The 144179-nt window shown below is 33.1% G+C and overlaps 2 protein-coding genes and 1 long non-coding RNA gene across 3 annotated transcripts; all 3 read right to left on the bottom strand.

Moving 5' to 3' along the window:
• Positions 1 to 69275: 69275 nt before the first annotated feature.
• Positions 69276 to 77203, bottom strand: LOC146997677 (uncharacterized). The gene is made up of 4 exons (XR_015040771.1): positions 76918 to 77203; positions 75951 to 76060; positions 72645 to 72912; positions 69276 to 69728 (listed from the first exon to the last, which is right to left on the bottom strand). It is a non-coding gene; the product is annotated as an uncharacterized LOC146997677 (long non-coding RNA).
• Positions 77204 to 86403: 9200 nt separating this feature from the next.
• On the bottom strand, positions 86404 to 101234 carry LOC118202941 (cysteine-rich protein 2-binding protein-like). The gene is made up of 2 exons (XM_035375154.2): positions 98978 to 101234; positions 86404 to 95555 (listed from the first exon to the last, which is right to left on the bottom strand). Exon 1 carries the CDS (start codon positions 101143 to 101145, stop codon positions 99010 to 99012), a length of 2136 nt encoding a protein of 711 aa, XP_035231045.2. The 5' UTR covers positions 101146 to 101234; the 3' UTR covers positions 86404 to 95555; positions 98978 to 99009.
• A 2098-nt stretch (positions 101235 to 103332) lies between these two features.
• Positions 103333 to 109535, bottom strand: LOC146997676 (uncharacterized). The gene is made up of 3 exons (XM_085814376.1): positions 109341 to 109535; positions 108501 to 108765; positions 103333 to 103442 (listed from the first exon to the last, which is right to left on the bottom strand). The coding sequence occupies exons 1-3, from the start codon at positions 109533 to 109535 to the stop codon at positions 103333 to 103335; spliced, it is 570 nt and encodes a 189-aa protein (XP_085670502.1).
• Between the last annotated feature and the right edge of the window lie 34644 nt (positions 109536 to 144179).

Raw genomic sequence — 144179 nt, 5'->3', positions numbered from 1 at the left:
GTATTACATTGAATCTGAGAGTTTTTTTTTTTTTTTTTCTTTCCGAAGTGACTGCAACCCCTTTTATCCTTTATTTCGGAAGTCATCATTAGGGCATCAAAATTTCTTCCTGCCATCAAATTGTCTATTGCCATCAACCCTTGGGCTTCCTTTTGCTAAAAATTTACGAAAATATCCGATCAACCTCTGTTCATATCCCAATGTGCGTGCGGTCATTGATACTCACCTACTTTCGAGCTCAAATAACTACTCTAGCATACTCAAGTTTTGTAATTTAACAAAATCCTGAACTCGAGGAGGCCCACCAGCGGACGTGCGGTAAAGTCGCTGAACACTGGTAGTTCGGTCCGAGGTTCGAATCTCGCGAACGGGCTGGCTGCATGGGCGTTTTCGTGGTTTTCCCCATGTGTAACGTGTATAGGAGCCAGTTTTCCTTAGAAAGTCCTCCACGAAGGCATCTCTCCCCTTAGGCAGATAGCCCTAGTGTGTTTTGCCATAATTAAATACACACACACACACCATAACTGCATTCCTCTCCTCATCGATTTTTATTCTTAAAAGGGCATCGGCAACTAAATTTTCTTTTCCCGGCATGTGTTTTATAATTAAATTAAATTCTTGTAGTTTTACTGTCCACCGTATCAGGCGAGGCGATAAATTTTTCCCCGAATACAAGCGACCAACTGCCGCATGGTCCTAGTATACTGTTATCGGAGAACTACCGAAGTACACGAGAAATTCCTGAACCGTTAATAAAACAGCGAGCGTTTCTCGCCCTGTTGCCGAATATTTCCTTTGGATGGAATTCAGAGTTTTCGAAAAGAAAGCTATCGTTTGCCCTTTCTGGGAAAGCACAGCACCAATTGCGTAATGAGATGCATCTGCAGCAATCTTTAGATCTCGTTCGTTTTCTGGGAATTTGAGGACTGAGGCATTAATTAGGGCATTTCTTAGTTGTTCAAAATCGGTGTTCACCTCAGCTATCCAAGAAAATCTAGTTTTCTTTCTTTTCAGCGACCAGGCACTAATTCCGTTTGGCAATTCTCGCAATTACCTTAGGTCGGAAGCCTGTATCAGTGGCGAAAAGTAAAAGAGGCTCAACAATTTTGGGGAAGTTTTTTTAAGAACATTCTGTAATAGGAACATAAGCCCCAAAATGAAGATAATTTCTTAGCCGTGTTTGGAGGAGGTTAACTTTTAATTGCTAATTTTTTAGAATTATCGGTCTCTATGTCCTTATTTGAAATCTTGTCCCGAAGGTATTTCAACTCCTTGGCAGCTAACTTGCATTTCTTACATTTACTTTGAAACTAACCTCGTTAAGCAAGGCAAAAACTTCTTCTATGTGTTTCACATGTTCGTCTATCGTTTCGCTGGTGACTATTATATCATCGAGATAAATGATTGTACTTTTACCTAAAACTGGCCTTAAAACTATATCCATTGCTTTTTGAAAAGTTGCCGGCGCTCCGCTTAAACCAAGCGGCATTCTTAAGAAGGCATAAACGTCTGACTTTGTAATGAACGCAGTCTTTTCAACATCTTCGGGTTTTACGGCGATTTGAAAATAACCAGACGTTAAGTCTAAGATTGTCATAAACTTAGTAGAACGAATTTTTCTGATGATTTTATCAATTATTGGTAGGGGATACGTGCGATACTTCGCTATACTGCTACGTTTTCGATAATCAACTGCAAACCCGTACGCTGCAAAGGACCACCGGACTTGCGTATGGACTAGTGCTTGGCACAATGATTTTGTTTTCTAGAATTGTTTTTATATAATGTTCCAGAATCTGTTCTTTGACGCTATCATACCTATAAGGTTTCGACCGGACTGGAGGGGTGTTACCTGTATCAATAGCATGATTCACGACCTGGCAGAAGCTAGGTTTTTCATTAAACAAAGAATTAAATTTTCTTACCAATTTTTCATTCTTTTCTTTCTCATCGGGCTTCAGGTGGTCTGAGCCCATTTCCGGCACAAACCCTTCCTCTTCTTCCCTGGGGTCCCTGGGCACCTGAAAAGCAGAATTCAGGAAATTAAGATTCGCGCCAGCTGCGCGTAAGAAATCGACCCCTAATATTACGGATGTGAGAAAATGTTTTACCACTAAAAAATTAACTTTTAACACCTCGTTTTTTATTAGTACATGCAGTGCGTTTTTTCCCAAACATACGCACTGTTTGCCTTGGGCGGCAATTATTTTTTGTCCTGTGGTTTTAAATAGTCTATAACAAGCCCCGTTGTCCAGGAGGGCAGTGGTTGGTACATAATTCACAAGAATATGTATTTCCAGCATGGCTAGATTTTGCACCACCACTGTATTGAAACGAATTTCTGAAGGGCTTTTCTTCCCACTCGGTGACCGTGCCCCCTTCTTGATCATCATTGTTCGTTTAAATTTTGCTTCTCCGCCCCCTCTTTTCGCTGACTTTTGTATCCAAAACCCTTAGATTTATGCGCGCTTTTGTTATTGGACTTTATACCATTTCTCGTTTGCCGATACGCACTCTGCTGAATTTGGGGTTTTTTCTGAGGAGTAAACCTTGAATGTTGGCCAAACTGGTTCGCACGTGCTTTCTCCGAGTTCCTTCTGCTTTGGAACTTCACCGCAAGCTGGAAGAGATTTTCTAATGTTTGCCGGTTACGGACTCAAGCAAATCTTGAGCTGACGATAGTAGACGGGGTAAAATCACCTCGATAAGTTCATTCTCTGGCCTGTTCTCGTACAATAAATTGAAGATTTGAATTTCCCGTAAAATACACTCCGTCAACTCATCGAAATTGCTTTGATATTTGCTAAACAATTCTGACTCTAGCTTCGCACGGTCTTTAACAACTGGAAATGCTTTTGATAATGCAGACTTGAAGTTTTCCCAATTGTACGATTCCAAACTTGGGTCTCCCAACAAACATTTGCTAGTCTCTTTGCAGCAGCTGAGGGCTTGACCTCTTAGGTTTGTAGTAGCGATGGTAATTTTCTGCAGCTGGTTCAGGGTGCAAAGTGAAGTGCAAGTCAAGTGCTCTAGGAAAATCATTACTGAGCCTTTGCTGCGGCTGGCTTCATAGAGGCACCCATCGATCCCACGATAAATCCGAATCCCTCTCTCTAACGACATGGTCCGTTGAAAACGTTTCGGGCGCCAAATGTAAGACTCTCCACTGTGTACCTTAAGTTACAGTTGAATGCGAAGAATCTTAAGAACTAGTAAGCGAATAATCGCTTGAGTTGAGATAGAAAACAACAAGTGAGAAGAGTGAAATAACCTTTTATTATTCCAACTAAAGTTTAACAGAACAACTAAAGTTAACTAACTGACTGCGAAGATATTAAGGGCCTAAATTACGGCCGAGCGTAACAATAGCTTAAGACAGAGTAGCCAAAAAAGGCGGACGCGTGCTAGCCACAATCTCTGGTTCTCTCTGACTAACACAGTAGAATTTCGCTGTTAAATACCACTCTTCCTCAATTTGCATTCGGACGTGATTCTAAAACTCCGTGTTCTGGCTGGAAGTGGTAAGTTGAAATTAAGAAGCGATAGGAAAGGAAGTTTAACTCAAAATTTAACTGTTAATAAAATTACATAATTCTTACACTTTAATTTGAAATATTTAGCCATAAAAGAATTCTAAGTAATCATCAGCATGAAGTAGCCCAAACAGAGGAGAAAATCAGTTATTTAAACAATATATTTTGAATAATATATGGAAACTCAGTAAATAATAGAGAAGGGTATTAAAAATTTTAAAATGCAATGTAATTTTTATACATGATTAGTAACCTTATTTGCGTTAAATTTGCTATTTCTTGTATTTTTTTTTCTCTCTCTTTGCAAGATTGTCTTACTTGCGTGACTGATTTTTAACTACTAAATTTACTAACTTACTTTTATATTCAGAAAATTAAGTATGAGTATTCAATAAGCAAAGTTACTTTACAAATTATAAGCATAATGGAAACGCCATTAGTGTAGTACCAACTTGCATTTTTATGATATACGCTGCCTGTTATTTCTTACTATAATTTAAAGAACTCGATGACCGTTTACAGTAGCATTCTATTTTAAGCCTTATAAATTGCTTCACGTATTTGATAAGTTTCTTTTCTTTAACATAAAATTCTACAACATACTGAAACGCATAATACTAATCGAAGAAAAGTCCTCGATGCTCACATATTGTATAAAACTATAATATGAAAAAGACAAAGGAAGTTTGCTGTAAAAGAGCCTTTCAAAAAAAAAAAAAAATCCCCTATCTTTCTGAACGCTTTATAAAGAGATTTACGTCGCGCAATTTCCAGTGATTCTATCAAACGCATTAAAATAATTTAACTGCAATCACGCAAATCTTAATTAAGCTACAGAAACAGATCATAATAAACAGTGATGATACTTTTTCACCGAATCGGAAGTCAGAAAATGTCTTCGGATCTTGTATGCTCTGAGAAAATTAAATCGCTTTGAGAAAGGTTTGCTTTCTTTACTATTCGTCAGAAAGTATTGAAATTCAAATAAACCTCTTAACTATAAAAGTAATGAAATATACGTTTTAACTAGTTAAAAAAAAGCGATTCAATAAACTTAAACTCTTTTAACTTTTCAGAAAAGAAGTTCTTAATATTTTTCAAAATATTTTTATATTATGTCTATGGCAGAGCTCACCTTTTCGTAATTTAGCTTGCAGAATTATTTTGTCTTACGTAAGATAAAATTATTTTTAATGTGTTAGTTAATATCAGTGTTATTTTTTGTGCAGGACTAAATGCACAAAACATATGGACTGCAGATAATAATATTTAGTTTCCATTTATTTTCTTTACGAATCGATTTTAAAATCATAAAATTAATCAGAAATCAGTGTTTTAAATAAATATGAATTCATTGTAAAAGTGAATAACAAAAGAACCAGAATGAATTAAGGAGCAGCCTAGGCATTGATTTTAAAATCATAAAATTAATCATAAATCAGTGTTTTAAATAAATATGAATTCATTGTAAAGGTGAATAACAAAAGAACCAGAATGAATTAATGAGCAGCCTAGGCACATTTTACAAAAACGAAGCTTGTAAAGCAAAACACTTGTTTCCTTTTCTTTCTTCTAAATTTTCTGAGCTTATTCAAGAGTTTTACCCTCCTTCGTATTCACTTGTTCCAGTTCCCATTCCTTTGTTTCCTAAATTCTTCACCTTATTCGCAATTACGTGATTACTGTTTTTTACATTGTAAGATGTTTTTATTTTAATCAATCAGTTACAATTTTAATGAAATTTTCCAGCTGTTCTCACAATTCTAACCAAAGACAATTTTTTTAGATAATATAAATTAAATTAATTCGGAAGTTCAAAGTTTTATAATTTCTGACTGTGGATTTAATATTAAACTCTCTCTTGATATGTTAATTAGCAGAGATGTAATATGTGAAATACTTCGAAATGTGATAAAATTTTAATGTTCAGTTTTAAAATGTTGCAAATGTGATAAAATTTTATGGTTTGTAGAAAAGGTCTCCATGTTTCATAAGAATTACACATTACGTATATCCAGAGCGGTGATTAATAGAATAGGGTTTCCGTTTTGGGGCTTTTCGTAAAGAAAGATTTCATGAACATGTATTTTACTTCCTTTAATATTAACAGTCTAGCTTCCTAACTATTGGGATTCTAGAAAATAAGAGTTTCGAAATTTACACAAATTTTGGTTTTATTTTACATTTAAACTGGGCGTATGCATTTAGAAAACTTTCCTCATATCTCTCATTTCTACGGAATGCCCTTTAACTCAAGAACATACAAGTAATCTTAATAAAAGAAAGAAAAAAAGTCAGGAAATTTGACTAATTGGGTAGTCATGGTTGCCTTTCTGTTAGCGCGGAGCTGCTACTTAACCCTATGTAACTGTAACTGCAACGGCCATATTTAAATGTAATTGTGTATGCTTTGCAGCAATTTCGAAAAGATATGGGAAATTTCTCGGCGGATGAATGAAGACTGTATAAGACCAGAGACAGCATTAGTTTGCAGTTAGTTCAAAGTTTAGCTCAGGACATTGAGAATAATGAGAGACCAATGTGCGAACTTACGCATTTGAGGCCTTGTGTTCAGCGGTCTAAGTATTTTGAAGCGGTAACTACTGATTAAGCACTGTCATACTAAAACGTGTATGAGCATTTCTATATGAAAAGTTCCAGAACTGCAAAACATTTTTGGATAAATAAATTTTAATAAGCTATCATTGGTATTGGTTTGTGTGCAGTCAATCCATTACGAACTCACACGCAAGTAATAAGTTTTGGTGCAAGAAGTGGAATTGAATGCCGGGGACAAAAGTAATGGAAAACAACTAAGATAACTGGTTGCAGTCTTTGCTGCAGTTAAAGTAGAGGTGAAGTGGGTTAAGAAAAGATGGAAGAAGCCATCAAGTCTGTTAATGAATAGATGAAAGAGGGCCAACAAAGACTAAAGCAAAAAAAGAGTAAATAAAAAAAATACTGTCATAATAAAAACAGGTTCGTTGTCATAGACGACAGAATAGACACGGCTGAAAATAAAGTTTTGAGATATTGAAGAATGAGTTTCCACTGTCAAACAACAAATCGATGACATTTTTGCTGTCTCCAAAGAAGCTCACAGCTTGAAAAAACCCATAGTTACAGCTGGATGCAATTCTGAGACCTTTAAATTCGTATCTATGTCTTACTGTTCCTTTCTAAAGCTATCCACTTATGAACGTAGATAGCTTTAGATAAGAGCAGTAAGATATTCTGGCTATAAGACTCTGCTCTCTATAACGGCGGGTGGAAATGAATGTGTTTCAAACTTAAGGATTGCCATTTCGCCGCTTATCTGAGCGCAGAAGCACCAGATATCCTTCAGAATCTGTCTGAAAACTAAAGGCTAGGCTTCAGAGATCTGTCTGCCACGTTGGGCCTGCAGTTTGGCGAAAAGTGTTTGAATGACTGTAGCAAGTTTTACTTAAAATCTCGACAACAGATGCCCAAGGAAACCCTCCAGGAGCTAGTCACGGATGTTGAAAGACAGACTCATCTCAGCTTTCTGGATTGCCCAACAAAAACAAGGGAATATTGTATCTGCAGAATTTTGTGGAAGGCATCCGGAATCATGAGATACAGAATGACCAGCGAATGGCGGATCTCAAGGGTAGAAAAAGCGCTTAGTATACCCCAATGAAAGTCGAGACATCCCAGCAACAAAAACCCATGCAGACCTCCACCCAATCAGAGCTGCTCACGTCCAGGAGCACGTGCATCAAAGGACTGCTCGTCTAGGCGATTTAAACAGGCAAGTCAAAGGCTTGAGGCTAAATATTAGTAGCACAAAACCAACATTAAAATCCTGAAGCTGCGGTGATGAAGGCCATGCACGAAGGAACTGCATAAAGCCCCAAAGCTATGGAAGATAATCCCGTTTCACACCAAGAATACGGGGAAAACTTATTGGCCATCTTGCGCAGCGGAGTTTGCCAGATATTGAGAAGTACCATTTTAATGCGTTGCAGATTTCTGCAATAAGTTGCAACAGTAAATGAACTTCTCGTATATGGAACATTTAATGGAGTATCCTGCAATATCATCGATACAGCAGCCGATGTAACCGTCATCCGCAAAGGTCTAGCTCTAAGACGGGAAGATAAACTCATCTGAACGCAGCCCTGCGTTGCCCTCCTGAAGGTATACCGCAATAAAATCGACATGGATGGAAAGTTGAATGCTAATACCATATTTGGAAGTGCCGCTTACCATCAGACGGCTTTTATGTCGAATATTACAAACCCTTGTATACTCAGATTAGACGCTCTAAGAAAATACCATTTTTCCTTTGACTTTAAAAATAATGGTCTGCATTCTGCATCTTACGATATAACCCTATTCGGAATCAAAGATAAAAGAGTTAAATACATCCGCCTAATAACAGCTGAAGACGATGTTACAGTACCAGAAAAAAACTGAATTTTTCTACACTGGATCCATAACTGAAAGCATAAATTTCTGGTACGGAAGTGGAATAACCTAAAAACTGTAACAGCCCGAAAAGAGTAGTAACAACCTGATCACTCTTGACTTATCAAGTCACTGCAGATTTCCCAGCTAAGGACACCGATTGCAAGTTCCCTATAGCATGCTGACATAGGTCGTCTGCATTACGGGAGAAATTTATCTCCAAGACTTATTAGATGAGCATTTAAAGTGTAAGAATATAATTTAAAGCATACTCCAGGAAAAGAGAACGTCGTGCCCGACGCCTAATCGAGAATAAAGCTAGAAGAAGACGTATTTTACTACAAGTTTCTCAATTTTAAATCGTATTTAAGGGTTCGTTGCGCAAAAGTTGTGTTATGCGTCGTGTAAGAAGGAAAAAGCTCTTCTAGCACGTGTCGAAATTCGACCGCGACAGGATCGTAGCGCATGAAGACTGCAGTTGATTTTTTGGCGACATTACTGAGCACGTTGGTCATGATCCCAAGTCTGTCAGCATGACTAACACTGTAGTGGCTTCTTTGGATTCTGTAGCACAGACAGGTGCGCCTGCAGGGGTACAAAATGGAAAGAAGCCCGCCCACCTGACATTGCTGTCCTATAGCTATTGGAACTTCCTCCGTCAAACCACAAACGACGGCGGTCAGCGGCCCGGCCGTGCCCATTGGGCAAGGATATACATAGCCCCGAGAAACCAAAGATTGAGACGGGCAACAAAAGAAGTTAGAAAAAGGAAACTAAAACAAACGTAAAAAAGTACAAACCTGTATGGTCGCAAAACTAGTTAAGCATACATTCACAAAGGAAAGAGAGAGAAACCAAAGAAAAATTAAATCAAAATAATGTTGTTAGTTTAATAAACTAAAAAGAGAAGGAAAGGAGGAAAACCACCAATCAACACATAACATACATTACAGACACACAAAACATAGAAAACAAAACACACACACTATAAGAAACACCAGGAAGGGCCAAAAACTAAAACACGCACGAGGAATTCCCGACTGATCAAATTCAATAAAAAGCCTGCTCCAAGGTCAACCAGAGAAAGATCATTTCCGATTTAACCACTGAGACTCTAGTTCTCAGTGGTTCTTACTTATTGTACAATTCAAAAATCATGTATAAACATTAAAAGGATATGCTAAAATTAACAATAAAATTCTTCAGAAATGATTTACATGTTCAAAGCACAAATTCAACATTGGTTACTTTTCCATGGGCTAAGATCTACAAGAAGTTACATATAATTTTCTCTATGGTGTTCAAATCTAAAACAGGTATGTGTATAAAATAGACAAAAACAAAACTCTTTCGGGTTTAAAATAAAAAATATATAACATCAAATAACAAACACAGCATATTAATCTTACAATATATTATCAATATAGAAAATAAAATACACATTCAAAACAGCACAAGTAAAATCCAATAAGCTAAAATATACAAGACAATGACATAAAATATCAAACTCTGAGAACATTCAGAGTACCAAAGATAAAATACAAAACTTAACATAGCCTTTAAAATTGCAATAAAACCACAATAATTCCATAAGAATTGTTAAAATACATAAAAATTCATTAAAATCCATAATACATATAAAACTCAAATCATTAATACCAAATCAGCACAATAAAATCCACATCAAAATTAAAAGTTTACACTAGAAACTCAGATCATTAAAATCAGATCAATACAATAAAATCCACATTGAAGTTAAAAATTTACACTAAAATTCCACATTCAATTCTATTTACATTAATGTAGCTCAGAACGGCCTCCACGTACTTAACATGTTTTCTAACATCCAGGATATTTCCATCTGAAATGCCATATGAATTTCTCAAATTTTTGAAAATACTACAACGATAGAAAAAACGGTCCGAATCTGCCAGGACCTCACATCTCGGACACTGGTCTGCCTCTTGTATGCAGAATTTACTCAAATAGCTGAAGAATCTTCCATGTCCGGTAAGAAACTAATTAACGTCAATATTATTACAAAGAGTCATGTGTTTCTTGATCTGAATAAATCGTAAATGTCCCTTGTTTTTCTCGGACTCTGACCATCTGAATTTCCACTCTGTTAAACAATCTTCTAGAATAATTCTGCTTGCTATCTTTCTAGATCCAGGAATCTCTATGTAATCAACACACTCAGACTGGGCAGCCTCCTTTGCTAGCAGGTCCGCTCTCTCGTTGCCCATGAATCCGGCATGAGCCCTAACCCAATGCTGTCTCAGTACAATAGAACTAAAGATATCACAAAATAATTTCTTAATATTAAAAATTGTAAAATTAGTTGAAACAGGGCGGCATAAGACTTGTAGTACAGAAAGACAATCACTGTAAATGTTAACGATAGACAACTTTGGAATTTCAGAATGGACATACGATAAGGCCCTTTCCAAGGCACAGTATTCGGCCTGAAACACCGAATTGTACGAATTCATTTTACATTGTTCGTGGTGTTTCTCTGTGCCGTAGTAGTACACAACAAATGCTGCCCCAATCTGCCCATTGATGCCCGAACCGTCAGTATAAATATCGAACATGCCTGTGATTGGCAGTTCTTTATCAGAATGACAAACAGTATTGCTTGCAGGGTGGACCAGCAGTCTATCAAAACTTTCAAATGCGTGTTTAGTAATCAAAGTATCACCATACAATTTAAAATCCAGCCTGCCATCCCTAAATAAAAATTTGTCAAAATAAACTTTGTAAAGAATTGAAAGAGGCGGAGTGCCAGCCAGGATACATGAAACTTCCGTGGGAACCGTCCTGAAGCCACGCGTCATAGCCAGGCACCAGTTCCTTTGAATAGTGTCTAACTTCATTCGTAATCGACAGAGTTCCCCTGCCTTGGAACCCCAGGATCCTATACCATACATAATTATTGGGATGATAACATTTTTGTAAATTTCTCGAATCGTATTGCATTTAACATTCAAGGTATGGGCAGAGAAAGTACGTTTGTAATGAATCAATATCTCATTAGATTTCTTTTGTACGGCCTTAAAATGTTCCACAAATGTAAGTCTGGAATCAAGAATAACGCCTAAATATCTCATGGTGTCAACAAATTTGATCCTGGAGCCTAAGTTGAGGGGTTCTGCATTTCCTTCCCCCTTTGCAAAAAAATAGAGCATTGGCCTTTTCCAGGCAAAATTGGAGTCCTTCATCGATTCTCCATCTTTCAAAATCCGGAGCAATTTGTTGGAATAATCTCTCAAGTTTCTCCAAGGACTCCTCTTTCAAAAGAACCAAAATATCATCAGCGTATGCGATAACTTTAACATTTTCTGAGAAGTCGATCCTTAATAATTTATTAATAATAAGGTTCCAGAACAGGGGTGCACTACAGGAACCTTGCGGACACACTTTATATATTCCTGCAAAGGCATCATCATTTCCATCACGACTTATGCCATTGAATAGAACCTTTCTGTCTTCAAAATAAGACATATAACACTCGATAACATTATATGGAATTTGCAAATCAATTAAAATACCCAATAGGGAGGCCAGCTAATCGAGTCAAATGCCGACGAGATATCCAAGGAAAGTGCGACAACATGCTTATCAGATTTGTTATTCATAATATAGCTGGTGACATCGTACAAAGCCGTGTCAGTACTGTGACGAGGAAGAAAGCCGTGTTGATTTCTACTTAGACTATTATCTTTTAAAATCCAATACAATATTCTGTTGGCTAAAATTTTGTCAAATATCTTGCCTAGAAAATTCAACAAGACAATGGGGCGTTTTTTACCGTTTGGCTTTGGTATTAGCATGAGCCGTCCAACCTTCCAGGCACCGGGAAAAACACAAAATTTAAAACATTTATTAAAAAGAAGATATAAAAACTCGGGATAAAAACCATAAAATACTTTTATAAAAACAGCGTGTATACCATCCGGTCCTGGAGCGCTTCTATCGCGCAATTCCTGCACTGCCCATTGAATTTCTTCATTTGTAATCTCTGGGTCAGGAGCACCATCCTTTTTCAGTTTAGCTCTAATATCGCCAAAAAATTCGCAAGTGCCCAAATCTAAAGTATCAGCCAAAATTTTCCTATTTAGTCCCCTTTCATCATTCATTATTTTACAAGCCACAATCATATTCCTGTTCCTGGCCTTACCAGTGGCCACTCTCATAAAACCATCATAGTAAAATTTATTGTTTATAAAAACTCTATTGGTGGCTTCAAATTTAGTCTTTCTTAGAATCCGTTTGTAAAAAGCTATTTCTTTTTTATAGTCAATCTTCCTCCGGATTCTCTCGTCCTCGGAAATGCCAGGAACCTGGGATCTTTTCCTTAAGGCCTGTATGCGCCTTCTCAACTTCATCAGATCGTCGTTCCACCAGTCAAAAGTAACTTTGCCTTTATATCTTGCCCGCAGTTTTTTAGTCATTTGAATACGCAATCTCCCAATAAATTCATCGACGAACATATCCAATTCATCTGCTAGTTCAATATTCTTTAGCTTTTCATGTGACTTCAGCATCTCGGACCTATAGCTACGACAAAATTTCTCAATTCTTACAATATTTCTAGTGATGCCAAAATGGCCCAGATTTGGAATGTCTCTATCCAATTCCAGGATCAGATATCTATGATCGCTCATAGATTCCTCCTCCGATATCCTCAAATCATCGGGACGGCAATTCATATTTGTTGTGGCTAGCACCAAATCTGTCCAGCCTATTCCCACAGACGAATAAAAAGTTGGTGGGGAATTGTCAGCATTTAACAAATCAAGGCCGTTGGCAATAACAAAGTCAAAGACCAATGTCCCTCTGGGATCAGTATTCGGAGCACCCCACAAGGCATGTCTTGCGTTGAAGTCTCCGAAAATAACTAGTCTATCATACTTTGGACAAAGGTCTTCCAAGCGAGACAAACAGACCGAAACGTCCACGGCGGGAGAAAAATAGCAAGAGATGATACCAATCCTACATGCTCCATAAATCGAGATACAAGTGATCTCATCTGATTGAAAATCAAAAATGCAGTCGATGTCCCTGTTGATAACAACAATGGCCGTACGCCCTCCAGGTTATAGTGCGACACGCCATGTGCTTTGACAAAAAGCTAGGTTTTCATTTATTAGATATGGTTCCTGTAGGCATAAAATGTTACCCTGTAGGCAGGGGTAAACCCCAAGACATTCTTTAAGACTGGAAGCTGGGCTGCGGCAAGCGAACAATGATTAGCGTTTAAGCTTACAATATTCATATATAAATATATAAAATTAAGTAAAATACAATAAAAATAGTAAAAAGTATTTAAAAGCATATATACAAATTATTGGAACCCGAAACCGAAAATGTCTACATCTATATATCTATATCAACTTCCAAATGATCACGAATGAAATCTTTTTCACTTGAGAGACAAGGACATGTTTTGTCCGTAGCACGATGCATCACATCATAATTGGTGTTATACTTTCTATTCGAGTATTCGCAGTTAATGCACCTAAGTGCTTTTTCAGTACATTCTATTTTAAGATGGTTACCAGAACACTGAGGGCAGCATAACTCAGAATTACAATGTTTCTTTGTGTGCCCATATGACCAGCAATTGGTGCATTGCCGAGGTCTTAAGAACAGTTTTGCACTGTATGACTTCCAACCAATTGAAATTCTTCTTTTTCGCAGAATCTCTCCTTGACACTTTGAGTTAACTTCAAAACCTCTATGAGATTCTCTTTTAGTGGTGATATCAAAAAGATGTCTAACACATTTTCTATCGCATACGCATTCCTTGCAAAGAGCCGTAATAAAAGTCTCATTGTTTAAATCCTTTTCAACATCATAGACAATTATTTTAGGTTTTATAAAACACTTCTTTCTCATATAAATTTTACTGCCGAGATTTCTTTCCTGGATAGCCTCTTCAAGCTTTGTAACCTCTTTTTTATTGGATAATTTAAGCCTAAATTCTCCGTTCTCAAGTCTTTTAGACTTTTGTATGTGTATGCCCAATTCAGTAGGGTTAATTTCTCCAGCAATCTCATCATAGACATCAATATCAGGTGTAAGAGGTTTGAGAATTAGTTCATCAGAACCCTTAGCATCAGTAGTTTCTTGTTCATTACAAGTTAGTTTCTCAAAACCTTCTGTCAGTATACCTCGAAGATCTCTTATCTCATCGTTAATATCTTTGATTTACAGACTCGTATTATTTTTTAGCTCCATTTCAAGAATTTGCAATCTTTGAGCTGTGGCTAGCTCCAGGATTTTATCAAGACCATAAATAATTTTACCTGGTAACACAGCTCCGATCTTTTTCTGAACTTTAATTTTGTCTACAATTTTGTAAAGTTCCTTTACAACCTCATTGATACTACTTGTTTTTTTCAATGTTTTATCAAATACATCTTCTTCACGACAATCACTTTTTTCAGATCCTGCCATTTTTAACTACAAATTTTCTCGCCAATCGGTTCCAATCCGATAATAAAATCAATATATAAATACAAGTCACAAGAATAAAATAAAATTCAAAATACAAGTCACAAGAATAGTTTAGTTTAGTGACGGAGGACGTGGGCACCACCTCTTTACCATTATGGTTAATTGGTTTAGCGCCACGTCCACCCTTATCTAAAGCTGACTCATGTTAGGGCCACATGAGATCCACTCATAGGGCACATTGATTAGTGTTACAAAACATAGATATTAAAAATGGTAACATCTGTGTGAACACAGTACTTATTAATAAAACTTTAGCAAGTGACACATAAGATTACAATTCAATACCCTATCAATTCAATACATAAAGAAGATATATCATACATAATGATTATATTATACTGTTGTGATTGATAAGTGACGACATTGTCAACATGAATTTACTAATGCAAAATTCAACATTTAAACTCAGTATACAAAAACCGAAGAACATACAAATGCTTATATTTCATACATTGCCAACTTAAAAAAAAAAATTTATAGTGGAGAAGTATAAAAATGCTTAGATCTCACATAAGTCTCTAATCATTCTGAATGTCATTGTTAACTTTTATATTACAGCTTACTACTAAAGACACAGTTATTATATTAAAATTGGATATTAATAGAGTTAAATGAATAATTGCACTTAGACTATAAATACACTATAAAAACATTAGTTCTTTACAATTTCTAAAATGCAATGATTCAAAACAATGATTATATGCGAATATTAGAACAATGATTCACTATAAATATACAATGTTTCAATACTATTACTTAAATTAATGATAATACTATTCATATTATTAATCATATATGCCATGTTGACATCAAAATATTATTTCTTTTCATACAGGTGCTTATTACTGAAATGATGTTACATATTACTAGCAAGCAATTCAAAATTAAGATATGTACAGTACAATTTTACTTGCACATTGGAAATACTATACAAATAAATAATTCAATACAATGATACCGTACGATTACTCATGAATTATTCAATACTATGATTCTATACGATTATTCAAATGCAATGATTCAATACAACAATTCTATGCGCTTATTAGAACAAAAATCTATATAATTATTCAAAATTTCAATATTATTGCTCAAATTAATAAAAATACCATTTATATTATAAACCTCACTACTCAAGTGACACAAACATTTGAATTACACCATTAATTAATCATTACAGCAATGATACTACATGTTGCTTGAAAGCAGTTAGTTATATATTATGTACTGTACAGTTTTCCTTGCACACTGAATATTATAAATAATGTAATGATGCAATACAGTGATATTATACTGCTTCTTTAGACCATGTACCAAAGCAATAATTATATGCAGTGACTGAAGTATAAAGATTACGATACAAGTATTCAGTGATTTAATATATATATATTCAGATTTGTAGTAATACTATATATGTTATTAATAACATTTAAATATATGGTATAGTCATTTAAGTACCTATTATATTACTGATGTTACATTTACTTGTAAAGAAATCAATTGTTAAATATGTACAGTACAGTATAACTTGCACTTTATTTGTTCATTACAATTCAGTGATTCAATACAATGATTCTTTATGATTACTAAAATATAATAATTTAGTACAGTGATTCTATGCATTTACTAAGTACAATGATTAATCATACCATACCAGTTAGCACAATGATACTATAAAACAATACAATTACTCTTATTCAATATGATTACTCTATTTAGTAACAGAACTATTCCGCTATCAATTATACTAGTTAGGTAAACATTAAAAGTAATAATAACCTTATCATCTATACGATTACTCTATTACAATGTTTCAAAACTTTTGATACAATGAATTGATACTATACATAATTTCTCTGATACAAAACGATTACTGTACTAAAATAATTATTCAGTATAAATGTAGCCGAGGGAGTCCACATAACGGGATAATTCTTAGTTTTTATTTGCATTAGTTTTAGCACAGTTCAAGATAGTTTATTTTATGATAAACTATCTTGAAATAAAATTCAAAGTCGAATAAGGTTCATAAATTACAATAATCAGAAGAACATCTAAGCACTGAAAAATGTGAAAAAAAAATGGTGCCCACTGGGCCGAACAACTTCACCTGCCTCAGGGCAGTTTAAAAAGGCTTTACAGAAAAATTGTGCCGTGCACCTACAAGGTAGTTTTAACACGGACTTATAAACCTAAATAAGCTTAAAAACTAATTACATTACATAAAAACACACACACAAAACACAAAACCTGAAAGAGAAGACATACATACAAAAAAATACTTAAACATCAAAAAAGAAGAAATGAGACAAAGAAAATTCAAATACAGAGCAAAAAATCTTAAAATACAGAACACAAAACAATGGCTATATACGCTATAGTTGTATATTTTGTATCAAATTAGGAAATAAACAAATTCTCATTCAGATTACAAAATAGATTTGCCAAATAGTTGTAAGATGATAATAAATTACTGTGTACATAGTCAATATATTCCACAGTATCACGGTAATACATAAGCATAAATTCTCATTCAAGTTACAAAATATTTTGCCAAAGTAAGATAAAGACCATAAATAAAAGTGCATATTTGCATCAAATATGTATACAGATTAAAATGTACCCGTTATGGGCAGCAACAACGCTTTTTCATGTGAGTGGAGAAAGACAAAGTCTTTAGAAGTACTCCACTACAGTCTCTAATATACGCTTAAAAATTCCAATATCACAATAGTGCTCTAATTCGCTATAGATCCATATTCAGCTCATAATAAATAAGAGACATCCAGCAAAGTCCTCCAAATCCAGCAACAGTCCCTCTTTTCACCAATCAATAGACTGGCGGGGTACGCCACCCACTACCGCCCAACGTGCGATTTCTATTTCTCCGCTCATTTTATTTTACCTCAGATAATTCAAATTACTTATATTATCTCTCGAAAGGGCGTGAAACCCAACTACACTTCAAAAATCTGCTAAATCAAAACCTCGCCTGGAGGGGTGTATGAACGAGACGAAACTGGATGCAGGTACAGCAAGACATCGTCTTTTTACACAAATTCCAATTCTGCGTGGCCCACCAGCGGCCGAGCAGTAAAGTCGCTCAACACTGCTAGTTCGGTCCGAGGTTCGGATCCCGCGAACGGGCTGGCTGTATGGGCGTTTTCATGGTTTTCCCCATGTGTAACCTGTATACGAGCCAGTTCCCCTTAAAACGTCTTTCACGAAGGCATCCCTTCCCTTAGGCAGATAGCCCTAGGAGAGGGATGTGCTTTGTCATAATTTAAATAAACCAAACCAATTCTGCGTACAGCATCTTGATGCTCGTATCTGTATGTGGGGAAGGCGTCGAATTCATTTCTGTTCTTTATCTAAATCTGATTTTGTTTTAGAGCTTTTGCAACAAAAAATATGTAGCATCAACTTAAAGCTGTAAAATAATTTACATAAAATGCTTCAGAACGATGGTATATAAACCGCTTAACATAAAGTACATCCATGAACTGATTTCCTATTTTGCAAAATTTTAATAAATTTTTTGTTAACGAACTCAAAGATTTGAAAGCGAGCAGTGGCAACACTGTGCGGAAAAAGACATTTTTATCTCTAGCGCAAGACTATCTGTCCGAAATTCTAAACATAGCCTGTTTTTAAATATTTTGTAATTGGGCTATTGAATTGAATTTTATGTGGCGTAAGTGACAAGAACGTGATATTTAATAAATAAAAACACAAAACGCTAATAATGAAACTAATAATAAAACAACTTGGAAGCATCTTTCTAAGAAAACTGCTGAACATTGACATTATGAACTGAAAAAATTTTAAAATGTATGCCAACGCTTAGCACTGCGTCAGGAAATCTAAACATATGGGGTTATGTTGTTTCTAAATGCTTATAATTTTGCTGTATGTGTCGTATGTGCGAAGAAATTAGCACTTAATAGCAAAGCTAAAAGAGACGAAAATAAATAGGTAAGCAGAACTACAACAGGCGAGTGGTAAAGTGAGAGCTCAGCAAGTATGTTTAGAAATCTCAAAAAATCCTTTTGGATAATCGTTAAAATTTTAAAAAACTTGAGTTTCGACCCCCAGATGGAAAACTGCATTTAAGGCGGAAAATTAACATCCGTAAGAGGCATTTTTTGAGCAATTTTCTTTTCTGACTTGCTCAAAACCTTCAGTTAACATAATATTGTTTAATTAAAAATTCTACTTAATATTTTTTAAAATACTCATAAATACTGGGAAAAAATCTAGAATTTTAATTGATATAAACTGTATATCGAATAAAAGTATAGAAGAATTATGCTCTTATTTTGTTGTACAGATCAGTTCTGAACACCTCAGAAAAAGCTTAAATTTTCTGAAATGGTTCGCAGTTTCGATATTAAAAATCATTTCGTAATGGGATGTTTTAAAATAAAGTACTTCTTAATGGGATGTATTAAACAAAGTATTTTGTAAGTGGATATTTTAAAAGAAAGAACTTTCTTTCAATATTTTTCTTTTCTGTTTTCAAAAAACTTTTAATATTGTGCTGCGCTCAAATTGAAAACTGAAAATTTTAAATAATTCACAGCACTTGCTTAGGCCATTAAATATGTCAATATTTATATTTGAAAATTGGTTTCCAGAAAATCTAAAGAGATTTAAATTCGTTTGGGAAAATAAATAGAAAAATATCTGAAAAAAGATAGAATTACTAATGGTTAAAATGTATGAGACGGTAAATATTTAATGAAATTAATAAAGAAAATTCAAATGTAAATTCTCGAAAGCAACTTGTTTTTAATTCAAATTTATGTTCTTTTACATTAGTATTTTATGGATAACCAGTTAAACATGAATAAACTTTCTTTGGATCTACCAATTCTGAATTTTGAAAATTCATTTATCATTCGATATCCAAATTTAATTTCAGGAAATATCTTTTGCTTATTATATTTGTTCAAACAGGATCAATTACATTCAAGATCCTCAAATAAATATTAGAATAATGTTATGCAATAAAAATGTGCCGATGAAAAAATAAAAGTAATTTCGTTGAATAAAAGCAAAATGGGAAAATTAGACTATGTCTTCAGCCTATAATTTTGAAAAGAAACATGAAAAATTTATGTTCGTTTGCTCTATAGATTAATAAATTAATAATTCTATTCAATGAAGTTAAGCTACTTGTGACTTTTTGAAAATTATGTTTAGTAAGTATAGAAGTGATGCAATTACTAAGGTTAGAATGCATAAGAGAAATTACTCCTTTTAAAAGCAGTAACTATTAAAATCGATTTAGATATATATTACAAAGTATAAAAAACTCGTCTGTATTACAATTTTCATAACAAAGAATTAATTGCTGACAATGTTTACTTATAATTTATTTTTGTGACAATCAGGTGTTTATTATTTTCAGTGAGCGGTTTTCTTGTCTTGGTGAAATAAAAGTATTGGCATTTCAGGGAACTATTTGCCGGCAGCCTCCTGCACAAACCATCCAATGAAATGAAAATAAAACTACATTTTAAATAATAAAGTTTTTTTCTTTATTGAATAAGTGCAAAAGGCTCTACGTGAAATCACATTACAATGAAATAATATCATAGCAAATATTTTACCCCCAGGATTTGGCCTTGCGATATTGAACAACTTATTTCAAATATACGATTTTATGTTTCATGTCTTTAAGTTCTGGGGAATTAATTCTTAACGTAGTAATTCTGTTGCAATGGAAAAGCTTAAAATTGTTTCTGGTGTTAAACTAAAATCGGCTTACTGAGATCAGATTGAAATTTCATTTTTAAACTTATGATTTATTATGTTTTTTACTGAAATATTTTTTTTAACTTTCTGCAACTTTCTTGGTAAACTCGTCGAAGTATTAATCAGTAAAGTTTTCTAAACTTTATAAACTTTTATTTATAATGTACTTATTTTGATAATTTGAAAACATAGCTCGTTTTAGAAAAAACATTCGCCCTTTTTATACCCATAATAAACTTTATCCAAGGTACTATCATCTGGAGAGAGTCCAGAGATATGTTAGACATATGGGGTTTTAACGATATCCTATCGAAAAATGGTTCAATGATGGTGTGGCAAGAAGGATAACGCAAATGGCCGCTGGATATCATCAACATATCGTTGAGCTATTAAAGACTTACGCAAGACGAGAAGGTTTGGCCTACTGTTGTAAGAAATAGCGCCCGGGTCAATGGCTATATGCCTCTATAAAACAAAGACTCAGTGCAACCACTGGCCTTTGCCCTTCCACACACGGACCCGATGGTGGCTATCTGCCGATTGGCATCAATTAGTGTTGAGCAATGGATCTCGCTTCTGTCGGGGAACAGACGACCGTTATCTTTATTATAGCTTATAACAAATAAACCAAATTTCAGAACGCGGCAGTACATATAAATTCACGTATATCTTTGGAAATTTTGAATAAGAAACTGTAATATTTTGCAGGTATGCCCAGAAACACTTTAAGATGATGAAAAATATTTTATAGATTATAACTCACATTTTTTGAAAAACTTATAAGCTATATTTAAAAATAAAATTTTTATAATAAATCCAAAACAGTTTATGAATTTTAATTAGATTAAACTTCAATTTTAAATTGCAAAAGAAGAAATCAAGTGAGTTTAATTTAAAAAGTGATATCATTAATCATATGCCAGATTCAGTTAACACTGCGGGGTTAAAATTTTGAGGGATAATTTGATGCGATTTTAAAACATCTTGGAACTCTGACATAAATCGAGGCTTAAAATCGAAATTTGGAAAAAAAATGCCATTTTATTTCAGAAAATATCTAATTTTGTATCAAAATGTGCATGTTTGAACAATACTATACAGGTAATGAATGCTGTGTAATTTCAAAATCTGAAATTAATTTGTTTTTCATATGCATTTAACCTGCTATGTGTTAAAGTATTTTTTCCGTATGTAGGTGGTGAGCTGTAGTGATGGAGAATGAAGACTAGTTTTCAGACTGTGACGAAAGCTATAATAATAAGCTATTGTTCTTATAAAAATATGAAGATCAATCCCAGTATTTAATTTGAGACTTTTAGTTAGGTTACGAAAGGGTTCACAAAACACTTAAAAATATTTAGTCACAGATAACGTTTTATAAATGTAACCAAACCGGAAACTTATGTTTAAGAAATCTACAGTAAGTTCTGCTCCTTCATTTTTCCATTTATTCCTTTCTTAGCATGGAATTAACATTTGCATTTCTTTAATTTACCACTTTCTTAAGCTGAACAATATAGGTTCATTACTGAAGCATAAACCATTACCTAATAAAATCGCAGTTGCCTGAGAAACTTTTAGGCTAGCCAAGCCGCTATCACATCACTAAATAAACGATGTGATGTAATACTCTGCTGCTTCAAAAGCTCCCTGAAAGATAACATATTCAGCTGTCCGTAAATTTTGCTGCAAGTCATGAAGCAAAACCTTAGAAGTACTGACGAGCTCTATTCTCAGGACAAATTAAAGGACGATCTAGGATTGTAGATTCTTATTGCAAATAAATAAACATAAAATAAGAATAAAAAGCATTTGTTGTCACATATATCTAAAATTAAGGAAAAATAATTTGAATGGCGTGAGGATTTTACGATTATTTGTTCTAAAAAAATTTGGTTTACGAACTAAATAAACTAAATATCAGTGACATCTCTTAATAGCCACTAAGTATTCGTGCACGACCGAAAACCTGCACGCATTAACTTATTAGTTGTGAACAGACTGAGGAAAAAAATTGCAACTCACACTCCGCAAAACTTAACTCCTTATCACTCATCTAACGGTTAGTTGGTTCTGTTTGTAACATTGCAGAGCGACAGATACAATGGACTCTTAGATACCAGGATAATGGAAGTCGAGTGTCTTGAAATCAGATTAATGTTCTTTGAGCGTACCTTGCTGAGAGCAATATAGTGAACAGGAAATGTATATTGCTGAGTAAATAAATTATCCTTTTCAGGATGCATGAAAGCTATGCAAAGATGCAGATTATCAGCCCGTGATAATAGAACAGCTAGATCTCTCCAGAGCCTCTATCATTTTAGAACGCCTTATAATGAGAGTATATTATTGAAGTGACGTCCATATACTACTATCAATTAGATGCAGAAGAATGCGGTATTTTTCTAATTATGAAAGAAGTGTGCAGTCATTTTCCTGATTACAGGAATTTTGTTGTTTCCTGGCATCAGATAACTCTAGTTACCCAAACTCAGAAAACAGGTACAGGACGTAGACTTTTTTTTCCCCCATTAGGATTTCCATTTGCCATACAATTTGCTGTATAATGTTTCTTAAGAGTCCAGTGCCAACGCATAGTTGTGATCTGTGCTGCTGTTGCATTTCGGGCAATATATATTCCGGAAAACCAATTCGAATAATAAAGGCTCCGAAATGCTGCTGATATAGTGGACGACTATCCAGGGTTAAGAAAGTTACCATTTTAGAGACAGAACGACACACTTTATGTGATACGAAATCACGAGAACAAAACATAATCTTAAATAATACACTTATTCTTCGTTTTCTGGAATGTCGCATCATCTGTCATAACTTTAGACTTGATGTCTAAGGAAAACAATTCGTGGATTATTTACTGCTTTTAGAAAGGATGAGATATTTTTATTTCTGATTCTAGTACATTTTCTCTTTGTGTATTGCATTGAGTAAAAGTAATAGAATTAAATTCTTGATTTCCAACACAGAACTGCTCAAAATCTTTCTAGGCTAGTAACAATATAAATCACAGTCTTATAAATTGAGCTGTCCGGTTCCTGGATAATAAAATTTTCAAGCCAAAGTTCGACTTAATTCATCTGATTAACAACTTTATAGATGCTCCTTGGAAGCAGCATTAATATGCTTAGTTATACATAAATATTTAGCGATTTTTAATCTCCACCAAAAATAGTCAATGCGTTTTAAGTCGTTATTATAAAAATTTAAGAAAAGATTTTGTTTTTTAATTCAATTTTAGAAAGATAGATATTACTCTTACCAAATTTGATGCTTAATGATTCCTAATAGGAAAAAAACATAACAAACAACATACTAAAAATTCACAGGACTGTGATTTTTAAAAATTAATTTCTAGTCCGATTTTTCTTGCAAGTTCATGCATTTAATTTTAATTTTGGCTTTCTTTCATTTTTTTAACAGAAGATAATATTTTAATGATATCATCCTCATGTGGTAACGCAAAGTTACACTGAATTGCTGAAATTATAACTTACTTCTTAACTAACTTAATTACTTCAGGAAACGGAACGATAAATAACGAAAGAAATCAGGTTTCTCAAAATCGATATTGGAAATTATGAGTTTATTATTATCAAAATATTACAATAAAACTTTCATTTTAACGAACCAGTCAATATAAATAAATTCTCGGACCATTTATTGTACAGATACTCCACTGCAATATCTGTCATGTTTTGCGTTATCTGTTGATATTATTTTATGCATAGGTGTTGAATAAAAGTGTTATTCAGAGGACATCATTTTCACTAACTTCATGTTTTCACTAACATTTTCAATCATTTATGCGGAACACAAGTTCGATGATAAAATTCTGCATATGAAAATTTCATTCAGTTGGATTTAATTGCGGTCATATGGAAGATATAACGTTGTGCGCTAGGATTTTGTAGAGGCATTCTTCAGTAACTAGGAAGACTCAAATCATTATTGAAGTAAATAGCAAGAGATACACCATAAATTGACCATGGACGAAAAGCAAAAGTAAGGCGGAAGTCTTCACTATACACGCAAAGAATATCGCAGATAATCAAAACCGCCCGCACAGGAAAACTCAGAACCGTAATAACAAAGCATAAGCCATAACCGAAATACCAAATCATAAGCCAAACAATGTAAAATCCAAATTAAACCATCTGTCTGATATCCACTCACAGCCTCCTATTTATAGAGTTGCTTAAGAGAAAGTATAATCACTACTGAAAGATTTCAGAGAATTTGTTCCTAGGGCTTCAAAAACATATTATTGGACAACTTCCAAAATACAGCCAATATGATGAGCATTCGCCAGATGTAGTCAGTTTGGAACAAGAAATGTAGCCAAACTACCTTAGGTGTGGTGTGGTGTATTTAATTATGGCAAAGCACACTAGGGCTATCTGCCTAAGGGAGGGATGCCTTCGTGGAGAACTTTCTAAGGTAAACTGGCTCGTATACACGTTACACAAGGGAAAACCACGAAAACACCCATGAAGCCAGCCCGTTCGCAGGATTCGAACCTCGGACCGAACTACCAGTGTTCAGCGACTTTACCATTCGGCCGCTGGTGGGCCAAACTACCTTAGGACTTCTGCTCATATTTCCAGTTCAAATTGAGCTGTTTTTAAAATTTAAACGGCCTACCAACGACAAGAACAGTGACGTTTTACAGCAGTTTGAAAAATAATAATAGTAATAAAATTTTGAACGAAGTGAAATATAATAGGCGTGAGTGGAATTAATTACACTTCCAAATCAAACAAATTTAGAGATATATGCAACGTAATAAACATGCATATGTATTCTATTGTTCTTACGACGTATTTTAAAATTATGAGGATTAATAAAATGTCTCAAAACTATCTAATGTACGATAAATGAAATGGAAAATTCAAAAACGCTGAAGAAACATTTGAAGAAATTCATAACTACTGTGACATACACTGAAATCATGGTTACTGACAAATACATCTATTTTATTGTACTCTTTTTTTAGGTCTTTTACAAAAGCTTTTTCCTCAGAAGATTTTTGTTGTAAAAAGTATTAAAGGTTTAAATATGTATGTTCTTCTAAGTGCTTGGAAATCCATTCAGTTTTCTGAAATAATAATATGCACAATCTTTCTTAATCCGAAGATTCAGGAACTACTCAATCCAAATATAACAAGACATCTCCTATATTCAGTTTCGCATATACTAAAAATTTGAAAACAGAAAACTATTTTTGAGATTATTTTATACATTTCTTATTGCTGTATGTTACATGAAACCATAAACATTCTCGAGTATATGAAAAATTCAAACATTCTCTATCCGTTTAATAAAATATTCAAAGAGGGGCCTCCGCAAAAAGGAAGGAAGCAAGCATTTTTATATTTATAAAAGAAATAATTTGATTGATAACCAAAGAGTTCCAAGTTATAGCAGAATTATAAATAGCATACTGTTATTCATTTTTGCAAATATTAGTATTTATTTGTTTATGATTTTAATTTTGTGAATTTTTTGCATTTTTATGTATTGTTCTTTTTTTTTATTATTTATTTATTATCTTAGTAGTTTAACTAATGCACTTAGTGAAATTTTTTTATTCATTACCTCAAAAAATAAATGGGCCTCATAATTAAATAAAATATTATTTAATTTTGAGGCCCATTTTTTTCCTGTGTTTATTTCATGCATTATGTAATAGACATATTAATTTTGAGCCTATATTTGAATTGAAAAGACAGCTCAAACAGAACCAGAGATATCGGCAGAAATCCTCCTTATCTTCAGAGTAGAAACAACAGCCGTTTCTACTCTGAAGACATTTGGCGATTTCTTACTAACTTAACATTATTCTGTTTTTTTTTTTTTTTTTTTTTTTTTTAACTTCTTTCCGAAACCTTCAGATATGGCTTTTCCCAAAGCTTAAATGCTTTCTCCGCGGAACCCCACAAATGGAAAACTGTGAACGGCGATCAGACAGTTAGTTACTTTAATACTTATTTCCGATTATCTGCTGGAGAGCATCTCAGTAATTACTTATTCAGGTTTTGCTCTGCGAGCGTTTTTGGTGATGTTCTTCAATTGCTAAAAAGAGTTTTCTTTATTTCCGGCTTCTTCTGGCTTTAATCATTTACCTCAATAAAGTTTCAATTCTTCCAGTTCATGTATCCTAGATATTAAAGAAAATCTTTCCGAACTTGTAACATGAAATACGCTCCTGCTCAAAAAATAAGCAACAAAGGCAAAACACGGAATAAAAAAATTAATGGATATGCCTAATATTGATCCAAGAGGTTGGTGTGGCATTACTACTTAGACTACGGAGCAAACAATAAAGTGAAACCATACAAAAACGCATGTATTACGACCATCACATCGAGAAAGACCTAATGGGCCAGAAGAAGGTAATGAGTATGATACTCTCTAGCTGAGATGCATGCTTGACAATGGCGAGGCAAATTGGCCAATACAACCGTTATCATTGTTATCCCCTTTTGTGGCAAAAGAGTCCATTCCTGTAAGTAATGCATGTCGGAGCTCGTGGAGAGTAACTGGCAGCACACAGCGACCTGCTATCCATAGTCCCAACATGTCGCACACATGCTCTATGGGATTCCGGTCCGGTGGTCTAGCAGGCGAAGGCAGATGTGGAATGGTTTCCCTCTCCAGGTAACTCCGCACTACCTCCAATTCTACGCGGACAGGCGTTATCGTTCATAAATATCGCATCGATACACACTGCAGCGATAAAAGAACGCACAAGAGGATGTAGAATTTGTACCTGGTGGTAGAGAACCACCAGGTATCACTTAGAGGTCGATGCGGCTGCTTGTTGCTAACCAACCCATACAAGTAACCACCCTCCTCTATAATGGTCTCTTCCGACGATATATGGCACCCGATGGAGATAAACCTGGCTCTCGCCATATTATTACCCTTTGGGAGTTGTTCTGGTTATTAAATCGAGACTCATCCGTAAAGAATGCAGGGTTCCACTTCTCTGGTATCCAGCTGCGATGTTCACGTGCCCAATTCAACCGCACTCTGACACGCGATGGGGAAAAGGAACACAAACTACAGGTCGTCGAGCGTACAGTCCACTTTTAAACAGTCGTCGCGGTACTATTTTAGTGATCTAAAGCGTCTTGCGCTTAGCAGCAGGAAGTGATCGTCTGCCGCTGTGGTAATTCACCGGCGTCCACACCCAGGTGTGGACGCCGGTGAACACATTCATAGTGCAAATGGTGTATCGACTCATTTTTGTGTTGGACGGGCCTGTCCCATTTTGGCCATGTGGCCGATTTAAATCGGCTGGGGGGGCCGGGGCTGCGCCCATACAAAATACAAAATACACCCAGGTGTTCTACAGAAGTTTTGATCCATTTGGTAACGATTCCACAGCCTACTGATGACGCTATATACACATTCAGCTCTCTTGCAACATCGGATTGTCTTGCACCAGCTTACAACATCCCGACCGTCCTCCGACACATTTCATAGTGCATATGGTGTTTTCGACTCATGATTTCCGCTTTGGTTAACTCGGATTGCACGAAACTATCCTTGCTTGCGAACTGACGTATAGGTCCCGCATACCCCTTTTTAAGCGTTGTGGTGTGACTGCTAGATTGTGTTTTATGCTAATTTTATTTGCCTATTTGCATTCGGCGGTGGGGTCTCTACCTCATATCTGAATTGTATGTTTTAATTCCTGTTTTTTCATTTCTATATTTTCTCTTAACATCTGTTGCTTATTTTTAGCACGAGTGTAATATCTAATACCTTGACTCTAGCTAAATTTTTTACGTCTCTCTCCTTCTTTTCATCTTGTTTATGTATGAGTAGAATGCTGACAAATATCTGAAGAAGTTGAGAAAAGTTCAAAACATTTTGCAAGATTTCTTTGCAAAAGAGCTCATACAGAATTTTATGTAGATGGCCCTATGGGTAGAGAATGTTTTTCTTTTTATGCTTGATTGAAATGTTAGTTGCCGGCCTGTAATGACAGGAATTGCTTGTCTCAAATAAATACTATTTCCCATTTGTGTGTGAATTCAAGCTTCATATGGCTCACTTATTAACGAATACTGCTTATTACTTCTATTAAGACAACCCACCCCGAGAAGATCTGAAAGAAATCTGATATTTTTGGTGCCACAAATGTAGAACTCGAAATGAGACTCAGTAAGCTTTCCATTTGAGGGTAACTGAGAATTCTTATTTTTTTCTATTGAGCTTGAACTAGTCTCCCTTAAAAAGGAAAGAGAAATAATATGTTCTTTAACAACTAAATTGTTTTAAAAAAATTGAAAGTTTTTGCTGGACCCTTTGACTTTTGGTCGTCATCGAAGGCCAGGGACTCAGTTTTCCTATTTTGAGGCATGGTATTTGCATAGCAGGGTGCATTTGTCCGCTCTCCCGCGTTGATGAAAACAGCATTGATGAAAATGATTATTTGCATGAAATGAAAATAGCAGTTATTTGAATCACTGTTATTTTTTAAACGATTTCTTGAATTCGACCTGTATCTTCGTCTTTGTGCACTGGAATTTCTACGCCTATTCATTTCTGCTATCTGCAGTGTCAAGTTTGATATCTGTTTCTGTAGAACTTCGGATATAATGTTATGAGATGGTGGACAAACAATGCGAGCTGCCTGCGGTAGATTTGGAATTAATTCTCATATTTTGTCAGCCATTGTAGATAATTTGGACAAATAATCGCTGCTTAGAGTTAAATGCTCCGCATATTAAGTGGTAGTGATTGCATCCACAATATTTTAAAAATTCATCCGGCACTTGCTCAGCCGCCAAATTACACATTTCACAGAGAAGTAGGGATGGTTTCTTATCACCCAGTTTTAACTCCATCAGAAGTTTCTGAGTTTTCTGTCTTTCAGACTCAACAAAATTTTCAGTAAGCCTCTTTTTAATGGCCGGATATTTGCCGTTGTTTGGTGGTTTGGTGAGAATATCAGAGATTTATGACAATGTCCCTGCTTCAATAGAACTGATTACATAATCATATTTTATTTGATCTGCCATAATTCCCAGCATTGCAGAATTGGGCTTCGATCTCAAGAAACCATATTTTGGGGTAGGGTATCCAAAAAGGAAGAATTTTGACGCTGACCCTAGCGACAGTCGCAGATGTTGCATTAGTTTCGATTCGTTTGCTTTCATTTCCTTCAGTTATAGTAGAATTAGGCTTAACGGATGTACAGCTACCTTTATGCAGTTTTCTTTTATTTTTTATAGCTTAAGCTGCTTTTCAGGTTAAAGTTTGCTTAGTAAAATCTAGTCCGTTCACTCTTAACTTGATGCATTTCAAAAGTTTTCAATAAATTTACAGCCTAATTGTATACATTACCGCAGAGACATATTGCAATATGGAACAAAATTGAAATTTTTAAAGTTGACTTACCATTTTACAAGAATTTCATTCCAACGCACGCTCGAAATTTATACTTCTCAGATGCATAAAGATAATAGAATCATCAATTCTAAATGTAATTCATGCGCATACAGAAGCACTGCGAAATCGAAACTGTCACTCAATCCACAGTCAAACTCAGGGAAAAACTACACAACTTTACAATGGATAAATAAATAGCTGCTTACGACGCTGCCCATAACATATATTCGATAACAGCTGGACTGTTTATAACATGCGTATAATGTCAGTGGCATCTCGTTATATTACAGAAACATAGTACGTTCTTTTCCCATTCAACACTTCATAGCTAAAATTAGATCACGTCCGGTTCACCAATGTGGTTTCTGGAACGAAGAAAATGTTAAACACTGTTCTGACTCCGATAATATTAATATTTATTTTCTCTTTCCTCATATCTAATCACACAGACAGAAAATCATTAGTCTTTTGATTTTCGGTGATTTAATGTTGCCTTTCTGGCAAAAGAAAACTCGCACGGGAAGATTTTCACAGACAGCGCTTCAGTAACGCAAATGATATGGCCACAGATAGTGTCTTTATAATACTGCAAACAAGTAAAAGACTTAAATTCAGTTCTATTACAAACATGCCCCGTGAGAATTATAACTCCTTATATATTGAAAATCATCGGGGTATTATTTGATAATGCTTCAATGCGTTCTTTTATCGAGAAATCATTAGACGAAGAGTTTAAACTTCTAATTATAAAAACAGGTTCATTTGAAAATTGAGTCATTTCGTACCTCCCAATGGTACGCCTTACGATACTCATACTTTCCTGAGTAACACGTTTCAATAGCCATTCATACCCAAAGTATTGTTTCCACTTCAGTAAATTTTTACAAGAGAAAAACGTGTCCAAAATTTTTCAATCACCCTATGCTTTGTAACAAAGCTTACATTGTATTTATAATTTTAATGTGCTAAATGCTTTCTGTAGTTTATAAAAGAAAAACTCTTGTTTCAAAACTACTTTCATATCCTTCTTGCAGAAGACTACACACGCACATGCTGATCCCTTCGTAAATAACTTAAAGAGCAACGAATGCTTTTCGACAAAAGATTTTCCTACTTTCCGTCAACGAGATACTGCTGTTGTAAATATGTTTATAAAGTGTTAAGCAATTTCCTAAGTATATTTTAATATTTTAGAGACTGGAGGAGCTTAGTTTTACTTTTGCCTAGTAAACGTGAATGCCGTTCTGAAAAAATAAGAAAATGATAGCACATCAGCGAGGGATTCCAGGAAAATACAGATATTTTGGAGGAAAGATAAAAAAAGAATTCGTGATTCAGTGAATATCATAGTTTTAGTTTAGGAATCTGCGGATGCTTTCATTCTTACTTCACAATATTTATCGAAAACGTTCATCATTATTTTTTTTAAAAATTATATAATGACATCTATTCCAAGCAATTTATTTTCAGAACTTTATAAAAATAACATTGCGCAAACTAATATAATGTATAAGCTTCTTTTAATGAGACTATTTGCCCCCATTCTTATATTTCTTTTAAAAATGCTTAAAAGAAATATCTTTTTCCTGTAATTTTTCATTCCTCAGTTCTTTTTTATAGCATTTGATATTTTCACAAGAAAATTTCCATATTCTTCTGTGTATATTTAGAATAAGAATTAAATATAATAAAAAATTACATAATTAAGTTGGGTAAATTTAACTAATTTTTAATTTCGTCTTCATTAGGGAGCAAATATTTATATTGGTAAAGAAATTTCTCTTATCAACTACAGCACCATTCTTTAAATTTTGTAGACTCAGAAAACGCATAAAGAAATAATCTTTTTTGGGAATCCTTATTATTTTTATAAAAGTAAATAGTAAAGATACATTGAAAGTACAAAAGCTTTCATACCTATTATTTAGAAAACGAAAAGAAAATTATTACTTCACCATTATTTAACTTCAAAAAATTTATCTGCTTCGTATTATTTTAGGTAACAAAAACACTAGTTATAAATAAAAAAAAGAAAGTTGCACCAGAGCATCTGTTAATGATTTTTGGGTTCTCGATGAGCTTCGCAGGTTACTAATTTGCTTTTTGGTCTGGTATCTGCTAATACAATTATTTTTAGCTTCATTATTAAGCATTGCTTTCTTCACACTTACGCCACATAAAATTCAAGAGCAAAATCACCAAATTTCCAAAACAACATATCCTTATAATTCCCGATAGTGTTAAGGTTGTTTTTTTTTATTATTATTATTATTTATTATGTGTTCCGCCATTAGGCACTACACGGAAAGAGAGGGATGCCACATGGACGGTGTTTTAATGGAAAATGGTTGGTATCGAAGTTACACATGGGGAAACCAAGAAAACGCCCATGCAGCCAGCAGTTCGTCGGGGTTCGATCTGCGGACCGAACTACCAGTGTTCAGCGGCTTTTACATCTCGGCCATTGGTGGGCTAGTGTTAGGGTTAGTTTAAGTGTTTCTTTTTGTAAATTCATTATATTGTTTCTTAGTAAACTAGCTGCTCGAGCGACCTAGAAGAGTCGTCATAAAAAAGGGAAATAATGATTTAAATGATTTCAAATTAGTGTCACTTCATAAAAGTATTTAATATTTCTGGTTAGACATCTTATTATTTAAATGCACTTTTATTTAAAATTAATCAGCTTAAAAAGTATAAAAAATATTTTAAAGAAATAAGTTTATTGCTTTTCAACCACTTGCTTTGTTCTGTAAGAGAAAGATTAAATTTGAAAGTTAAATATTCCTATGTTACGTTTTATTGAATGGCAACACGCTTGTCCATTGAGATAAAGAGCATTCTTTATAAAGCAGTGGCAACACATTGCTTTAAAATAACCGAATTCATCGATTAAAATTAAAGCTTACAATTTGCCGAATGGCAACAGTCTGGCGCGAAGGAGATAAAAAGTGTTATGTTTTGAATAATGATGCCAATTATTGCTTTCATATCTCTGAGTTTGTCTAACAAAAATTCTTTAAATTTGTACAAAATATGAAACAAATCAAAAATAAATTCGAAATTCAATTTTTGGGCTTCCATTTCCTATATTCAAGTCGATGCCTAAATGTATCAAAAATTCGGTCACTGTAGGTGCCCTTTTTTTTTCTCACAATACGAGGAACATACATATATACGCATTCTTCATCATTTATTATTTTTTAAATGATTTATTGCCGTAAAATTTGGTGGCAACAATTTTAAAAAAGTAAAAAGTGATGCCATAAAAGTGATGCCAAAAAGTGAGTTTCGAGGAAAATAGCATCTCTGGTGCTAAAAAGTATAATTATTTTAAATATTTAGTTTCATGGTCCATAAGCATTAAAAATATAATTCAAATTTCTTCAGTGAAGAAACATTCCAGCTATTGCACGAAATTAATGTTTCGGCGAAACACTGTTTGAATGTCAGTGGTCTAGAGGGAATGAAGAAAGCTATAATGGATAACATACGCTATTTTAAACTTTTCTTCATATTTTAAAAGGTATTGATTTATTCATAGCTTACTAATTTTTACTTCTTGATACTACAAGAAAAGGTAAATGTATAACATAACATTTTAGATCAGCTTTTCCCAACGGGGGGCCTACGTCCTACGGGGGGGGATTTGATTGTTAAGGGGGGCAATTCGAAAATGGACTCGTTCAGAGTTTAAGGGGACAAAGGACGTTTAAAAATTGATATAAAGGACAAGTATAATGTTAATTTCATGGATACCTATCTTCGTAATTTTGAATAATTTTGCAGAAAACATTGTATAATAACAAGATTAAAATCTTTGGAAGCAAACTCTGTGTGTTACGAAACTTTCTGGCGGAAAACGACATTGACGTATTATAAATATTTTGTTTAAAAATCTTAATAAGCGTAATATAAAAATTACAGCTGAATTTAAAAGGTTTATTGTGACGCTCTAAATGTTTTCTGCTTTTGAAGTACCCTTTTTGTCATGTCACTATTTACACACGTCTTTATCTGCAGAAAAAGACATAATACAAATTAAGAGACAAATCACTGAACAAAAGATACGTGATGATGATAATAAACAGGCTGTAAACTTTGAATAATTCTACAGTTTAATGCGTTTTGGTTTATACGCTGTTACATCATATGAACGCAGAGTTTGAGGCAATAGACTCAACTACTGTATATACTTTTCATCATCTCAATAAATTAGGAGAATCAAAAGTTCAATGCAATTTTTCCACTTTTGTCACATACAGCACAGCCGTTAATTACCGCAGATGGTTACGAGGATGAAATGCGTAAAATAAATTTTAATCATTGGGTTACTATATTTAGAATGATGATAACTATAAAATTTCCCATATTCGTAGCTGACTATAATTATAAATGCGAAATGGGTAACTTTTCTTAAATGGAAGAAAAAAGACGCATGCTCTTTTTTCTAATAGTTATTCAAAAGAAATTTGCCGTAAGGTCTTCGTTGTAATAAGTGAATAAAATTTTAGAAATTACAAGTCATCAAAGACTCATGAGCTTTGATAATTGGCTTGAGCAAATATTTTTGAAACTGAGAAGTATTTGATACAAATTTACGGGTATGATGAAAAAAATGGCAAAGTAACGTAAACACAAGCAAGTTTGCCTTTGAAACTTTGCCACGGATATCCCTTTCTTTGGCCATATAACCCTTAAATACTTAAAATAACTGATAAATAATACAAATAAATAACTGAAATAAACTGATAAACCAGAATTCTTAATAATCTAGAATTCACGAAGTCGAAAGTTAAAAAGAAGTAAAAACTTGAAACGTTCTCACTGAGCTACGGTTGAGAATAACGAGTATTCGAATTCAAATTGAACTTTCATATAAACTAATTGAATTTAAACTTTGATATAAACTAATTGAAACAAGAGAAAGTGTTTGAGGTCATTTGATGCCAAGAAAAAGTGTTTGACGACTTCGTTTTCCCGAGAGAACTAAAATTCTCCCGGGAAAACGAAGATTTTAGAGTTAAGTTCTTCATTCTGAAACACCCAAAATGTAGTCGAATTTGCCATAATCGTGCAAAATATTACAACATCGCGATAAACCTTCTTTCAATAATATCTCAGGTTCCATTAGAGTTATTTTTTAAAATATTCTGAATATTATTTGCGCAAATGTTTACACGCATAATAAAAATTAAATACCTAGATGTAGAACCATTAAACATGTATTTAAAAATCTGATGTGTACACCACATGACTTCCTTGTACGAAATATTAAATTATACGCATTTGTTTCTTGCATTTCTTTTAAACTTATTGGATTTAATTAAATCTACTTCGCCGACAGCGCATAAACCACAATAGAATAAAGGCATTCTTTAAAATTCATTCTATTTGTTTAACATAGCGACACTCTGGCACTAGGTTCACTTAACAGTATTATATTTCATTCATATTATAACTCAGAATGCACAAAATGTATATCATTTAAAGAATTATCTAATCGTTGCCACATGTTCTTTTCAAATACTATAATAAAGCTAGAACGATGTAAAAAAGAAATTAAGCAAACAAAATAAAAAAGAAACAGTTTTTCACAGACGATTGAATATTTCTCATTCAATTAATTCAGTTTTCATTTCGCGACAAGACAAAAATACATAAAAGCTCAAAATATCTGTATTAAAAATTACTAATTATTAAAAATTAAATTACTAATTATTAAAAATTAAGTAAATCTTAAACTCTTTATTTCCTCGAAAAAATTCCAGAAAGGATTAAGTATGATTTAATTCGCAATAATAAATGAAGGCGTTATTTTTGTTGTTGCGAAGCTTAGTCTCTCTAGATTGGCAACAAATCTACAATTCTGCTGTTTCAAATGTAAACAAATATGTCCGCCATGTTATTTAAAACTTAACCGCACTTAAACAGCTTTTAAATTGTTGATAATTGTACAAATATTGCTTCCAAAATTACGAAAGGCATAAAAACCTTAACCGGAAGATAAGAACATAATTCAATCATTTTTAAAGCAAAAAATGTACAATTTACAAACATATAAGAGTAAAGAAACTGAGATCACTGTGCCGAGTAACAGAGTGGATATATATACAAAATATAGTATTTATATACGTTCGGTGCGGCCGATTGCAACCAAAATACGAGGTGCACATCTACATGTTATAGCAGTCCTATATACAAAATTTCAGCGTTCTGAGGCTACTCGTTTTTGAGTTATGCGAGATACGTACGTACGTACGTACGTTCGTACGCACGTACGTACATACGTTCGTACAGACGCCACGAAAAATTCTCTTCAGAATTAATTTTAAAGCAGTTTTATAATTTTTTTGAAGGAAACGAGTCTTTTATTCTGTCCTTACGTACAGATATCACGCAAAAACATCGTTAAATTGCATTCCATAGCGGTCAAAATGGATATTTTCGTTGAAATATGCTGCCTGAACCTTTTCGCAATTACAGTACTTCCTTTTTACTTCGTACAAGGAAGTAAAAAAACAGCAAAGCTCGGGGGGGGGATATGCTTAAAATTAAATAATGGAAGTAAAACAAATAATGAATAAATTAAACCGAATACATAATATTAGAAACCAATTCTGAAATACAATGGAACATAAAAAATATCTGCGTATATTTATAAAATATGTCTTAAATAATAAGTTTTCAGAATAAGAAAAAAGGCAAATGAAATTTTGACATCATTTGGGAGACCTCATGCATAAAAGTACAGAGCAGGGCTTGAGATTTTTTTAGTGCGAAACAGGAAAGTTCTGTTAGTGCAGAATAGAGGCTGAAAACCAAATTTGACTAATTAATGCAATTTCATCAAGATCAGTTAAGAGAGAAAGAAAAATCGATTTTTAAAGTAAATTTTATGTAATTTCTTAGAAGATACTGGTTGTACATATCCCAAAATGTGCATACCCCTTCTACACAGGTATGATAAAGCTGTAATACAGTTTTAAACATAAATGCGGGAAACTGAAACTCTGGGGTGCCATCGACCAACAAAAACAATGGAATTCTGTCTCACGGGCCTTGCTGTAATTTAATAATCTAGTCTACAAAAATCAAAAGCTCAGAATATTTTGTATGGATGGTGATTTACGTGTTCTACAAGCAGATGTCGAATTACACATGTTAGTTGATATGATTTCATACATAAAATTTTATATATCTTTATATATGTATATATTAAATTCACTTAATGCGAAATCGAGTTGCGTTCCATAGTTACATATTAACTTTCTAAACAATAGCGATTAAACGTATGAATAAAATTCGCCAAAAAAAATAGGATCTCTTGGAAAAATCTGACAATTGCACTATTTCCTTTAAGTAAGAAAGCATGAAATATTACAATGGTTTTTCGTTTAAATGTACTAGACATTCTCTTTCGAACCATATTCTATTGTGGCTACAGTTCCATTTGCTGAATATTTCTCATCTCTCACAATATCCCACATTATTATAGTATTTTTTGAGTGGTTCTGCTAGATTATTATTTCACCGTCCATGAAAAATTAAGGAGATTACCAATGAATAATGATTACCAAAAGTTATAGAGATTTAACAGCTAAATTGCTATGAGATTAGAACAACTATTCGACAATTTCGAAGAACGTTACTCACCGCATGTGTACTTATTTCCGAGAATTTCTCGAAACTATCCTGACACTTGGAAACAAATTATAAAGAGTTCAGATAATCGAGGATGTAACGAATTAATGTTTTCGAAATTCCGGTCTTTATTGTAATGAGTGCCTGACAAGGAGACACGCGAAAAGCAGTGATTAAAAGTTTTGTATACATATAAGAGAAGAATAATTTACCTTTCATAAATTACGTTAACTAATTAAAGGCATAAAGGAATTAATTACCCTATTCTGTTAAACACAAAACTCTTCAAGATCTTTTGAATTACGTTCGCTGTAAACACACCTAGTTTAAAATTCAACATAGTACGAAATTTCTATAATGCCGTTACTACGAATTTGTAGGAAAAGACAACAAATATTTTAAATTAATTCTAAAGTTCTTTTTCCGCTTCAAAACCTTCCATACCAAAGGTTTTAAAAATATATACACTAAGCTTTTGAGAAAAGAAGATTTTTTTAACAGGATTTTACATACAAGACTACGATGGATATTTTTGGGGTGAATTATATAGGCAATTCTCAACACGCTACAAAAATAAATAACGGTAAACGAACTTGCAAACTAGATAATTTGTTAGAATTTTGTTTGCTCTCAAGGCATTTTATATTACAGTTCTCTTTATTTGTTTTACTTTAATCAGAGTAAGTATTCTGAGCTTAGAATAACTTTTTTTGGATTTTTGGCCAAAACAGATACTTCTGGAGGAAATTCTGGAGGTAAACTAACTATTCCTAAAATGTACCGCTCCTTGAGTGATGTTTGGATTACCGACGATATGCTGAAAAAGAAAAGCGAAGCAAAGTAATTTTTACATATGATCCAGCAGAATTTCAATTTAAATGAATTTGTTTCCTTATTACTTTTTAATTTTAAGAAGAATTGTAAGTATACAATTCAATTAAAAACAAAGCATGCGCAATATAATATGGAGCATTCTTTACACGATTTCTTAATTCAATATTATCTATCAGTTGTTGACGGAGTGATTATTAAGTATTATTACTGTTTAAAAATGTCTGATAAATCAAACTGAAGCGCTTACAACTAACGAAATGTATTATCTTAACATTTCTCCTAGCAGGTATTAAACCCAAGGTTAATAAGCTGGTATTATTACTGTAAGATCCTCCTTTGCACGCAAGTGTCTAAAACTTAAGTATAAATGCTATTTTGTAAGATTATCGTGGTAGAATCTGCTAAATCCACTTGTTGTGATTTGCGTAGTCGTGATATGCGCAATAGAAAGCCTGTGTAATGCAATTTTTTATCTTTGCTTTACATGTCATATGGTAACTTGAAAGCAAGGTAAAAATAAATTATTATACATGTATTGCGTTTCACGCAAATTCTGAGTGGTAGCTAGGGAAAAAAAACAAAAAAAAAAAACTTTAAACAGAAAATTTTCATGTTGTCTCAAAGAGTTGTCATTTCCATGATTTTATACTCAAAAAGGCAATAGAAAAGTTGGAAGAAAGCCTTGTAATCTCCATAGTTTCAATGGAATATGGAAAGTCACAAAGTGCATTTGAAGGTTTGAAGAATATTTCGAAATACTGCAATGTGTTAAAAACGCCATGAAATGGTTTCCCTTATTCTTTATGAATGTACCAGAAGACCAATATAGATTAGTAACAACTAAATGCAATCTATGCTATGTTACCAGCCAATCTGCAAGTTGCTTCTGTTGCACATCATGTCAAGTATATGGGGTTCCAACACAGCGTCGTAAACCAAACTGATAAAGCCATGTATACTAAGCACGTGGAAACTCGGCATCTTCCAAGGAAACCCAGCCAGTAGTTTATTCGTAATTTTAAAACAAAAGCTTGCAAGAACATGATGGAATTCCGTATGAGTTACAACTGTGCATATCTAGAAGATATGATTGTACACAATATTATACTATTAAGAATTTTGATCTAATAAATCCAAGTAAATATATATCGAGGTTATAATTTGGGATTATAAATAGTTCAGAGCGTTTATAAGATATTTCTCCCGCTTTCTTAGCATGTCTTCGTGGTGTAATGGTCCGCATGCTCGGTGCGTTTTCGAGAAGTCCGAGGTTCGAGTACCGGCAAGGGCATTGCTCATTTCTTCAGTTTCCTGACATCGCAAAAATAACCTAATGTCTCTACAGCGGCTGCCGAACTAAAACAGGTGATCGGTGATGATTCTTCACCACCAGGATTTGGCGATTTGTTCCCTAATCCCCAGTCGCCCTTTAAAAGAGGGGAGTATATAAGGTATTTCTCCCGCCTTCTTAGCATGCTTTCGGTGTATAATGGTCAGCGCGCTCAGCAAGCATTCGAGAGGTTCGAGTCCCGGAGCTTAATGGCAAACCGCACATTGAGTTGAACAGTGTTAAACGAATGTCGCATACTGCGCATGCCCAGAAACAAATTTGGCGTAATTATTATGTTGGCGCGATTTGAAAAGAGGATAAATACGGTATGTGGTAGATGTACCGCCATCTGATTGTAAACAAATCCGGCGTTTAAGTCTTCGTAGAGTATATGTGCAATGTAAAGTAATTACTGTGTAAAATTAGATTTTTTTTTCCTGTACTGCTCCAAAAACTGGAAAGTTGAACGATACGATCAAGTTTAAATTCGATTGAAGAGTGCACAAAATGGGTAAAGGAAGTAGCGTAAATGCAGATGCTCCAGTGGATAGCGCGAGCTTCAAACCAAATGCTATCGCGAGATTGCTTTCAGGTATGTATATATTTTCCCATTTCAGTAAATTTGATATGTTATATATGCAATATGTGATATATTGTATTTTAACACATATACAGTTCATTAACATTTTTTAACATTTCCTAAATTTCTATATAATGTAGCATTAAGAAAGATGTTTTAAGAAATTTGTTTCCTTACTGTTTTAATTTTTTCGAAAAGAAACATCATTTTCGAGAAACTTCAAGAAAAAAGTTATTAGCGTAATTTTATTACAGCTAAAACTGATGCAAGGTACTTGAGTCTTTTATCTCAAAATGTGCTGAAATGTTTTGGTTGAAGTTAATATAAAATAATGTAATGAATTGTGGTATAACTGTAAAGAATTGGTAAAAATAAAATATAATTAGCTCAAATTTACTTAACTCCTTATATTATCAAATATCTATTGAATAGAAAAACCTGTTGAAATATTAAATGTAACAAGTTCTATTTTTAAAAGGCAGATGATTGTACAGCATGTAGGAATTGATGATGATTTTTAATAATCCTAAAGTAATAGTAAAGTCAACAATAAAGTATATTTTGATGTATGTAATTTTCATCAATGATTACATAAAATTGCACTTTAATATAAAGTATGCTTGGATTGTTTTCATGTATGCTATATATTATTGCAAATTAGTTCTTCATAAAATTGTATATTTCTGCTGTGAAAAAGTATGTATGCAATCATGCAAGTTGTAGGAAAACATGTACGTGTACTGCACATGTACCAGGAAGACAAGATAACAATTATGACTGTCAATCATCATTTGCTGACTGTATCTGTCAAGCTGACTACACAGACTATAGTAGCCAAAGATAAGTTGTAGAAACTGTGTTTCAGAGTTGAATATATGAATTAAAGTTAGTAGGATAATTATTCTTAACTAAATAATAAAATTTAAATAAAACCCCTTATTTCATTTTTTGTAAATTCTCTTATTATTATGATGTGATTTCACAACCATTGACCCTCTCCTATTGTTAAATAATTCATTCAGCACTGAACAACATATTATTTTATTGGTATAAAAAATAATATATTTTGTGTGTATGACCAAGTTATGATCTAAGATTTTTCAATACTTGAATCATCCTTTTAAAGATTTTTATAAAATGATTTTTTTAATTTCAGGCATTGGCACAGTGAATGGCAGCTGAAAAGGTTTTACCCTTGTTTCTGGAAGTGAAATGTTAGATGTAAGTAATGATGTCTGAGACCCTTATCACACGGCATTTGTTTCACATGAACAACTTGTTTCGGACAATTTTTCTGCCTGGTTTACTATTGAAAGAAAGACATGCAACGTTTTCCTTCCTTTCTAAAAAAATTGCAAATTGTTCGTTTTCAATCAATCAACTATCAGCTTGTTTGTAATGGGGAACCAGTTTCCCATGTTAACCCCAAAGTGATCTATGATAATTGGCTGTTGTGACAAAGCAGAAAAATTGTGCCAAACAGTTATTCTTCCGAAACAAACTGACGTGTGATAGCATCCTTACTGTTAATAATACTGTGAAGCACTTAACTGTATGCTTTCCTAATGAATATGTACTAGGCAATTGCGGTTATTATGAAAGAGGTGAAATTTCAAATACAATTGTTTCAGTTACAATTAATTATTACAGATATTATTTAATTTTGTAATAATGCTAATTAAAAATATGAATTAAGAAAATGCAAAAATTAGTGTATAAGCATACTAAATAGTTCAGAGTAAGACTTGTACTTAATTTATAGTACGCACTCATTCACACATATGATGACTCGTACACTGATATAAATTTGATATGCTTTTATACTGTTTACATGTCTTCTATATTCATTTGAATTCAGATTTGAATTCAAATGAGATATATTCAGATTTGAATATATCTCATTCAGATTTGAATTCAGATTTATATTCAGATTTGAATCATCATCTGCCAACAAATTCAGTTAATCAGGCATTGTTGACCTTATTAGTTTCTTGCAGATGTGTGAACTTTGGAAACATTTTTAGATTTAGTGTAGTTTTTGTTTGCTTTTCAGGTTTTCACATAATATCAACTAGAAACATTACCTCTTCATTTTAAAGGTCAAAGAGATAAAATAAAAAAAAACAATTAATTAGTTAATATCAAACCTAAAATGTTCTTTTATTACACAACTATTATTTAAGCCATCCAAATGGGCGGAATATTTTTATAATACTTTTATTTAATTTTCCAGTATATGTTATTGAAGCCATTCAAATCCCACTTGGGCATTTTCAAGCATATTAGTTGTTGAATATTATGTCTGACTGTAAACACACAGGCAAAGTATGTATAATTATTATGTAATTTAACCTATCTTTCCTTCAAATATTTCTTTAAAATTACACGAGACAGGCATACATTTGAGCTTTGATTAACAGACTTAGTGTAGTCGCCATGACGGATAAGAAAACAGATGAATAATAGACCACCCATAATCACCAACATATAATGCAAGGATTTGAGAATAAAGATTGCTTATTAGCATAATAGTGCACTGAATATTAGATATAAGAATTATAGAACTGAAAGATTTGTCACGTATCATCTTTGCTTATTATTATATATATTGAAAATAAACAGTTTGCTTCTGCAACAGAATAAATATCGAGTGTCTTGAAATGTTTTGTATACCTGGAGCTTTACAGTTCAGTACATTACATAAAGAGCAGTATATATAATGATTATCAGGTCTGCACAGAAATTTTTAATGGAAAATTCTTGTGTATAGATTTAGTTGATATTTCTTACCTTGTGTACAGATTTAGTTGATATTTTGCAAGACATGGCAATATTTCAGACTTTTATTGTAATTACTGTGACAAAACAATCATTAGAAAATTATACACGTATGAAAATTATTAATATTACATTATGTAGCTTATATTAATAATTTTCATACGTGTATATGTAATATTTTGGCAGGCACAGGAATGACCAAAGCTTGACAATATAACTACATCATAGGCCAGGCATTGTTATGGCTGGATAGAAGGTTGCAAAATGACGACAAAGAAGGATTTAGCTTTTTAGATCCCACATCTTTATTCAATTCTCTCAGCAGATTATTTTGCCTTTAGATGAAATTCTCAAAATTATATACAGTCAAAAGTCGTTAATTCGGACACCCATAATCCAGAATGATCTATAATCCGGACCTCAAAGCTAAAAACTTTCTGCGCATGCGCCGCGTTGACACATGCGCATAGGCGTTTACGCGTGCGCGTAAGACCTTTTACGTCTGCGCATATGCGTGTGCGCAAGTGCAGAATACGTTTTCGCGTGCGCGTTTTATGTATAACGGACGGAATAAGCTAAAATTATCTAATTATCTATTTCAGTTAATGTTGATGATTGTGTTGTTCCTTAATTTTCGAATTGGATCCGGCTTATTATTTTTTGCAGACTGTAAGAGCAATACTATAAAAGTAAACTTGAACTTTCGATTATATCAAATAGAATTTTCGATGCTGGAGCTCCCAAACGATCTACAAAACGAAAGTGTTTCGATGTCCATCAAACAAAAAGTGGAATTGCTGCAAAAAATGGATAAAGACATGAAGAAGGTGAGAGAGAGGTTAGGGAAAACGAAAAAATTTCGATTGACAAGTTAGTCGGTATTCTCGGCACAGCAATTACGGGTCTTGAACAGCGGAACTTCGTAACTGAACAAGAAATTATGTCTGTTTATAGAATTAAAGAGAAAGTATTATCACATAAAACGAAGCAACTTAAACAACTTACATTGAAAGAAATGTTTAATAAAGTAAACAAATAAATATTAAGCTTTTTTTTTGTAAATTTTGATACCCTTTAGATCATAATTGTTCTTTATTTCATAAATTACGGTTTCATATTTTTAATTTTAGAATTTCTGCATGCCATCTTACGAGATTTAAACTGATGATCTATAATCCGGAAAATCGATAATCCGGAATTGCCGAAGTCCCGACGAGTCCGGATTAACGACTTTTGACTGTATTCAATATTGATTTAAACTAAGTAAGAAATAATTTAGACTTTACGTCATATCTGCTTTAACAAAGGAAAGAACAAGATGGGAGCAGCAGCTGCAAGGTCTTGTAGCAGCCGTAGAAGAAAGCAGTCTGACGAAAAATGGCACATATTCAGTATGTGTACTAGCAGTTATATAACATGCCAGAATGTTCTCGAAAGTACTGGTCTAGGATAAGATCCTGAAACTGCAGTAAGTTAATTATAGGTTGCATGCTCGCGCAGAGCAAAGCCACTGTATTTTCTATATTTTACATGTATATAATACATATTCTTTGTGTCTTGGTGAATACATTCTACCTCGCTGGCAGGTAACAGAAACTGACGATCAAAAGATTGATGAATATTTAATAATTTTGATGAGATTATCTAGGAAAGTAAAATAGTTTAAAACGTATTAAATATGGTTTTCCAGAATATTTCCTAGCATAGATTTTAATCTCAGACTAAATGATACACATTATCTGGAAGTTCATATTCTTGTGTCATAAAGTATGCTTTATTGTAATTAGTCTTAGATTGTAAAGTTAAATTTATGAAAATATTATGAGTTAAAAATGTATTGCAGATATTAAACTAGATTTTTATATGCAATTTTGAAATTTTAGAGATCTTGTTTCATGTAATTATTTTTAATGTTTTTATTAAATTCTTAATTAATGCTATTATGCATGCATTAGAAAGTGAAATGAAATAATACTTAGGGATATCATTTGGCTGCATTCTGTTGTTTCTCAGTTAAACTATTCTGCATTCAAAAAATTACTCAAGGATTCTCACGAATATCAGCTCAAACAGTTCCAAAGTATTTCTGCAAAATATACGTAATTACTTAAGAATTGTATCTTTTTGATAATATTATTTAGCCTTTACAAGTTACTGCCAAAATTATTTTGTAAATCAGAAATCTTCGAGGGGATTAGTGTGTCTCGCATAGTTACCCTGGTGCCACACTATAACACTGAAATTGATAGATGTATAATTGAATGTTTAATCAAAAATGTCTAATTCCTCTTTTATGATATTTCAATAATTGATACTACTGAAACAAGAAATATTGGTACATTAACATTTTCTTAATATTCATTGTGTATTTGTTATGATGCATGTATTAATGTCATTACAAGTTAGCATTTGATAATGTTTGTTTCAACAATTTAGGGTTTGATGAAGTGCCACAGAGATTATCGCTTAAAGAATGTGTGCAGGCCAACCACCAACACAAGATATTAAAAGAGCAATGAAAATGAAGATTTAACTATAAAGAAAAATATAACTAATATTATTACTCATAACACTTAATTGTTTCGTATTATTGTAAATTTATGCCAGTTTTCCTGTATTCTGTTTATTTTGCAACTTGTGTTATTGTAAATTCATGTATGTTTTCATTCTTGCTCTGTCATGCATTTCATACTAATCGTTTGTTGTGCATATTAATTATATGCGTATATTACATCATTGAATTACTGTATTTGAATTTTAATAAACCTTTTTACCATTCAGTAGTACTTTTCCATAAAACCCTGAACATTCTAAACATCCCATATCACTAATTCTCAATTCTAAATAATACTTGAGTTTACTTAATTCATGTATTAATAACGAATTTGAAAAATAATACAATAGTGACATATTTTGAGGTAAAATAAATACTGCTCAATTGGACATTTTAAAATGTTTTTCCTTTTAATAGAGGAACATTTTTAAGGATTTAATTATTAGTATTTGAATATTGTATTAATATATGATTAATTAGCATATGAATATACTGTGTGTAATGAATAAGTAAGGCAGTGAATTTTGAAATTTTGAGCAATAATTTCATATGAAGAAATATGATCTGCCTGGGTTAAAAAATTAATCTTTAAATCCTATTTATGAGATTATATGGCTGAAATCTGTAGCCCAAAAGCAGTTAAAGCAACCCACCTCCAAAAAAGAAGACATTTTAAATAGTTTCTTCCAAAACTTGAAATATTTAAACATTAAACGACCCTAAATTTCTAGTGAATTTAAAATACTCATTTCATTCAGTTCAGCTACTAGCCATTACATGAATTTTCCTATATTATTAAAATGTTCCTCATGATTTTGCAAGGTGAAGACCACAAATGTTCTGCCCTTATAACTAATGATGATATAATCAGCATGAAGTAGACTTCAGCGTAAGGAATATGGAACTATATATTTTGCTCTTTGTTTATTAATTAGCTCACTTTTAAAAAATTCATATCATATAGTAAGGGATTGGGATTATTCAATTATGGCAAAGCACACGATGGCCGTCTGCCTAAAGGTAGGGGTGCCTTCGAGGAGGACATTCTAAGGGAAACTGGCTCGTATACATGTTACACATGGGGAAAACCACGAAAACGCCCATGCAGCCAGCCCGTTCGCGGGATTCGAACCTCGGACCGAACTACCAGTGTTCAGCGTCTTTACCACTCGGTCGCTGGTGGGCTTATCATATAGTAAGTAATATTCATAATTTTTCTCATTTTCTTAATATTTCATTGAAGTATTTAAATGTTAATTTAATTAGCAATACCTAATAATGTCAAATGCATATATTATTATACAGAATGGGATTCTGACCATTCTGACCACTCGGGCAAAGTGATATACATGTTAATTTTTCAACAAGTTTCTGCGTTATGCTTTTTACTCTCTACACAGCGTTTAATTTTTAATTATTATTTTTTATTATTTGTAGGACCTAGGTCCTACAAATAATAAAAAATAATAGTGATACCAGAAAGTGTGACTTTCTTATATTATCCAACAGGAGACCTATGTTCACATCTTATATTCTGAATTTACAGTTTTCTTTTATAGATGAGAGACACCATATATTCAAAAGAAATTAACATGCTGCTGGATATATGCATGTGTTTTTCATATTTACAGCTGTTGCATGTGATGTTATGTAATCAGGTAAAAAATGAAAGAATTAAGTTTTTTGACACCAAAACAAATGCATACTTTGATATAAAGGCTGCATAAAAATGAAAATGGCTAAATTAAAATAGTGAATTGAGGTTGTAGAGTTCTCATTTATCTTTATTAACCAGCTATTTTATGATAATTAGCTTTTCTTTCTTCCTTTCCATTTTCCTGCCAGAATGCTAATTTTGAGTGTATTCAAATGAGGTAGAAAGCAGTAGTATTGAAAGGAAGAGGTTTTAGGTGGTAGAATCTATTTGAATATCATACTACAATATTAGGTCTGAGATAATTTGTGCAGTTTCTTTCTGTGTAGCCTTCAGACTAACTAAAATTTACTTAGTTGAATTCATTTCATTACTTTTGATTTACGCCATAAATGCTGGCTGATTCTGTATGAACAAGCTGTGCACTCTGTTAATTTGTCCGAGACTATAAAAGGGTTTTTGTACACCTATTCCAAACCTATGTTGTAATTTCCAAAACATAACGAAAGTCGCTTAAGTTTTCCAGAGTTCTCACACAGTATATATTACCAAAGTGGGTGAAACTCGTATAAGGTGTAAGAAAGACCGAAAGGAGATTTATTAAATCAAGAAAAGTAATCGGTGGAAAGGGCATGTAATCTTAATAATGAAAAATCGAATTTTACACCAAATATTCAAACTTTTGTAAATGTTTTATATTTAATTAGCGAGAGTTAAAAATAAAAATTACCTTTATATTCATAACATAGGTTACATTCTGTTAATTTCCCATAAATAAACATAAAGAATACATTGACAAAATCATTGTACTAAGCTATTTTGGTAAAATAAAATCTACTATTTTCATTGTACTTCAAATTTAGGTTGTTTTAATGAAATTCTTTTATTAAACATTAACTTATACTTAATAATCAATCTTCAAGTTCGAAAATAAGTTAACTGTATCTACATTTGTTTTATGATCAAATATTTTAATTTGGCATTTGAGCATTTCTAATGGCATTTCTTTTTCTGTTTGACATCTCTGCTCTGTTAAGGTTATAACCAGTTAAATTGTCACTGTGTCTCTGAAAAATCAACAGCATTCTTAAACACATTTTAAAAATATTTCTGTGTGTAGTATTTTATCAGTAGAATTTTTTCTAAATAAATACAGAAGTTGTTATGGAAACATTTGAAAGTACATGTCTTGAAAGAGAAACAGTATTCGTAATGTTTAGTCAATTATGATATATTAACAGCTATCATAACTTTGCATGTATGTTGCATGCATTATATATATATATGCATAAAGACCCAATTTTGGCAATAAGTAGAGCTGTTACAAAATAATCACGAAGTCTAATGGAACGTACTCGTCACACATACTGGGGGGGAATCAAATTTATGTATGTATTTGCCAGTCTTAAAGAATTTTTGGGGGAAATTACAAATGTATCAATTTCTTATTAATATAAAATCATTTGTTAATATTAAATAAACATTTATTTATTAACTTACTAAGCCAGCTAAATCATAGACCGAAATATGTGTTTCTGCAGATATTCAGAACTTCCGGAACTACGAATACATTCACAGTTACAAAATATGTAAAATATTGTGAAATAAATTTCTTTTAAATGCTTGGAATATTCGGAAAAATATCTAAATTCAAAAAAATGGTAAAATACGTTTCACTTGCAGATTCTTTGTTATTTATTTGATTATATCACCATTAATAACAATGTTCACTGCCCAGAATAAAAAATATATTGTTTATGTATTCCCTTGACAAGTCAATTAATCTATCATCAATGACAATAGCTACCTTTTAAATAATTTTAATTTTGGTACTTAAAAGGTTTGCATTTCAAAATAATATTTCTATGCAGCTTTTAAATAATTTTTAATGCAACAGAAATCTAAATAACATATTTTCCACTGCAGTGGAATTCTAAATAACTTCAAATGCTGACTAAAATTCATTCCAACAATTCATCACTTTAAATTTCTGTTCCTTGCAGATGATACAGGAAAAACCTTTTCTAATAATATATTTCTAATTCTACCAGGAATTATTGATAAATAACCCGATGAAAAAATAGATGGAGGAGATGTAAATAATTATTACGAAATAATGTGAAGCAGTGTTTGCATTCAAAATGTAAGATGTTATACTTATGAAATTCTGCACTTTACTTTGGAACTGTACGAATTTTCGCTCAGAAAAAGACAGAAATTTAGGATATATTAGTTGAATATTTATTCATTACACTTTTAAGGAATAAAAACAATTCAGAATTTACCATACGTTCCATTCGTACAGAAACACGGACATACGTAAAAAATATAGCAAGTGTTTGCAAATAACATTGAAGAAATTTTACAATTCCTTAATGCTGTTTATTTAATTCTTTTAAATAAGAAATAAAAGCGCGAATATACGTTAACAAACTAAGCGGGAAAATCAAGTTTACATTACTGAGAATTATAACATGTAAACAAATTACATATAAAAAACGAATTATTAAGCATAATATATGGTAACAATTATTAAATGCACTGTTAGACAAATTAAAATGAAACATATATTAGAAAAATAAGCAAGTGCAATCGGTATGAACGTTAAAATAACTAATAAACAAAGTTCCACAACATTGAAGTTGTAAACATCACTCGACCACACTCGACAGCCATGGAGATCACGAATAAGCTAGCGTAGGGTTGCTTTTAGTCGCCAATATTTCTTCCCGCGCCAAAGGTACACCATCAAGCATACGCAGTAAGCGAAATTCGCTTAACACTGTTCAACTCAATGTGCGGTCTGCCATTACGCGTCCCGGAGTGGGCACTGCTCATTTTTTCAGTTGCTACTTGAAAATAGTTCTAAAAGAAGTTAATTAAATAGATCAAAAGTAGGTAATTCAAAGTGACATGGTAATAAAATATTTCACAGTCAGTTTGTAATTTATGGATGACACAGACTGAAGCCTTCTTGATATAGACAATAAAGGTGCATTTACGTCTTTTATATAGCTTGCGATAGTGCAAGATTCTTTTAAATCTGATGTAATAGCTATTTTGTTTTCTAATGTGAAACCTCTCGGTTACTGCGCCAAGATTCTATTAAACCTGATATAATAATATCTATTTGGATGTCTAGTCTGAAATCTCCCGGTTAGAGAGTCATTAGGCTATATCGATGTTGGAACCTGAAAAATGTGGAATTCCCTCGCGAGGACTTTAAAATTTGTTTAATCTTGGAGCTCTCGCGCGTCGATTATGCTTCCAATTACACTACGAAGGCATGCGGAAAGGAGGGAGAAAATACCTTATATACTCCTCCTTTTAAGGGGCGACTGGAGATTAGAGGAACCAATTGCCAAATTCTGGTGATGACGAATTATCGTCCATCACCTTTTAGTTCGAGCTCCAATCTAGAGTCATTAGGTTTTTTTTTTACCTGGAACGTGAAAAATATACAGTGCCCTCGCCAAGACTCAGACTCTGGGCCCCTGGAATGTTGTTGCCTAAAGTGCCTTTCGCCTGGACATGTTGCTAAGTCATGTAAACAGTACGTTGCTATGTGTGTAGTAAGGCTCACACAGTTTCTCTCTGTCCGGATCTGCAGACACAGAAAACGCAGGAAAAGGTAACAGAGCCAGACACCCTTCAGGCAACTACGGCGGGACAGATGTGTTCCACAGAGGTAGCTCTCATGACAATTAAAGTCAATGTGTTAGGAAAATCAGGCACGAGAGAAGTACGAGCGCTTCTCGTTTGCAGATCACAAAAATCATACATTTTGAAGTCTACGGTACAGGAATTAGGACTAATTCCCATTGCCGAGGAAACTGTAGCTCACACGCTTTTTGGAGGGGTTAAATTTTAACCGAACGTACATAAAAAGTATCGGATCAAGCTACGCTTTCTCAATCCTTATATGAGAAAAAAAAAATGTAATTTGTGTTTTTCGATCAGGAAGCTATATGGGGAAATATAGCACGCGTACCTAAAGGCCCTATTTTAAAAGAACTTAATTACTAAAATACGCTTTTTTATTTATTATACTATTCTATTTTAGATGTTATTTTTAACTTTTTTCGTATTTTTTAACGTTAGTAATTTTCGATATATTCTGTATAACTTATTTCTTATATTTTTTTATCATATAGGTAACCTTTACTTAATTTTAGATGTAAAATTTTTAGTTTGTTTTGTACATTTTGACCTTCATAATATTTCATATACTTTAATTTTTAACTAATTTTTATTTTTACACTATGTACATGACTTTCATTTAATTTCTTTCATACATTTTAACATTCATAATTTCTAATAGTCTTAATTTTAACATAATTCTTATATTTTCATATCATATACCTGACTTTTACTTAACTTTAGACGTAAATTTTAGCTTGTTTTCTACATTTTAATGTTTTTAGTTACCAGCATACCCTGAATTTTAAATAATTTGTTATATTTTCAGATTATGTAACATGACTTTCATTCAAATTTCAACTACCTTCATGCGTTTTAACTTAATTTCAAATATGCTCTCAATTTTAGCTTAATTCCTATATTTTATAAGCATATATATATAAACTTTATTTAATTTTAGATGTAATTTTTAACTTGTTTCATACATTTTAAACCTTCGTAATTTTTAAAGTACTCTAATTTTGAACTTGTTTATTGCAGTTTTTCCATCATGCACATCAACTTTAATTAATTCTAGATGCAGTATTTATACTTTTCTGACACTTTTTTCTTTCCAATTTCCAACCTACTCTACATTTTTAACTCTTTTATTATAATTTTCATGTAATCACGCTTTTGATTTTATTTATTTTACCATTTCAACTAAATTTACATGTTTAAATTTCTTAAACATAAAGATAGTTTTCAAATAAGCATTTCATTTTTACAACTGCTAACTGCAATCCTTGTTAAACTTAATATATTCTAGAAATGATAGTTTAACAGGCCCCCACTTCCCCAATCGCTTGTTCACCAATTTAAGATAATAGAACTACCCCATGATACCTTAGATAATTCATTCTGATATGGTTAGATATATTGGCTTCATCTTGGAAAACGTGATGCTACATTTCTAAAAACGTGAAATGTGTTTAATATGAAATATGCATACAATTATATAAAATCTGATTCATATTTTAACAGTTTAATGCATTTTTAAGTAGGTCCTTGAGCATTCTAGCCTATACAGTTAGAATATATATATTCTAGCCTATATATATTCTAACTGTATATAGATTATCCAGCTTTTCTTCTAGTTTGCACGCTGTAACTGTAGTATTATATGAAATTTATGGATGTTGATCTTCGAATATATCGACTGGCGCTGCGATCACGAAAGCTGGAGGCAGTGTCTAAACATAGCTCCGAAATTTTTTAAATAAGTGTTTCCAAAATGTTTTCAACTCTCTAAAATAGTTAAATGCACCTTTCCTATGCAATGTCTCATTCATCAAATTGAAAAAGGAAACTTCGTTTCTTCGAAACTTCAGGTGTTTTGTTAGCTGTTCACTATGAACACGAGAAATCCAAAAGAGGCCCTGACAAGGAATATTCAGATAAGTAACATTCTGTTCTCTATAAAATATCTATTTCTCTATCACTAGAGTGTCATTAAATTTCTTTATTTATTATTTTTCATAAGATTCTAGCATTATACAATAGTTGGTAATAGTAGCAGGTCATGTGGTTCTTTTCTTCGTAACTATTCCGTAGAAACGCCACATTCCTTATCAGTAGTCCGTTCTTATCAGCAACTCACACCCTTCGGAGGCACCCCCTTTTCCTGCTTAGGAATTTCTTGTGACGGAAAAATGGGGATCTCTTGATCATCGATGAGTATAGATTGTGATTTTTGTAACAAAGATCCCCGACTTTTTTTTTTTTTTTTTTTTTTTCATGTCTCAAACTTAGAATTATGAACAAATAAAAATACAGTGACGGAATTTGTTAAACTTGTACTATAATAAATTTCAACGGTTAAATTAAAAAATTAATTTTATATTTAACTAATATTTAAGGAAAATAAACTGTATAATTTATTTTTGCTGAAATGCTCTCACACTGTGTATGATGGATTTATAATTTTGTCAATTACTGTTTTTCTGAAATATACATGAATTTTTTGGGAACGGTAATATTTAATGTTACTTTAGTTAAAATATTATGTACATCTCTGTGATGATATATGTCTTTTCTAGTTAGGTCTCAAGATAAGGGCATACACATTACCATGTGGGAATTCATTCCCTTTTTTTTTTTTTTTTTTTTTTTTTAAACTTAGCTAAAGTTTGCTTCTTAAAGACACTAATTTTTGCAGATGAACTCCTTAACTACACTCATGGACACAATCGTATTTTAGGATATTTTCTACTTCTTTTCCTTTTTTTCTATAGGCCCTTTTTTTTTTTTTTTTTTTTTTTTTTTTTTCCTCCTCTATTATTTTTGGGCCATTTATTTTAAATTTTATTTTGCCCCATCTTTTCTTTCTGGCCTTTTGAACTCGTAAAAAATGTACGAAGTTCCTTTTTACTCTCCTCAAATACGAAATTGCCCCTCTTTCTATATACCTTTCCTTCGCACCTATGCTTGATTTTTCGCCCATCGGTGCAGAAAGACTTAGCGGGTGCAAAACAAGACATCTGTCTACTTTGTCTGTCTGTTTGTCTGTCTGATCTTCGAATATAGCATTTAAAATAGTTTTGAACAGTAAAGAAATGTTAAGTAATATGGATACAAAATTTATTTGATTCCACGTAATAATGAAACGTTGCATACGAAAAATGCAACTCCTGTTTTCGGAAAATTTCGGTAAAACATCATTATTATTCATAAATTTTCATGAAACATGAAAAATATGTGATTTTTTTCTTGAAAGTTTCAGTATCATTCAGTAAACACTTGCAGTTAAACTCGCATGGCATTCCTTAATTAATATAAAATTATATATATTCTTTGAAAAAGATTGAGATATGGTCTAAGAAGTTACGAAACAGTGAAATGTTTGGTATGAAACGATAAAAATCTTGCATGAAGTTCAGTATATTTTCACTCTCATTAATGAATTTCTCTTCCTAAATTCTGAAATACTGGTATTTTTACTCTAATTAATTTCCATATTTGGTATTTTATGAATTAAATGACTGTATAGATGTACTAAATTTTAGTGAAAATTCAAATATTTTATTAATTGTTTGGGCTCATTTAAATGATTTACAGGTAAAAGAGCGACATGTCAGGCAGTTTCTTTCAGAAATACGCTGCTGGCCACCGTAAATGCAACACCCTGAAGGAAGCGCATGCAAATATGAAATTTATAACATGCATTAGCGGAGGTGAGATATGCAAACGATTAGAATTTCAGCGCAGACGCACATCACGCGCGCCTGTGGCGCCACTTCAAAGCTTCAAAGCGCTATTTAAGGCTTGGAGTTCTCAACGATTTCAAGTTCGGCAATTGTGTTTTTCTTGTGGGTTTTTCAAAAAAAAAAAAAAAAAAAGATCAATTATGCCTCGTAGTAAACACCGATCATCGTTTGATCAAGTATCCGAGTTCGACAGAGGAAGAATAGTAGCCTACCGAGAGTGTCGATTATCTTTCAGGAAATCGGTAGTCGTGTTGGACGAAACCAAACAACTGTAATGCGGATATGTGACTGTTGTATGCAGGAGGGTACGACGGACCGACGTATTCGATCGCATCCACCTCAGTGCACCACTTCACGTGATGACAGGAACATTGTACGCATGGCAGTGACGGATCACTCAGTCACATTACGAACCATAGCACAGCACATTCAGTCTGTAACTCATCATTCAGTGTCTGCGCGCACCATTCGACGTCGTTTACAGCAGAGGGGTCTGTTCGCAAGACGTCCATTGCTTCGTCTACCCTTGACGCAGAACCACAGACGTCTTCGCCGCCAATGGTGCGATGAAAGAAGGATGTGGACGGCAGAATGGAATTAAATTGTCTTTACTGAAGAGTCACGCTTCTGTCTGCAACATCACGATGGTTGGATTCGAGTCTGGAGACACCGTAGAGAGAGGATGCTGAACAGCTGCGTTGTGCACCGCCACACTGGTCCTGCACCGGGTATTATGGTATGGGGCGGTATTGGATATCATTCTCGCACTCCTCTAGTACGCATTGCCGGTACTTTAAACAGGCAGCGCTACATCTCCGAGGTGTTGGAGCCAGTTGTCCTTCCTTACCTTCAGGGCTTGCCCACAGCCATATTTCAACAGGATAATGCGCAACCACACGTGGCACGCATTGTCCAAGAGTTCTTCGTCAATCGCCAAATTGAACTGCTTGCCTGGCCGGCTTGCTCTCCGGATCCTTCGCCTATAGAAAACATGTGGCCCATGGTTGCTGAACGATTGAACCAGATTACATGCCAAGCTACCACAGGTACAGGTAGAAGCTAGGCCAGCACCTCTGTAGTACCACAGGTAATTGAGGTATTGCTGAACCTAGCTAACTGTTAAACTTTCCACCCCAATTTTGAGGGAGAATACTCCGGGGGTGGTCCGAGGTTCTCCCGCCCCTCTTTTTTTTTACCATCAACCACTTGGGAGGACTTTCGGAGATAAATGAGTTCTGGTATTAATAATGTACACAAATCATACTGAGAAAAAACTCCTTGAAAAGTTCAACAACTGATGCTTCCAAAGGCAGAAATGTAAGAGTAAATGTCTTTTCTAAGGCGGAAGGTGTAATAAGCAAGTCTTTGGAGCTCCCGTCCATCAGCATTGCGTAGATAAATGAAACTGTTGGAACATTAAAATGAAATAAAAAAATAATAAATAAAAAAAATAATAAATAATGAAAAATAAAAAAATAAAAATATATAAATAAAATAAAATAAAATAAAAAAGACAAATATGGTAAAGTAACATATGGAGATGAATAAGCATTAGATATGACAAATATCCAGTCCAAATCTTTGGATATGTATAAGAATGTCTCTGATTTTGGCCCTAAGGTGTCTGTTCTTTATGGCATATTTCTTAAATATGCCAAGCTACCACACCAGATCAACTTTGGCAACGTGTGGAAGCTGCTTGGTCTGCTGTATCCCAAGAACACATCCAAAGTTGAATCAAATTAAATCAATGCCGAGGCGTGTGGCAGCGGTGATCTCCAACAATGGCGGCTACTCTGGCTACTGATTTTCCACACCTCACAGAAGTCTATAAATTTAAGCATTTGATACTTGGTCAACATGTTATCTACTAAATAAATTTTGTTGTGATATCGCTTGTCTTTCTTGGTGTCGCAATTTGGGAGGCCAGCAATGTATATCCATATTTAAAAACTCTACAGATAATTCGCCTTACTGAAATTGATCTAAATTTTTAAAACTATATGGGTGATAGGATGCTATAATATCATCTAGAGTGCCTTTTTCTCTTTGAAAATAGTGTCTAGAGTTATAATAGGAAATGAATCTTCTTTCTATAGCAAAATTTATTAGTATCCTTAGAAGAGAAATTGGAAACAATTTTCATATTTTTATAAACAATAGTGTAGTATCTGTTTATCATTATGGTAGAACGAGTTTTATTCAAAAGTTTCAGAGTGGTTATATATGATTCTGAAGTGAAGTTTTCCGAAAATAATCAATGTATTTCCCAATAATATAAATTAAAATAGTCAAAATTAGTATTTTACACAATATCAGTATGAAAGCAACTGAAATATCCGTTGCAGACGTATAAAATTTAACTCGGAGATGAAACTCGTTGCATGCATGATTAAAAAATATCAAAATGTGGTTTGAAACTGAACCACTCAGTGATAAAGACAGATTTGATCGTGATTGTTTCCAGGCCTTTTAGTAGAAGATATTTTTTTTTTAAGTAAAATAATTTTATTTTCCCGATAAAAGTAAGTCTAAAGCTAAATCTGTCGGAAAGTGAAATATACCGGTTTCCGTCTGTTAAGGAAATGGGCATGCCTTTATAGGAATAAATGGGAGTTTACTGAATTTACTGTTTCATATAAAAGGGTAGATTAAAAAAAAATTTAAAAATATTCCTAAAAACATTTTTTCATAACCTTACTCTTATTTCTTAAGGGTTGATAAGTTATCATTTGGATACTCTTTTTAACCATATACTGCTTGTAGGAAATAATTTGTTACTAAAGTTTTATAGTAATGCATTACAAGGTTTCACATTTCATGGAAATATGGATAAACTTTTACTATTCCTAATGAGTGAGGTATTCCTAGTGGCTGTATGGGTCTTTGATATTTATTTGCATTTTCCCCTAAAAATGTTAGTGACTAATCTAATAACATGTAGCATAAATTTGCTTACCTTTTTAAAATCTTAAATGAAACTAGTTGAATCAGTATTAAACGTATCGAAGTGCTGATTGTACTACACAATGATTCTTGGTTTTTTGATTTTTTAAAGATTTTATCGTCAGTTTGGATAAAACGGTAAATATTCTACAGTGGTGTATGTTTATTTTGTATTTAGTTCTTAAAATTAAGAAAATAGTTCTAAGATAGGCATTCTGTACTGAGGAAATAATGCAGTAAAAGCTGAATGATTTATATTGTCTTTGGAGTTTTTGTCCTGGAAAAAGGTAATATTTAGCAACATTAATTAAATTATAATTCTCGAAAATGCATGGAAAATTCCTCTAATGCAAACTTATACGTATAATTATAAGAAAATGGAACAATTATTTGGGCGTAATTTTGTATTGAAAAGGAGGTTTTCTTCATTAAATGAATATTAGAAAGGAATATTTAACGGATATAATGAGTATTTTATGAAGAAATTTCTGTATTCGAGATGGATGAAAGTTCGAAAATATGGTGGAGATTTTGGTAAAATGTCTCTTATTGTTTCTTTCTATGGTTCTTTCTATAAATATATGTATATTGGTAATGATATAAGTTGTGTAAAGGTATGGTAGTGCTTCACAAGATTTCGTTCATAAGAGAATAAATTGGTAAATAAATAAATGAAAACTGACATTCAAGAAAGAAAATCCTAGTATAAGAATTTAAAAAATAGACCATATATGAAACTGGTTAGTGAATTAAGATGGAACTGAACTAAGTTTGAAGAAATATGTTAACATTATTGGCTCTAGAAATAAACTGATATTAATATAACAAAATTTCGAGGGATGAAATGATAACCAATAGGTATCATTGAACGCTGGGTCATTCCACATCTGATTCGATACTGGAATTTTTTATTTTAGGAATTTCTTTTATTCATGTGACGTAAATAATCGTTCATTTCATATGAAAGTAGTCCATGAAGACATAAAGGTCCGTACTTAGTGCAAGAAAAAGGTAATGTGAAAATTTGCATAGTCGGGACATTTAAAGTGTAGGATACAGTCAATTAGCAAACAACACTGAATGAAAAGGTATTAAGAGTCCAAAATAATAAGAAAGATTGGTACTTTTCCGTTTGGAAGGCGCAAATCTCGACAAGAAGACTTTGTTGGCAACAACATACAGTATACACATAAAAAATTTTAACAAACGTTAGTTCTAAGAATTTTTTATTTTGAAGGCATAAACATTTTAATATGGTTTAAATTTTGTAAAAAGCCAATAAATAAAGACAATAAATTTGTAAAAAGACATTGAAAATTTACTATGCTTTCATGGTTCAACATCCTCATTCGCCGGTTCGTATCACATGCCCCCACGTGATCTCATCTCACGTAAACTATGATACAAAAATCTAATTCCCTCGGTAATTATCTACATTAATTTCAAGTTAAATCTTAATTTGGAAGTTTAAATGCAAGAATTACTTCAATTCGTGCGAATAGCTTACTCAGAAATTATGTAAAACCGCAGTGCTTTACTTCGCTAGTGCATTCTCATTAGAACTGATGAGTTTTAACCCTTAATTTTGCCTTTTCTATATTTCCGCCTTCGGATGAGCGGTGTGATTGCATTCTAATTGACCTAATTACCGCGAATGATCTTAGGGCATAAAATTTAACTATCTTGTAAAAATTCTATGTAATTGTATGCCAGTATTGAAAGAAAGAATCAATCTGATAAGAAATGGCTGCGACTTGTTTTGAAACTGAGGCGTAAAAGGTTACCAGCGAAGATATTCCGTTTGGCATCAGTTGTACCATTGTTGGCAACTTTATCGTCTGCGCCGGCAAAACGGAAAAGTACCGTATTCCGTTTGAGTACATGAAACAGTAAATATGATTCTAAAATTATGGATGAAAGTTGAGATTCCATTCTAAGAATTCGGAATCTATCAAGATATCTTAATGGCAGTCGAGGCTCAAAACTGAACATTAGTAACACTGATGAGCTTAAAAACATGCATTCAGATATAAATGATATAAAAAACATAAATAAATTCCTGAATATGTCGAAAATTATAAAGATTAACAATGCGAATAGAATCATGAAGTAAAATAGCAGTAATTCATGAAGTAATAACTACTTCATAAATCATGAAGTAAAATAAATCATGAAAATCATGAAGTAAAATAGCAATTGACTGATTCTACTAAGCAATTGATTAATTCTAATTACCACTGACTAATTCTGCTATTTTACTTTATGATTCAGTTGCTTACTAAATCATGGAGTAAAATAGCAAAATTAGTCAATGGTAAGACTGCTACAGAATGATGAATTCTAGAATTAGTAAATTAAACTAGTACTATAAAATATAGACTAAAAAGCAAGGGCTATTCAACCAGTTGGATGTGAATAATAGTTAAAGGTTACAAAATGAAATGCTAAATCGAAAACTATCTGTAAGTTTAAATTTAAACATGTAAATTTAGCTGATATAGTAAAATAAGTAAAATCAAAAGCATGATTATAATCGAAGAGTTAAAATTTAGAATATGTCTGAAATTAGAAAGACAAAAGTGTAAAAAAATATAAAACTTACATCTAAAATTAAATAATGCGGATATGTATTGTGGGAAAATGTAATAAACAGGTTCAAAATTAAAGTAATTTAAAAATTACGAATGTTTAAAATGTACAAAACAGGCTAAAAATGCTACACCTAAAATTAAGTAAAGGTACGTTGTAACAGACCTATTTAAGTGTAACTATTTTATTCATGTCATGAACTGTAACCGAACTATTTTATTTAAACGCCATCTCGTGGCGATATGAAAAAACGTCAGTCGACCTCCAGCCGCCATGATGATAGATTACTATGTTATGTTATTCTCACTGTTTGATGCTCCATTTGATATATGTTTCATTTTTATGTAAATTTCTTTTGTTTGTAACCGTTCCTGTGTGCTCTGTTAATAAATCCTTTTAAAGCTAGCCGGCATTAGTGTCTATTGAGAAACGGCTACATCACATTGGCGCCCAACTAAATTTGAATCCAAAATGGCGCAACAAAATGTTTAGAATTTCTGTTTGGCTTTAACAAGCTCTTACTCCCGAATTTAACTTTTAGTTGCTGGAGATCGGCTCAGTTTCTTTTCAGGTGTGGACTACTGGTCAAATATTCTGGAATTAAAATTGTCATACCGTGCTGCTAGCACATCGAATCATCAACTGGACAATTTCAACGGAAAAGATAAGTTTCGTTTACATTATCGTTTAATCTGAGTTTAAAGTTCTTTTAAACTGATTATTTATTATAAGCTGCTTCTTAAAGCAAATATAAATTCTTTACTGAAATCTCATTTATTGAGACTACATAAGAGTATTAAACGAAAGCAAACGGCTTTCTGTTAACCAAACGTTATTTCTTGAATTGTAATTTGTTATTTTAAAATGTTAATGCGCATAGTAAATTAATTTGTGAATATTGTTTCACTGAATACATGTTTTGATGTTAAAGTTTGGATATATTCATGGACTTTGTTCATTAGAATTTATTAGTTTCGATTCTGACATACAGCAGCAGATGTTCCCCCCCGCGGAAATGTTTAGACTAGCGATGATTTATGATGTGTTTACGTCAAATCTTGTATTATTTTTATTTCCTTTGAGTGCTGTTGTTCCTTATTAAATGTTTTATTCTACATAAAATAAAATATTGTACTTGTTGATTTATCTTTCGACGAACATTTTGAGAAAATGATTATAGTATAATACTTTAAGAAAATACGATTGTTTTCCTTTAATGAATGCATGTCTTGAAAATATTTCTTGAAGCGAAAGAAAATAATTATGAATAAAATCGAATGACTATTTAAATAAAGTAAAAGAGTTACTAAGTGTGTGTTGCTTAATCAGCTTACTATTTTGTTAAGATTAAGATTTCGAAGAATTCATCTTAAATATAAAAGCTTATGGTAAGACATTTATGTATGTTTTGTATGTTTTGCTAAGTAGTAAACAATTTTTGAGCAATTTATTATATGTTATTTTCTTGATACAAGTTGAATTTATGAGGGCATTTTATGATATTTTTACGACTCCGAAATAATAAACTTTGTGAGTATTATTGTTTACATTTATAAATACTGTTTAATAGTTGTATATAAATGTACGAGTAACATTGTTTACATTCATACATGCAGTTTAATAGGGGTATATACATTTTACTTAAAGGTATAATTATTAATTCTAAAATACTGTATTGTGAATAAAATCGAAATAACAACAAATTCAACTTCATCTTTTCCCTCCCCCCTGACCTCTCATATAATTATGGCTTACCTTGCCAAAGCACGAAAAGAGGATTTAAAAACTCTCGCTGCAGAACTGGGTTTCACTGTAAACGACACTATGCGAGTAATAGATCTTAAAGATCTTATTGTCAATTCTGACACTTATGATGAGGCTTTTACCAGGAATCTTCTGGAAACTTTAATCGAAACTAGACAACAAAACAACGTGAAAGCAACGATCTGGTGACACGTCAAAGAAAAGAACAAGAACTTTTATTAGAATTGGAACGTTTAAAATTAAACCTGGCAGCTGCTAGCTCAAACCCTAACTATGCCGCCTTTGCTTCAAATGCAGCTATTGGAACAAATATTTAACACCTAATCCCAAAATTTACAGGAACTTCTGACATTGCAACCTACCTGCAAATTTTTGAAAGACAATGTGAGAAAGTTAATATAAAACAAATAGATTACATCACTCATCTCCTACCTCTTCTGCCTATAGACATTTCGCAAATTATTTTAAGAGAACCAAAAGACAAATTAGAAGATTATTCTTACATCAAGAAGATTCTGCTACAAAGATTCAAATTAAATGCTGAATCATTTCGAATTAAACTTACTACACACCAAAAACACCCTGGGTCTTTATGGAAAGATTTTACTTACGAATTAAACAATTATCTGGAAGAGTGGCTCCATAGTCTCGATGTTACAGACTTTGAATCACTCAAAGACTTGGTCCTGACGGATCAGCTTAAAAGAAGAGTCAGTAGTGACGTTAAGGAGCATTTTATTGATACTTGGGGAAAAATAAAGAGTTCATCTGAATTAGTACAGAAATTGGATGATTATGAAGCTGTACGTGTTAAAAATACGAACTATAAAACTGAACTTCCTGGCAGGCGGAACTATTGTTACAAACCGACTAATCCATCCAAACACAAAGTAGAAAATCGAACAAGTGACATACAGGGAACTCATAAAACCTTTTCAAATCGTGTTCAGCAACAAACAGAGGAAAAGCGACCTCTTTTAACATGCTATGGGTGCGGAAAAACTGGTTTTATCAAGTCTAAATGTCCAGACTGCAACCCCCCAAAGACTTCAAATTCATCAAATTTTGGCACTATCCAAATCCGATCCTGTTTATCTTCCACTCGGACTGCTGTATTTCCAATTAGTATTGGTGGTGTTTCCGGTACAGCTTTCGCCGACGCTGGTGCTAGTCACTCAATTGCAAGTGAATCCCTCTATCATATTCTGCAGAAACAAGATGCAGTATTTGAAAAGACAACACTAGAGGTGTCTTTCGCTGATGGTTTGGTATCTGAAAAAGAGGTACTTCGCACCGAACAAATTATTCTTCTCGAAGGCAGAGAGTTCAAAACTCCGCTCCTTGTATTGCCTGATGCCAAAAATAACTCGACTCTGTTAGGAATTGACTTTCTTCAAAAAGCTAAAATTGTTTTAAATCTTGCTGAAAATAAGTGGAACTTTTCTGATGAACCTCGAAGAAAATATAGCTTCGTGAAACCTCATCAATCCCAAGTACTGGAAGAAACCCCAGTTGTTGTAAACAACTGCCGACTACGAGAAAATGAAGGACAGCAATTAACTACAGCCCAACGGCTTGCAACTGATGCATTGCTTAACAAATATCACATTGTCTTCAAAGTAGGGGGAGAAGCCACTAATCAAAAGCCATCTGGCTTACTTCAAACTCCAGTCTATGCTCAACGTTTTGAGACCTTGTCAATTGATCTTTTCGGTCCCCTTCCTGAAACACCGTCTGGTGAAAAATGGATTTTTATTGTGCAGGACTGTGCTACAAAGTGGACAGAACTATTTGCTTGAAAGGAAACCACGGCCAGAGAATGTGCCACTATTCTTTTGGAGGAAGTCGCCCTTCGATTTGGGTTACCCAGGAAAATAATAAGTGATAATGGTACCCAGTTTACTAGTGCTGTTATGCAACAACTATGCTATATCTTGAACATTGATCAAAGTCTTACTCCTGTCTATCACCCACAATCTAACCCAGTTGAAATGAAGAATAGAGATCTGAAACCACGTTTAGCAATACTTGTTGGTAACGACCATCAGTCATGGAAGGATAAACTGCCATTAATAAGGTTTGCTTTGAATACAGCCAAATGTGATTCAACTGGACATTCTGCTGCTTTTCTTCAATTTGCACAAGAGTTACGAACCTTAGATGATGTAAAGCATGATATAAAAGCCGTAATTGAGAACGATAATTTTGTTCCCGAAATTACTCCATATTTGAAACGTTTTGCAAGAAATGTACAACAGGTACGAGAAAGAGTCGAATTGCATCAAGATAAACAGAAACGTTATGCTGACAGAAAACGAAGAGAAACACCGAAATTCGTTCCTGGAGATAAAGTTTGGGTCACCCTCCACCCAATCAGCAAAGGTCCACTGAAGAAAACTGCTAAATTCATGCCGAAGAGAGATGGTCCTTATGTGATAGTGACTACAAGATCTCCAACCACTTATGATATTGCCGATCCTCATGAACCAGACAAAATTCTCGGCAAGTATCATGTTTCAGCCTTGAATCCATATCAAGATCTAAATAAGTTTCAAAACTCAGCTCGTGTAACTCCAGTGGTTCCCTTAAAGAAAAGAGGACGCCCGAAACGTGTAATACCACCCGAATCTGCACCTGTTGCACAAGGTGCAGGTGACGCTAAATTTCCTGCTTGTCAAACTGGAGCCCATTCATCTGATTCTCCGCCCGCTGCACAAAGTAGACAAAGGTCAGTTCCTGACTTCTTGCCGAGACGTCTACGAAGTCAAAGGGGGAGGATGTAACAGATCTATTTAAGTGTAATTGAACTATTTTATTCATGTCATGAACTGTAACCGAACTATTTTATTTAAACGCCATCTCGTGGAGATATGAAAAAACGTCAGTCGACCTCCAGCCGCCATGATGATAGATTACTATGTTATGTTATTCTCACTGTTTGATGTTCCATTTGGTATATGTTTCATTTTTATGTAAATTTCTTTTGTTTGTAACCGTTCCTGTGTGCTCGGTTAATAAATCCTTTTAAAGCTAGCCGGCATTAGTGTCTATTGAGGAACGGCTACATCACAACGTATATTAAAATATAACACGGCACATAAATTAACATTAAAAGCGCTGGTTAATATGTATGAAAATAATTCTGAGTAAAATTAATTTAAAAATAAAAATCAGTAATGTTGTATAGTTCCAGCATTGGTAAGTAAATAATCGCCTTCAGTTCAGTAGACAGAGAACAGATAGTCCAGAAGGTTTAACTACCCTTTATTGCTCGAAATGAAGTTAACAGACGGTCCTCTCTCAGGACGTACAAAAAGCCTCTACTTAGGCTTGAACTCAAATACTAAGAAATAAAACTTAACTAAACTTAAATAAAATGATACAGCCGAAGCTATCAAAATTCTACAGGAGTTGGCCCCTTAACGCTAACTAAACGGCGAAGCTATCAAGGGCCTGAAATCCCAATGATAGGATTAATTTCAGAGCCACAAATAATAAAGTTCTCAAACTTTTGTTCCGGAAAGAAATTATATCTTTGTCTGTGAAAGTTTATCCTTTCTTCTGCTGCATGATGGAAATGCTAGTGGGAATGGATGACAAGGATGCTGAAAGAATTACAAAGGCGAATTTTGGTAAAATTTTGTATTAAGTAATAATTTTGGTAAAATTCACTAATCTTAAAGAATTGTATACATAATTCTGTAAATACAAAGCTATTATTAATTTTCAACCTTCGAATTATGTATATGATGCTGCAAACAATTTATATCATCAGCAATATTAAACTAAAGTTCCAGATTTCATTTCACTGAAAGATATACTTTGGTCCGACTGCTGAAGCGTGGCATCATTACAGTTGAATGTCCGGGCAGAATTTTTTGCTCTATCCCAGAGTATTTCACATCTAATTCTATTGCAGTTTTAAGCAACAGCATTTCTAGTCATATAAAAATCCATGAGACAGCAGAAAATAAAACTATCAATGTGTGAGATTGCACCACGGTAATTGTGGAAGAGAATAAAGTTCAGTTAAAGTAGCGTGAGGATCTGCTGAAAATTTCGAAACATACTCGAAAGCAGAAAATCGTGATTGAAATATGCATGTGGAGAAGAACGAAAGGAATTTCAGACACATGCAAAATTTGAAAAGGGAGAGTTGAAAAATATGTATAGAACGGGAAATACACAAGTTTTAAATCAAATTTAATTTAATTAAAAATTTAGTACACTAAATTGAAAAGAAACTGCTATAGAAGAAGATAACGAATAGGCATGATAAATAATACATTTCAAGTAATTAATCAAAATTTAGCTGTAACTTAAGGAATTAGGTGAGGCGAAATAGTAAAGCTATGAATTTTCTACGATTTACTCTGTTTCTGGTATCATATTGTAGTACAGAAACTGTTTCATTATCGAATTTTCAGAGGGTTTAAAATACGTTTTACAACACATTTGGTCATAAATGCCTGCATAAGCTTGACCCTAATTAATTCCTTTAGTACATTATGGTTCCCAATAAACTATCTACCTATGATTAGCACTCTGAAGGCGTGCAAGTTTGTCAATGTGCTCTTTAATTGCATAATCAGCTTAAGTAATAATGGGAGACAACATGGTCTTGTAGATGAGTAATTAATTGTACATAGAAAGAAATGAAATTCGAGAAGTTTAAAGGCTGAATTATATTTAATAATCATTTTCTTATTGCACCAAGACATTTGAGAGTAAAAAAATTCAATTAAACATCACATCAATAAATAGAATAAAAATTCGACCCCACTTTTCACTGCGCTTTTAGAGAAAATTATTTAATCAATTTGCAGAAATAATGAAACATTTCTCATTTATTCTCTTTAACAGTAATTAGTAAATTTATTCCCATTAATTCGTGTTTATCTATCACAGCTTCTTCTAGAAGATACACAACCTAAGAAATTCATTACCTAATTTTTAATAAAACATTTGATTTAATACAATTATAAATATATATTTGATTATATCTGAACACATCATGTTATGAATTCCTAAAGATGAAGGTTTTTTTTTTTTTTTTTTTTTTTAAGGTAAAGGACTCAGTGAATTAATCATTTTTTTTAAAATCACAACAAAAACACTCTATAACATAAAAAGCAACATACCAAGAAGCAGTTATCCGATTGGAACGAAATTGCATATGCCCTATCTCACGATAGAATATGCAAATGATTTACTTTTGGTGGCCAAATACTGACTACCGACATGTAACCCAGGCAGCATGCATTCGTAAAATTGCACAAGAAAAATACGTGCAATTTACGAATGGCCTTTCGCATAAAAAACGTTCAAGTTAAACGTAAAAATATCATAAAAAAAAGTGTCCAGTGGCAATTACTAGATATTTACGTATATTTTTACGTTATACTATACGTAACTTTTACTTCAAATTTAGGTATATTTACGCGAAAGACTGCTGTTCATTCACAACTTTTACATATAATATACGTAAATTTCTGGGATTTCCGTATATTTTTAGTAAAAATTTACGTAAATCTCCCCGATTTTTTACTGTATATAAACGTATATATTAGGTAGAAATTACGGTAGATATTCCCCGTATTTTACGGTACAAAAACGTACATATTTGATAGTAACTGACCTAAATCTTCCCTATGTTTTCTTTGCATATGCGAATGACTGGTAAAAATTTAATCTGAGGTCTTCTTCGCTTTACTGTGTATAAATGCACATTTTTGGTAAAAAATTTGCATAAATCTCCAATTACCTTTTTACTGCATTTTTCGTAAAATGTACTTATTTTAATCGCATACATTTTATATATATCTACGCAAAAACTTTCTGCATGCTATGATTAAAAGGTAAAATGTCGTTTTTATATCAAATTCTTACATATCTGCCTTTTAACGTATGTAATGTAATGTAATGTAGCAATATGGAATACATATAACTGGAAAATTTAAATGCACTAGTAAATGAAAAAAAAAAAAAAAATTCTATTCAAAAATTACGTAACATTTAAAGGCTGAAAATCACTTTTAATATTTCATTTCAAAGTGAGTACAAAATATGCAATAAATTTTGTAAACATCAGTTCTACGTTTTAAATCAATTAATGCTATCGTTCATTTACAGTTTTGTTTACTAAATTCATTTCATAAATTTAAATTTAGTAAACAACTGTAGCAAACAGTTGTTTACTAAATTCATTATTGCTAAATAACACTTTAAATAAATTATTTGCTTTTCCGAAGGACATTTTTTTATGCCATGAAAATGGAAAATGAACGATAGCATTAATTGATTTAAAACATAGAATTCAGGTTTACAAAATTTATTGCATATTTTGTAGTCACTTTGAAATGAAATATTAAAAGTGATTTTCAGCCTTTAAGTGTTACGTAATTTTTAATAGAAATTAATTTTTTTGCATTTAAATTTTCCAGTTATAATTCCATATTGCTGCTAAAAGGTGGATATGTAAAAATTTGATATCAAATTAACATTTTATCTTTTAATCATAATATGCAGAACATTTTTGCATAGATTTATATAAAAAATATGAGATTAAAATAAGCACATTTTACGAAAAATGCAGTAAAAAGGTAACTGGAGATTTATGCAAATTTTTTACCAAAAATGTGCACTTATACACAGTAAAGAGGAGAAGGCATTGGACTAAATTTTTACCAAAGTCATTTGCATATGCAAAGAAAACATAGGGAAGATTTAGGTCAATTATTATCAAATATATAAGTTTTTGTACCGTAAAATATGGGGGATATCTACGTTAATTTCTATCTAAAGTACAATATAGTTCATTACCAAATTCAGTAAACGACTGCAGCGCAAAAGAAAACACCATACATTTAGATTATTTGAATGAGTGTGCTAAATTTTAAAATTGTTAAATATAAACCAGGAGGGATATTGTAGAAAACTTACCTTTTCCAATAGTTACAAAGTTTACTTTTTGTTTATTTTCCTTGAAGATGAACGTTTAATGTCACAAATATTGCATTTATATCTTCAGATAATACACAAATATATATATATATTTATTTATTAAAATTAAGTTTATCAAAAACATGTTAAAGAAAATATTATTAATTTGCATGTAAGTTAATTGAGTAACTTCTGTTTTAAAAATCTGTTTTAGTTGCACACATAATTATGATATGTAAAAATTTTACATTTATCAATCAATCTTGCAATGTATTGTAATCTATTATTGTTGTCTTTCTCAGTTTAAAATCTTATAAATATATTAGATCAGTACTAAAAGTTCACCACTACAAAGGAAATGCTTTAGAGGCATTTTTAGAAAATTCCCTTTTACAATGTAACTGTTAATTTCATAAATAAGTTCATAAAATTATGCAAATTCAAAATTACCTAAATATGTTCTTTATTTTATCTTATATACCAGATAAAATTTTAAAAAGTTAATTTGTTTAGGAATATTGAAGTTTTTAAATATTTATGTCATGTGACTTTTTCTGCAACATCATTATAAATGTACATGTTGATGTGGACATACCAATTATTTTTTTCATCAAATAGCTTTATGGTATTAAATGATTTAAAAGGAGGCAACTGGACAAGCAATTAGAAGTTGGCTAATTTTTTATTAATTTGTTGTCAAATGCTGTGCATTTTAGATTATGCTCATATGATGACAAAAATTATTATGAACATATCCCACATAAATTAACAAGTATCAAATTTCAAGTTGTTTGAAGTATTATGAACTGTAATACTTGCAAAAGAAATACACATGAAATTAATTTAAGAATTAGGTTTATTTTACAGGTATTCGAAAACTGCAATTATTATTAAACAATAAAAACTAACATTAAATCTGAAGAGCATAATTTTTTTTCAATAATAAAATCCAACATAGATTTCATTCAGCTTCGCCATATTTGTTCTATATTTCGCTGTCTTTAATATACTGCTCGATTTTTGTAAAAGTGAATTCTTTATCTCCCAATGTTTTGAGAACAGCTCCTAAACAAGAAAAAGAAAAATTTGTAATAATTTCATGCTTCAGATGTTTTCAGTTTTTAAATATAGTTGAAATATAAAAAGATGCATATAAAATGTACTGAGTATTTCATATTTAAAAATTTACATTTCAGTAATTAAAAATTTAAGTTCATACAACAACACAGTAAACTTCAATTATATATACCTTACACAATGCCTATAATTTCAAGTAAAAAATACCTAAAGATTTGTTTAGAACTGCAAAGTTAAGAAAGTCTTTAATGGTTATGTTTGTATTTAAGCACACAAGAAAAAACTTAATTTTGTATTAATTATATTGCATTAGCCTTTACAATTTTACTCCTACACATAGTAAAGAACATATAGTACTTTTCCATTTTGCCCGTGCAAGTGATAAAGTCGCCCAAAATGGTACAACCGATGCCAAAAAGAATATCCTTGCTGATAACCTTTTACGTTTCATTTTCAAAACAAGTTGCAGCTATTTCTATCAGATTGAATGTTTCTTTTCGCTTTCTTACAGATAACTTTTTCTTAAATAAAGAGTAAGCAGAAAACTAATCACAACACCATATACATATACTTCATAAAAATATGTTTATGCATTAACAGGCTATTTTACACATTTCAATAAACCAGAAACCAATACACAATCAAAAGTATTATCAGTAAATTCCTCCAGAATCAGAACACAAAACTTTAATTATGATAACAGTGCCATCTCAGTTTGCAATATAAAATATTTTAAGTCTACATTCATGTGCATTCTAAGCAAACAGAAAGCTAAATAACAATAAAACTATAAATACCATAAAAAAGTTAAAAGCCACGTTATTTTAAAATATATACTCTCATATAAAAGCCACAGAATATTTTTACCAATATTAATATGGTATAAATCATTAATAAATCTTCTAAAAACAGCCCAAAAATTTCTGAATTTGATACCCAAAACATAATTCTACGTAACTGTTAATGTATGCATTTGCTTGCACATACTTAAAATGAATTATACACACAAAAACTTAACATATTATCTTTAATAAATTCTTAATTAGCAGGATGACTCAATTAAGGCAAAATATGAAAGAAATCTACCTAATGGAATAGTTGTGAAAGATATATTTAAAAAAAAAAAAGCTAATACTGTTTACCTTACACATGGCAGAAATTGAGTAAACTGTATACAGCTGGATTATTTATTAGGAATAGAAGTTAGATCAAAGTACCAGTTCTGGAAGGCTTTTACCATTTGGGTTCAAAGAAGCATCTCAATTTAAAAAAGAATAAAAGCTAATAGAATTTTATAACTTTTACAATCTAGTACAAACAATAGACACATAAACAACACTAAATGCCATTATTTACTTGCATATTTTCCTTCTTTGTGTACTTTACTCCTTAATTTTTCAGGATAAATTTAGAAACAAACTTAAGGTAAAAATGTATACTGGTAAAAAAGATATTGCTGAAACTGATAAGTCCTTTGAATTACCGTATTTATGTGAATCTAATGCGCCATCGAATCTAATGCGCATCCCCATTTTAAAACTTTAAATAATAAAACAATTTTTTGTCCGCGAATGTAATGCGCATCAATGGTATGAGGAATTTATTGAATCTTATTTTATACAACAATGGATTTGTATATAAACTATCAATCAATGGTATGATAATTTTATTTAAATTGAGATACCATATTTTATACAACAATAGATTTATACATAAAGTAGCAGAACATAGAATTAACCTATTAGTGGGCTATTGTTATGTGAAACAATCATTGTTAATTACCACTACTGTATATACGGTACATATCGTAAAGTATGAACATGAAATAAATCGTAACATTTCTATCTAGCTAACAGTTTCTACAATCAGTGATTAATAGTAAACGTCTTTATTCACTATTTTGATGATAACTTCCTTAGTCCCCTTCTACGTAATGGTGTAGTTAGGAGGCATATCAAACCAAATTGGCGTCTCGTCAGCATTGCCAATCTGCCCCATTGAAAAATTCTTTTCCTTCCGAAGTGTGATGACATACCGCTAAAATGTTAGTAGTTTTCCCTCAAAATCTACAGGAAGCTTTTGGCATATTGTTGTACGGCGTCTTAGAGATAAGCCCATCCGCTTCATCAACCGATCCACCCATCCACGGCTAGCTTTAAACTCTGGTTTCGGTATTCCAAGAACTTCAGCCTCCTCTTTTGCTTTATTTCTTATAGTGTCGCTAGTCACAAGTTGTCCATTCTTCCTCCTTTCACGTACAAATTCCAAACTTTTTCTTCAATTTTAGGGTGTCTTCCTTTGCGAGGGCCAGTGAATTTCTTTCTACTAGTTTTAGTTGCAAACAGTGCCAATTTCTGTTGCCGCCACAAGCGAACATTGCTCTCAGCTACGTTTAACTCTCTCCCAGCCTTTCTATTGCCATTTCTTTCAGGATAAAGAATTACTTTACGTTTGAAAGTAGCGTCATATGACATTCTTCTCTGCTTGCCCTCCATTTCGTGACTACGTACTCTGCAGTTTGTATCCTCTATGCAATAATGTGTCAACCATAAATGTAACGGTAAATGTAGTCGAGAAATACAGTAATCCATTGTTACGATTTAAATTTGGTTGACGTCATCGGCGAACTTTGCACTCGAATCTAATGCGCCATCGAATCTAATGCGCACCCCAATTTTGAGTACTACATTTGGCCAAAAACGATGCGCATTAGATTCACGTAAATACGGTATATACTATAATCAAAGAGGGATGGAATATGTGACTAAATATGGTAAATCAGATTACAATAACATCAAACAAATAACATGAAAAACTGAAAAAAGAAATTTTATTTGAAATTATTTTTTAACTCATGGAAAGACAGACAGTATTTCCAACTTATTAAATTCAATTACACCTTACCTTTGTCAAACCAATATTGGTACTTTTCCATTTTGCCCGTGCAAGTGATAAAGTCGCCCAAAATGGTACAACCGATGCCAAAAAGAATATCCTTGCTGATAACCTTTTACGTTTCATTTTCAAAACAAGTTGCAGCTATTTCTATCAGATTGAATGTTTCTTTTAATACTGGGATACAATTACACAGAATTTTTACCAGATAGTTCAATTTTATGTCCTAAGGCCATTCGAAGTAATTAAATCAATTAGGATGCAATCACACACTCACCTGAAAATATAGAAAAAGCAAAGTGAAGGGTTAAATTCATCAATTCTAATGAGAATGCACTAGCGAAGTAAAGCACTGCGGTTTTACATAATTTCTGAGTAAGCTATTCATACGAAATGAAATAATTCTTGCATTTAAACTTGTATTCCAAATTAAGATTTAACTTGAAATTAATGTAGATAATTACTGAGAGAATTAGCGTAGTTTAACATGAGATGAGATCACTTGGGGTCACATGATATGAAAGGGCGAATCAGAATGCTGTACCATGAAAGCATAGTAAATTCTTAAATTAATCTCTTTTTACAAATACAAATTAATGTCTTTCTAAAAATTTATTGTCTTTATTTATTATCATTTTAAAAAATTTTAAACGATATTAAAATGTTTATGCCTTTAAAATAAAAAATTCTTAGAACTAACATTTGTTAAAATTTTTTATGTGTATACTGTGTGTTGTCGCCAATAAAGTCTGCTTGGCAAGATTTGCGCCAGCGAAACAGAAAAGTACCCTAATATTTTGCATTTTTTTATAATTTTCATAAATTTACTAATTTTGGGAGGCTTGCTAGCACAGTGGCTAGTGTGTCACGCAGCAGCACCAGAGGTCCGGCGTTTGATTCCCAGGCTGGGCAAGGTTGAAACAGCCTTTCATCCCTTGAGTGGGTCGATAAAATTAGTACCAAGTTTCATTGGGGACTAAATACTGGGGGGGGGGGGCCTGGAACAAGCTGACCACTTATGCACAAACACCACAGAGCTCACCGTCTAGAAAGCAGATATCAAGGCATTGCCAGCCATGGCTGTCTAATGGCTGTTTGTGCCATCCAGTTTAGTTTTAAGTTTTACTATTTTAGTAAGATAAAAATACATCTGTAACAGGTTTGGTTTAGGTTATTTGATTACTACAAAGCACAATAGTGCTATCTGCCTAAGGTGAGGAATGCCTTCGTGAAGGACTTTCTAAGGGAAACTGGCTCGTATACATGTTACACATGGGGAAAACCACGGAAACGGCCATGCAGCCAGACCATTCACGGGATTCGAATGTTGAAACGAACTACCAGTGTTCAGCGACTTTACCCCTCGGCCGCTAGTGGGCCTCTTTTGCACAGGACCTGTGTGTGCAGGATCACCTTCGAAATTAAGAGAGTTGTATTTAAAATTGGTGCTAAACTAAAGCTGCTTTCTTGTGTAATTTTATACTATTGAAAATACCGGTAATTGTCAAAATTATTCGTATTCAATATGTGTAAGATTATTAATGAGCTGCCAAACCGCAAGTTAATCATGTAATATACTACATTCAACATTATTATTTTTCTTTTTGAATGTCAGGTTTTTATTATTTCTGCCATTATATCTGAAACAAGACATAAAGATGGAGTTAATGTAGAATAGAAAATTATCTTGCAACATATCCAATACGACTTAGTAGCAGTACTTCATTCTCTAGAAAAACATTTTAAATTATTATACTTAAACAAAAAATTCATATTTGTTACAGCAAAACATCATTAACACAATAAACCAGAGTTGAATGCAAATCTAGTTTAACTCCATTCTTGAAAACTAGTTTATTACTTTCAATTTAATTTAAAAATAATAAAAAAATAAGGTACGTATTATGATGACTACCTAGATATCTCTTCCAAATTGGCAATCCTTCTAGGTTATACAAGTTAACCCTAACATAGGTTATAGAGAGCACTAAGATAGAGAGTATTAATCCCACACTAGGGACTCTAACATTTGGTGGGAACAGTCTGAAAAGTGAAACGGATATTTATAGTGAAGTAACACAAAACAAAAACAATAGTCCTTAAGGGACAAAGCCCATTTGGACTAATAAATAAATTAACAACTTTTAGCTATTTTTTCTTCTTGTAAAAAATAGACATACAGAATATTTTTAGAAAATAACAGTTCTTTAAGCATGCATTTTCCACATATTTAACACAATAATTCATTCTAGCTCTGTTGCAATACTGGCAAAGGTACTCCTCTGTTATTAGGACGGGATTCAGAAATGTACAATGAAACCTCGAGATACGAGGAAAGTATAAGCAAAATACGAGCACTGACTTGAGTAACGAGCAATGAGCCAGGCTGTTGGTATGGGTGGCACCATTTCCCTATCCGGCTCAACTCAGGGAATCCCCTCGTCAGATTACTCAATGTTCTTTTATACACGTGTTTGTGCACTTGTAAGTTAATAATTGTTTTGATATTTAACGCGAAAATAATTATTTCAAGATGCCTCGCAAGAAGATTGTTGGATATGTAAGCATGTGTATATGCATGTGTGCACATATATGTGTATGAGTATACATACATACACAAAGAATATACACATGCACACACGAGCACCTACATTTAAAAAACACAAAGATTTTTTGCATGCATACAGACACACATTTCTGAATCTGGTCCTGATAACAGAAGAATACCTACATGAATCATAGGATTTACATTAATCAGTTTTATTAGAATTCTTAAATGCAGAGAATTTCATCTTCACTATCCGAAAATTCAGTTTCATTTCCAGCTGAAACTTTATCAGGACAATCTCATTTATATTATTTCCCTCTAACAACTGAACATTTTTAAAACCTTTTCTATTCCATGGAAAACTAATGCTACATTAAACATATATTTTCTAAATCTGAAAATTTTAAGTTAGCTTAGAAACTGTAATCATTCTTAAAAATATTTGATTTATGCAGATGTTAGATCAATAAAATTACTCTCCTGTCAAAAAGTAATATGGCATTGAACATCATGATTTTACACATCAAGATATACTGAGTGAAAATTCCTGAAATATTTTATTTCTTGGTATCTCACTGTGCAAGAATTTTATAAATAAGACTACCTCCCTTTAACAAAAAAAAAAAAAAAAAAAGTTTAGTAAATACTATGAAGAACATTGGTTACATTATTTACAGTTCATAATTAATAGAAAATAAATCATTTCTTAGCTTATCAGAATTTATTTTTAACACATTTATAAACAGAACTAATTTAAACAAACATACCATTATGATTTCAATAACTATGAAATAGAAAATCCAAATCTGTGTCTTTGATGGTCTAGTAGATTGGTCATCTCGTTTACTACAATTCAGCAGGGTGCCGACTCCCCAAACTGTAATATATATATATATATATATATATAATTTATAAGGGAAAAAGCAACAAAAATATAAACAATTTTTTGGTTTTATATAAGCATTTCTGCACATTTACATTCTACACATTATTTTTTTAACTTTCTCGTTATATCAAAATACATGATTTAGTAAAATATTATTCAAATAAGTTAAGGTATTTCAGATCAAATACTAATTTTTCAATAAATTTTTTCATGCAAGTCTAATAATCGACATAACTATCAAGTTTTAACTTCGAAAATTATTTTTTAGAGAAACCAGAGGCTGCAGTAAATAGTAATAAATTTATTCAAAACTGAAAGTAAAGCCTTCTTTATTTTCTTTCTTTAACTATGGCAGATCTTTTAAAACGACAAAATCAAACAAAAAAAAATGCATTCATGAAATTACTTTAAGAAAACTTGATATATTTCAGTAATTACAAGTGCATGAAAATTCAGTATATATAAAATAAAATGAACAAAGATTTGGAACAAAGTACCTGTGTTTCTATCACATAAAATTTCCTGTTTTAATAGCACAATATCTTTGAGTTAAAGATTACATATTAAAGCAAATTTATAAAACTAAATTCAAAAATAAGAAATTAAATTATTTTTAGGGAAAACACTAAGCAAATAAAAAATTTTGAAAATAAATGAAAGCTACATGCTTTATTTTTTGGCATAAAGTAGATAATATTTCCAGAACAGATTTCTGAACAATTAATCATGTTAATATTGCCTTTTTTTCCCCATTAAAAGCTATTTCCTGCTTAATTACATATGCTTTAAGATAATTATTAAAACGTTTTAGTAAAAATAATATAACTATAAAAAGGTGAGACACATACAAATAGTACGAAACAGACTAGTGCAAAATTTTTTCAATTTATTGATTTGGTATTCTCTGTCATTAACAGTACCAAATCCTGAAAACGAATCATTAGGCACGTACACAAAAGAACAACACATGGAAAATCACATTTTCTACACAGACGCTATTTATAAAATTTTATGTAGGTGAAGAATGTACGAGTATTAAACACTGTAATTAGTAACATCGATGGATTCAGTCACAAACGCCAATTCACGAACAGAAAGTATTCTTTGCGACTTTACCATTCTTTTCGACCGCCATTGCTGACTTCACAAATATCCCGCCACAACCGGAAGTAGAAAGTGTCTGCTTTGCCATTGGTCAGTGAACAAGAATTGCAACGCTTTTTTTTTTTTTCTTTATAATTAAACATATTAAGAAAGCCTCTAAATTATCATATGAAATAAACTTACTTTTGCATTATATAAATTTATATTCACAGCATCTCTGTATTAAAGGAATAATTCAATTTTTCTACGAAAAATAGAAATGTCTGTGTATGCGCATGCTCAGTGTATAATCGTAAATCCGGTTAATTTTTATAAGTTAGCGTAAAATTAACTATGTAAATTTTGAGTTCATTTAACTGGACCCTTGTACTTATTCTGTAGGTCTCCATATTAAGAATGTCATTAACTGTTTCAGGAAAAATATAAAATATAGTATAATTATTTATTTATATTATTTATTTTTTCCTCATATAAAAATTATTAAAATCGCTATATCATTTTTCCCGTACATTAAACAAAATTAAAAAATTTTAGCCTCATGTGATTTTTATAACAAAGATTAAGGGAACTGAAATATATGTAAAATATCAGGATTCAGCTTGCAATTTCGTAAACATTTTCGAGCATCTTCTGCTCTATTTATTATTCTATTCCTCGACATGAAAGATTTGCTAGTCTTATTCCAATTTAATTGCCCACATTTGCTAAATAAAATAAGGTGAGTATTGTACCAAACTCAGTAAGTACACAAATTTAATATACAGCTTATTCCAGTTAAATGGGTAATAGGATTTTCATAAAAGAAATTAAATTTTGTAAATTAATGTAAGTGTTGATATGAATAAAAATAACAAATTTGATATAAGAAAATAAATAAGTTATTTTGAAGATCTTTAAATTAAGAAAATATGATTTTTTGCAAAAATACACATAAAGATTTAGCTCACATGTTAAAATTCATAGAAAAATTTTAGCCTCATATATAAATGCCCCGTTTTTCATGTTCATGGAAAAGGAAAACAAAGTGAAATGCCAGAAATACACTAAATATTTTGAATTAATAAACTTCATTTTCAATCTTTTTAGACTTTGTATAATATCCGTAAAAGTGACGAATGAAATATACAATAAAGGCAGTAGTTTCTTTCAGAACATTCGGATTCGTATAATATGTGTAAAAGTGACGAATAAAATATACCATTACGGCGGTAGTTTTTTTCAGTACATTCGGATTCGTATAATTTTCGTAAAAATAATGTGTGGAAAATAATGATCAAGAGTCAACAGTAACTTCAGCCTTTTTCATTCGTATAAATTTCGTAAAAGTAACGTGCAAAAAATACCATACCCTTATTTCACCAAAATTTTATACGTATATTTTTGCAGACGTTCTGCCTGGGAAGCGGCCGACAACCAACCATCTACTACAATGACCAGGCGAACGGGGGCTGAGGTCACGAAGTCCAATGCGCCGATTGCCCCACACCGCTGTACACCACCAGGCACATTTGTAGGTGTGCTACACACATTTACGGACTGGAGTAGAATTGTTTTCAACAATGAGTCTTGCTTCGAAATGAGCCTCAATGACCAGCGAAGACGTGTCCAGGGGATGCCCAGAAGAGCGATGGGAGAGTCCTTACTTACCCCGACAACCGGTATGTTACGCAGCGACATTTCATTTGATAACTCAACCGCTTTGGTTGTCATCCGTCACACCCTTATAGTACGGCGGTATGTCGACGAAATGCTACGTGTTGTCCCCATGGTACGCCCCCATGCTGTCTTCCTTTCAGGGGCCTGGATCTTGGATCATTTCTATACTTTTAGCTTCAGCTACTAAGAGCTCTTACCAGTAAATAATCTCCGCATGCCTTTCTGCTGCTTGTCTTTGTTGTTCTCCAACAATTCCTTAGCCGGCGCGATAGCCCCGTTCACATGCAACGCTCCTTCGCACAGCTACCGTTAGCAAGAGGAGAAAAAAGAGACATGAAAGAGTTTTGTCTTTAGGACCCGTTCAGAAGACCACCGTCTTCCTACCCTTTACACCTCCTCCGTGAACAATCACGTCTCCGAATTGGCAGATTTCTAATACTGTTTACATATTTTTAACGTTGTTTACTGTTGTTACTTTTGTAATCTGTACTTTCGCAACTGGTACCTGAACTTTAGATTTTTTTCAAATTTAAAGTTGAAACGATTTTTTGCAAATATTAACAAATAAACTGAGAATCTCAGAATATTATACTTTGCACCATAACACACTGTGGAGGGAAAAAAATTAAATGAAATTTTTAGCGTAATTTTTTTTAAAAATATTTTGGGAGAATTTTTGAAAATCGTTCATATTTTTAGACTTTTTGACGCCCATTAATTTTAAAATTTTATATCTAAAAATATATCGGTTACAAACTTCCGATATTTTCACAGCTTATAAAACAAACTTTTCGCATTTAAAAAAATGATAAAGGAAATTAATTGGAGGAATTTTTTACTTTTTTGAAAGATATGCAATGAAGCAGAATGGGAAATATTGGTTCTTCTTGGGTATCAATTCGAAACATCGGTTTCAAAGTATTAATCTCATTATACCACACTATTTTTATGGCATTATTTATGCTATATAAGTTGTTATTGTTGCCAGTTGTTAGTTCAGCGTGAGATTGGAGATATTTCTGAGTTAACTTTCTCTTAAGATGCGTTTTGCATTCCGTTGTGTTTAACGTTCTTATTAGATTGAAGCATAACTACTGATTATACTTAGTGATATTCTACACACTTGTACGAGTATTTCTGTGGAAAATTTCAGAGTTTTGAAGTGTTTCTGTTTATAAAATAAATTTAATTAAGCTATCATCGGATTTGAGTCCAATGACAATCATTTACGAACTATTATCAATCTATTACAAACCTGTACACACGCAACAATATTATAATTAATCAATGTATTAAAATTGTTTTGAACGTGTTTTACAAAACAAAAGCAGTAAAGGAAAATTCTGCTTGCGTTTTATGAGTTTGCAATTTTTCTGGCCACATAAGGTTTTAAAAAAAGGTTTGTAATTTATGTTTATATTTACCAATTGAATAAATAGCCCTAGGTTTGATTTATATATATATATGTTTATTGAAATTCAGTAATAAAATTTTAAAGATTTGAAATGATTAATTGTCTGTTTAGACAGTTTGTATTCTTTAAACTGCAAATGCAAATTGAGAAACCTTTTGCATTTTTTTCAATAAATCCTTTTACTTAAACTCCTAAAACATATACAGGTATGGACTAAATTTTTTATTATTTTTACTGCTTATTTAAAATCATAAACTTTATAGAAACAAGGATGGGTTTTGCAAAATACTGAAAGGAAAAATTATTTGAAATGAAAATGTTACTGAGATCATATTTGTTTTAAAGATTTTAGATAAAATTGTATTTTTATTTTTTTCTCAGAAACTAATTCATTAATTGCAAAATCATTCCTTGACGTTATTAAGAACACTCTAATAAATACAATAAAAAAACTTGGGGGGGGAGACATTGAAAATTGTAGGAGAAGAAAGACATTTTAATTGTAAAATTTTTCTTCAAAAATTTAAATTAAAAACATTACTAGCAAAAACTTTTTTTCATCTCAAAATTTTTTTGTCTCGCAAAACTATTTAATAATATTCATAAAAAGTAGATGAAAATGCTTAATTTTTTTTAAAAAAATCATTCATAAGGTACCCAGTCCCTTGTCGCGTTGAAGCCGATAAGCATTTGTCTTAACTTTAGTTTTAATTTGAACGATATTTCTGGAACACCTAGCATCAGATAACCTTGTCTGTATTTGTCTATAATTTCCGTATCTTGTACAGCTCTATCTAATTTTTGGGAGGATGCTATCACATCCCCAGACATCTATCAGCGCGATTGTTTCGCTGACAGTCCAGCGAGCAGTAACTAAAATTAAGTGAACCGCGCAGTATAGTACGGGAAATCTCCCCATTTGCCCTGCTCCCGAGAGGTAAGGAACATTCAACCAAGTTCTACCTCCAATTCGGCGAGGCAATTAATGCTTGTCCCATATGAACGGGACACGTTGGAAGAACCGGTTTTCGCTACCGGTCGAATCTGCTCTTGTGAACGGGGCTTAACAGAGTACGAATAGGGCTCTGATGATCGGGCTTCTACGACCAGTGATGCCAGTTCGTGCGATTTTTTGCAAATTTGCTACTTTTGACAAACCTCTGTGACTAAATTACTGTGCAAGCGATTTTGAGAAATTTGTGCTACTCTGTCATTTCCTCATGCTATTTTTTGCAACTTTAAGAATATTTAATAGATCGTGAAATGCTTATACGTTAAAATAATGTATCTCCTAAACTAATTTGTAATAAATAAAAGTTACTTAAATAGAAGTTGGCGTCTGACAATCTTGAGATCATAGAGCAGGTTCAAACAGTTTTCAGCGCCAGTGCTGCTGTTTTCATGGCTTTATTGATTAATTTGTTTAGTCTTTAAAATTTGCCGATAAACAATGCAACTGTAGTAAGGGTATTTTCAAAAGTCACAATGACCAAAACCAATGTGTTTTTGCCTTTTCTGTAAAGGACATTTTTTTTTCAACTTATGGAGCAAACAGTGTTTTGTATTGCTAGGAGAATTCTATAAAGCAGGGTTTCTTAAACTGTGGGTCACGACCCCCGTAACCTGAAGCAGGGGGTCGCCAAAAATTTTAGCAGTTTTGATATTTCTTTAACTTATTATAATAATTTTACAATTACCAAATATTTTTACACAATGTACATGAAAAAAAAATACAAATAAGGCAATACAGACAAGGAAAAAACGAAAACGTTTAGATGCATTCTTTTTATAATATAAACGTTCATTTTCCTTGCTTTAACATGACGCTGTCATTTCGTCTGTTAATTATTTAAAATTTTCACATTGTTTTATGTCTTAAAATTAGAAATTAAAGTTAATGACCTACTACTGCAACAGTATATTACAGTACAAGTAAAACATTTGACAGTTTCACTCACGCGTGTGTCGGATTTGCGGAATCATTATGGAGTCCCACAAAATTTTTGTAAAAAAGTTTAAGAAACCATGCTCTAAAGCAATAGTAAAGAAAAAAAAATATTGTAAAAAAGTATAAAACAGAGATATGCACCGTAATACCTTAATTGATGATTTTATTACTTAACAAATATTTTTTAAGCCAGTTTTTCCCACAATCTATGGGATAATGAAAAGATTTGTAGCTCGAACTCCATAAAGTGGGTACTCAAATAGAGAAAGAAATTAAATTCATTTTCTTGACTGTAATATTTTTCAGAACTAAACAATCGAGGTGACTTAAAAGTCAAAGTAAAATCTGTTTTCTAATTAAAATCAAAAAGAAATTTTATAATGAAAGAACGGGGATTTTATTAATCCCCGTTCTTTCATAGTCATAATCTGATATAAGTCAAACATAGACATAGGGGATAGTCGTAATCTGATAAAGTCAAACAAGCAGAAAGGAAAATTCATTAATAGTTAAGCATCAATACAATTAAGTTAATTAACTGCATTATAGTTAAAGCAAAAAATAATGAACTAGGAAAATGAAAGGCTAACTTAAATAAATTAATACAAGCGCTAACAATTCAAACATGAGGAAGCACTTAACAATGCATATGAAAAAATTAATTTAAAAATAAAAAACTGAATTAACTGATAATTAATTAAAAGAAAGACTGAATGTTTAAACAATGGATAATTAGCAACATATTTTTTTTAATTTTCGTCAAAACTGAGATAAAAACTACAGTCTGTAACTTACGCAAACAGTGCAGACTGAATTAGCGACGACGTCAGAGGTCATGTGAACATACGAATTGAAAAATTTCTAGCAACACTGTCTCTGACCGTTCCTGAATCGCATCGATCTAATTCTCCAATTGAAACATGTGTATCTCAAACAATCTCGCAGGAGGACAAAATAGAGTTGGCGGCTGCCAACTCTACAAGTCAATGACCAGCCGGATGACAATTTGCATCAGAGTAGAGAGTTGGGCCAACTCATTTTTTGTAGCTGTAATTTTTTTAACAAAACATTCAATTCCTATAATACTGTTAGCGTTTTGTTTTCAATGCATGTGCATCACATCCACCAATTTTCGTCCCTTTCGGATGACTCCTTGGTGCATCGCTTTTTATATTATACAGTGTACATTAAACACCAGGAATATGCTTCTTAAAAAGGGTAATATCAATAACATAACTGGAAAAAAAACTTAATTTTGATCAGTTTTATCCATTTTCTTCCCACTTCCTCAAAAACAAAGACGAAGCAGTTTTTTTCTCTTTTAGGATTTCAATGTATCAGCTGCTAATACAGAGGTTACAAAATTCTCCAAATTACAGATTATTTCACAATAGTCTCACCTCAAATATGAGAAATTATATTAACCACCAAAATGCCATACAATACTATGAGCAACAGTTATAGGATTTATAATCGTTAACACTAAAAATAATATGTCAAAACAATACGCTCTTCTCTTGGTAGAAATAAGTATGCATTAATCGGCAGCAATCACGTTCTAATGTTACTTGTATTGCAATCTATTAAAGCAGTATCGATGTATTTATAATATCTAAATTAAATCTCTCTGACTGAAAATCCACAATTTTAACAAGTAATATGTTAGATGCAAAGTCTTTGCTAAATTTCACAGTCAGACACTAGGCCTTGTTTCAGTGAGTTTGAGTCTTTACAAGGCAGTAGTCCAGAAGGCAAAGCAATTTTAGTTTCAAAGCACTTAATATCTGTGTGGAATATAAGACAGAATTTTATTCTTTATAGTTGAAAACTTGCCAGTTTTAAGTCATTAGGTCTAAAGAATGTTTTGAAGTAAATATTATTTTAAATATTGACAGTCTCAAAGCTATATCCATAAAAGTCACAGTTCACAGTTGGTACTATATATTAATAGTTCTATTAAATCAACAAGGACTCCACTATTTTATTTTATGGATTTTGCCATTGCATTTCAATACAACCATGAATAAAATACTTCAAAACCGTTTTTCTTTTAAAAAAAGAAAAAGAATGACTGAATAAATTAAGAAAATTCTTTGAGATTTTTAATCAATATAATGGATCAAAAAAGATGAGCTAGATTTCTAGTTTCTGTAAATAATACAGTTCTTTTTTTTTTTTTTTTTTTTTTTTTTTTTTAAGAAGTAATTTTTAGTTTAACTGCTTGAATTAACAAGGCAGCATTATTTACAAGTTAACTTTGAGATGAAATGTCACTCAAACTTTTATTTATAATTCTTTGATAATACAGAGGAGGGGGGAAATATAGAACAGAATGCAACAACTCATTGACATACCATCAAAAAATAAACATTTAGGATTACAATCTAACAATTCAAAGAGTTCATAATTAATTTTTCAAAATGTGTAGCAAAATTAAAAATCATAAAACTAAACGGGGGAAAAAAAAAAATCAATCTGATTTTCAAATACAAATTCCAGTTAAGATTGAAACAAATTTAAACTAAACAACAATGAAACACTGAATAATTTAGAATGTTGTCCCAAATGCGGTCAAAAAGGAGAGAATTGAATTAATGGCGAAGAGAAGAGTAAACAGGTGTGTTAGAGGTCATAAGGGGAGATATATTGCAAAACAAAGATGTTTTTAAGTCTCGTTCAGTATCAATATACTAAACAGTTTAATAATATTCGTAAGCACTTTTTGGATTAGTAATAACATATTATCTACTCAATAACTGCAAATTAATCCTTTCCTAGTTTACTTACTTACTGCGAATTTTTCTTTTCCTAGTTCATTTACTCACTGAACTTCGTATGTTAGTCTGAACATCGATGAACAATATTTCTGTGACATGGAGAGCTTTCTGACTGTACAATCTACTTTACATTTAGCAAGCTTGTACAGAATAAATTTATTCACTATTCTATGTAATTTCTGCAATATTCTGTAATGCTTAATACTTTTGAAAATTAAAATTAAAATTTTATTTTATTTAAGATATATTCTTGTTTATTCACAAATATTTGTATTTTCTGTTTTTCTAAGAACTGAAACATTTAATTAGATTCTGATACTTTGTTTTCATAAGATAAAATACAAGCCCTTTATTAAAATTTTCATAGATCGCTGCAGCTTACACAGCTAGCCAATTCACCCGATTTGAAACTGGGAGTGAATTACCAAGCTGATCATTCCATTCATTGTTTTGATTGATGTCAATACAGTGAATCTGAGTAAAGAGGAAAATATCTTTTATTGAATATAAAAGAGATAATAAATGCATTTCTAAACAATAGTTTTAAAATATAATTTTGTAGCTCTTTCTAAAAGATTTATTGATTATATATATAAATATATATATTGAAAATTATGAAGGGAATAATATATATGTATCTGTAATTACGAGAATACGTATTTCTTATGTATGCAATAGGGCTTGAAATATATTTAAATAGGATACTTAAATATTTTTTCTTCAAATAAATATAAGAATTTACTGACTACCAGCTTATCATCGACTGTCGGCATCTTTTCTCATCAACAAATGTTAACATCCTGGGTACATATGTACATACATACACACACATTTATTTATAAGATCCAAATTAAATATAATTAAATGTTTACATGGCATTAGAAAATTAACCAAAAACAGCCATCTGCAATGTATTTGTAATTTGAAAAAAGGTCCTTAGACATAAAACAGTTGGAAAACATTTTAGTACAACATTTTTCAGGTGTAACTGTGCAACTTCTCACAGAAGCATTTGTGCATCAAACTTGCAGTAAATATTTGTTCCAAGTAAACAAGTTATATTTCCTTATTTACTACTGTGCCACAGATCATTGGCAATATGTGCCACAGCAATTATGTGCATTTGGATCCAATAATATTATCACCTTATCACAAAACTAAATATGTTGACAATTCTAAATGCAGAAAAAAATAATTTGTAACTTTTAATGTGTTACAGAGCTGTTAATTGTAAAATATACATTTTTTTTAAATATTTATATGTCCCAATACTTACTGTTAAAGATACAAGGATAACTGTGAATGACAAGCTTTCTTTGTATTTTTTAAAATTTGATATTTTCTTATTCAGTCACATAAATGAACATGTTCTGCTCAATTTAATCAGCAGAAATTTGCATGAAAACAATGAGCAATTACAAATTTTGACAAATAATCCATGGTTAATTTTTCATGAATTTTTTACTTTTGCTTTTAAAAGTACAAACAACCTAGTGTAGTAAACATGTAGTACAAACACCTATGTGGAAAAGCAAATGCTTAAAAAAATTAATGCTGTTTTACATGAAAACAAAAATAATAGTCCCCTAAAAAACATATAACAGCTTATTTTATAAAATGATCACACTTTATTTTTCAAAATGCATTTCTGTGTCATAAGTTACATCTACATAGCGTCCAAAAACATCCATTTTCAGGAAATGCTTGCAATGTCAATATCAGTATCTTAAGATAAGTACATATTTAGAAATGAATTTAAGCTATAACTTGTCTTTAATGCATACACAAAATAAGAACAAAATAGTAAACATTCATGGTACACGTGCTACATTTTCAAAACAAAACTATATATAAAGTTTAATAACTAGATGCATTTTTCTTTCTCATCAAATTAAATAAATTCTTAAACATAAAATACACTTAATAGAGTATATGTAATACACAATTAATAAGACATGAGAACTTTAAAAAATATATTTCCAGATAAACTTTTTTTCCCTTTTTATATGCAATATTTCATGATCACCTTCAAAATTTCAAAAATGTCATGCTTATTATAATAACATGAATATGCACTTCATACACATTTGGCTAATAATATTATATAACAAATATACCCTACTTGCTATCTCAAGTATCAGCAATCTTGACAAATCAAGTGCACAAGATTATAAACACTAACCAGAACTCCTTTTATTGCTGAAGAAACCATTTGCTGACAAACACTTATTATATTTTAAACCTAAGATTTTTTCTTTAGGGGCCCTAACTATTAAAACTAACAAAATTAAATCATGAAGCTCATACCAATGTGTATGAAGTACTGGAGCAGTCAATGACTTGGAGACACTTAACTTGTCACTGGAGCAGTACAGTGACTATGCGGTTTTTAACCCAAAGGGCCAATTTGGCCAGAAGGGTTATTAATTTCATTTTGCGTTGATTCACTATAAATGGCGAATCTCTTTTTAAATTATTGCCACCAAATATTAGAGCCTTGCAACATACTTAAAGAAATTAAATAATGAAGAATCTGCATAAATGTATGTATGTTTCTCGCATTGTAATATATCAGCGGCACCTAGAGCCATCAAATTTCGAATAGTGTACGTCACCTCCCGAATATGGTCACCTGGAAGCACAAATTTGGAATTTGTTTTATTACCTTTTTCAGATTTTGTAAAGCAGTTATGAGATTTTGATTAATAAACTCAGTGATTTCAAAGTGAGCAATGGCAACACTGAATGGAAAAACAAAAACAAAAAAAATATTTTTTATTGCCAGCGTGCGAGATTGTCTATTGGAAAGTCTAAAGATAGGCTCTTTTAAATATTTTGTGATATTGCTGTTGAATTGAAATTTATGATTTAACCCATTAGCCGCTGGTGTTGCGTTGACGCAACGGTCAAAATAAATGTGTATATAAATATAACTACCTAAGATATATTACACCAGCACATGATTTTGTGTAGGGAATATTATGAAGATTATTTCTGTAAAAAAAAAAAAAAAAAATTGCCTTCAACAATCATTTTGTTTATAATAATTAATCTCATACTTTAAGCAAAATTTTCCACCAGGTATTTTTGCTGAAAATATTTAACGAGAGAATCCCTATCTTTATGAGTGATTTATTTTTAGTCAAGGTCACCGTTTATCAGAACATTACATCAGTCAGATGTTTATATTTGTGTTGGAAGTGAGGGAAAACAGGTGTTGCATTGACGGGACCCTCAGCAGGAAACGGATAGTCAATCTCCTTTTTTACTCATTCCTTTCGATGTTCTGGTAGTTTAAAAATGCCTAGAACAAGGTATCTTACATTAGAAGAAGCCCTTCAAAGAATTTTTGATGAAAAAAGACATGATGATCATGTTAATAATGACCAGAATGAAACTGATATTGTTGTTGTTCCCCCAGAAATTGCAGAGGTTAGTGACGAAGAAGAAAGGAATGGCAATGTTTTAAATAATGATAATGATATTTTACCAAATGATACTGCTGGGGAAGTTGAAATTCACGTAAGAAGAAGTAAGTTTCAGCCTTCTAAAACCAGTTATAGTCATACTAAAAAGTTTGAAAAGCAGAACACTGAAATCTTCAAGTGGATAAAAAAGCAACTGTTAGTTATGTCTCAGGAAAAACATGAAGAAAGAGATAGAAGAGAAATTATAAAAGACAAAACACAAGGTAAAACTAGTGCACAGATTTTCGATTTTCTTTTTGGTTTAGACATTTACTCTCTTCTCGTTGAACAGACAAATATATACACCCAGTAAAAAAAAAAAAAAAAAAAAGGCGCCTAGAATTTATTGCATCTGAAGCCTATATGAAAAGATTTATTGGAATATTATTGCTTATAGGATATCATTCTTTATCTCAAGAAAAAATGTATTTGTCTTTTGATAAGGACATTTCTGTTCCTATTGTACGAGAATTGATATCACGTTTGAGTACAGGAATATGAAGCAGAATTTGCATTTGACAGTAGTCAAATTGACAATACTGATAAATTATATGAGGTGAGACCGTATCTAAACTTACTAAATATCACCACTTTTTACTACTGGAAATAAAAAGTCTCTTTTACATTTCAGATGCGAGAATGCATTATTTCTTTTGCAAACTCCTATTGAAAATGTAGAATTAGCCAGAAATAGATCCGCTACAGGAAGACCTAGTAAATTCAGCATTCAAAAACCACTGCATGGAGATGGTAGACATTTTATCGTAAAGTCCGTTGATAACAAAAGACTTTGTTGTAAAGAGTACCATAGCCAGACTATTTATAGATGTAAAGTATGTAATGTAGCTTTACATCATGATCGTAATCAAGCTTTTCATGCTTAAATCTTTCAAATGAAATAATCTGTATTTGCAAAAGAAATACAATGTATATTTTAATATTAAATTAATTACAAGTAAAGTGATTTGTAGATTTATAAAACGTTATACAGCTAAAAAGTAATCCTGCGCTCCACTCAAAAGAAACATCACACGAGTACAATCATACTCACTAAACATCTGTAATCTTATTCCGCTGATGTTGCGCGAACGCAACACTCGCTTTTTCCACAGGTAAGAGCATTTTTTTATTTTCAATGTAAATTTATGTTATAAATGCTTAATTTAATATTTGTTATTATTTTCATGAGAAAAGAAGCATTCCTTGTAGTTTTGGCAGTTAATGGGTTAAGTGAAAAGAACATAATATTTAATAAATAAAGGTAACACACAAAATTTTTAAAAAATGCCCCTTTGGGCGTAATATAAAATCTGAAGGCTTTCAGATTTTTTTTATCTTGTGCTTTGTGCTATATTTAAAATAACAATAATAAATATAAAAAAAATCACTTATGGTTAGAAGTTAAAGTTCAGCTAAAGTGTCATGTATGTATGTGCTCATACACATTATTAAAAAAAATTGTGTAAAAAAAAATTCTGACCGGGTTCAGATTTGTTTCACAGTATTTTAAAATGACTCGCTTTTAACTTTAAAGCATGGGACAAGTTATGAACTGTATACATCGGCCTAGTAATCACTTTAGCCTGTCAAAACACTTAAGCAGAAAAATTTCAGTTACAAAAAATTTTTTATTAATAGATGAAAAGAATGCATAAATAGATCATTACATTTTATGCAATTTCTTTATTAATTGATATTTAGAGCCTTCCATTAAAGTTATTTTATTTTCAGCATCAATTAAATATTAATCTTTGTAAATTATTACAGATAAATTTTATTATTAACAATAAATTGCCTAGTTATTTTTCTGGATACACTTTTATTAACCACCCCTCATATTTTCCACAAAGAACCTGTTAGAAGCATTTAAATTTTTGCCCAGTAAAATTAGGCAGTGACAACTGTAACAGTTTCCAGTCGGGAAAACATGCAAGAAATGTACTTTGAAGTTTAAAAAGAAGATAGAAGGGAGGGGGAGATAAACAAAAATCCAAGAAAAATAAGATAATTCAAATATTATAATGGGAGGGTAGCTTTATCCTGTGTATTCGAAGCAAATGCAATTCTATAAAAATTTATATTTTGCACAAGCTTTGACATAAAGATGGGCAGTTGCTTAAAAATATAGAAAATTTGCAAATATAACACTGATTTTTGTTGTTTGACTTCAAAATTAATAGCAAAGCTGTTTATCAGCTTTCCTGACAGGGACAGTTTTTGTGTTATCTAACCATGGGTAAATATTACATTGTTTTAATTGTCCAAACAAAATTGCGATAAGTTATTAGTGTTACTAAATGTTGCTTTTACACTTGTTTTTCAACAAATGGGAATTCAGAAACTGTAGGATCTATAAGATGAAACATTCCTGCAATTGTAATAAACGTTTCTGGCCACAGCTAATACACATTCCTTAATTAAATGAATTTCACCAACTTATTACTGAAAATTTAAATAGCTAAATCCAACATAAAAATCAATATTGAAAATATATAACTCAGAATGGACTAAAGAATATCAGAATAAACAAAATGAAACATATGAAAGATCACAGCAAACTCTTTGAAATAGTTGTTTTATCAGAAATTGCAGTTCACATAACCAACAGCACTATTATTACCAAACTGGAATGGTATGTGGATAATGCATTTTTGCTTTTCTGTCATGTGTCTTACCAAAACCATCCATACAAATGGGGGGGGAGAAGAAGATCAGCACTTTCACAACTATTAATAAAACAGGAATAAATATATAAATGATGAACACTAATTTCCAAAACAATGCTCAACATAAACAAGTGACTGTAATTAAGCAAATCTGTTACTGCAGCTGGCTTTGTTTTGCCAAGCAATTTACAAACATGAAAAATAAAGATTTGTACAAAATAAGTTTTTGTACTTTCTGACTGAACAGCAGACTTTGTGAATGGAGAAAAAATGTTTGTTGGGCTTTATGGTTTATTTATTATCTAAAATGTTTGTTGGGCTGTATCTTAGGTACTGTGATGTTCATGAATTGTAATTAATTTTAGTAGAAAGTAGAAATTTTCTAAGGAAAAACTGAAATCTATATTGCCATTTTCACATTTTACAGGATGTGAATATTGTTTACCTACCATCTTCATATTTTCAACATATTAATACTTAATAATTCATTTAGAAATACAGTTTTAAATATCAGTTGCATAAATTAATATTATTATGCCTGGTGAATGACTGCCCAGTGGTGAAGTGGTTAGTGTGTCGCGCAGCTGCACCACACGCCAGGGGTTAGATCCCTGGCCTGGGCAAGGTTGACTCAACCTTTCATCCCTTGAGTGGGTCGATAAAATGAATACCAAGTTAACTTGGGGACTAAACATAGGTGGTGCTGCAACAAGCTGACCACTTCCCAGAGCATATGCTGATGCACTCTGAGGCCCAAGGTCAAGAAAGCAGATTTCGGGACACTGCAGGCCATGCCCACTAGGGCTGTTGTGCCACAAGTTTAGTTTTATGCTTGATGAATTATGTAATTCAATAAATATAACATTTATTTTACTAGCTTTTAACACCTAAACAAATAAAACATTTTTCAGTACAGTCAAAAGTCGTTAATCCGGACTCGTCGGGACTTCGGCGATTCCGGATTATCGATTTTTCCGGATTATAGATCATCAGTTTAAATCTCGTAAGATGGCATGCAGAAATTCTAAAATTAAAAATATGAAACCGTAATTTATGAAATAAAGAACAATTATGATCTAAAGGGTATCAAAATTTACGAAAAAAAAAAGCTTAATATTTATTTGTTTACTTTATTAAACATTTCTTTCAATGTAAGTTGTTTAAGTTGCTTCGTTTTATGTGATAATACTTTCTCTTTAATTCTATAAATAGACATAATTTCTTGTTCAGTTACGAAGTTCCGCTGTTCAAGTCCCATAATTGCTGTGCCGAGAATACCGACTAACTTGTCAATCGAAATTTTTTCGTTTTCACTAACCTCTCTCTCACCTTCTTCATGTCTTTATCCATTTTTTGCAGCAATTCCACTTTTTGTTTGATGGACATCGAAACACTTTCGTTTTGTAGATCGTTTGGGAGCTCCAGCATCGAAAATTCTATTTGATATAATCGAAAGTTCAAGTTTACTTTTATAGTATTGCTCTTACAGTCTGCAAAAAATAATAAGCCGGATCCAATTCGAAAATTAAGGAACAACACAATCATCAACATTAACTGAAATAGATAATTAGATAATTTTAGCTTATTCCGTCCGTTATACATAACACGTGCACGCGAAAACGTATTCTGCACTTGCGCACACGCATATGCGCAGACGTAAAAGGTCTTACGCGCACGCGTAAACGCCTATGCGCATGTGTCAACGCGGCGCATGCGCAGAAAGTTTTTAGCTTTGAGGTCCGGATTATGGGTGTCCGAATTAACGACTTTTGACTGTACTGTTCCATTAAATGCATTATTTTAGGGCAAGACAAAAATGTTGACAGGAATTCTAAGTAGATTGTAACAAGCTCAATGTTATATAAAACATGGTTGCTTCAGGAAAAGAGTAACAAATATTTATTTACGATGAATATAATATATATTTTTTGTTTAATGTGCAAAATGTCAGGGCTATACTTTATGCAAAATGTGTGCAATTATGTTATAATTTTTCAAGTTGCTGTGTCTATGAGAACAAAACTGTTGTTCTCCACATATACACAATGATCTGTTTTTGCTTAAAAAAAATCAATGAATTGCACAAATCTGTAATCATACATATAAAAACAGTAAGTGCAATCATTACATAACCATTCTTTATGCGATATAAAATTCTACCACGTTTGACCACATTCCTACACATTTGTCGATTAAGTCCCCTTTAACAGAAAAGTACCATTGGTTAATCTTTGGATTATGGTAACTTGGCGATTTTTTGGCGAAAATTTGGCGACCAACCCTGCTACAGCAACCTGCTAGTTTTTGTTTGAATGCCATTTTGTTTTCACGAAGTAAAGGCATTTTTTTTTTTAACTCAACATTTTTTTCCAACAATCTGCTAGCCGAATTAGGCTTATGCTAGAACTTTTACGGAACAAAAATGCTTAATCATGACGAAGATTAGGTGCGAAATTTAGAGAAAGTGCAGAATCGCAAACTCCTTGCCGCGTTTTTAAGAATTGCACATACACGGTAACCATGTACACGTCGACCTATTTTCACTTAAAAAAAAAATCCCAAAATTCTGCAAAAATGGCATTGCGCACACTCTTGACTTTATCCATGTACACTGCTAAAGTCCTAGCTAGTAACCTTTATCGCCTTACCAAAATGTCGCCAAACTACCTGTTACCATATTCCAAAGATTAGCCGTACCATTTTTCATAATTATTCTTAAAATAAAATGTTTAAATTAGAATTAAATATGGTAAAAATTTTTTATCACAGCTATGAACAAACTACTTTTTACAAGCAATTTACTGTTGTAACTAACAAAGGGAACAGAAAATCTGAAAGTACCCAGTTTTTAAATGTGACTACAATGTAGATAAGAAAAATGCACACTTAGTTTAAACTTGCTGAGTAATACTGATTTAAAAGTCACCATAAAGTTTCTAGGCATACTAAGATTTCATAACAAAGCATAAATCTTGAAAACACTGAAGACACTTTTTTCTTATATTTGAATTGGGAGGGGGAACAATTTATGTAATTAAATCTATTTGAATTATCAATACTTATTTCATTTTACATTTAAATTAAAAAGAACCATCTTTATTTAGTTAAAAAATATAACTATTTAAGAAAAAAAGGAAAATAACATTCTTTACTTTCCTAAAGGCAGTTTGCATAGAACCATCCATGAATACATACTTTAGTACTTGGTTTTGAAAATTACATACTTAAGTACTTGATTTTGAAAATTATTTCTTTTATAACTGATGTTCAGTATAATACATTTTCATATCTTACAGAAAAAGGATGTTATAATCACTGTAACAATAATGACTTTAATTATTTAATGTAATAAAGCTGAGGACATTTTTAAAGGTTATTATACCAAAACAGTTGTTACAGAAAGATGGAGTGAATATATTTTAAAGATTTCTAAATACAGTAAGACGCCGCTTAACGCTGTTTCGGTTTAGCGCTCTTTTATTTCAACCCGGGGATTCCACGAAATCGCTCGCAGCATACGGGGATTCCACGAAATATTATGCAGCGATAGGTTTCAAATACATATCCGAAAGAGTGTACTTGTATTTCTTGTTTGGTGCGGTATTGTACAGACATATTTTGAAGGGGTAAATGTGGAAGAAATAATTCAAGAAGCAGCGCTAGTCTTTCTAATGATGAGCTCAAGGAATTAACCGAACAAGAAGAAAACAAAAATGTTGACAGCAGTGATTCAGAAGAAGAGCAAAAAGAACTTTCGATGGCGTTTGTAAAAAGGCGTTTGTCTACCATAACTGAAATAATGGATCAATTCATTGAAAATGATCCGAATTCTGACAGGAGCTCAAAAGTAAGGCGTGGTGTTAGAGATGCTCTGTCCGTTTTTGAAGAACTTTTAAGAGAACAACGCAAAAGAAAAAGGCAAACAACATTAGATGCTTTTGTCACAAAAAGGCAGAACACTGAAAACGCAGAAAGCTAACTAAATATGACTGACTGAGAATTTTATTATTTTTTTTTTTTAAGAATATTCGTTTTGTTATTTATATTTTGTTTGTATTTTTGCAAGAAATAATAATGTGGTATTAATTTGGGCTTTAAGAAATAAATGTTTGGTTTTATTTTTATTAAAAAAACATATTTTTTAAATTTAATACCTAACCAATTTCCTAGCCATCTTCCCCTAACCCCAATATTTACATGTAAAGATAGCCTCGTTTAGCGCTGTTTCGCATTACGCTCTACTTTGATGGAACGTATCCCCCGCGTTAAGCGGGGTCTTACTGTAATATTAATAACTTAGAAAACAAAACACACAGACAAAAAAAAAAAAAAAAAAAAAAAAAACACTCTATAAACTACATAAAGCATGATGGAAATCAGCTTGACTAGATTCCAGTGACTATGCTAGATGCTAGATTGCTACAGAAACATGCATTATTCATAAAACAACCACTCTGAAAGATAAAAGAAACTCTGTTTAATATAAATGCACATCTAAAAAGGTAGGGGAATATTCATCATTAACACATAATTTCATACTGTCTTAAAAGATTATCTCCAATATATCATATTTTCAGAACATATATTTTAAAAAAAATTACATTTCACATGTTTACCTTAAATTACCGTAAAACACAGAATTACCACAATATTATTTCAGAACACTTTTCATAAACAGGTATTTAATATTTAAAAAGTAAAAATATCTAACTATCAGAACTACTGCTGAAGTAGTCTGCTTAGCTGTTTTTAAAATAAAAATCATTATATATGAGGTGTAACAAAAAAAAAAAAAAAAAAAAAAGATAAAGTGTGTACCTTGAAAAAAAGAGTTGGCAACAACTAAATAGTGATGTCATGCCACACACCTTCTCTATCCATGAGGCCAGTTTCGACTTACGGATCACGCCAGTTCGGAGTACTGTGTCATTGAGTGACCATGTGCAACTGCATTCTGCACGAAAAATGTCTAATGCAAAAACCGAACAGCGAAACAGCATGCTTCATGTGAAACATAAGACATCAGCCATGGAGGAAACATTTTAAATGTTAATTGAGGCTTATGGAGATGAAACTTTGTCTCGTGCATGTGTGTTTGATGGCATAAGCGGTTTTTCAGAGAGGAAAGGGACAGTGTGGAAGATAATGAACGTGCTGGGTGCCTAAGGGGGACCCCAGCACATTCATCATGATTGAGTGGGTTCCCAGTGGTCAGACTGCTGTAAATCAACACTACTACATTGAAGTAATAAAAAAGACTTCATAAAAAAATTAGGGAAAAAGGCTGCAATTGGGAAGTGATGGATGGCTGTTGCGCTAGGCCCTATCTGTCGAGCAGCTTCTGACCAGCAAAAACATTACTCCTTATTCACCTGATTTGGCTCCATGCAAGTTTTTTTTCTCTTTTTTTTCGCTTCCTAAAGTTAAATCTTGCTTAAAGGGAACCCATTTTACCACAGTTGAAGAGGTTCAGGCAAAAACAGTGAATCTCTTAAAGTGCCCTCCAAAAACCTCATTCCAGAACTGTTATCAGCAATGACAGCACTGAATGCAGAAGTGTATGAATGCTGAAAGGGACTACTTTGAAGGTGATGATGGCACGGAGAACTGATTCTGTGAGTACAGTAATTTATTGGACCAGTCTCGTTTTTTTTTTTTTTTTTTTTTTTGTGTGTCACACCTTGTACATATCAGTCTTACAAGCATTAGTTATCATTACAAACCAATGTGTATTTACATACTAGACATAATGTGAAAGTATAACATAGTCTTGCATCTAATATACCATTTTACTAATATCTGTTATTAAATAATGAAGAATACGTATATATATTCCTCAATGCTTTCCGATCACTTATTGCTCATTTACTGCTTATTACAGTTTCTTAAATTTCATGATAAAATGCTTTACTCCATTTTGCTACTGTCTTAAAAAATGCTATACGATATGAAAACTTTTAATATTGTTGATCCTACCAAATACATAGTTATTAACTTTCAAATAATTTAGGTAAAGTGCAGAATCACCCACTTATTTGTTTGGCGTTTGGAAGAATAGGAAGAATTGTATTTCTATCAATTTTCTTTTAATTTTTAAGTGAAAATAGGTTGATTTGTACATGAATAAAGACAAGGGAGTGCACAATGCCATTTTTGTGCAATTCTGGGATGTTTTTTTAAGTGAAAATCGATGTTTACATGGATACCGAGTATGTGTAATTCTTACAAACAAGCCATGCAGTGGGCGATTCTGCACCTTCCATCATTTTCGTTATTTTTCTTGAAGTCCTGTTTTAGATATTTTTTGCATGTTTATAGGTTGTTTAGATATTTTGCATGTTTACAGAATTAATTCAAATTCGCAACCATCTAACATGACGATATGATGAGTTAGTGATTTTCTAAAAAGCGTGAAAACAACTAATTTGACGACTTGGCAATTTCTTGACAACGTGCCAAACTGGACCGTAATATCCAGTTTTACCGTGGAAAGCATTGTATTAGCTTATAAATATCCATTTGTAAGAAATCACATTTATGCAAAAACTAAAATGTAACTGGTCTTACTTTAAATGTAAACATCGCCAACTTTGGCGATAATAGTTCAAACCTGGTAACCCAGCCGATTTATCGTTTTCGCTTTTTCGAAGTTTGCAACCATTTCTCTTCCGTTCATTTTGTTGAAATATCACTGTTGTTGTTCGCATTTGCAGATTTACATTATTCTTCTTTTATTTATTATTATTTTTTCTGAAATTTTAACAACGAATAGATAGAGACCAGTTCTCGGTTCGGGATGAAAGGAAGAAAATACGGCGGGAGGGGTTAATGCTAATTTGTAACACGGCTGTTCACATTGTGTGTTCTTAATTATTAACAGCTCTAAGAACCATGAGGTTTCCAACCTCTAAAATAATTTGTTTCCGTAGGCCGCAAAAATATGCATGTGCATTTTAAATAATTAAATAATGCTTTTATTTTTATTATTGGTTATTGTCATCTAAAATTATGAGAATAAATCAATTTTTATGGCGTAAAATTTTAACAAGATAATATATTGTTAATGCTTTTCTAACAATAACCTTTCAGAGGATGGTAGGTGTGACATAAATAGATGATTAAATTGAAATAAAAAAATATTATTGATTATGTAAGATGACAGAATAGTTTGATGCATCACCATGGTCATCAAAATTAGCAAACCACTGCTGATGTAAGGAATATATTGTTTTCTGTGTTAATTGGAATTTAAGACAATTTTTTTTCGTTTCTCACGTTTAACCGGTTAATTTCAATAAATTAATAATAATTTATAATTTTAAATGAATTTTTATTTCCGTTATAAATGCTTATATATTGTCTTATGCTTAATATATTCTTTTCTGTGCTAACTTGAATTTAATTCAAATTCATTTTCGTATATCACGTTTAACCGGTTAGTTTTACATCTACATGCTTATTATCTCTGTGAATTTTTACTACCATATGCTTGTTTTGTCTGCTAACTTGAATTTACATGCACTAAAAATCACGTTTACAAAATATCACATTTACGGCATTACGGCTCAGCTCATCGTCGATGAACAGCGAGCTTGGCGAGTAAAAATGCAACGGCGCCAACGGATTCTTTCCCGAAGCGCCAACGGGTTCTCTGCGGATGAAAACCCTCATTTAAAATTGGTTTCTCAATCTTGAATTGATAATGTGAATATTCTCTAACACATATTAAATATTATACACATAAAAATATTAAATCTAACACATAAAAATATTAAATAAATACATCCATAAATAAATCATATACAAAATTCATTCAGAATACATATATACACTAATATACAAATGCTCAGATTTTGAAAATATCAGTATTTCTTACCATAGAAAAGTTGCATGAATAAGCGGAAGTAATTATCGACTCAGTCTTAAAAACAATGCATGACGACATTCTTTGGAATCTGGAGGAAGATATTTGTCATAAAAATCATGAATAAATTCCTCAACCTTGAAGCCAAACTTCTGATACAAAAATACAGCTGAACTTGTTGCCGATACATGAAGCGTTACATCTTTACCCATGCATGTTTGAATGAGATGATAAAGCATGAAAGTAGCAATACCAGCTCTCCTCCATTCCGGATGACAAAATATGAAAGTAATATATGCTTCATTGTATTTCACATCAGGCACCATGAAAGCAAATCCTATTATGACTTTCCGGTATAATGCAACACAGCTAAAATCAGGATACTGAAGAGTTTCAGATAGGTCTATTCCTGGCCAAAAAAACTCATGGCACAAAGCATTGATCCCTGGTATGTGCTGAGGTCGAACATAGCAAAAGTCTATAGGGCTCAATTTCGGAGGTTTCCAATTAGGATTGGAACGATTTGAGTACGATACAATTTCTTCTAATAAACACAATTTCAATGGTTTTATTTTATGGTTTCGAAATATAAAAGGCTTTAAAACTCTCTCAGTATAAGGGCTAACAATACTTTCTTGTTGCTCATCTTCAAGGCCCATTAAACGAGTAACAAAAGATACATGTTGAGAAAATTTACCTCGAACATTACAATGGTTAGTCTGAAAACGATCAAGAATATTATTACGTTTGGTAACTGAGTTAGTAACTTTGTTTAAATACTCTCTATCAGCATAATCAGGTGGGTCCATTCCTCTTATGGATCTCATTTCCGCATCTATATCAAACAATGGAATATTTTTTTCTCTTTTCAATTTCCTAATGACTAACTTTCTGTAGAGACGCCTCACATCTGACCTCTCTTTCATTGCTGTAGGATATTTTTGCAATTTTTCTAGAAGTTGATCTTCTTCATACGGAGTCATAAGTGTGAATTTTGACTCTGTTACAACTGTTTCTTTTACTGGGCTCTCATCTTTTGTAACTGCTTTTCTCTTACGACTGGTATCAGGATGCTGCTGCACCTTCTTCATAGTACTTAGTGTCTTACAAGAATTACTGCTTTCTTCTTCACTTTCATAATCATGAGTTGAAGATTTTATGCTGATTTTATCAGAGCTTATTTCAGAGAGCATACCATCAAGAAAAGAGTTCAAGCAATCTGGTGTATCTAATGGAGCAGAAAAATCAAACATATCAGGTATATCCTGGATATCAAGGTCAATATTATCTTTTGGTTCATCTTTTATCCAAAGACTTATTGGATCTTCTGAAAGTGATGGCGTTACATTAGGTTCTGATTTTATTATAATTTTAGGCACATCATGTTTAGGAACTAAATTATCTTGAAACTCATAATCACTAGGTATATTGGTTTTTGGAACAACAAGTTTTAATTTATGTGGCAGTGAAGACTTAATCTTAGTTTTACTTTCACCCTTCTTCCTCGGTTTTGATATCTTATCATCACTTACAATACAGGCTTTCTTCTCCTTTAAAGCTACAGCGGCTTCAACAATGTTTTGGTTCTTTTTTCTGGAACCTTCAACAACAGGTGCAGAAGTCAATTCCTGCATAGTTTTGCGTTTACGATTTGGTTTTATATTTAGGGTAACGGATTCAATTTCCTCAACAGAGGGTAACTTCGAGCTTTTAAGTGACCACCAACCAGTCTCGCCCAATACTTCCATACCAGATACAAAATATCTGTTAGCGCCAGTTGATAAAGAACCAGCTACTGTGCCATGCCAAGTGGCACTTTTTTTTCTATCAGTACCGAAAAATACTGTCCAGTTTTTATCAATAAAACGGCATATGTGTTCTCTCCAACGGAAATACCCACATTTCCCGCCGCCTTGCAACTGCAAGTTATACAGTGCAAGAATAATTACTAAAGTCCATTGCAATTTCATTCGTTTCACACTTTCTGTGCCATCTGCAGAACAATTTGCACAAATAAATTTAAAATAAATATCTCCGGTTAAATCTGAGGGACGGCCAGATTTAAGGCATGAAGGATGAAAACGTTTCTTACATTCTGTGCATGTTAACATGTGAGGATCAAAATTCGTACTTGAACAATAACAGTTTTCAGTTTCTTCCGATCCTATAAAAGATTCCATTATTTATTCAGTTCTTTGAAATTCACACTTGAAGCAGCAGGAAGCACCGTATAAATGGTTGGAGAGAGTCTCTGAACGACGTTACCGAGTACAAATAACCATTCTATGTTACAAATACACAACTTACGTCTTTCTGCCCCGCAGACAGATAAGCGAATTTTGATTTGCAAGAAAGATATGGCTATTGAAGTGTCAGGAAAATGCTCTGATTAAGCATTTTTCTGACTCCTATAAGATTAATATTTCTTTAAATTTATTCATATCTAATTTCGCAAAATAGAAAATCAGTCGGAGATCATCATTCGTTAAGTGGTGTTCGACCCGAAGGCCTTTACCACTACATGTTTATCAATCCCCTAAGGACCTGTAAAAGTTCGTTAAATTCCATAAAAATGGAAAAGACCTTGTGCACTTGTAATAAACGTGCAAAGTCTTCAGTAGTGAAGAAGTTGATCAGGGGTGACGCCATATATCGGCCATAGATGAAGTCTTCGTTGGATAAGCAATAACTTTAGCATATCTTTTCGCAATGTCATATCTTTTACACATTATCGTAGATTTGACACAGTATGGTACAGTAAAAATAGAAAATAATATATACAAGTCCAAGAAATTTTTGTTCTTTTGTCAGAGGCGAAAGTACCTATCCGCGATTCAATTCACTTATAGGTGGCGCTTTCACACATTAGTGTGGCGGATAAAAACCGGTATTTTGATTTGTGATCTGATTTCGTACATTGAAAAATGGAGGTGCTAAGCTTTTCCGAAATGTTTGATTTTGTTCAGGAAGGCGTAAATTCTCGCTGCATTACTGAAGCAGAGAGAATTAAAGCGGATCACTTTGTAATGCACGGAATTTTACTTGAAAAACCCAATGTACAAATTTTGTCTTCCTATTTAAGAATAAGTTCTATAGCGTCTTGATCACATGAAATCGAAGGACATTTCATTGTTGAAAAAAGTAAAATAAAAATTTAAAAAAAAAAATTCTTGTTCATGTAAAGGAGAAACTGCTGGCTGTTGTAGGATTGTGTCACTGTTTTATTGTATTACGATAGGTAGCTGATTGTAAAGTTCACTAATTGTAAACAAATGATTTCATATGTGTTTCTTGGGATTTCCAGAAAATCTATGCAGTCAAAAGTGTCTTTTTTTTTTTTTTTTTTACATAAAAATGATAATGATATACTAAAAATATATTGATCTCTTATATGCGTCTATTGTATTTATGTGTATTATATGCATAACAGCACTAATTATCACATGTAATTTTGAGAATATCAACAAGCAAAGCACTTAAAAATGAAAAAGACACTTATAATAGAAATATTAGCATTCTATATGTATTATAGAAAATACATGCAATGAATAATACCATGACCAAACATTTAAAAAAAGAGCAGATTAAGTATTAGCTACCTCAGTACTTGAAAAAGCAATCCCGGCATATAACATGTAGTTAACTTTTGATTACGTGATATTACAAACATTTTCTTTAGATTTGTTCTACAAGTGGTTAAAACGACTGAATACTGATAGTTCAATCTCAGCTCAAATCCTGGTGAACAAACTGGCTGTGATGTTTTTTTTTTATGTGGTTTGCGAATACCAACCAGTTTCCCCTATAAAGTTCTCCATAAAGGCATTCTTGGAGCTGATAACCAATGTGCTTAGCCATGTTCAAATACCCTAATCTAATCTTACCTTTCCTTTAGATTCTATATTCACATGTTATATCTTTATCTGTTAAGATTTCTTCATAACAGGATCACCAGGCCTCTACCAGTCTGGCAGGAGCATGCTCAAAACCATGTGTCATGCTATAAATTTTCATTTAAATCATTTCTAACATGAACTGAAACAGAATTTTAATTTCTGAAGGTAAAATATGCATGAAAACCTAATTGTATATGTATTAATAATATTTAAGAGATCAATGAGCTATAATGATTTATACTTCAATACACAAATAAGCATGTTTACTTTCGAAGAATACACATACACATTTATATATATATATATATATAATATACGAGAAAGAAATTTTGCATACATAAAGAAAATTTTTCTTACGAGAAAAAACGTAATCAGTATTTTTTTAAATGCTTACAACGCACTTTTATTTAATGTCCAACTTTCTTTCCAATTCGAAATACGCGAATTCACTCCTTTCTTCCTTTTGCTATCTTATTCGATATTTTTGGAACCAAGAATGCGATGAAAGCATAACTCAGGTTCCTTGCAAGCTCGTGAATTACACTGGGATACACAACAAAACGTGTGGTCTGTACTTCTTTCTAAGTTATACATAATGCCCATAACAATAAAAAATAAACGTTTAAATACTTTTCAATCACAACACGCTTCACAAACCACGTAGCATTGTCAAACGTAAATACCGATTTTTAATGTTTTCACCTTTTAACCACTAGATGTCGTATCAGAGCGCTGGAATCGCGGATATCTTAATACTGTAACGTGAAATAGACTGTCACGTGATATACGAATTTAATGATGATAAATTTAGCAGCCTTGGTACCGGTCCCTAGTAAGATGAAACTGATGACATTCTCGCTGCATTACTGAAGCAGAGAGAATTAAAGCGGATCACTTTGCAATGCACGGAATTTTACTTGAAAAACCCAATGTACAAATTTTGTCTTCCTATTTAAGAATAAGTTCTATAGCGTCTTGATCACATGAAATCGAAGGACATTTCATTGTTGAAAAAGGTAAAATAAGGAAACAAAATCTAGATTAAATAGCTGAAAATAATAAAATAGTATATAAGTAGTATGCAAGAACTACCATCTAACATTATAATGTAAAGTTCTGGGCCGTTTATGCGACTGTTCGATTAGATAGTCGTGTTCCCCTATGTTTTTAATAACTTCGTGAGTGGAGGAATCACATTTTCCGTAGAATTTGAATGTAATCTTTAGTAATTCGGCATCTAATGGTAAAATGTTTAGAGAGTTATGGATGACAGTGTTCCTAACGAGCCACGGAGAGTTCGATAGGAATCTGAGAGTTTTACTCTGAAAACGTTGAAGCCTTGCTCTGTTTGAACGTGCAGTAGCTGCCCACGCCGAAGCGGCATATAGAATTATGTGTCGGATTGCCTGTAGATAGAGTGTTCTTTTTGTGTTGATATTTAACTTTGAATATTTGCACATTAAAGGGTACATGCTCATTAAGGCACGTTGTGCTTTGTCTCTGATATAATTAACATGAAATTTGAAAGTTAACTTCTGGTCGAGATAAACACCTAGATATTTTACTTGGTGGTCAGGTGACACGATTTGTCAGTCCATGGTAATTTCTTCTAAGTCTTGAGGGATATTTCTTTTTTTTTAAAGTAAATCACTTTTGATTTATTTAAAAAAATTGATTTTTCGGGGTTAATTTTTATTTTCCATCCTTTAAACCAGTGTGAAAGTAATCAATGGCATTCTGTAGTTTATTTCTTGCATGATATAGATTGAGTCACATAAAAGTGCCGTGTCATCGGCATAGCATGCAGTGAGAATATTTTCAATATTAGGAAGATCATTAATATATAAATTATAGAGAAGCGGGGAAATTACTGACCCCTGTGGTAAACCCGCGTGAAGTTTCATTGGGGTGGAATAGTATCTTGGATGTTAACTTGAAAAGTTATGTTCTTTAAAAAATCAGCGATTAGATGGATGATGGCAGGTGCGAAATGATAGTTCATCAGCTTGATGATGAGACCGTGATGCCAAACTTTATCGAAGGCTTTCTCTACGTCCATAAAAATAGCAGCAACTACTTTCTTTTTATTAAAATTTTCACTTATGAATTCCAGGATTCGGATGATCTGCTGAGTCGTTGAGAATCCCTGGCGAAATCCGAATTGATGGTCTTTGATGATGTTATTTTTATTAATAAAAGTGGTGAGTCGATAAGCCTTACGAAAAATTTGGCAATCGCAGGCAGAAGACTGATCAAAAGTTACTTGTGAGATTTCTTGCTTTGCCGGGCATTTTAATGACAGTTAGAATGGCGTGTTTCCAATTTTTCGGGAATGTATTAAGTCTTGAACATGCGTTAAAAATATTTGCAATAAGGACAACGCCTTTCTTTGGGAGGTATTGCAGGGCCTTATTAGTGATATTGTTATATCCAGATGCTTTCTTTGGATTGTAATACTTCTTTGGCGATATGAAGCAACTCCAATGATGGAACACAGCAATAACTTTTATTTAACACTAAAAAAAATGGCGACATACAAACAAGAAGAGAAAACATATTCTAACATTTAAAAATAAATTACATTCTTCGTGCGAGAGTCGCACGTGGCACTCGAGTCTGGTTTCAAATATTGCCATTCACAAATAACTTAATGTTCATCTATTTAAATTATTTAAACTACAAGATTTTAATACTATTTAAAGCTGTTACAACCTCTCCCCCAACGGAGAGACTTTTTCCGAAGGGAAAAGTTCTGTAAAATTTGACAGTTTAATAAGCTCGGCTTGCTCATTTGCTTAAAGAGCAAAGGTTATTTCTCTTATAAATTTCTAAATTTCAGGCCAAAAAATTTTAAGTTTTAAACAATACTTTTACACTACATTTAAAAAGAAAGAAATGGAGAACGTTCAAATACATTAGTTGAGCATACATTAAACAATAAAATTAATTCTAAACGTGGTTACATACACTAAGAGTTACATTACTTAATTCTACTCAGAACATCTACGTTCTTGTGCAAAGATCCTTTGCGATGAATGACCTTAAAATTATAAGGTTGTAATGAGAGTGCCCAGCGCATCAATCTAGAGTTACATTTGGCGTTGGATTGTAGCCAGACCAAAGGATTATGATCAGTTTGAATCAAGAATTCTTGCTGACCATCCAGATAAAAATGCAGTTTCTTGATAGCGTAGATGATAGCAGCGCACTCCTTTTCAGTAGTACAATAATTCTTTTCAAATTTAGTAAATTTTTTGCTTATATACAAGATAGGATGTTCACGTTGTTCATCATCTAATTGGCATAGTACTATACCCATGCCATTGTCTGAGGCATCGGTTTGTATAATAAACCTTTTATCAAAATCGGGAGCATACAGAATTGGTTTCTTGCATAGCAACTCTTTTAAATTTTTAAAAGCTCTGTCACATATTTCAGACCATTGTATATTTCCTTTTTTTGTTACCCCCTTCAAAGCGTCCGTGAGGGGTGAAGCAATTTCTGAAAATCTCGGTATGTACTGGCGATAATACCCTACCAGTCCTAAGAAAGCACGTACTTCTGTTTTGGTTTTAGGTGTAGGATACTCCTTTACAGCCAGGATCTTTACTTCATCCGGGGTTCGTTGTCCTTGTCCCACAACATGACCTAGGTATCTCACTTGATCTTGTGCAAATTTACATTTTGATGGTTTTAGTCGTAAATTTGCTTTCTGTATTCTTTCTAGAACAGAAGTTAAGTTTTTAAGGTGCTCTTCCCAGTTTTCTGAGTAAATGACAATGTCATCCAGGTATGGTACAGCGAAACCTTCGCATCCAGCCAGGACTTTAGTCATAACTTTGCTAAAAAATATGGGGCATTTTTTAATCCAAAGGGTAAACGTAGAGGCCTGAAACTTCCAAAACTAGTTACAAACGTTGCATATCTTTGGGCTCTTTCTGTTAACGGAATTTGCCAGTAGCCTCTAGATAAATCTAATAGGGTAATATATTTTGCTTTTGCTACAGTTTCGATACGTTCTTCAATATTAGGCAAAGGATAGTATTCAGTTTTAGTAACAGCATTGAGATTACGATAATCAATACAAGGCCGAGGATCCTTTGATGAAGATTCTATCAAAATCATGGGAGATGTATAGTCCGATTCTCCCGGCTCTATAATTTTAAGATCGAGCATTTTCTGTATTTCCTTTTTGAGAATTTCAGTCTGTCGGGGTGACAGTCTGTATGGCTTTATTTGTATTGGTTCGTTATTTAATAGCTCAATATCGTGACAAACTAAGTTTGTTAGTCCAGGATTATTTGAAAAACAACCAGAATATTTCCATAAAATCTTTCGTAAATCTTCTATTTGCTCGGGTTTCTCGAGTTCATTCTCCTCTATGATGTCCGAGAAATTTAATATACTTGGATTGGAAGGTAAACGAGGAATGTCCATTTCTAAGTCTCCTTCCACTTCAGTTATCATATTAATCATTTCTGGTCTTTTGTAATATGGTTTAAGCATGTTAATGTGATATACTTGATTTGGCTCATTTTGTTCCTCGAAACTTATAATATAATTGGTTTCTGAAATTTTTTGCTCTATTTTTCCAGGTCCTTTCCACTGTACTTCTAGTTTATTTTGACGATTCGTTGATAAAACAAGAACTAAATCTCCTCTAGCAAATTCTCTTTTCACTGCGTTTCGATCGTACCATGTTTTCCTCCATTGTTGAGCTTCTTTCATGTTTTCCACGGCACGTTCTTGGCATTTCTTCATTCGATTAATAAGTTCGAAAACGTAACTGACAACATTATTACTTTCTTCAATCGGTTCTAGCCACTGCTCATAAAGTAAAGTGACTGGCGTTCGTAGGTTTTTGCCATGAACTAATTCTGCTGGTGTAAAACCAGTGCTTTCGTGTGTGACTGTTCTCAGAGCAAAAAGAACTGATGGTAGATAACTCTCCCAATCCGAAGTCGCTCCTATACATACGACTCTTAACACCCTTTTTAGCGTTCTATGGAATCGCTCAACGGGATTACTCTGCGGATGATACACAGAGATTCTTACATGTTTAATGCCGAAACGCTCCAAAAATTCCTCTGTCAAAGCACTGACGAAAGAGGTCCCCTGATCTGTTTGGATCACTTTTGGGAAACCCATACGACTGAAAATCTGTAAGAAAGCATCAATCACAGATGGCGAAGAAATGTCTGTCACCGCTACAGCATCTGGATATTTGGACGACATACACAGAGCTGTAATAATATATTTTTTTCCAGTGTTCGAAATAGGTAGCGGACCAACGGCATCGGCATTTATTTTAGTGAATATTTCGGAAATTACTGGTACTAATGTCATTGGAGCCTTCTTTTTGTCATTTCCTTTTCCAGCGCGCTGACAAGCATCACAGGTTCTTACAAAATCTTCAGTTTCTTTGTAACACCTCGTCCAGTAAAAATATCTAGCAAGTCTGTCTTTGGTCTTTTTGACACCCAAATGACCAGAAGTTCCTTCGTGGCACATCTTTATATTTGACGGCTTGAGTTTTTCAGGTATAACGACAAGCTGTCTTTCAAAGCCCATTTTATCCGTCGTTTTTTTAACTAAAAGTTCTTTTCCTGTCAGACTATAGTTCTCATTTTTGCATGTACCTTCTTTTACTTCTTGGATGATTTTAGACAGTTCCTTATCAGCAAGCTGAAGTTGTGCAATTTCTTCTGAGTCAATTTTTACCAGTTTCATGAGAGCTTCATCTTCCGTATTTAGTTCCGGTAAATTATCTTCTTCTTCAAAAACATCTCTGGATGCTTTATTTTCTTCCTTCATCGGTTCCAAGAGCTTCTCTTCAGCTATTTCTCTTTTCCTTTGAGCTCTAGTAGAGACAGCATTAACCTGGTGAGGACAACTATCAGGCTCCTATGTAAGGATCTTAAGTTTTACTAACGTTTATTTTATTTTAAATCTTTACTATCACTTCTTATTTTCTACTTCCGGCCAGAATTATAAGCGTGAAGGAGTTTATGCAAAGTTGTCTGGCGAACGCCAAGTATTTAAGTGTGGCCTTTTTTGCCAAGCAGAGGAGAGGAAGCCGTGAGTTCGAAGCAGGCCGCTTACCTTAGAAGTTACGCAGTTGCTACTTTGCCTTCCAGGCCAGAGGTTTTAATCCTCTTGATAAATTAAACGTATTGTAGTGTTCACAGTCTCTGTGCTACATACGCTTTCTGTTATTATAAGGCCAATCTTATTCTAAAGTTAAATTAGAGTTTAGTTTTATTTTGATATCTTTTAAGTTAGACCCCGAGTGGAGGGTCATTGTATTCCGAAGTACGGAAGTCATTGTATATAAAGAAAAAATAAAGGGTTTTGTATACCCTTCGTCTGTATCCTGTCTACTTACTACAATTAGTGAACATAGCTTTAGTAAGCTCTCTGTTCTAGTCAGGTCATTGTATGTTTCCGAAGAAGGTAAGAAGAAACATTGAACCTGATACCTTTCCTTGTTTATTCAACAGTGCAAAAGTTCGATTGCCTAATAAATACCTTCCTTTGTCGAGTTCATTTCTAATAATGGCAGCCTTAGTTATTACTCGCCCAAGATCGCAATTTAGTTCGATTTCAGCCAATGGTAAACAGGTTGGATTCAAGTCTAATGGCTGTTGCACCCACACATTTTCACCTGTCAGCATTTCCGGCGTGATGTATTTGCGACAAACTATATCAATACTAGCACCTGAATCCCTTAATATAGGAATTTTATGACCATTTACGTAATCCATACTAGTATAAGGTAATAGAAATTTATCCTCTGGTTTTGCACTAATTCTGTTAAGATTAGCAGGAGATTCAGTACTATTCTTAAGTTTTGGACATTGGGGCCTTAAATGTTGATAGGACCCACACTGATAGCATCGTGGCGTCTTTCGTTTTTCATACTTATCATCTGGACGTGGACTTCTAGGTCTATGAAACAAGCTTTGCGTATTAAATCCTGATGACATTTTGTTTTCAGTTTTATTTTTATTATCTGAACTCAATTTACCTTGAGTTAGTGCATTGTATTTTTCTTTCTGCCTATCCACTACAGGCTTTTTTTTTAAAGTTTCCGCAAACGTTTTCATAGGCATCAAGTTTTTCAGCTAATTTTTAGATGAAATCATCTCTACCCACTCATCAAGAAAATGATCTCGAATTTCAGGAGGAACTCGACGCTTAAGTTGGTCAATCACCATCAAATCTAGCAACTGATCAAAAGTCTTAACTCCTAGACCAGTCACCCATTCCTTGCAATAATTTTCTATTTCATAATTGATATCCACCCATGTGGATTCGGTACTCTTTTGATGTTTCATAAATTTCTGCCTAAACTTTTCCGGGCTTAGTTTAAACCGTCTTAAATTCTTCACGTGTTCATAGTCTTTAGCTTTATCGGAGGGTTCTCTAGCTATTAACTGGGTTACTTCGTAAGGAAGTAGTCCTAGTAAATGAGATACAAATTCTTCTTTATCAATTTTAGCCCATTCTGCTTGCCTTTCAAACAATAGCAAATATAGACTGATATCTCCTTTCTTGTCATCGAATTTCTGCATAAGGTGACGCAGCTCCGTTTTCGGCCGGATCTGTCTGGTATTTTGAGACTTTGTCTCTGCTTCAAGTCTTAATCTCTCTAATTCATACTGTTCTTTCCTTCTCCGCTCTTCCGCTTCTTCCTGTATCCTACGTTCTTCTCTTTCCCTTTCCTCCCTCTCTTTCCGTTCTTCTATTATTGTGTCTAAGACTCCTTTGACGAATACTTCATCATAATCTCTACTTTCAACAATTTTCTGTTTTAAATCGACTATTTTCAAATCTGCAGTCACATGAACTCCCAGTTCAGCCGCGAGATTTTGCAAATCTTCCTTACGAGCTCTTCCTAAGTAAGACATTGTTTCTATGTTTAAAATTAACGAACACTGTTTTCTTTATATTTCCTCAAAATAGCTCAATTCAATTACTTTAATTAATTAATGCAGTCAGGAATCACGAAATTAAATGCACTTTGTTAAGTACGTATACCTCAAAAATGAAATATTTAAATTATATGAAGTTCATTCTCTCTACCACATTAATTGTGATTAAAATAAGAATAATAACATAGAGCAATATATATATCTACCGTCTGCACAACTAAAATGAATATTAAATATAATATCAAATACGGTAATAAAATAAGACAATTTAATATTAACAGGAAATAATAATCTGGTATCGCTAATATTGCGTTCAGTGATGAACTAATAAAATAAAGCAATTCTATATGAACAGGAAGTAATAATCTGGTATCACTAATATTATGTTCAGTGATGAACTAATAAAATAAAAATACGCACGATTATTCGATCTTGGTCGGTGCCTCCAAAATAATTAAGACTGTAATACTTCTTTGGCGATATGAAGCAACTCCAATGATGGAACACAGCAATAACTTTTATTTAACACTAAAAAAAATGGCGACATACAAACAAGAAGAGAAAACATATTCTAACATTTAAAAATAAATTACATTCTTCGTGCGAGAGTCGCACGTGGCACTCGAGTCTGGTTTCAAATATTGCCATTCACAAATAACTTAAATGTTCATCTATTTAAATTATTTAAACTACAAGATTTTAATACTATTTAAAGCTGTTACAGGATTAAGTTCTTTTTATAATTTTCAGTATTTCTTTGGGAGAAGTCGGGTTGTTTTGATTTTCAGGATCTTTGCAGAGGAAATCGGTCACGTGACTGATAATATTGATATCATTCGGGTGTGGGAAATTATTTATAGTAAACTGTTGTTCATAGTTATCAGCGAAGAGGTTGACAATTTTCTTATGATCGTAAATTTTAGTATTATTATCATCTAGAATGAGTCCAATATTGAAGTGAATTATTCAATATTGGAGGGAGAGCTTTAGCAACTTTCCACACAGAGTTGTCGGTGTGCGAAAGATTTTCAATGAAGTTATCCCACTAATTGTTTCTGCACTCTTGGATAAGTTTTCTGAGGTTTCGATTGGCAGCATTAAATCTTCTTTTGTCTTGGGTGGAGTGGGAACGTTGATAAAGTTTTCTTAGTCTATTTTTTTTTCTGTAAGTTTCTGTCTAATATTGTGTGAGAGGGTATAATTATTCTGTTTTGGAATAAATTTGGCGTGATTGATGGCGTCACTGAATTTACTGCTAAGATAGACTGTGGCATCATGAATTTCGCTGCTATTAGTCATTTTAGTGGTAGCAGATATGATTTCTTGAAGGTGATAAACATAGTTTTCCAAATTAATGCCACACTTTATAGGCAGAAGACCATGCTTTAAGCCATATAAAGTGAAGCATACTGGTAGTTGATCTGAAGAAAGTTCATTATCCACTTAAAGAAAAGGTATTTGAGGAACATTGAAGGTAATTAAGATGTCTAATACATCAGAAGTATTGGAGATTTGATGAAGATGCGTTGGTTCATCTGGACCACAAATGTTGATATCAGGGTTGTTGATGATGTAATTATTAAGGATAATTTCGTCTGGATTATTTCGCCTGGAGTTCCAGTTAATGTGCTTACAATTTAGGTCTCCAGCAATAATAGTTGGGTAACCTAAGTTGAGAATATAGTCAAGATCTTGAGTGTTGAGGCTGTTGTTGGGTGGTTTATAAGCAGCAATGATGAGATATTCTTTATTATCACTGCTCAAAATACATGCACTTCCTTCAGAACTCATGAAGGGAAGAGGAAGGATGATACTGTTTAGACATTTTTTTTCATGAGAATAGCTGTACCGCCACCACGGTTATGAAGACGGTTAGATCTATAGACGTTGTAGACGGGAATTTTAAATTTGTCATTCGGTTTGAGGTGAGTTTCACTTAATAAAATTATATCAAGACTGTGCTGGTTGATGTAGTTTTGAATTTCAAATTTTGATTTTTAATACCATGACTATTATAAAACATAAACTTGCCATAATTAATATGTTGCATGGTATTTTGGTTAGCCGTATGGGCGTAATTATTCATATTCTAACATGTTCGTTCTGGATGAATATCTTTAGAACATATGTTCGTTCTGGATGAATATCTTTAGTCCTGCCATTGCAGTCTTGAGCCTGGAGTCGGGGTTAGATGCCTGCTTGCATTGCTGGTAAATTTGGTGAATTTCAGTAATGAACCCGATGAACTCTTCAAAGGATTGTTCTTCTGTGTCTGGAGGATTGCTCTTTATCGCTATTTATTGATTTCTTATCATTCTTGGGGGATTTCCTGTCGTTAACCGTCTTTGGGTTGATCTTTGTAATCGCCGTATATGATTGGTTGTTCGGGGCAGTGCCCAAATTACGCGATTGGCTGAGAGTAGCCAGAGTCTGTTGATTTTGCTTATTTTGGGAATTTTTTGGTGTTTCATCTTCATTAATTTTTTTCAATATCTGTATTTCCTGGTCTTTTGAAAATCAGTCACTGATCATTTTACACGGTGGCTTAATGTTGCCACTCTGGCGAAAGAAAAATTAAAGTGCTCCATTTATGATAAGATAGCTGTTAATTCATCGGGTAGCTAACTTATGAATCCCTTCTGAGCTAACCATTGTTTGAAACTTAACGCCTTACGTAACGTAACATTTGTGGCGCCCAACGTGGAGCGCGATAACAGTTAAAATAAATTGAAAATGGAGTTTACACAACTGAAAACTGAACGGAAATGTCTAAGAACTTCCTTTACCACATGTGCAACCAAAATTGATGCAGAACTGAAATCAGATATTCACGATTTGAAGTTACTTTCGGTTCTGGAACTCCAGCTTAAAGATAAGTTTAATCGACTTGAAATATGCCAAAAGGAAGTAACGTCGATAATTCTTCAATCTAAAAGATGCTGAAAAGCTATATGAAGAAGATTTTATTTCGTCTGAACCTTATAGAGATAAATATTTTGAACTGTGTTCTCAAACCGAAAAGCTGTTCAAGAATCCTTTACCTACTGAATTACCAGAGAAGCTCAAATTTAAACTGCCGAAGATCGAACTAAAGAAATTCAACGGCGAAGGAAAAGAATTTTTGACGTTTTGGAGCCAGGTTTCGAAGATCCATGTAGATCCGAACGATTCCAGATGAAGATAAATTACAGTACCTTCTGCAAGCAATTGTTCCTCAGTCTAGAGCCGCACGAGTAGAGAGCTTTCCGGCAACGGCGACGAATTATCCGAAAAGCAATCACCCAGCTTCGAGAGAGGTTTGGAAGAGCAGACTTACTTGTACAGATATACGTCAGTGATCTTCTAAGCATGGTTATGCGTAATGCAAGCAGTGGACGTGTGAAGACGGTTCTTCCTACTCTCTACGATGGTTTAGAAATCAAGATTAGAGCTTTAGAAAGTCTTGGAAGAACGCAAGAGAAGTATGGTGATTTCTTAACGCCTTTAGTTCGGGCCTGCCTGCCCGAAGAAGTATTAATTGCTTGGAACAGAAATTTAAAACAACAGAGAGAAACAGAAATTTAAAAGAAGCACCTCAACCTGATGATTGATGCCTTGAAAATTTGATGAATTTTCTGAAACAAGAAGTGAAAGGAGAAGAAATGGTCGTGTTAGCCCGCACTGGGTTTGGTTTCAATCATACTTCTAAGAAAAGGGATACACTAAATAAAAATGCAGAATCCACAAGAGCATCTGCGCTAGTAATGTCAAATTCTGAGAGCCCAGGTAAGCGCAATTTGAACTCTCTCTTTTGTGAAAAATGGCACCTAACTAAAGAATGTTGTTCTGCATGAAATATGACATTAGAAGCTAAGAAAAATATTTTAATTTAAAAAGGTGCCTGTTTTGGATGTTTCATATTGGGACACACTTGTAAAACATGTCGAGTAAAAAATTCTTGCATGTACTGTAGTAAAAATCACCTTCTTTAATGTGTCCCAATCGCTAAGAAAAGAGCGCAAATGGAAAGTCTAGAAGTGACGTAACTGAAACCGGTACATTAACTAATAACTGTAGAATAGAAAATGTTTATTTAATGACTCTAATAGTTAAAATTAAATTTAATAATATTGAGCTTAAAGTACGCACAATACTGGATGCAGCTTCTCAGGATTCGTATGTCAGTAAAAAATTAGTAGATTATTTAAATTTAAGACCATTAAGGCAAATTAAACTGAAGCGTTCGTTATTCGGGGGAAGAGAAAAGCAAGCGCAGATTCGTGATGTTTATAATTTGTGCATTTTGGCGCTAGATGAAGCTTTCTCCTCTCAAATCGAAGCACTACTAGAGAGCAAAATTTGTGGCACTGTGCCTAAAGTGAAGGATAGTAAAATTCTTAATGAACTAAAAGATAGAGGTGTCAGTTTGTCTGGTTTGGATTCCTCAGATAGTGAGATCGCTCTGGTTTTGGGAGCGAATATTGCCGGCGCTTTATTTACTAATAAATCTGTTCGGTTGGAGTCAGGATTATTTTTGATTGAGACTTGTTTGGGACACGTGTTAACTGGGAAGCATGATTCATTTGGAGATAGCAATGATGATACTGTTTTGAATGCAATTTCGTTGTATGTTAGTAATTATTCGATAAAAGATTTATGGCCTCTAGAATCCATAGGTATTTCAGATCCCATAGAAAAGAATAAAAAGAATTTAGAACATTCTAGAGTTTGGAAGATTTTAAAAATAATGTGAAAATTCTTTCGGACGGTAGATATGAACTTTTGTTTACCTTTTAAATTTGACATAGCCGATTTGCCGACAAATAAAGATTTAACTTTGAAGCGGCATAAAAGGATGTGCCAGCGAGCACAAGATAAAGCATTTTTAGAAGAATATACTATGATTTTCCGGGAATGGGAAAATTTGAATATAACTGAAAAGGTAACTGATAATATTCACACGGGGCATTTTTTTACTTCATGAAGATGATGTTGATGTTAATGATGTTTATCAATATAACGTTGTTGATGTCGATGAAGATGATGATGATGATGACAACGAAGACAATAATGGCGATGAGAGTCATGAAGCTAATGATGATGATGATGTCGTTGATGATCCAATCGTGAAGAATAATGAAGAAACTGTGCAAAATCAACTGAATCAATTTGAACAAGGATGAGCTGATCAAGCAAAGTAGAAAACACCTGCTAAAAGAGCAGAAACCCCCAAAGAACAGAAAAATAATTCAGGGAAAATACTTATCTCTGACATTCCAGCTGACAGTACGAAAGGCCAGATAGAGACTGACGTCAGGGGACGCCAGAGAAAAACAAACAGTTGCGGTTTAGATAGCTAGGGGCGATATTTGCACGATGTAGCTAGATAGATATTTTTTAGTCATTTAACTTGTACAAATGTGTAAATAAACCTTTTTCCTTAAGTTTAAATGATTTGAAGTGCTCCATTTATGATAAGATAGCTGTTAATTCATCGGGTAGATGATTTATGAATTCCCTTCCATTAATTCAAAAGTCAAACAACAAAAATCAGCGTTATATTTTCAAATTTTCCCAGGACTAATTTCGATGATTTTACCGAACCACCATCGTCAGCTGCAAAATCGCAAATGAACGAGATAGGATTCTCTTCCATTGTTTGAAAATTAACGTCTTACGTAACATAACACAATGAGAGATTTGCTCATTAGACTTGTTCATTTAGTGAAGTTAATCTTCCTATTTTTAATGAGGTGAAGAGAGTAAATTTCGAGAATCCAAAGTACTATAGTTAATGTTCATTCTTAGCTTGTATACGCAGCTGTAAAATTTTAAATTTAACACATTTCTGATTTCTTTATCGACAGAAAGAGAATAATAAATCTTTCAAAACCATTTCGGTTTTAATTTCTCAAGAAAAATCATCTTCTTAAAAGGAAGATTATTATTCCAAAGGGGCTTTGTCCCTGAAGAACTATTGTTTTCGTTTTGCGATTTTGCGTTGCATCACTATAAACGGCGAATCACTTTTCAAACTGTTGCCAATAAATGTTAGAGTCCTGCATTATATTTGAAGAAATTAAATAATGAAGAATCTGCATAAATGTATGTATATTTCTCCCATTGTAATAAAACAACGGTACATAGAGCCGTCGAATTTTGAATGACGTAATCCTCCTACGAAGACCAAATTTGAAATTTGGAATTCGTTTTATTATCGATTTCATAATTTGTAAAACTTTAACGAATTTTTGAGTAACAAACTCAACGATTTAAAAGCGAGCAATGGCAACACTCAACGAAAAAAAAAACAAAACAAACAAACAACAACAAAAAAAAAACACGGAAATTCTAAAGATATGCTCATTTTAAAATTATTTTGCGACATTTGTTATTGAACTGAATTTTAAGGTTTAATAGCAAAGAACATGATATTTAATAAATAAAGGTAACACACAAAACATTAAAAAAAACGCCCCTTTGGACGTAATTTAAAATCTGAAATCTTTCAGATTTTATTTATTTATTTATTTTTTCATAAAATTAATTTTATACAACAAAGTTTGTTAATTTGTTAATATAACAGATGGCACGAATAGGCTTTGACGCTTTCAATAATAAAGACAGCAAAAAAGTATATGAATGATTTTCCAGATATTGGCTAATTCAGTAAACGCAGTTTAAATTATGCACAAAATGAAAATGGTGATAGGAGAAAAAGTAAAACTGAATCGTCTCCAGACAGTGTCTTATCTGAGCCACATTTTTTGCCAGAGCGCGAATTGCGCATAATATTTTCGAAGTTTCGGGCAAACCCTTTTTCATAGCCTTTGCATACATTCAGTCAACATTATTAGATTTTTGAACAACATCACTAGAATTATCAATATCACTAGATTTTTGTCAGTCAGCATCACTAGATTTCTGATCACTTACACACATATCCGAATTTTTAACATAAATAGCAACATTTTGAATTTACCTTATTATCGAAATCAGAATTTTGATTAAACCATGTAACATAGGATATTTTAACACTATTAAACAACATCAGAATTTTCCTTTGAACTAATTACACTAGAATTTTTACTACAATTTTTACCACCAGCCTTAATATTATTAACACATAATTCGTAACAGACTTATGTGCTCGAAAAATTTCACACTTAACTTACAATATTTTAATCCTGTTTTTCTTGGCTGTAAAAATCCAATATCACTTGATGCTGGCTCGTCTTCTTTTGGAAATTTCTTTAGAAATTCATCACACACACTTCCGAGTATAATCGATATTGTTCTATAGATCCATCTGAAAGTTTAGTGCATTTATAAATTCCACTTGATCATAATGTTTCCTATTCAATATATCTGTTAGAACTTCATCCATTTGAACGGGAGTATAATGATTTATTAAGATGAGATGTGTATCGCATCTTAATAATCACTATCCAAATTCACGTTCAGTGCCATGTGGAAAAAGGTACAACTCAAAAGTAAACCTCATAGCCTAACACAATTCGAAATACTCGGCGATAACGAACAAACACTAGGTTACTGAAGAGCTCACATACCTTCACTGCTCTGCTTATGCAGGTCAAATAATTGAAAAAAAAGAAAAGCTGTGTTCTGCAGTTGTTCCGCAAATTTTACCTTTCCTCTTGTGATAAAATGTTATCCTAAATAGTCAAATAAAAACAAATGTTTCATATTAAATTTCATATTCACATTAGTAGCTTAATTTAAGGACGGCCAATAGGAAACTTTGGAGCGTACGCATTTCCGGAGAATATTGTTTGGTATGTGCTGTCTTACAATGGATAAGAATAATAAACGGGAGTTAAAATAGCTAGGTTATAGTAATAAAAATGAATTTAGCATGCACATTCAAATATGTGAGTGCATTTAACCTAATCAAATATTGAATACAAAGTATAACTGAATACCTTATTTCCAGCATGCGTTCAATACTGTGGTAGCGCAGGGGTATGTCGATTAACAAGCTAATTAAGGCTGACGATTTTGAGCCCGATCTGTCTGTTTTGTCTTTTAAATTTGAAAAGTAGTTTTTTATTCTTTTAACTACGAAAATGATTGTTTAGTCTATATTCCCTGGTTAAAACTAACTTATGTGCAAATTATATTTCCTTTTTGACTTTAGCTGCAAGTTACGATAATTTAAACATTTTATTTTACATTCTTATTTGCCTATTAAATTTAATATTGAAATCTTTATAATGTGACAAGTTCAAAAAATATCATTCATGCACAATTTTAAGAAATCTGAAGTAATTTAGGTCTCATTACCTTGGCGACTGAATTACTTTATATTATTTATTATTTAAAAATAATAAATAAAATAAGTAGAAATGTATCATTATTAAATTTTGTTATTTTTTATAATTTAAATTTATTTCATATATTTTATATACTATACATTATACTTTTAGCAAAATACTTTTCAGTAAAGATCAATTCGTTTCAACTAAAATGTACAAGTAGCGTGATGTTATGCTTACGTTAAAGGCAAATCAAAGTCAAAAGTAAGACAAAATTCAAGAATGTAAACATTGTAACAAAATAACTTAATATTGCATATAAAATACCGTTATGAATTCCTGAAGAAACATTTATAAGTATAGATGATAATATAAAACAAAAATTATTAAATAAATTTCATAATTATTTTAAAATGTTCTAAAAAAATTCCAAATGCTTTTTGTCGCAGCATTGAAACTTTTACTGAACTAAAATATTTATGTTTGATAAGTTTTACGCAAAGAAGAAATGAGTTATGTTAAATGATGTCAAAGTACGTGAGGGATATCTGCGGAGGGAGAAGGATGCATTTGGTAGGAATTTTCAAGGAACTCATCCACGACACATAGAAAAAAAAGTAATGAAAATTCTTATGCAGTCAGCTTGTTTGCCCGATATTTGAATCCAGTTCGAGCTAATAATGGTCACCTGTTTTATTCTTCGAGTGCTGATGGAGCTTTATGTAATTAGAAATAATTTGAATATAGTAGAAAAACAAAGATTAACCCTTGTCTTGAGATGTCGTGTAAGAGATGTGGTAAGTTGATCGGACCAAAAGTAAACAGCACGTGTAACAGACGTGGTAAGTCGATCGGGCCAAACGTAAAAAAACAAAGTGTGAAAGGTAAGTCAAATCGAAACAAAGTAGACACAAAGCGTGAGAGACGTGATACGTCGTTTGAGCGACACGCGACAGATCTTTTACTGATTTTCCTGACCGCGTTCGAATGTGCAGATATATTTTCTTGAACATTGGGTACTCTTGAATATGCGTTCGAAAAAAATATTAAGTTTTGATGATGGCAGTGAAAGTCTGCTAACATCATAAACAATGATTTTGATAGCTATTTTAAGAAGTATTAGTGAAGTTATATTTTACTTCCTGCACAAGAACTTCGTAAGCGACTTTATAATAGAAGATGATACTGAAGAAGCAAAATACAGTACTTATCAACAATCGGCAATCGGAGCTATGGATTTGGAAAAAAAAAAAAAAACAGTGAATCAAAAATCTGGAACTACACGGAGATTCTTAGTATAAAAGTGGCAACTTTAAATCAGTTAAGTGAAGACAAGAAGGAATTAGACACTTTGAATATAATATTTAATTTCAAATTTTGGGAACATACTGTCATGGAGTCGAATTAATACTCAAGCCATAAAGCAAATAATTTAAATAAAAGAAGAAAAATAGAGGGAAGACAGCTGGACAACTTATTCAATATTCCACATGCTGATGCCTTTGACAGAATGAAAATAGAACAAGACAAAATATTTTTGACACAATAGAGGAAGCCAGGACGTCCAGGGTGTAGAGAAAATGTTAGCGGAAGAAGAAAGAAGGGCAAAGCAACGGAAATTAGAAGAATAAAAAAAGAAAACAGAGAAAAAATGGAGGATGTGTCAACTTTTTCTTCACAAAACTTTCACCTTACTAATGATTCAGACAAAGAAAAAGAGATTGTGATTTCTGGTCTCAACTTGCAACTTTCGCTTACACCTCAGTCTGAAACGAGTTCCAAAAGAAGAAGAAACACACATAGCTCAAAAACATCCTTGTGATATCCCGAGGATGTTGCTCGCGGGATATGCGCACATCCTCAGGACATCCTGGAATATCCCGCAAACCTCCTAAACACCTCCTTCCGAGTGTTTAATGTCACATCCAAGTACATCCTCAGGACATCCTAACTAAGTCCCATCGACTGCGTACGGGATGTTATTAGGATATGATCTCTTACTTACTACATCCTCAGGACATCCCGGGATATCCCAGTTTCCTCCTAAACTCATCCTTCTGAGTGCTTAATGTCACATCCCAGTATATCCTTAGGACATCCTGTCTAGGTCCCACCGACAGCGTATGGGATATTATCAGGATTTGAAATACTAGTTACAATATCCCTTTAACCTCTTAAATACATACTCTCAACTGCTTAATGTTACATCCCAGTATATCCCCAGAAATCTTCTTTATATTCCAGTGAAAGTGTGTGAATGTGTTGTGATAACTTGAAACTTACTTATTTTCCACAGATAGTCTCAGGTCCTCCATCTGTGGTTGCTATGGAAAAATAAGAAATGTTAAGAATATTTATACAATTTATTTTTCTAATTTGAATTTCAATTTATTTAATTATTTGTAAATATATCTAAAACTGAGCAAGAGACTTGAAATGAGTTATTAATATAAAATATTATGAGAGAAAATTTTGCTTTAAAATATTAAAAATCTTTCGATCATTTTTAACCATTCAATAGCCCAAAACTAAATTCTTCGATATATAAATTATTCTACAAATTCAGTTCAGTTAATTTGTATTCAAAATTCAATAATAAAATTAAGCATTTAATAACCTTTAAGTAGTGGACCAGATGTGTGTAAATTTTGAAATTCTGAACTTAAGTCGGTTACGTTGATTGAATCATTATTCATGGCTACAATATTATTGAACAGTTCATGAGTTCGTCTTGATATTTGCTGTAATGGAGCGGAAGAGTTTCTAATCAATTTTTTTATAGAAGATATATAGCTTTCAAATTTAAATGCACTGTAATTATCTAACGGCCCAAACATTTTTACATCTTCGCAAATATGCAGTAGGACGTGAACATTATGAGAAATATAATGTTTTTCATAATAAAGCCCAAAATTTACTACGAAGAGTTTTAATAGAGACTGTGCGTATTCATCAATTGCCGTCTGATTCTGTATTTGGCATAAGAGTCTAATCGAAATATGAAGTAGTAAAAAATGATCATATAGCTTTTTGTTAAATTAAAAAAAAAATAAGTGGGGTAGTGTACAGTAAAAATTGACGGTATTCTGTAGCTTTCCAGTGTTTCAATTCTTTTAATGTTGGTTCCTTGGTTTTCTTGCAAATTCAATCGATACATAAGGCTTTAAAAACTGGTCATTTTTTAAAAAAAAATGGTTCAACATTTTTATGTGGTAATCGTACTTGTAAGGTACCTCCGCCTATCCTAATAGTAATAATTTTTTGTACTACTTCTAAGCACACAAGGAGCATAAAGTCTAACGGAATATTTATTAGTCCTATATTTGGAATATTCCTTAAAATGGGATAATCGTTTTGGTAATCGTCATCAGTCAATTCTTCTTGAGACATAAAAGTTCATATTCCGAATCACAATTTGAAATAGAACTTAAAGAATATTTGCTAGCGCGAAAATTCGGCACAGGCTTTTTTCATAATTAAATGCTACTTCATCTTCTGACGAATCCGATAATATACGTTGATTTATTCTCCTATAAATCCGTCTTTTAGATATCTGAGATAATTTTTTTAGTTCTGATCGTTTTTGTAGAATAAAGGAAAAACTGTAAAACTTACTATTCACACTCTCTCAGTGTAACGCTTTCAAGCGTCAGCAAGTCAGTTCGTAACTGAAACAGAATTTGGAACGACGGCTATTCACGTTTAGCAGAATAGCTGAATTCTGGAAATCAGAAAGTAAGCACATGTACTTTCCACTTTGTGGGGTTCTTCAAGGATATCACTATTACGGAGCAATTAAAACCGTTGGGGGCATTCTGCGTCCTTTGTTGTGAAGGGATGTTTCCCTCATGGTTCCTACCTCCATGGTTTCCCTTGTAGGAGGATACAAAGAAAGGAGGAGTTTGAACAATTATGTACAGCCAAACGCCAAATGTTTACGGAAAAATGTACTTTGCTGTGATTGGTTGGAGGGTTATCTTTTTCACGCCAAACTGGACCTGGCGCCAAATACCTAAATCTAGTAAAAATAGAAATCGTATTCCGCCATTTTCGTCGGTGAGTGTTTTTTCTGCACGTGCTAATTCTTAATTTGATTTTGTTATTTGTATTATTTTTATTGTCTTTGTCTAAGCAAACAGGAAAAATGAAAATACTTATAATCGGAGATTCGATGATAAAATATTTAAAAGAATATTTATTGCTGAATTTACTGGATTATGAAGTTCATTTTCATTGTTTTCCGGGTGCTACGATTGAAAGGTTGACACGCAAGATAACCTTGATAGACAATCAATTTGAGTTAGTTTTGGTTCACGTTGGTACCAATAACTCTTGTGACACTTTGGATGATATTCATCATAAATATGATTGTCTGTATAAGGTTATTGAGCGTTTAAACCCGAAGATCATTCTCTTTTCAGGTGTCCTCCCGCGTGAACGAAATTTATTCGAGAATGGTTTCAACCCGTACAGTTTAAAGAAGCTGAACAGAAAATTAGCTCGGATAAACACTAATCTTTTCGAAGCATTCAAAGGCCGAGGAGCTTTTTCTTTTTGCAGATCTGGTGAGTACTATTGGAGTACTTGTCTGTCAAGAGACGGATTGCATCTGAACCGTAAGGGTAATGCACAGCTTGGGAGAATTTTTGTGAAGGACATAAAGAGCGTTTTGAGTGTGAAATCCCTTCCAAAGGTAAGTGCTACATCTTTTTCCTCTGTATCTGCTATTGAGTTTCCAGCTTTATCCACTGTTTCAGGAAAACATCCTTCTGTACCTATCACGATTTTGGATAATTATCCTCGTGCTTCTGTCATTTCAGATACTTCAAGTACTCACTCTAAACCTCTTTATTCAAGTGTTTTGAAACGGATTTCTTCTGTTTGCAGCACTTTGGATAGTCATCCTGATACTTTAGGCTTATCAGATTCTAGTGTTTCAGTTTTGTGTGCTCCTTCAAGTGTTCCTTCGAAACCACTTTATTCAAGTGTTTTGAAACTTTCGCATGTCTGTACTACATTGGATAGTCGCCCTAATGCTTTAGCATTACCTGGTGTTTTGACTGATTTGGATAACCATCCCAGTATTTCAGTATTGTTGGATTCTCCTGATGTTCTTTCTAAACCTCTTTATTCAGATGTTTTAAAATATGGTTCTACCAACACGTCTTTGGATAATCATCCCAGTGGTTTCTTGTTATCGGATTTTCCAGTTCTTGAGCCTATAGCCGACACTGTTTCGAGTATTCTTAACATCACTGCACCAGTTTCTCAGAATTCCAGTACTCCATCTGTTTCTCATTTTTCTGCTGATCCAAGTGTATCTGTTTCTCAGCTTTCTGGTTCTTTGTATCCTGTTACAGTTGCTTCTGAGCTTGCAATTAATTCCATTTCATCTGCTTTATCAGATTTTCCATTTCTTGAAAGTGCTGTTAACATTGGTCCAAATAATGTTGATGCCATTGCATCTGTTCCTCAGTTTTCTGTTGCTTCTGTGCTCAATTCTGAATCTTCTGCTTTTCAGGTTCTCACCTATTCTAGTTCTCCTGTTTCAGACTCGGCTTCTTTCATCTCATCAGATCTTACAGTTGTTGATCTTCGATCTCTCGGCTGTTTTTCAACCATTTCATCGATTTCACTTTTTGAAGATGATAATGAATGTTCAAACTTTAAGTTTGGGGGTGCTAAGAGTCCAAATAAATCTGAAAATAACAATAAAATTGAACTCGTGAGTAATTATGATAAAGAAAATTGTGCTTCTAATGGAAAATCTAAGATTTGCCCTAAATGTAAGAAACCTTTTTCTTCTAAACAGTCCTTATCTAATCATAAACGTAACTGTAAAGGTATTGTAGAAATGAAATATCCCAGAGTGTGTGAAGTTTGCATGAAGTCGTACTCCACTAGACAATCATTTTCCAATCATAAAAAATGTTGCAAAGCGCCATCAGCTGAATGTATTCCAAAGGCATATATTTGTGACCGGTGAGAGAGATTGTAAAAGCCGCAGTAACCTTTTTCATCATAAAAAGATCTGTAGTATTAAAAATCCTACATCTAATAATTCTAAGCCATGTGTTATTCCTGATTGTAAGGAAATATTTTGTTCTGATAATGAATGTAATAAACATTTGGCTGAATATCATGATTATGAGATGGCTATGCAAGAACTTACATTTTCATCAATAGGAGAATTTCAATTCTGGTTAGAATCGCATAGTAAGCAGACATTCAGTTCTTATAAAAAGTCTGCTGGAAGTAGATGTAGGAATGATAAAACTTTTCATTATTACTGTTGTCAATTTAATGTAATGCATAAAAAGAAAGTTCCTGTTTCCAGTAGAAAAAATCTAAAAGATACTTTACCTTCCAACTTTAAGTGTCCGTCAAAAATTTTAGTTTGTGAAGAATCGCACCTTGTCACAGCCATATTTTATTCGAATCATAATCATGAATTGTCTTTTGAAAATAGCAGGTTCCACCAACTTAGTCAGAGTTTCCGTAACAAAATTAAAGCTTATGCACAGTTAGGTGTATCCACGGATCAAATTCAAGAATTTATCAGAGATGGAAGTGGACTGCGGGATAATAGGGAGGGCATATATGATAAAGATGTATTTGTAACACGAAGAGTGATAAACACTTACAAAAAGCGGTTAGTATGTTCCTTTCCTGGTGATGATTCACTTTCAGTTGCCACAATAGTTGAGAAACTCAGGCAAGAATCATATGATCCAGTACTTATTTATAAACCACAAGGAAAGCCAACATTGTACGGTCCAAAAGGGCTTGATGAACTTTCTTCTACAAATGAGTCTTTTGCATTAGGATTGCAGACTAAACAACAGAAAGATATGATGATTAAAGGTTGCTCCAGGATTTTATGTATTGATTCTACTCACAAAACAAATCAATATGATTTTTATTTATTAAATTTAATCGTTCCTGATGAGTTTGGTAGTGGTTATCCTGTAGCGCATTTCATTACAAATCAGTTAGACCAGGATACAATGTATAATTTATTCCTTAGTATCAAATGTGTAATACTGGAACTTTATGTCAATTGTCTTATGACAGATGATGATAAGACTACCCATCCTGCATTTGATAAAGTATTTGGTCCTGGTATTACACATTTGTTATGTAAATGGCATGTGCATCGTGCTTGGCAACGTAATTTGTGCCGAATGGTTTCTAATCAAAAACTTAAAGATGAAATCTATTTTAATATGGTAGTATTACTTGAAGAAAGCAATTCTGCTCGATTCATAGTGATGATGGATAATTTCCTTCAGAAGTTTCGAACTATTGCACCATCTTTTATACAATATTTTGAAGAACATTACTATAGCCGTGCTATTCTTTGGTCAATGGCCCATAGAAACTTCCCTCATGCGTTCACAGATACCAATATGTATTGTGAATCGTTTCATAATAAATTAAAAACTACATATTTTAGACGAAAATTTAACAGGCGTTTAGATAAATTAATTGAAGTACTTTTAAAAATTGAAGAGGATACATACATGGCTCACAGCTATAAAATTAAAACTAATTACAAGCAGAGTACTTGTCCACCAACATATAATAAGCGACATGATTCGGGAATAAAAATTTTAGATAGTGATGTAACAGGGGCTGGTTTTTTGTTGTGGATTGTAAAATCACAGACTTCTAATATTCAGTATACAGTTAAATGCTTATATGAGTTATGTCCTCAAACTGATCACTGTTACTCTAAATGTATTAGCTTATCTTGCCTTAATTTGTGTAGTCATTTATATAATTGTAATTGTCCAGATTTCAGTCCATTATGTAAACACATTCATAAAGTACATTCAGTCAGACAAAGAGATCCATCCTTCTTCTTAACAGATACTTATAAAAGCGAAAGCTGTTCATCAGCCATACAAACAGGTACAAAGTCTGTTATTTCGAATGCAGTAGCATGGCTCTTAGAACATAAAATTGATAATTGTAAGACTTTAATATCTGAATTACAGGTTATGCTGCCTAATCCAACAGTTAAAAAAATATTGTTGCCTACTATAACAAAAAATTTGAAAGAAATTGTTTCTAATTGTAAAGGTGTAATAGAGTCGAACTATCTGAAAGAATTTCCTGACAAAATGCCATTTGTCAGTGTTCCCCCAAATTTAAAATTAGCCCGTCAGACTTTGTTTCGTACAACTGCTTCAAAAAGTGCAAAGCGTAAAATTTCAACTTACCTGAATATTCAGAATAAAAAAACCGTTAAAGAAGATTTATTAGGCATTAATTTAGCGTGCACAATTAATAAAAGTACTTTTACTCCCAAGCTTATTGATGAGGATATTTCGAAATGCATTTTATATGTTGGAGAAACACCGCTAACATTTTTGGATGTAAAATCTCTGGATCCATACATTCCATGTGAGGAAATTCAAACATTAAAATCTGCATCTTTAAATTTTCAGCCTGGTTGGCTCAGTGACAATGTTATTGATGCTTTCCTTTTTATTAGTCTTTGTGGTTCTTCAGTAGCAGCCAAGTGTTATCATACACCTTTCTTTCAATCAGGTAGTAAAGATCAAACTGTATGGCAAAAAGAGGATTTAGCTTCTGTTGATTTCTTTTTTATTCCAGTTCTTGTAAAAAATAATCATTGGGTTTTACTGGTAGCAAGAATTAAAGATAAAATGTTTCAATTTTATGATCTGCTTGGTTTTAACTCGGTTCAAAATTCAGTATCTTCATTAATTCAGCTGTGGCAAAAAGTCATAAATAGTATTTTAAACATTAGTGATAGTTGGTGTGTTTCATTTCCAAGTCACACTGTTCAAAATGATGGTATGAGTTGTGGTGTATTTATATGCTATTTTGTGCATCAACTTAGCCGACATTTGGATATCAGCCTTTTAATACATATGATTTCAGAAAGTTTATTTATACTAGTTTAGGTGGGAAGATAAATGAAGGAAAGTAAGTTCAGGAAATAATTTTGCATGTTTTAATGATAAGAAACAGAAGACCAAGATTTTTGAGTTTTTATTCCTACACCAAAGTACATTAGTCAGGTTATATGGTTTCATCTTACACAGTTTTAATCTGTTTCATTTTTTAATACCTTCATTATGTTGAAATAACAGTGGCTTTCTGAAGCTTGCCAAAATCTTCTGCAGGTCATGATTTAAAATGTTTAATGATTTTTTTTAATACAATTTAATATTCATGTAATAAAGTTTGTTTTAAGAAAATTTATTTTTGCTTTATTTGTATAAAAATACTGTGTCTGTATAAAAAAACCATGAATCTGTTTAACCATAGTTCTATTGTTTGTAACCTTTGTTTATAAAATTTTAATTTTTTGTAATTTTTTGCCAAGCCATTGGAAATGATAAAAAAAAAATTTAAAGATTGAAAACTCAAGTAAATGGATGTGTCTGAGATAATGAGAGCTAAAGTTTTAACTAGTCTGGTTTTGAATGATATATTTAGTATATTTGTTTTTTAAAAATTTTAATTCTCTTGTAGTATTAAATTTATGTAAGTGATGTATTTTATCCTGTTTCTCATATTCAAAATAATTAATATGTCCTAAACTTATTTTTTTATTAGTATTTTATATCATATAAGTAAACACTTTTTAAAAAATTTAAACAGCTTAATTTTTTTTTCTGAAACTTTCATTTCTCATGAAGTTAGTTTATTATAGGCCTTTAACAAACATTTTTACTTTGGCTAGCTACAAACTTTACTTTTAAAACCTAAATTATAGTAATTATGTAGAACTGAATGTAAAAATGCAAGTTTTGGGGAACCATTATGGTAACGAGCTGACACAGTACCTCCTGGGTGGCATGGAAACCTGTGTATTTTTATGCTATGCTATTTCTAAATATTAAATTTTGTAAGATCTATCTACTTTTCTACATACACTGACTTAGATCCTACAATGAACCTGGCAAATTGTCACAGGTGTGAAATAAATACCAGCACAGTAGAGGCGTGCAAAATAACCCTTTATTCACCTTCTAAAACTGGGCCGAAATTCTCATAATATAGCCTTCAGACCGGCGTAATCCAAAACAGTTTTGCCTCCTCTTTGAAATTTCCTAATGAGAAAAGTCGTTAGTCTCCCCCCCATGGATACAGTAAAATTTACATGTTTGTCAGACGCTGTCCCATAGTAGATGAGTTGCTAGATTTGTGATTTTTTCAATATTTATTTTGCTTTCATTTAAATGAAGTTCTGAATAAATATGCAGTACTGGATGCATATCTAGTGCACTATTTATTTAGAACAAAATGTATGCAATGTTTATATTTCACTCACTATTTCTGATCAATCTCGTAAATAATTTGTGAATTTTTTAACTTTGTTTTCACTCTTCATTTATATTCGCGTATTTTCGTATTAGAAATAAGAAAACAAGAGAAAAATTTAACAAAACATAATAAATACAAACTAGCTTTGTAAGTCTGCAGGCTGGAATGTGATTTTTAATAACATATTTTCATTAACAAAATAATGGTAATGACTAATTTAATGAAATAATAATAATAATATTTATTACCATTAGACGATTAGAATGAGATTCAATACAATTAGATTTTGAGATGAACTTACAGCAATAATAAAGCTTTACATTACAACTTTAAATCTGCTTTTTTTTCGATAATTTTGTTATTATAAATCACAGAATTCTAATCGGTGTGATACTAAACGGATGGGGCCAAAAGGCTTACTCGAGTGACCGCGAAATTACGAAACGTGTGCTAGGCTAGCGAAACACGCTCTGAATAAACTGATATAATCACACATTTAAATAGCACTTCACTTAATTTTAAATTTATGTCCTGGAGAGAATGTGAAGGGAAATTTGAGAAGTTGAGAACAGGAAAACTTAAAATAAATATGTTATGCAAATTAAGAAAAACCATACAATTTGATACATTCAAAATTTTATATATTGAAATTTAATAATTAAATTGCTGTGATGAATCTTGTTTCGATTTCATATTTAGGCCTTGATGTCTGTCAGTGTTGGGACTGTTTCTAATGTTAATAATTTTAAATAGTCTCCTAAAACTAGTTTAAATTTTTGTTTCAGGAGGGATTTTTTTTATAATCAATTTCTTTTTCTCTGTTAGCCATTAAAATCTCTGCTGACATTTTTTTATTGTTAATATTGAAATAAGAGCTTACATGATGTTTTTGTGTCTGTTTAAAGATATAAATGTAAATTAATTTACGTAGATTTCAATATAGTTTTGACCATATTTTATGAAATCCCAATGGCACTTGTTTTTATGATTGTCTATGTAGTACATTTGGATAGCTTTCAAAAAATAAGTGCTTTTAGGATATTTTCAGATTTCCCTTTTGTGAAAATTAGGACATCTTAGTTCTATGTCTGGTGTCTGGACCCTCCTTAGGATAGCAAGTTCACCTATGCTCAGTTTTGCTTTATTATAGTTTTTCTTGATTGTTATTTTATCATCTGTTGATTATTATATGAAATAAAAATATTTCTTTAATATAATGATATTTGTCAAACATCAGTTACACATGTGCATTTATTAGTAACAACTGTGTTTTATAATGAAATTTTGGTACTGTTTTGTTACCGGGACTGGATTCAGAAATGTACATACATTCATGTGTACATATATATATATATATGCGTACATGAACACATACATTTCTGAATCTGATCCTGATAACAGAACAGTACTGAAATTTTTGAAGGAATTGATTTTAACAAATGATAGACAAAAAAATATGTTAGTTTTTGCATGGGGTGAAAACAAAAAATGGAAATATGTAATCACTACTTTCAATTAAAGTAGCACAAGGGAAACACTACATTTCAAGACATAAAAGAAATGGTAAGATTTATTTCATAATTATAATATGTTTTGAAAATTACATAATGCTTTTTTTTTTTTTTTTTTTTTTTTTTTTTTGACATTCTGACAAGGAATTGCAGATATTCCATTTTAAGTGAAGACAGTTTTTTTTTAAGATTGCTTGGATGTGATTTGCTGTAGATCTTTGAAAACCCTTTGGTAACAGCTGTTCTGACAAGAGAGATTGGATTGATGTGAAGGTGCTAAGATTCTTGGTGTAATGAAATGAATGGCTCAGGACATTATTAAGTAAGGAATAATTTTTGTTGTACTAAACAAGAGTCGCAATGTCAGAGTCTAGTTATGAAGAAAAAGTGAATCCTGTTGCAACTGTCGAATGTCGAATGTTTGGTGATCAATATGATATTAATAGCCAGTCATCTAATTCGTGTAAAAGGTACAATGATGGCTTGCTGGTATGTGGCTGAAAAGCTGCAACTAATCACATTTCCCTGCTTTCCAGTTGCAAATTGCTGTTCTACAACAAGGTAGTGAAATAGCATCTAATGGAAAATATTTGTAGGAATTAATAAATCTCAAAATGTCTGGCATACTTTCTGTATAATCTAGCAAATCACAATACATGCTTTTGATCAATTTGCATTAAAATCTGTCTTGTTCATTCACAAATGCTACATAATTTTTCCTTTTATTTCTTTCCTTTCTCTTTGAATAATTTTCCTCCTAAATTAATTAATTTTCTTGTTTTTAGAGCAGAAAATGCCTTAACTAACTACTCATTTTCCTATGCTATTATTTTTTGAAAGAACTGTTAGTTTTCCATCATTTGTTGAAAATCGTGAATATTTTTTTATTGGCTTCACAAAACTGCATTCTTCTGAGGCTTTATATATTGGGATGCACTGATACGACCGGAGGAAAAGTTTCCCAAATTATTTTCATATTTGTAATGTAGTATAGTTAGACAGCTGCTGATAATTTATTGAAATATTGGGGAAAACAGCCTTAATTCATCTGCAAAATCTGATACATTTTGGTGCTATGTTTTTGTTTTTTGTCTTTTATGACCAGGGTTTAGTTTCTAAAATGCCGAAGCCCTATGCAAGACCATCAGGAAAGAGGAACAAAAGTAAATAAATAAATAAAATGGCTATGAGAAACTTTAATAATTTAAAAACCTAAGTAGTTATAATAATAATATAAAATAGCCCGGATAAGCTGGACCCAACCAGAATTTTTGGTTATAAATTTCGATAGAAAAACTATAAATAGTTTTGTGGAAATAATCTACGCCTCTCACCTGCACATCCATGTCCATATTATTTGTCTATATCAAATTTGCGGCTCCGGGTGGTAAGAGTGGGATGACAACTATAATGAGTCTTACATCAGGAAGCAGGCAGATGAATTAGACTACAGACAGTACCTTACCAAATATGTAACACGACACAAACATTATAAATAAATAATGGAGTGTGGACTGCCAGAAAAACAAAACGATAGATTACTGTACTGGTTTGCAAGATAGCAGATAGTAGTGAATAAGGTAAATTATTAGTAGTAGTACTAGCAGAGCTACCCGTTCTGAGAATGGATTTTATAGTATTCATCTTTAAAAGTTTTTTTTAAGTATATATATTTCATAAAAGTATTGCTTCTTTTAATCTGGTTACAATAACTCCTTGTAAACTACATTTGTAATATGTTCTTTTGAATCTACGGGCAATGCGATTTTTAAATTGTATCTATTTCTTACTCTACTTAATGTGACAAAAGGTTCAGCTAAGTGTATACCTACACTTTTTTGAATGATTGTCCTTGTGCTTTATGTGTAGTCATAGCAAATGCTGGTATAATTATTTTTTTTTTTTTTTAAGAATACTGTTTATTTTTATATATATTTTTACAATAAAAATTAAAATTTTGTTTCATTTGTTATCGCTCCTCCTTGGATCTGCCAGTGCCAAGGGGCCCCCTAGATCCTCTGCGCACAGCGCCGGAAATGAGCTTAAACCAGCACTGAAATGTACAGAGATGAATTAAAATTTAATAAGCAATTTTTAATATAATTTTATTGCTAAAAATAAAATTTTCGAGACCATATTTCTACTGAAATTATTGTTCAGTTACATAGAAGTGCCGGAGCGTTCTTATTTAGGACTCCGGTGCGCTCCGTCTAGAATTATGATTCATCTCAAAAAACCAAGCTTATACAATTTTAGGTCTGTTTATGACTATATACTGTTGGTTAGTTGGTGGATATTTTGGCACATGACTATAATGGGTCAAAAGCATGATAATCTATTCTCTCCTTTAGAAATGGTATGAAATTATAAAAATCAGCTAACACATGTTGAAAATGCATTATGTAATGAGAAAAATGCAAAACAACATAAAAGCAACAAAATAATGAAACGCCTCGTAGTAAAACCGTGATGTGAAGGGATGCATAAAATTCACAAGATCAAATAAAATATAAAGCCAAGTAAAATCTCTAATTATTAAAGTACGTTAAAACGCTTTACAACCACTTCAGATTAAGGAATAAAACCCAGTCTCCCTTAAAAACTTAAATGGATTAATATCTGGTTAATGTTTTCATTAAAGTTAGGGAGAAAACATGAAACCAGTACCTTTAGTGCGGGCAGTAATCACTTCCCAAATCTATGATTTTCTGCCAAAGTTTTGGTAGTTTTTCGGCATAGAAACTTGTTGGCCAAGAATCCAAAAAACATCACCCTCATTTCAGACGTCCTGTGCCGAATGGAAGATAGCACCAGCAAGATGTAACTGCAGATGTGAAAAAAGGTAGAAATCCGAAGCAGCAATGTCAGGGCTATATGGGGGGGGGGTGACAAAAGATTCCATTCGAGTCCTTACAGAGTCCAGTCAGTGAAAGCAAACACATGTGGTCTTGTATTATCTTGATGGAACATTACCTCTTTGCTCCGGAACTCAATTCAACGTTTGCCCTTAATAGCAGCGTCAACACAGACTAGCATCTCGCTCTTTATCTTTTTCCAGATACATATTGCAGATAATACCCCGGCAATCCCATCAGATACAAAACATTATCTTTTTGTTAGCCAAATTGGCCTTTGCGATGCTGCCGATGGGCTCGTCGGGTGCAGACCAACCTCTCTTTTTGGCCTGTGTTGTTGAAGTCCACTTTTCATGACAAGTGATGATCCGGTACAGAATTTTATCCTTGCGTTGATATTCGAGCAGATTAGTGCAGGCCCAAACACGTCCGTCCTTATCTGCTTTAATCATCTCATGTATCACCCAGCGATTCAACTTTAACGTCAAGTGTATGAGATGCATACTGCGACCAATGGACATGGCACTAACTCATTAACAAGCTCTCAATTGGTTGCATACTGCACTTCTTCCACATACTCTCGCAGGCGGACCTCGTCAACATCAGTAGGCCGACTCGAATGCTCTGCCTCTTGAATGTCGTAATGCTTGTTTTTGAAATTTCGATACCAAACCTTCACCAGCACCAGATTTAGATTTGACGAGAGCCTAAGCTATTTGAAATATGGGGCCCTTTATGAGGGATATCAGTCAATTTTTTTTATATGGGATATGCTACAATATTTCGGAGGGCCCTAAGCTATGTTCACCTTATACATAAATCCGGCACTGACCTTAACAATGTCAAACATCAGTAGTACATAAAGCTATACGAGGTTCGAATCCCGTGAATGGGCTGGCTGCATGGGTGTTTTCGTGGTTTTCCCCATGTGTAACATGTTTACGAGACAGTTTCCCTTAGAAAGTCCTCCACGAAGGCATTCCTCCCCTTAGGCAGATAGCCCTCGAGGCTTTGCCATAGTCACACACACACCTAAAGCTATACACACGATTTGGTGACATTCTGTAGCTGACTTTTTGCAATAAAACTGGAAGTAAATGATAGTTTAAATCTCGTAGCGTGATAGTTCCATTTCAGACATCTTGTACATAATAATAATGATATTTTTTTTTTACAAATTTCACAATATAGTGTTCTAAAGCAAGTCTCTTCCTTTCAAACGCCAAAAATTGTTTGACAAAATGTGATTCAACACGTCAACGCGAACTATTTGCTCAAACGATATTTGCGGTGGCAGGAAATTTTCGTGAGACCCGATTGGTTTTCCAATTAAAAGTCGAGAGAAGTACCTGAAAAAGTGAAATAGTATTTCCTGAAGTCTATCAAAACGTGAGCATTTCTAACAAAATCTGTCATACAGAACATTAACTCCGATTCGGGCAACATTACCTGGCTGCTTCTAGAGCGCCTTAACATGATACAGAGGCCTTCCTCAGTTGACTGCGCTGGCGGGGCGCCAACCCACCGAACAGCCCGCAGGGACTTCTCATGTTCATCGCCATAATCCATCACAATGAGGGCTACGCGGGGAGCCGTCCCCCCCCCTCGGCACAGCACTCAAAATCTACATGAGAGCGCCCTCACAGCAAAGGCAACGGATACGACAGTACCAGTACGGTCCCTGCCAAGCCCGCGCCTACCATAGGATGGACCTGTGGTTCTAGTCCTGTGAAGTCTGATTATTTACCCAACAAATCGAAGCTGGCAGGACACAAGTCCAGCCAGTGGTCTGGGAGAACCCCGGGTCTCCTCCCATAAATGGTCGGTTCCGGAAATTCCCACCAGTCGATCCCCTGGGATTGGTTGTTTAGCGTCATTAGCCTATACGAGCAAAGGCTTGGACCAAGGCACAGCATAGTTTCCAGCGGGACCACCAGGAGGCTGACGCTAAGCTGTGGGAGACGCAAGCAGGCAAGCCTAAAGCCATTCCCACAGTCCCCGCCCATTGGTCAAACGCCAGGTCTCCTGCCTTCCGCCACTGCCTACGACGATCTCAAGCGCACGGTTCACACCGCCTACAGTGGTTTCCAGCCGGTTTTGGACATTTGTCCTCGGGAGGCCAATCGCCACCCGCCAGTCATATAGGACAGATTAATATTACAACTGGAATATACTGGTTCACTATCCGCTTTTAAGAGATAATTGTGCGTAATTTGGAAGTGACCGTTTGTCAGACAGGTTCAAATGACTTCCTCCTACTCTGATTCCCAATATTTAATTCTAGGCATTATGCTTCTAATTTTATTATTCACTTGCAGGTCCTTGCCATAGACTCAGGATTTTACCCTTGATAATCACTTTAATATTTCTCAAAGTAACAAGCTGATTTAAACAGTCCCACGGCAGATTTTGCTGTGATATCTGCCAGTTCGTTACCCGTTATCTGTATGTGTCCAAGAACCCAGCAGTAAAGGATCTCGTACTCACGGCTTATTAAGTTTTAAGGTAGTCAATAACGCTTCTGTCACCATCGGTTTCTGGGTCTAGAGAAACTTTGAAAAGCTTTTTGTGCACTTAACAAATCGGTGTAAGTTGTACAGACATTAGGTTATTTCGAAGCAAGAGACAAGAAAAATGAGCAATGCTCTAGCCGGGACTCAAACCAAGGAATGATAGAAAGGCCAGAGAAATAACTTTATAAACTTTTTTTGGCTTAGATGAATATTTAACAGCGTCATACACCGAATTATTTAAGTTCGTAATACCGATACGTAAGTATCAAAGTAAATATACGAAGTAACTTGAATGTATTGTAATACCGATACATTCAAGTTACTTCAGCTTTAAATAGTCAGCAAGCACATTGCAGCCTTCTTTTCTCTACGTGACGTCGAAACGCAAATGATGCTTCCACATGACCTGCTGTTTTTGAGCCATTAATGTATATTGGAATGTAATTGCAGTGTTCGTTCCTTGTTCATAGAAAAGCTATTTGTAAGCTAACTCGTTCGTGTTTCTGTTATCATAATCGTAAAAGTTTCTATGAGCCGAATTTCTAGACCATCTCACGGTAGGATATCACGTCATTCTGCTCGGGACACGGTTATTCACATCAAGCACTGAATATTTTTGTATCAAAGGCTCAGCTCTTGCAGGGAACGTAGGAATGCAGAGAGGCCGTGCTGCAAATAATAAGCTATAGCAGTCATCAAGAGTACTCAGACAAGGATGTTTAGGTTGCGACATTATACGAAACTAGTGATGAAGGGTCAATTGTTCACGTTTTAATTTAAACGATGATTCTAAGCAATAAATGTACTGTTTTTATACAGGAGATATTCTAAAGGCTCTAGGGCAAATCCGCAGAGCTCAATGAGGAATCGAATCAAGTTTCAATAATACAGAAGTCTCTACCGAATCATTAACTTCTGAGCCAGTCTAGACATCGCTGGTGGCTCTTGAGGCATCAACCACTAGGAGTTTTGACCTCTAGTTGGCGTTGTGCTCTGAGGCCTTTGGCTAGAAATAGAAGGATAAACGCTTTTGCGCGACTTAGATTAGTATCTAGATTAAGACACTGTATTCTAGCGATGAGGATTGAAAATTATATGCAAAGTATATAAATGCCCTAACACTAGAATAATAAAATGTGTTGAGAGTAATAATATGGGTTGAAGTAAGGTACAAACAAAGACCTAATCACGTTTTATCGGGAGTCCAGTCTAGAGCGGATGAATGGCCTATATATGCGGGACAATGATCCCATCCTCTGCACCCCAAAAGGTGTTCGCCAGGACCTTTGAGAAGGTAAAAGTTCTGAAACGTTTCTTCCTCAGGTACATCATTCGTGGAAGGAAAGTAAGTTTCCGATTGAACAATCACTCCTAGGAATTTCCCTTCGGGCGTAGTTGGAATTAATGACCCTTCAAGTTAAATCTCAGGATGCAGATTTCCCTTTCTGCAAAAGTGCTTGTGACAGCCTTCCGTTTTGAAGACGCAAATCCATTTTTCTTTGACTATATCTGGATCTTATTAATAGTGATCCGTAATTGCCTCTCCACATATCTCATATCTGCCCCTTGGTAACTTGAAGACTGTCAATGTACAATTATCCTGAAACAGTAAGAGGAAGTTCCTTTAAGATACGGTTTATTTTTAGCGTGATTAAGATAACACTCAAAACACACCCATGAGCAAACCTCGTCTTGTTCAAAGTTATACAAAAAAAAAAAAAAAAAAAAAAAAAAAAAAACAGAGCCAATTCTAACTTGAAAACTTCTAGCCTTAAAAAAATTTTGAGTGAAAATTGGAATGTTTTCCACGTCACAGAGCATTTATTTAATTACGGATAAAAGTTAACAGACTAAATAGAGATATAACAGTTGTTTAGCGGTTCCTCGCGCTAGATAAACACAAGGAAATTTTTCATTTTTTTATACAGTCACTTCTTGCCCTCACGGAATCAGAACAAAATCGGAAGTCGATAGCCTCCACCTTCGCATAGTGTCTATCCTTGTCTGTCTCAGGTACGCAGGCGATGATCTGTCTATCAGGTTGTTGGCTGCAGAACTTAGCGTTCTTACACACACACACACACACATTAAAAACGGTGTCACTTTCTGAAGATTTCCTGATGGATTACTAATTATCAGAAACTGCAGTTTATTTTTTATTCTTGTCAGAATTTGCATTTGTCTTAACTTTTATAGAAATAGGACAATTTTCATTTTGTTCATTTGTTTGTGTATTAGAAGCCATATTTAGTGAAATAAAAGATTCAGCCCCGGCAGCAGCCCAGCCCACCACAGAGTCCAACATAGGGATGCAAATTCCTGCGACAGGGTGAACTGACTTTATACGCAATCTGAAGCCCCACAGTAAGCTTTCCAAAAAGAGGAAACACCCGAAACCACTGATACCAAGGACTAGTAACCAACCGACTGACACTACAGGGGACAGCTAAGAGCCTCCTGTTTTAATCTGAAGCAGAGGGCAAAGTAGTGTGTTGGGGACAGTACCCCACCCCTCAACTACCAGGATCCTCCTTTCCAGCTTTATGGGTGACAAGGCACGGCAAACGCGTAAGCGGTTTCCTGTTCATGAGAAACTGGAAAGAAAGTAATGTAACAGAATCACACATTCAGTCCCAACAACCGAAAAGGAAACCCACTAAGGTGCAAGAAACGAAAATAGAACAGAAAAGCAGAGACGAAAAAGAAAGGAAGAAAGATCACTAGGGCTCCAGGATCGCGAATCCCATTTCACCAAGAGGGTGATCTTCTGAAGGATTAGGATACTTCGGGATTGCCAGACTCACAACAAGCTCTGAGGGTGCTGTTCAGCTGTTATCATTGTTAAATTTATAAGGTATTTCTCCCGCTTTCCTAGCGTGCCTTCGTGGTGTAGTGGTTCTGCACGCTGGGCTGGTATTCCAGAGGTCCGTGGTTCGATTCTAGGCGGAGACGGTTGCTAATTTTTCATCTCTCTGGCCTCCAGAAAATACCTAATGTCTCTACAAATTGATTAAGACAAAGCACAAGAGGCTATTTCTCCAAAAGATTTAACTTTGTAGAGGACTTTAAAAGAGATTCTGGTGAGACATGGGAAAACACGAAAATTATAAACATCCAAACCAGGTCAAACTACTGGTATTCAGTGGTCCTATCCATCCAGCCATTGGTGGGTGTCAACTGCTGTTCATAGCTCGTTCACTGTGAATTTCTTATTGTATCAAATGATTCCCAGCACAACACAGGATGACTTATATTGTTCAAGCTTCTATCTCCAAGATAAAAAAGGTAAAAACGTTTACTCATTGATGATTTTCTTGCCTAAAATAGGCATATCTCTGCTTTTCTCAAAGAAATGCCTTTAGAGAGTTCTACACGTCATATATGTAGAATCTCAAAATTAAGTTACACTATAAGGTATTTCTCCCGCCGTCCTTGCTTCCTAGCACGTCATATATGTAGAATCTCAAAATTAAGTTACACTATAAGGTATTTCTTCCGCCTTCCTAGCGTGCCTTCGTGGTGTAGTGTTTCTTCACGCTGGGCCGGTATTCCAGAGGTCCGCGGTTCGATTCCCGGCGAAGGCGGTTGCTACTTTTTCATTTCTCCAGCCTCCAAAAAAAATCCCAATGTCTGTCTTTACAGTGGTGCCCAAACTAAAAGGGTTGTGGATGATGACTCTCCATACCCAGGATTTGACGATTGTCCGCTAAAAACCCCAGTCGCCCTTTAAAAGGGGGGGAGTATATAAGGTATTTCTCCCGCCTTCGTGGTTCTGCACGCTGGCCCGGTATTCCAGAGGTCCGCGGTTCGATTCCCGGCTAAGGCGTTTGCTCATTTTTCATCTTGCCTGCTTCCAAACAAAATCCTAATGTCTCTACAACGCCTGCGAAAAGTGTTATCAATCATATGCTCTTTTTTTGGGGGGGGAACTATTGATCTAGAAATTTTCAGTTCTATCTATCATCGTACAGTCTTAATGTAGAGTCATTAGGATATTTTCAAGCAGGAGACGTGAGAAATAAGCACTGCTCTCACCGGGGACTCGAATCTGGACTTTTCAATGCACCGACTGTGCTAACTGTTACACCACAAAGGCATGCTGGAAGGAGGGAGAAAATACAAATGGTTCATTAGGTTGTAAGATTCTGTAAGTAATCAAGAATATGTGATCGATGACTCATACATTCTTGATATTCAAGTAATGAAAAAAAGTCTTAAACTTCAAAATTTGTGCATGGAAACTTGCTTGTGATATGTAGCAAAAATATATGCTCTATTTTGAAAATGTGAAGTTACAGTAGAGAAAAGCTTTTGTTTTAGTAAAAGCAAAATAATTATAAATTTTTACTATGCAACACATATGTCAAAGACAAGCATGATTGATATACACTGATGTGCAAAAATTAAGGACAAGATGGTTTTTTCAATATAACTTTGTACAAAAGCTTTCCAAATCAACACATTTAATACCGTAAGATCCCCAATACGTAAGGACAGGAGTAATGTACACAACACTTACGAAAAGAGAAATCAGAGGGATAAAAAGAAGCTTTATTGAAAAAGTAGCATGGAGCGCAATGCAACTGAAGGCCGAAACATCCCTTTGATGGGTGTCCAGCAAGAAACATCCGGTCTTTAATAGGGGATATGATCTCCCCTGACTGCTAGGCAGGTTTCACAGCGTTTGCCCATGCTGAGAATGAGGGTGTCAATGAGTTGTTGAGGCATTGCTGCCCATTCGTCTTGCAGCGCCAATCAAAGCTCCGGAATCGTTACTGGTGGCAAGATACGAGCTGCCAAGCGTCTGCCTAGAAAATCCCATACATGCTCGATGGGATTGAGATCCGGTGATCGTGCCGGCCAATCCATACGTTCAATATCCTCACTCTCTAAGAGCTGTTTGGCAGCTACTGTGCGATGACATGGTGCATTGTTGTCCATGAAAAGGAACTGCGGTCCCATAGTGCCTCTAAACAGACGCACATATGGAAGAAGAATCTCGTTACAATAACGGGTCCCATTGACTGAACCTGCATCGAAGATGTGAAGGTCTGTACGACTACCAAGCATGATGCCTCCCCAAACGAGAACACCACCACCTCCATACCTGTCCCCTTCAATGATGTTCGAGGGATGATTGCGGCTTCCTCGCTATCTCCAGATGAGTATGCGATGAGAATCGCTACTCAGACTGAATCTGCTCTCATCTGTAAATAGTACTCGTCCGCATTCATTGTCTTTCCAATTCCAGTGTTCCCGGCACCACAGAGAACACCTTCTCCGATGGGCAGGCATTAGAGGTACACACCATACAGGGCGTCGTGCAAACAGACCACCACCGTGCAGTCTTCTGGCCATGGTAAAACGCGATATCGGTCGTCCAGTCACCTGTGTTGTGTGTCTAGCGATTTCTCCCGCTGTCTCCTGCTTGTTTCTTCTGGCCTGTAAGGCAATATACTGGTCATCTGCGGGTGTGGCTCCTCGTGGACGACCACTACTAAACCCCCGGATAGCTGTTCCTGTAGTTTGAAATTGTCTCCAAAGTCGTGAAACGATGCTGTGAGCAATTCCGAACTCTGCAGCCACACTTGTCACACTGCGGCCTTCCTCCAACTTCCCAATGATTCGACCTCGGGTAAAAGCATCCAGATGTCGTCTAACAGATTGATTATTCGCCATTTCTCGCTGAGGCAGCAACTCGGTGTGCTTTTAACTGCTATACGGCGTGCAATCTCTTTGCCAGAAATACTGATCTTACACCGACAACATGCTGTATAATACTCAGACACTCCCCCATTACGTCTACCTGCATATCTGCGCATGTGCTACCATACATCACCTTACTTAATCTCCTGATTGGTCTTTCTGTCCGCTCTACCTCTTCGTTCAGCTGATATGCTAATTTTTCAACTTCATCCTTAATTTTTGCACACCAGTGTACACAAAGCATCCTATGACTCTAAGCCTGCAGAGTATCCTATGATGGTATTGACAGTTCAAGAACACTGGCTACTTATATAAAGGCAAGAACCCCAGATGGCCAGTCATTTCCAATGAAACAGTGCAAAAATTTAGTTTCACATATAAATTAGTAACTGACCTATAGGAAACTTGCATTAGCCCCTTATTAAATTTATATCTAAGCTATAATAGATACAACTTATTCTTCTTGTTTAGACTCAGAAAATGCTGCTGCTGAATCTACACATGCATGTACAATGAATGGTTAACATTCATACCTATTTTTTTAAAACTATTTGAAGAAAGATTTAATTGCAGTTTGTTCACATACAGCTGGTGTGACATTAAGAAGGGAAAAAAAGTAGCTGTAATCAAACTTTTAGATATTTTTCTTAATATTGTAATTTATTACTGTATACTGCTTAGCTTCTTATTTACAGTAGTATCACAAGATTCAGTAAGCAAAACCATTAAAGAAATCATTTTGAAATATTTCTTGATACATTTTATCACCAATCAATGAGATTAACCCTCCAAAATCAATGAGATTAACCTGAGACTGGTAAAGGTAAACGTATTGAAATATTTAAAAATTGATATTTTGTGATTTATTGGTAAAAGATATTACGTTTTTCTCATTCATATACAATTATTAGTATTTTCTGTTTTTGTAAAAAATATAACAGTTCATTAGAATTGCATAAGTTGTTTATATAGAATAAAATGCAAACTCTTTGTCAAGTTTTTCATAGCTCATCACTGCATGTAATCCACAAACAGGATAGGTCTACAAATTACATTAGTAGCAAATATGTGTTCTATAACCAAACATAGGGAAGATTTTGCAATGTTGATTACAACTAAAACCATATTATTTACAGATGCTGCAATATAAATTTTGCAATCGTATGCATGGAAGACAATTCTTCCACTATCTAGTGGTGAAGCATTTGTTGGATAGGTACGTTTGTGTACTGGACATGGAAAATTGTCATGCTGTTACTGAATAGAAATTATATTTACTTGAACATTTTATATGCCATTTCACTGATAAAGGTACATGGGTCCTTTTTTTCTACAGAAACACTGTAAAAGGTATGTCAGATTTTAATACGTTATAGTTGTTATTTCTCTAAATGAAATATGATTCAGAAAAATACACATTTTCTCTCTGAAAACTGTTGTATTACCTAATAATAAATTTCTATCTTTTTTTTGGATTGATCAATATCAGAAGATGACTCAATGTTGTTCAGATGACCATGAGATCATTGACCATACACTCCGCAATCTTTTGCTTTTGGAATGTGCTTTAGACTATATTTATATGCTCCTATTGCTAATAATATCAAAACTCCAAGACTGCATTATAGCTCCTTTGATGACCATCAGCAGGGAAATTTTACTATGTTTGTGAATAGAATTGTGATACCCGGTCAATATGTGTCCTGTACCAACAGGAACACACAATGACCTTTATGGTATTATGTCAAATTTGATGAACTTTTATTTCATTTCATGTAGTAATAATTTTTTATCTGTAATATGTTACAGAATAAAACATTTTAAAACTTACAAATCATGTAATATCTGTATATTTATTAATTTCATTGTACTATAGCTCACTGTATGACTCCCTCTTGAATTTTTGTAGTAATTTAATTGATTTGATTAAAAAAACTGCACCAAATCACAAGGCAAAAATAAAATCCAAATATTGTAATCTGTTTTAGCAGAGTGAATGTACCAAGAAAACAGATAATTCACCCATTTAAATTTTTCATTCAACTCATTTAAGAAATGAAATACGTTCTTAAGTTTGTGTACGATAATTTTAATATTCAATCCTCATACCTTACCTGATTTCACAAAGTAGTTTCAATCTGAAGTATACATGACTAATCATAATTTATCAACAATTCATATAAAAGAAAATAAAAATAGCAAATTATGTATCATATTAAATACATTTAGTGCAACTTTT

This window comes from Stegodyphus dumicola, chromosome 4 (assembly GCF_044657685.1).
Source record: "Stegodyphus dumicola isolate Sdum_Otavi_A_Nest chromosome 4, ASM4465768v1".
Taxonomy (NCBI): Eukaryota; Metazoa; Arthropoda; class Arachnida; order Araneae; family Eresidae; genus Stegodyphus; species Stegodyphus dumicola.
This window is presented reverse-complemented; position numbering and strand designations above follow the sequence as displayed.

Bases quoted from the DNA above. Each gene is read 5' to 3' on its own strand.
- LOC118202941 (XM_035375154.2), bottom strand. From the start codon at position 101,145: ATGGAATCTTTTATAGGATCGGAAGAAACTGAAAACTGTTATTGTTCA.
- LOC146997676 (XM_085814376.1), bottom strand. From the start codon at position 109,535: ATGCTGACAGGTGAAAATGTGTGGGTGCAACAGCCATTAGACTTGAAT. The intron at 108,766-109,340 runs GTATCAGGTTCA...ATCCTTACATAG, and splicing joins TGTTGAATAAACAAGGAAAG to GAGCCTGATAGTTGTCCTCA. The intron at 103,443-108,500 runs GTACATGCAAAA...TGTATAACTTAG, and splicing joins CATCCAAGAAGTAAAAGAAG to AAAGAAGTACAGACCACACG.